General features: G+C 29.1%; 13 protein-coding genes across 23 annotated transcripts; 7 read left to right on the top strand and 6 right to left on the bottom strand.

The window, feature by feature from the left end:
- Positions 1–62: 62 nt before the first annotated feature.
- On the bottom strand, positions 63–5,945 carry LOC111041980 (glutamate [NMDA] receptor subunit 1-like). Its single transcript, XM_022326453.1, has 15 exons — positions 5,748–5,945; positions 4,504–4,755; positions 4,317–4,409; positions 4,053–4,154; positions 3,353–3,627; positions 3,153–3,266; positions 2,941–3,088; positions 2,646–2,865; positions 2,440–2,580; positions 2,197–2,354; positions 1,593–1,976; positions 1,344–1,501; positions 1,107–1,279; positions 789–1,042; positions 63–700 (listed from the first exon to the last, which is right to left on the bottom strand). Exons 1-15 carry the CDS (start codon positions 5,943–5,945, stop codon positions 437–439), a joined length of 2,934 nt encoding a protein of 977 aa, XP_022182145.1. The 3' UTR covers positions 63–436.
- Positions 5,946–7,030: 1,085 nt separating this feature from the next.
- On the bottom strand, positions 7,031–12,883 carry LOC111041987. 3 transcript variants are annotated; one of them, XM_022326466.1, is made up of 5 exons: positions 12,697–12,882; positions 12,231–12,378; positions 11,790–12,121; positions 10,503–11,487; positions 7,031–9,204 (listed from the first exon to the last, which is right to left on the bottom strand). In XM_022326466.1, exons 3-5 carry the CDS (start codon positions 12,114–12,116, stop codon positions 9,116–9,118), a joined length of 1,401 nt encoding a protein of 466 aa, XP_022182158.1. In that variant the 5' UTR covers positions 12,117–12,121; positions 12,231–12,378; positions 12,697–12,882; the 3' UTR covers positions 7,031–9,115. The 3 variants fall into 3 exon arrangements, with proteins under 3 accessions (XP_022182158.1, XP_022182156.1, XP_022182157.1); XM_022326464.1 differs by lacking the exon at positions 12,231–12,378 and having other exon boundaries at positions 12,697–12,883; XM_022326465.1 differs by having other exon boundaries at positions 12,231–12,882.
- Positions 12,884–18,910: 6,027 nt separating this feature from the next.
- Positions 18,911–29,049, top strand: LOC111041961 (E3 ubiquitin-protein ligase Mdm2-like). 2 transcript variants are annotated; one of them, XM_022326423.1, is made up of 6 exons: positions 18,911–19,360; positions 22,904–22,957; positions 23,065–23,214; positions 24,741–24,874; positions 26,941–27,117; positions 28,277–29,049. In XM_022326423.1, exons 2-6 carry the CDS (start codon positions 22,906–22,908, stop codon positions 28,664–28,666), a joined length of 903 nt encoding a protein of 300 aa, XP_022182115.1. In that variant the 5' UTR covers positions 18,911–19,360; positions 22,904–22,905; the 3' UTR covers positions 28,667–29,049. The 2 variants fall into 2 exon arrangements, with proteins under 2 accessions (XP_022182115.1, XP_022182113.1); XM_022326421.1 differs by lacking the exon at positions 18,911–19,360 and having other exon boundaries at positions 22,457–22,957.
- Positions 29,050–36,247: 7,198 nt separating this feature from the next.
- LOC111041993 (synapse-associated protein of 47 kDa-like) lies at positions 36,248–43,269 on the top strand. Of its 3 annotated transcripts, none has more exons than XM_022326473.1 (9): positions 36,251–36,706; positions 36,804–36,989; positions 37,064–37,134; positions 37,411–37,532; positions 40,228–40,365; positions 40,934–41,073; positions 41,136–41,266; positions 41,599–41,733; positions 43,067–43,269. In XM_022326473.1, exons 1-9 carry the CDS (start codon positions 36,579–36,581, stop codon positions 43,186–43,188), a joined length of 1,173 nt encoding a protein of 390 aa, XP_022182165.1. In that variant the 5' UTR covers positions 36,251–36,578; the 3' UTR covers positions 43,189–43,269. The 3 variants fall into 3 exon arrangements, with proteins under 3 accessions (XP_022182167.1, XP_022182165.1, XP_022182166.1); XM_022326474.1 differs by having other exon boundaries at positions 36,252–36,706; positions 42,867–43,143; XM_022326475.1 differs by lacking the exon at positions 41,599–41,733 and having other exon boundaries at positions 36,248–36,706.
- A 305-nt stretch (positions 43,270–43,574) lies between these two features.
- Positions 43,575–48,422, bottom strand: LOC111041994 (ER membrane protein complex subunit 6). Of its 2 annotated transcripts, none has more exons than XM_022326477.1 (5): positions 48,166–48,421; positions 47,918–48,078; positions 46,319–46,411; positions 45,435–45,454; positions 43,575–43,641 (listed from the first exon to the last, which is right to left on the bottom strand). In XM_022326477.1, the coding sequence occupies exons 1-5, from the start codon at positions 48,203–48,205 to the stop codon at positions 43,611–43,613; spliced, it is 345 nt and encodes a 114-aa protein (XP_022182169.1). In that variant the 5' UTR covers positions 48,206–48,421; the 3' UTR covers positions 43,575–43,610. The 2 variants fall into 2 exon arrangements, with proteins under 2 accessions (XP_022182169.1, XP_022182168.1); XM_022326476.1 differs by lacking the exon at positions 43,575–43,641 and adding an exon at positions 44,402–45,341 and having other exon boundaries at positions 48,166–48,422.
- Positions 48,423–48,618: 196 nt separating this feature from the next.
- On the top strand, positions 48,619–52,217 carry LOC111041992 (ATP-binding cassette sub-family E member 1). Its single transcript, XM_022326472.1, has 8 exons — positions 48,619–48,814; positions 48,967–49,414; positions 49,503–49,710; positions 49,830–50,016; positions 50,087–50,208; positions 50,338–50,622; positions 50,706–51,253; positions 52,057–52,217. The coding sequence occupies exons 2-8, from the start codon at positions 48,986–48,988 to the stop codon at positions 52,102–52,104; spliced, it is 1,827 nt and encodes a 608-aa protein (XP_022182164.1). The 5' UTR covers positions 48,619–48,814; positions 48,967–48,985; the 3' UTR covers positions 52,105–52,217.
- A 5,029-nt stretch (positions 52,218–57,246) lies between these two features.
- Positions 57,247–66,072, top strand: LOC111041982 (dopamine N-acetyltransferase-like). 2 transcript variants are annotated; one of them, XM_022326454.1, is made up of 4 exons: positions 57,247–57,370; positions 58,361–58,568; positions 59,863–60,139; positions 65,663–66,016. In XM_022326454.1, the coding sequence occupies exons 2-4, from the start codon at positions 58,376–58,378 to the stop codon at positions 65,859–65,861; spliced, it is 669 nt and encodes a 222-aa protein (XP_022182146.1). In that variant the 5' UTR covers positions 57,247–57,370; positions 58,361–58,375; the 3' UTR covers positions 65,862–66,016. The 2 variants fall into 2 exon arrangements, with proteins under 2 accessions (XP_022182146.1, XP_022182147.1); XM_022326455.1 differs by lacking the exon at positions 57,247–57,370 and having other exon boundaries at positions 58,376–58,568; positions 65,663–66,072.
- A 3,248-nt stretch (positions 66,073–69,320) lies between these two features.
- On the top strand, positions 69,321–77,328 carry LOC111041986 (dopamine N-acetyltransferase-like). 3 transcript variants are annotated; one of them, XM_022326462.1, is made up of 4 exons: positions 69,321–69,440; positions 73,829–74,030; positions 75,960–76,236; positions 76,920–77,118. In XM_022326462.1, exons 2-4 carry the CDS (start codon positions 73,844–73,846, stop codon positions 77,116–77,118), a joined length of 663 nt encoding a protein of 220 aa, XP_022182154.1. In that variant the 5' UTR covers positions 69,321–69,440; positions 73,829–73,843. The 3 variants fall into 3 exon arrangements, with proteins under 3 accessions (XP_022182154.1, XP_022182153.1, XP_022182155.1); XM_022326461.1 differs by lacking the exon at positions 69,321–69,440 and adding an exon at positions 70,926–71,058; XM_022326463.1 differs by lacking the exon at positions 69,321–69,440 and having other exon boundaries at positions 73,844–74,030; positions 76,920–77,328.
- A 1,416-nt stretch (positions 77,329–78,744) lies between these two features.
- On the top strand, positions 78,745–89,525 carry LOC111041957 (nuclear pore complex protein Nup98-Nup96). The gene is made up of 26 exons (XM_022326418.1): positions 78,745–78,937; positions 79,089–79,298; positions 79,359–79,631; positions 81,206–81,426; positions 81,592–81,727; positions 82,454–82,633; positions 82,890–82,990; positions 83,493–83,775; positions 83,859–84,015; positions 84,081–84,201; positions 84,267–84,604; positions 84,665–84,840; positions 84,997–85,245; positions 85,354–85,763; positions 85,856–85,988; positions 86,048–86,197; positions 86,257–86,415; positions 86,657–86,709; positions 86,936–87,244; positions 87,306–87,708; positions 87,795–88,029; positions 88,101–88,505; positions 88,578–88,745; positions 88,828–88,928; positions 88,990–89,206; positions 89,320–89,525. The coding sequence occupies exons 1-26, from the start codon at positions 78,931–78,933 to the stop codon at positions 89,495–89,497; spliced, it is 5,373 nt and encodes a 1,790-aa protein (XP_022182110.1). The 5' UTR covers positions 78,745–78,930; the 3' UTR covers positions 89,498–89,525.
- LOC111041959 (prefoldin subunit 3) lies at positions 89,399–91,956 on the bottom strand. The gene is made up of 5 exons (XM_022326419.1): positions 91,757–91,956; positions 91,553–91,677; positions 90,226–90,385; positions 90,016–90,128; positions 89,399–89,943 (listed from the first exon to the last, which is right to left on the bottom strand). The coding sequence occupies exons 1-5, from the start codon at positions 91,814–91,816 to the stop codon at positions 89,856–89,858; spliced, it is 546 nt and encodes a 181-aa protein (XP_022182111.1). The 5' UTR covers positions 91,817–91,956; the 3' UTR covers positions 89,399–89,855.
- Positions 91,957–93,505: 1,549 nt separating this feature from the next.
- LOC111041978 (zinc finger MYM-type protein 3) lies at positions 93,506–101,658 on the top strand. Its single transcript, XM_022326452.1, has 19 exons — positions 93,506–94,227; positions 94,305–94,549; positions 95,028–95,138; positions 95,215–95,413; positions 95,497–95,699; positions 95,776–95,887; positions 96,201–96,358; positions 97,511–97,632; positions 97,702–97,847; positions 98,204–98,268; positions 98,359–98,470; positions 98,552–98,730; positions 99,319–99,448; positions 99,507–99,740; positions 99,811–100,401; positions 100,460–100,581; positions 100,652–100,799; positions 100,872–100,974; positions 101,058–101,658. The coding sequence occupies exons 1-19, from the start codon at positions 93,762–93,764 to the stop codon at positions 101,230–101,232; spliced, it is 3,621 nt and encodes a 1,206-aa protein (XP_022182144.1). The 5' UTR covers positions 93,506–93,761; the 3' UTR covers positions 101,233–101,658.
- Positions 101,659–102,451: 793 nt separating this feature from the next.
- LOC111041983 lies at positions 102,452–115,542 on the bottom strand. 2 transcript variants are annotated; one of them, XM_022326456.1, is made up of 9 exons: positions 115,150–115,542; positions 114,417–114,872; positions 109,142–109,334; positions 108,648–109,015; positions 107,866–108,020; positions 105,923–106,172; positions 105,455–105,611; positions 103,877–104,543; positions 102,572–102,781 (listed from the first exon to the last, which is right to left on the bottom strand). In XM_022326456.1, the coding sequence occupies exons 2-9, from the start codon at positions 114,724–114,726 to the stop codon at positions 102,572–102,574; spliced, it is 2,310 nt and encodes a 769-aa protein (XP_022182148.1). In that variant the 5' UTR covers positions 114,727–114,872; positions 115,150–115,542. The 2 variants fall into 2 exon arrangements, with proteins under 2 accessions (XP_022182149.1, XP_022182148.1); XM_022326457.1 differs by lacking the exon at positions 115,150–115,542 and having other exon boundaries at positions 102,452–102,781; positions 114,417–114,726.
- A 6,389-nt stretch (positions 115,543–121,931) lies between these two features.
- LOC111041990 (protein quiver-like) lies at positions 121,932–134,059 on the bottom strand. The gene is made up of 3 exons (XM_022326468.1): positions 133,608–134,059; positions 123,386–123,550; positions 121,932–123,120 (listed from the first exon to the last, which is right to left on the bottom strand). The coding sequence occupies exons 1-3, from the start codon at positions 133,675–133,677 to the stop codon at positions 122,870–122,872; spliced, it is 486 nt and encodes a 161-aa protein (XP_022182160.1). The 5' UTR covers positions 133,678–134,059; the 3' UTR covers positions 121,932–122,869.
- Positions 134,060–137,818: the final 3,759 nt, after the last annotated feature.

The following is a 137,818-nucleotide window of genomic DNA, read 5'->3' on the forward strand; positions in this document are numbered from 1 at the left end:
ATAGGTAATAATGTAATATATATATTATATATATATATATATATATATAATATAATGTGTGTATACAAGCATGTTTATAAATATAATATATACATTTAATAACAATAATAATTAATAATGATTCTTTCAACAGATACAATAAAATTTAGATAAACATAATACTATATAGCAACAAATTAAATTAGATATATAATAGGTTAGCATAAATTATTTTTCATATTATGATGAAATATTGGAAACTATTATAGGTATAATATGATCGTCTATAATCTTTAATATTGTCCTTATTCCGGATTCCCTTATAGGTACACAACAGTAAACACTAATATTCATATGTAATTTATACATTAAATTCTATCTGATAAATGATTTAATTACTTTATCATATCATTATGAATTATGATTAACTATATAAATTATTTTCATAATGCCGCAATTACATGAGATTATTATGGAAGTGTAACTGCGGAGGACCTCCAATCGGTGACCGTAGTGGAATATCATCACTCTTTCTGTGTACCATTTGTCGACCTGACCAAGCCCTAGTCGGGCTTGGTGAGTTGCGACAAGTTCTCGGCAATGTTTCAATTGATCGAATCGGACTTTGAATGTTTAGAACGCTTCTCGGCAAAGCTTCAACTGACAAACTGAGTGCACCAACACCACTAGTTCGACCTTGCATTCTCATCAGTTTTCGTTTCTACAGAACATTGGATATGAAATTAGCACACACTTAAGCATTTTATATATTTTAATTTGATTAAATTTAACCGTCTAGTTACACTAACTTGAACTATAGCTCTCCACGTTTGTCCATAATTACGGGCCAACTGCAATCGATTCTGTTTACGTACATGATGTTTCTTGTAGCCTATCTCGATGACGATTAAAACCATTCCAACCACTATGCCCACAGCGACAAGTATAAATACACCAGCCATATTTTTCAATCCTAACGTATTGGGTGTTTTTTCTTGATCTTCGCATTGTTCTACTCTCCCTTGAAATATCCACTTATCGTCCAAGTTTTCCATGAAACCGCCTGGCTCAAAAATATCAAGGTTTAGATTTCATCTTCCTTGTATATAACACTCATATATACATACTCTCATGGAAGTCTAAAATTGATAATGTAACTGCTTCAGACCAAGGAGATCCTTTTTGTAGACCAACTCCATATCCAGAACGTCCAAATAATTCGCCAGCCGTGACTAATTGACAATCTTGCGCAGCTTCGAATTCCAAACGGCTACTGTCCCATATAAATGCCATGAGCTTACTGAAAATGATTTTAAATGTGTCAATAAATACTTTCAATCTTTATTTATATATTTTGATCGTACTCGTTCTTCACATCTCGAATTGCATCTTCAGCAGTTTCATAGTTGTTGGCTTCCATTGTCCTATACATGTTTGACAGTTCTACTTGTCGTCTAAAATACATATCAACTGCGGATCCCTTTACTGTGGCACAAGTTAAATTCTCCATTGTACTGCGGAGCTATTATAAAACAAATCAATAAATATGTATAAGTAGTGGAAAACCATTTTGATTAGACTACAATTAGTAAATATATAAGGGTTCTTCTTACCCTAGCATCATTAATTCCAGATAGTTTCGTTTTCGGTCTTTCGAGCACGAGGAAAGCAGCCAAGTTGGCAGTGTATGAAGCTACGATAATCATAGCAAATCCAGCCCATACCATTCCTAGTACTCTAGCTGAGAAACTCCTTGGTGTACCTTCTCCGATACCACTGTTTAACAAAACACCCCACGCAAACCATGTAGCGCTTGATAAATTAAGTGCATCCTCTTCTGTGCCGTCAGCGTTAATCAACTTGAATCTAGCAAAAGGAGAAAACCTGTCGAGAAGATATAATACAAGCGCAACCACGTGAACAGAACCCATGACAAGCACCCAGAGCGTGTGGCTGAATGGTTGCAAAAACGAAACGAGTGTCGAAGACCGCGATGGCTAAAAAAATATGAAAAATCTAGAATTATGAAAGTAATAAGTTGATCACTTGAAGATATTGAGGTACTGTATTGAGATTTTAATTGTTTAGGTTTTTTTTTTTTAAATGTATAAAGATTTCGAATTGAAATATTTTGAATGTTTTTAAAATACATTACAAATTGATATGTATTTCATTGTACCCAATATCTGGATCAAAAATCTGAGATAAATATTTTACCTTTTTCTCCAAAATAGTAATTCCTTGGTACTTGAATGGTTTACTGAACTCTATGAATTCTGCTCTTTCTGGATTAATGGTTAAGGGAGCTAATATCATATCTGCTCTTTCATACACTATTTCGCCAATCAAACCATTCCATTCTTTTTTTCCGCTTGCTAAAGATATAATTATAAATATAAAGACACAGTTATAATTTATAATATAACCTTGCATGTTTTTATATTTTATGAAAGTATTGACCTGAGTTATTTCTTATTTCATAATTTCCAAATTGTCCATCTGGCGATAGTGATAAACTGTATGTAAAGTTTATGTCTTTAGAAAGCCCCACTAGCAAATCAATACAATATCCTTTACAACAGTAAACTATTGGATCTAGAACTAAAATAAGCAAACATAAATTTTCATCCAATTTTTATTAAATTTTTTAAAGTAAAATTGTTTACCCTTAGATGAAGTATTATTATACAATGGACACATTATTTCATCCGATTTGCAACTATTTCCATCATCCTTCTTTAATGGTCTTACATACACAAATGGTTTTTCTTCTATTGTTAACACTTTTAAATGTGTAGGAATCATAAAACCTTCGGGTTTCTTCTTCAAATGTCCTGGCCATATAATGTTGGATTCGTTAAGTCGTAATTTCATCTTATTGAGATCCTAAAATCATTTATGATTTTTTATAATTATGATTCTATTTTATTTTCGTTAAGTAAATTATTATTATTTATTTACATTATTGAAATAATATTTCCCAATAGCATCTTTATTTGCCACTTCTTTGACATTGACTATATCATATTCAGCATATATTCGATCACCGTTATTATCGAAAGCCACTTTACCTGTGTGTCCATCTTTATACACTTGTTTCTTTATATACCTAAAGAAATATTAATGATTACATTTCATGCCGAATAAACTGAGGTATAGGTTTCAAAAATTACTCAAAAAGTGTCTTGCCCGTATCCCAAATAGCACCAGAACTATCACAATCAGCCGGTGGCGGAGTTATAGTTTTTGTGCGGTTCATATCTGTAATCGCTGAAGCCAATATATATCTGCAGTAAACCATATCAGAATTATAATACTTTATACATGTAAAAAAATAACACTACAAACTACTAGGAAGAATGTATATGCGTACATGCTGTCGTATATATGTGCTAATTCATTAGAGGCGTTAACCAATTTCAATCCGATTGTCCCTTCCGGTACATTATTGGCATCTAGAGCTTGCTCCGTCACAATCCACACATATCCAGCCTCGGTCATGTTTCGATAAGCCGCGTCCCTGAAAATGACTTCAGCATCTAATTTGCTCGCGTACATTAAGTACACCCTGGCTTGTGCGTTCTTCATTTCGTTTAACTGGTTGTTGAAATGAGACAGGCCCGGTTCAAACTCTATAACCGCCTCCACCTGCGGTATATGAAAAGAAAATACTCATTTACCCACAGCATAAAGTATTGTTACCTACATTACATAATTATATTGCTCTATATAATACATAGTATTTGCATGTTGAAGCAGTTGAGTTTATCACGGGGGTGGGGGGATGAGTTAAACTTTGAAACTATACGCAGAGGGTGGTAAGACACAATATTTTATGGACAGTTTTGTTTATGACCAGTTTGGTTTGCATTGGGACGATTTGGAAGTTGCAATAGTATATGTATAATACCATTATATACAATGCAACCGACAGGTGACGGTTTTATTTAAAATTTTAACACAAAAATATCGAAGTTCCACTATTATTAAAAGAACTCTGCAATATAACTGAATTAGATATTAATATATTATAAATTCAATTAGTTTATTGTTATATATTACGGTATAATGACCTGGACTTTCTTTTCGATGTCGTCTCCTTGATTTTGTGAAGTAGTTTGGAATCTTCCGACAAATGCTCTACCGTCGGTATCTGAGCTGTGGATGAATATGACCTAGAGCACAAATGATTTCAGAATTATTAAAATGTACACAGCACAGTGAGTGTAGTAATGGAGTGCCTATAATGCCCAGGTACTTAATTCAGAAAAAGGTAAATTCAAACTGCTTACTGCAATGACGCATGACAACTCATATTTTTTTATACATTAACCTACCTTTAAATAGTTGAAATATTTTAGTAATTCAACCCATACTTCAGCTTGGTGTGAATAGGGTGGAACAGTACGAAGGAATGACACGTGAATATTCTGTAACAATATTTTATAATTTAGATACACAATACAAATGAATAACAAACATTAATAACAATTAATGTAAAAAATACAGTATGATAATTATTACTTTATCCGAAAAAGCAGAATCTCTGGACGAAATTCCGATCACTGGTATATGATAGAAACCACTTGTGTATGATACAGCAGCCGGAGACAAATCTCCGATTTGTGGATGAGACACAATAACGGCATACACCCTTCGCACTATGAGTTGCTTACAAACGTTGAGAGCGGTTTTGATTGGATTTGGATCCATTTTTATTGAATGAGCGTAGAATGTGTTACCGGGTTTCATAAATGGTGTATTAAAGTTTAGATGCTATTCAAACAACAAAAATATGACGTGAATACAAGTATATCATAATTTTTTTCGTTCAAAAAATTATCACACACATAACACATTACATATATTATTAAAGGTACCCGTATAAATAATATTTATTATTATATAGGTACAGGCCACAAGGCATAAATAGCACGCAATGAGTACATACAATCTACCCTCAAAACGTCTTTGAATTAATTTTTAATTAAATATACCTTAAACTGAAATGTAATACCTAGCCTTAGACCTTAGTACCTACCAAAATTGCCTATGGAAATATTTATATTTTGTAAAAATAAATATTTCCTAAATCCAAAATATACCTATTTTTAATATAAACTAAAATGTGCTTAACTTGATTTGCACATAAAGTTAAATAGCATTAAATTTTGGTTTTTGAAAATAGTAGCTTGTAGTATATATTACATATTACTAAGTAAGTATATAGATAATTCATGATATGTTTTTTGATATTGTTATTAGTGTAATTTATTTTACTATTACTATTACGGTACGTGGTACTATGCAGTAAGTTGAATTTATTTTTGTTGAAACATAACATTTATTATGTACCTATTTGTCCTATTTATATTATTAATTTTTAATAATTATAATAGTACCTATATATTTATATTATTTATAATTGTTGTTAACTTTTAAGTCATCTTACATCCTTACCGTAGAACGGTGAAAATATGTTCGAGGTATAAAATAGGTAAGCAATAACTTAATAAATCTATATAAATCTAAATGTTTCGAAAATGCCATTGTGTGTATAAAATATAATAATATGCGTAAACAATTCTAGTCCCGCGAATAATATTTTTGAAATAATTAAAATTCGAATTCATCATTTAAATATCTAATTTCGTCCAAATGTTAACTTAAATGTTTACGTATTGTCAAATTCCCGTGAAAAGAATCCCTGCAGCTTATATTACAATTACTTAAACGTATATTATTAAAATATATAAGTTGTACATTACTTCAATTGTTTGTTTGAAATAATCTTCACTTTTATTGCTACTTAGCACTCCACCAATGTGAAATTCATATGGATTATTATCGGTATTTTCTTTTTCTGTATTTTCACTTTTACAATAAAATATAGAAAACAAACATAACAGAAAAACATTGAAAACTGGTTTCATTATGCTCAATTGAACTTTAAATATCTTAGACATTTTTTTAAATTTCAGTAATGAATTGATTAAAAATTTGTTACGTATATATCGGTACCAACGCCCAAATTGTGAAATTCAATTTTTCGTTATTGTTTAAGCTATTTATCGTCGTCGTTGTTAGAAGCCTTGGGTATATACTTAAACATAATTTCACGATGATCGTTAAAAAAACATTGCGATTACATTGTGCTTTACATCTTAGAATCGGTACCTACCTATTATATAGTCGTGTAAAGGATGAAACTAAAAGTTACAAGTCTATATAATGGACCACAGAGCATGCTTGAGAAGGACCGTAACCATGACGACAGCATATTGTCCTGTCTGGATATATTGATCAGATTACGGTATGGCCATTCCTACAAAACTTAATAACCAAAATGTAGAAATGAAATGAAATTCGAAGCCATAACAAATTCTAACATTTTTTTGTAATTTATTAATTATTATTTATAACTGAATTATTAACAAGAAATATGTTACATGATTAAAACTATAACCATCTGTAATTATTTAGAAGGTAGTACCTACTTCTAATTTCTAAACAGTGATAATTTAAAAAAAAATTTTGTGTGAAGATTATTAATGGGTTTGTTCTTCGAATTTTAAGGTGATCATAGATGTATAAAATAAAAAATATTTTGTGATTCGAGTAATTTTACACTTGTACCATTTTCGTTACTTGCGTACAATATCCAAAATAATACATAGTCCTGTATTACATATAAATGCCGATGCAACACTGTTGCTGCAGACTGCAGTATCTGTATATACATTTTATTATTATTATTGTATTATTGTAAATAAATATACCTATAGCATATATATATAATATTTTAGGCTATAGGTACCTGAGATATAGCCGATATCAGAGGCTGTTCTTAATATTTTTAGAGCCTATGCTGTCATTACAGAAGCCAATATATTAAATATAATATACTAGTATCAGATTCAGATAGACCGATACACATTTTACCTTTGATCTACATAAACACCACTTTAAAAATCAATGGTTATCGTTTAATAGGTAGGACTGCGTTGCTGCTGTGGGCACCTAAAATATAATGATCAGCGTAGAATAGGAATGGTTTAATAGCGGAATATATTTTCTTTAGGTTTACAACACATAAAAATGTACAAGTGTGAAGTCAACATAATTATTAGATTTGGAACTATTATTAAACGTCTTCTTAAGTATGCCCAGTGAATTTTAAAATAAAAATGTGTAATATAATATCTATATAACAAAAAATATTTAACTTTTAGCTTAAAAAAATAAAAATTGTACATTCTGATGAGTCTAGTACCTGTGTGATCAGCTGTTATAGAAAAATTAATAAATATTTGTAAATACCTATTGGAAAAATAAATGAACATGAGTTATTCAAATTCAACGTAGTATTTAAGACGCTGGTATTCAATTTTTCAACAAAATCATATCTTTAAAACAAATGAAATGCGTGAGATAATAATAGACAAGAACTATAGTGGCTCAGCTTTTTTAAGGGGATATGCATTTTTTATTATTATGATATATTATCAGGCCATGTTACATAATTATACGACAAAAATGAGCCAAAGAGTCAAGAGATGACACCCTCGCACCCTCCCCCACTTTGAGCACGCTATCAAATATAAACTATCCTTACTTATTGTAAACTCGACCCTAAAATTCCAGGTGATGAAAAAAACCAATTGTTAACTCCACCCTATAATTTTCTATGATATGATATTGGTAGCCACTGCCAAATAGGTATGTTACATTGCTCACAGCTGTAGTGCTGTACCTATAATACATTAATACATATGCCATGTTTTTGTCAAAAATTAGCTGAACCTAACATTGATGTCTAATTCTTACTCTTAGTCTTAAAAATAGGAGCAATGTTACATTGCTCACTGCTGTAGTGCTGTACCTATAATACATTAATACATATGCAATGTTTTTGTCAAAAATTAGCTGAACCTAACATTAATGTCTAATTCTTACTCTTAGTCTGAAAAATAAAAAAGTAAATTTCTATATTAACATATAAATTAATTTTAAAATATTCACAGAAGTAGAGGCTGACATAACATTAGGACTTAGAAAAATAACTCCGAGGCAAAAAGTCCAAAAAAAATATATTAAATAGGTAGGTACTTACCTAGATATCAAACACTTTGACGAATAAGACTAGCCACTTAGGGTATCTGCATTATGTACTAACATAATATAGGTAGGTAATGCATTAGGTATACAAACTTCTATCCTAATGTTACCTATTCAACCTTTATATATAATAAATGCCATCTATATAGATAATCATCACTCATGGTAATGTTGTATAAAAAGTATTTTATAATTGTAAAAATAGACAATAGGTAGTAGGTTACCAACCACAATATTTTTTGTATGTACCTATACAATGACACTGGTATTACTAACATTATCCATAATATATTTTGTTCAACTATGACCTAATGTAAGATCCAAAGATTTACTATAGACAACCTAGTTTATTATCGATTTGCTAAGTATTTGTTAACTTCAAAAATTAAAATTACCTATATAAGTAAGTTATCTTCATAATGACAGTCATCTATCGCTCAAATCTGATTGAAACCTGGATCTTAAACAGTGGTGCAGCATAATCATAGTTCTATATTAAACATATTATAGTAATAACTATTATAGGAGTCTTTGTAAGAGTGTAGAATAGAGTATAAAATATATTGCTATTAGAAATGTACATTACAAAAAAATGAAAATAAATTTTATGTAAGAAAAAACATTTTAAATTAAGAGGATGCTACACAGACATTTGTTGTCTCCATCTTAAAAGTGAGTAACATATAACAAATGTATGCTCAGCAGTTAGTATTTAGCTAAGTTTGAAAGTTTAAAAACTTAATAATAGTAAAAAAAAACCATACAAATACAAATAATATTCTTACCATCAAGTTTCAATCAGGGTTGATTAACTATAATTTTTAAACTAACATATCAAAGCTAGATCCACTGAGCAAAAATTTGCAATGTTATGCACTGGTTAGACGGAGATGATAAATGTCTGCGTAGCATTCTCTTTATGAAAATCATAAATCATAAATTCACTGAACATAAAAGTATAAAACAACCGTTGTACTAAATAGATAAATTATGAATTAGAATGTATAGAAGTCATTATTCAATTATTGATATAGATATCTTCAACTGTCTTAATGCATCTATTTCCAGCAAAAAATTCATTAACTCCTTTGGCTACCGTGTTTTCATCTAAACAAATTAATTTAAAAATCAAATATTAATGTTATATTCAAGAAAAAGGCATTCAGAATAAAATCAATAATATTTTTCAAAATTAATATTATAAATGTATACCTACATTCACCGATTTAGGGTACACTCAATTTCTTGACAGGAACAAGTTGTATTGAATCAGGACTTTTTTTTAAGTTAGTACCGCCTCCACTATACATTTATAGGAATATGTACAACCAATTTATCGAAAAATAGCAATACTTATTTTTTATACCATATTAGGGGTTCTTTTTTAGAATAATTTTAACTCCACATCTATTGTTTTAAAATCAAAATTATCTGAATGATTAGCATTTCAAATTTAATAATTGAAAATATATTTTTCCAAACTAGAAAACTAAAATGTTTTAATTCATTCATATTTGTTTTAAATGTTTTTTTAAAATGAAATATTCTTGTGTACTTTATACTAATGTATAAAAAGTATCTTACTTCATTATAACAATTTCTGAAGTCTATAACTATAAAATAATTGTAATTCAAAATAAAATTGATATACAGTGTTTAATTTTTAACATTTAATAAATTGTAAAAATGTATTTACAATAAAATTAATATTGCTCTTGCCAGTTTTTATTCAAAAGTCATTGTTGTTGAGTCAAATTACTTGAAAAAATAGGACTGCCCAAATATGGTATGAAAAATAGGTGTTTCTATTTAAAAAATTCAAGTTGTACTACACAAGTTCCTATAAACATTTTTTTAGATACCGGCTAGTTTATCAGCAATTTTCAAATTCAATCCAACGTTATCCAGCTTAGAAAATTGAGTGTTCCATAAATCAATATACTTAAAGTGTCATGGTTTATATAAGAGATATAAATATATTATGAATACATCTTTGAAATGTATGTAGTATATTATACCATTATATTTTAGTTATAATTTTTTAAAACTTTACTTTTCTTAACCAGTTTAATATTATTTTATTCAGCTTACAGAAATTTAATTGTGAAAACAAATTATTTAGAATGCCAGTACCTATGCCAAAATAGCAAAAAAAATTTTATATTCTCACATTTTTAACCTTACAATAGTTTATGGGCAATCTTTCTTACATAAATTATAAAAATTGAATGGCAATACAATTGTTTGATCCAATTTGTTTTTACTTTTTATATGTTTATTTACAAAGGTACATTAAAATCTACTTATGGCATTAATCAAGTAGATCAAATTTTTGTTGAATCTTATTAAGTTTCATTAAAACTTTTTAATTAGATAAAATAAACTACCATTTAAAACTCAATTACCTGGGTCATATGATCGATCCATAAGATTCTTAGAGATTAATTTAGCAAGACTTTTAAATAAATGTCTGTTGATACGGTGTGCTTTGTAATAAGGTGTCATAAATTCTACAACCATTTTAACAATCCTTTTATGTGCTATAATACGCTCTTCTTCTTCAGATAATGGATCAGATTCATAAAAATGACTATTTCCAAACAAGTCATTAAATTTCTGATTCAGTCTTATTTGTAGACTTTGAGGTAATTCATTCATACTGTTTCGTAATTGATATGATTTGGCTACTCGTTTACTTTTAAATTTGTCCATAAGTATTTCATTTATTTTGTTTGGTCGTATTATACTAGGACTTATATTAATTGGTTTAGTTAATTCGGTTAAATCATCTGTGGATTTATTATTTTCAATTGCTAACCCTAAAGCAATTAAACGTTCCTCCAATTTAGAAGACTGTTGTTCATATTCAGGAGAATCTTGAAGATCTCGTAATAATGCATTGATGCTTAGTAAATCATTTGATGTAGAATTTTCTTGATCGTCTTTCCTTTGTATATTTTCAAATTCAGAAGATTCATACTTATAATTTACTTCCATGTGAACATCAGGAGATGAATTTGAAGAACAAGATGATTTTAATAAAGAGTTTAAATTCTTAAAGATATTATTTGATTCAGAGATCTTAGATTTCACATTGTAGGAACTAGAAGGTAAATTAGATTTATTTACCAGATCTGTATTAACTTTATTAATAGGAATATTATTAGATAAATTATTGTCAGGATCTGTCCATATTTCAGTCTGTGTTGATGTTATTTTATTACATTTTTGTTCAGTATTAACACTTACATCAATACCCACTGATTTTTGTGTTACATTTTCAGCTTCAAATAATTTATCACTTGATGGTATTTGATTGTTTGACTCAATAATATGCTTAAGCAAATCATATAGCATTGAATTTTGTGTGCAGGTCTTAATTTTATTAATCTAAATATTAAAAAAAAAAACATTAGCTATTAATCATTATATTAAGGTTAAATTTAATATAAATAGGTCCATTTTTTAATTATCCATGTAGTTATGTTCTACCTAATGAAAATAATTTACAATGAATTTACCAATTTATCAAATGGAGGCTAAGTTAAGTTAAAATTGGCATAAGTATATTTTAATTTTATTTAATGAAAAATTAAAACTAATTGACAGCTATAAGTATAAACATAAACAACATGCAATCATAAAAAATTTGATTAAAACTATTAAATAGTAATGCTGAAATAAAAACATACCAAATTAGTCATGCATTGGCGATAAATACTAGCAATCATACATCGTCTTAAAGCTTGCTTTTCCAATTCAGCCATACATAAATCTACACAATGTTGAATCTGATAAAGAGGTTTTTTTTTGTAACCACTAGTAACATCTAAATTATTGAGCAATGTTTGATGGAGACGTTTCAAGTATTGATTTCTAACCAATTCGCACAATACGTCCAAATCTTCAAAGTCATCATCTACATCCCATGGACTCTTAGGTAAATCAATGTTCCAAAATGGATTTTTAGAAGACAAATTCTCAAATGAACTAAGTGCCGACTCAATGTTTAATGCCATTTTACCTAAAAAGAAATGAACTATTATACACATGGACACCTAATGTTTTCAAGCAATACATTATGATTAGAAGGTATCAATAACTAGGTATTTCAATTTTTGTATTAACTTTACCTGAAAATGTTTAAGTGCTATAAATTTAACCAACATCCAAAAACTATTTATGTAGGTGTATAAATGCTCAAGTTCATTTTGATGTTAAATAATCTGTGATCCTTTTCCATTATCAAATGTTTACAATTTAACTAGTGGTACCTATAACCTATTACAAGATCGATGCATATAATATTCATCTCCAACCTCGGTGTCGGTTGTTGTATATTATTTTGACAAGTAATAAAGTATAAGCTACTTATTATTGAATAGTGTTAACATATAGGTAATTATGCAATACTTCGTTGTTAACTAATACATTATGATCGACTTGTATTAGGTTCCAGGTATTAACTAAAAATTGTAACGCCAATGTTCAATGCACAAATATTTAATATCCATTTTTTTTTTTACGAATTACTATAGGATAGGTAGGTACGTTACATCGCTAAAAAATCATTTATGCTAATTAGATTTTAATACCTACCGGCTACCATGCTATTACGGATGTTTGATAATTAATAGTTAGTTAATGACAGAATTTAGAGTTAAGACGGATAAATGATAATGTAACTATGTAACATAACATTTTTTTTCTCATGGTTATAAATTATAATCGGCGCGACCCCGGTCCCCGACACTGCGACAGCAGCAGCAGTGTGTTATATTTTGTTATCAAATAGTAAATACCGAAATCAAACTCAACTTTTTTACTGTTTTCAATAATAAATACATTTCGTATCCACTAGATCGCATCAACAGCCTCTGCAAAGGCGCAAGTGTCGTCCACTACAAAACGACCAGTCCGATGAAGGAGCGTTTTGGTGAATACTAAATGCCACACCCCTTTAATTCTGGTTGGAATCGACTATCGTACGGTGAATATCATATGTAAATGGTCAAAAAGTCCAAACAAATCATAGACCTTATACTAAGTATGAACAATTAAAAAAATAAATATATTAAGCAGATAAAAAACTATTTAAAATAAATGTTTTTATTTTTTTTTATAATAAATAACCTATGGGTATCCACATAATTTGTTTTTAAGTAGGTACCCACTTCACCTAAGGCAAAAATTTCAATAAAAAAAAATAATTATTAATGATGTATTTGGAATTATGGTACCATCATTATAACTGTTAATTATTTCCAATATTATTCGATTATAATTATAATTCGTAGACAATTATTTAAAAAAATCTGGTTGGCAAAAAAAAATGCGTTTACAGAAAAACCGTGCCAATGTATCTTTATTATTTTTGAACTGCTGTTTTATCGCCTAATGAGTTATGACTGTTATGAGGAAACTTGTGATTCAATATTCATGTTTTTTGATACAACAAAAAAAAATATCTATCGACCATAAAAAAAAAAAAAATCAAGAATTTCTCATGGCTATAAATAACTCAAAAAGTGTTAAAATATTTTTAAATAAATGTAAATTTATGAATAAAGGTAATATAAATTCAAGTATTTTCACTTTACAGTTGTTAGTTTTTGAGTTATTCCAAAAATAACAAAAACAGATTTTGTTAAAAATTGTTTTGCGTAAAAATTCTAATTTTTCCTTATTTTTTCCTAAGTTTTTTTTAACTACAGGGAATTTCTTAATTTTGACTTGCTTCACTTTTCTACATGAAAAGATGCTGAAGTAGAAATTCGGACCATTTTTACTGTCCCAAAAAGTGATAAAAAAAACATATCATTGTGAAATCCATAGCCTACATTCTTTCGCTCCTCTCGGAATCTAAAAACAAATATTGGTAGTAGGTATGATTAATTTACCATTATCAATATTCAATAGTATTCAATACTATGGACGCATGTAAACTCCGCCAGTGATCAAAATCAAGTAAAATTAAGTTCATGTAGCCATGTAGGCTTTGTCAGTGAAGAAAATCAAGTCACAGTATAATAGGAATAGGATAGATATCAAGTACCTTATTATAATATCCCACAAAATATACAAAAATTAATAAAAATAATAATTGCCAGAACAAATCATCTAAATTTTCATGTGTAGGTATTTTCATAATAAATAATTATTATAATCATAAAATATGTATCTAGCAACCTAGGTATGTTATGTTATGTTATAATATGTGGAACTGTGAACTAAAATGATGAGATACAATTTGTAGGCATTTTGACATCTCAGTCCAAAATAAATCCATTATCATAGGCGGAGATCTTGTGAAATATTATGAGGGGCTCAAATATTTTATGACAAACAGACCCGCGGGGGCATTGCCCCCACACCCCCAACAAACTAATTTTTACATTAGATCACTCATAAAAAATTGTTCTCATTGACTCGTTATCATAACAACTTAAATAGTTACAAACATAAAAAATGAATAATTAATAAACGATTTGAATTTAAATATTTCAAACATATTTGAACAAATTATTTATTATTTTTTTTTTTTTTATTTTACACAATATATATACAATCTGTACAATTTTGCACAATTAGCATATTTGATAAGAGTTAAAATATAATACATGAGTACTTGAGTAAGAAGCCACCCACTAATGGCACTTAACTGGAGGTTGTATGAAACTAGCTATATATTTTTTTTTTTTTTTTATTTTTTATTTTTATAATTTTTATATTTGATATTAGTTCCCTAACAAATCACGGCACCATCTCCTTTTTAATCGACGCCTGGGGTTGCCAGGTAATGTTTGGATGGATAGGTTTTTAATGAGTGGGTTATGGTGTGTTTGCAGCCGGGCATGAAAGATTTTGTAGAAACGTATAGCTTCTTCTGTCACAGTTTTTATTGACAGGTCATTATGTATAGTGTAATTCGAAACAAAGGGTGGAGCATTAGTAATTTTTCGAAGAGCAATATTCTGAAATTGCTGAATTTTGTTAAATTATTTATTAAAAATCTAAATCACAATCTCAAAAGAAATGTATTCCCAGGAACATCAAATAAGTAAAATATAATTTAGTATAAAATGGTCAATACGATTAACGATTCATTCAATCGCGATAAACTTTACGATAGGTTTAATACAGCTATAGCGATAGTCCTATAATAGCTATCGCTTCTCGAGAATTAACAAAAATTAGGAAAAGAAATAATATTTTCCCATCTAAAATAGAATGGTATAATATGTTATTCAATATAGATGGCCAATTGGTACAAAATATGTACAATATTAGGTATATAAACACAATATAATATTATTGTGAATTGTGACTTAATTGTTCGGTATGTTACCGTAAATAATAAATTGGTAAATAGTGTGTATCGTGTTTGTAATGTACTAGGTACACTTATATAATTGTGGATATAAGAATATAAAATAATGAAAAAAGTTCTGCAAACTGTACAAAATTACGGTATTGTTTGTTTAATATTCTTAGGGGGTCTTTAACTTCAAATCATTTATTTTGGGGGGACTAAGCTCCCGTAAGCCCCCCCCCCACCGATCTCCGCCCATGTCCATTATCATAACTATTTATAACGTTCTCTAACACTATCATTTTGGATTTTTGAGCTTCTTTAGTTGAGATATACTATTAAGTTTTACATAAGCATTGGCGGAGTTGCCATGTATCCATTACAGGTAAGAAAATAAAAATAGCGGAGTTTACATTAGACGTTTTCATTACCTTTTTATCTAATGCGTATTCTGTCGGAGTTTACAATCGCCCCAATATACTATTATTATACAATTTTAAATAGTTCTTAAAAATTATTAAAATGTTTCAGTTATTTTTATCCACTATACAGAATCTGTAAACCTAAATTTTGTATTTTTTGGTAGATACTTATACCTATTATATGTCTGATATAACACAGTTACACAGCCCATAAGTAATAAAAATGGTCCTCTTCTTTCTTAATCATAATTAAAATCTAATTATTTTATGAGCGGCTAGTTAGGTAATTGCCAACTTAAAGTCAATGTGTAATCCTTTTGGACCCAATAAAAATTACTTTCAGAGTTTCAGCCAGAGGTTGGACGATGACCTGGCAAGGTTGAGCCTTTCGATATGGCATAACATAATGAATTAGTGGATTAGCGGATAGCGCAAAATTTGATACATTTTTTGAGAATATAATGGTGGTTCAAAATTGTGATCTTGCTATAAGATCGCTATATTAACCTTTTATCTATTGACTTTTTACAGGTCTTTGATCTAAAATAATAAATTTGGATACTGGTATCGGGTTTATAAAATGAAATCGGGTATTGGGTGTTTTGAAAGCATGGCCTCGGTGGAGTAATCCCAAGAAGCGCTGTTTTTACCGGGCGTCATCGTTTTCTTTAAAATTTATAATTATAACAAGTAACAACTGAACTTGACAATTTTTATATTTAACTAAATATGATTGTATTCAAAAATGTGATTTTTATAAAGTTATTACCACCTACAGGCTACAACTCTACAAGTGTATGAAAAAAAATAATTGGCAATAAAATGTTATAACATTACATTAGTCGAATAAAAATTAATATAGCAATGTATTAATATTTATTTATAATATTCAAATGTACATTCAGGAATAATATGTCGGAAATTGAGATTTCTGATTACTTAATTTGAATAAAAATTAATAATATAGTCGTATACACTTTTTTTAGCTTTTCGTTTTATTACTAGCTCAACAATTATATAAACCAACATAACTGATAACAATAAAATATTTAAAAGAAATAGTCGTATAGGTAAACATGTAGGTATAATACCTATATAATAATAATCATGATGATAAAATGTGTGTTCATGAATATGTCAAAAATTGAGATTTAATTTTATAGAGTGAAGACTATAAAAATAGTAAACTTTGTCAAACAAAAATCAATTTCGATTCAACTATAATGTAATATAATATTATGTTATAACATTTCATTGACAATTATTTTATTTTATTATTAAAAAAATATTAATACACATATGTAGTTAATAACTTTATAAAAAAAATCACATTTTTGGATACAATCATATATAATTAAATAAAAAAAATTGTTAGGTGCAGTTGTTACGATTATACATTTCAAAGAAAACTGTACTGGCCGAAAAGGAAACTATAAGGGTTGGCTGAAAAGGGGGCCGCCTGTTTTTGTCAAAGAAACTATTAAGTCCAGGGATGTATGCATTGCATTTGCGTGTATTCATGTACTCATTGTATTTGTTCACTGTGTTGTAAGTTTGAAAAATACTCTGAGAACACACTACTCACGGGGGAGACCACGAGAAGGTATAGCATCACCTCCACTTATGATATTATATTTTATAAATAATATATTATGTGGTAGGTACCAATTTGATAAAGTCTTACCACAGAATAAATTGAACAACTTATGTGGCGCACATTCCACACACGTTACACACTTTAATTTCGGAATTCGAATACCAGGGAAAAAAATTTTTTCCGGGGATTTTTATTCCGATTACCACACTGAAGTACTTGCGGTTATTATTCCGTGGTAATTTATTCTAGTGGTTGGCGCCTTGGCGGTGGAGAAAATGCGATATGTGAATGGTGGCAATATGTGTCCGCTGACCCGCTGCATTTTACATTTTCAGTTTTTACCACGAAAATTTAATTTTTCATGGTGTTTACCGCCACGGCGCCGGTACAAGTAGAGCATTTAGTACCTTAGTACAAGTCACAAGTGTACCATTGCGAACGACGCAGCGTGTGGATCTGCGGGCTAAATAGAATTATAGAATTATAGATTGTGGCCCATAGTCCATAAGATATACGCAGAGGACAATATACATAATATACCTAATTTATAAGATTTAAATACCTAATAAGTACCTATTTTTTTTTTAAAGTGGGTTCTAGAACATCAGCACGGGACTGTCGGGACTACGGGAGTACGGGACACGGCTTAGAACTAGCCGTAGATATCTAATAATTCCTAGTAGAAATACTTTAATTATTATGAAATTAATGTCTGTCATTGATATTAAACATTTTGAAACAAGTTTAAACATAATTTTTTTTTTTTAGTTTAAAAATAGGTATGCCTCAACTACCTGCAGGGTTAATAGCATTTATAACGATATACATTACATTTTAAAATGTCTAAAATACATTACTATTTAAGTTGCAAACAAAATATCTTAAAATGATACATTAAGGTTTATGTTATTTAAATTAAATGTGATAATCTGTATGGCCTTGTTATATCTTGCGAAATACGTTCGTCTCTTTGAGGAGTTCCAGAAGAGAAATTATTCTCGCCGTGTTGGGTGCTAGTATTTCGCATAGATTGTTGGCGAGCATTAGTTTGTCTCTAGAGTCATTTGTCAGGAGACATTCGGTTGATAGGTGTTTAACAGTACTGTCAGTACTACAGTAGTATTAAGGTGTTACATGTGGTGTTTTTACGTTGTACCTTTTTGTTTATCAGATGTTCGTGAGTCGTGCATAAGGTGTGCTAAACATCAATATTATTATGAATAATGATTATTGAATATCACAGTATACAACAATTTTGAATACACAGATATATAGACTATATTATTATTTATTCAGTACCTATTGGTCCTATACTCCTATTGTATACATTTGCTTTTGAATATTAGAATGTTTTAATATTTAAATGCTGTCAAGTTCTCTCATTGGCTGATTCTTATCGCGATTAAAGAATTATCATGGAAAACGTTAAAAAAAAAATACGCCAACGTCGCATGGTCTTGGAAGTTGGAGTCGTGCACGGCCGCACGGGCACCGCCGCACTGTTGATTGTTGTGAATTTTGATATTGTGAACGAGAAATGAAATGGCAGTGTGGTACTAGTGGACGGTGGGAGGCGTAAAAGCGTTAAATAAATAATAATTATCATTTTCTAAATATCAATAGACATGTTCAGCCTTGTCGCGACGATGTCCCTAATCCTTGCTCTCAACAATGCTCGTTAATGGTTTATCTTCAATTTTCGGTGTTTGGTTTACTGTATTCCACTGTTCACGTTGTGTAATAAATTGTACCACAAAAGTTATGTAAAAAAAAAAAAAAACCGTCTGTCATAAGTCTCATGTTATTTCGTGCAGTGTTTTGTTAAAACTTTTACTTGAACGTTGAAAATGTCGATGATCAACATCTCTAGTTCTACTGGATTGATTGATTTGGTTTATGTTCCTGTTTGATTTGTAGGTAGAATTATCTAAGGTAAGTCTTATTTATTTATTTACATTAATGTTATCATAAGGTATTGTATTTGGTTCCAGTGTGAGCCATTTTTAAATTATATATTTTATACTAAATAATTTACGAATGCAGTATAATTGGGTGCGTCTAAAAATATTTGAAATAATGTATTGACATATATAAATATATTGGTAAAGTTGTTGATTTAATTTATACAACATAAGTTTTTTAATTAATATGTACCTATTTAGTATTTAATATTTTAATAGTACCTATTATAATATGTTTGATTATTTGATTAGGATTTAAGCTACCACTAGTCTATGTGATCTAATAAAAATATTTTAATAGGTTTTAATCATAACTGTTAATATATAGGTAGTATAATACATAATATGTGGCCTGGTAAGGCGCGATCTGCAGCAACACTGTGTGTATGTACCGGCCGTTGTTGCTAGCACTTGGATGGGTGACCACCCTGGTTTTTAGCAACAAATCCTTGTCACACTTTCAAACATGTTTCAACCAACCGTTCCCTCCAAAAAGTACAAGGCTAATAACCTTAGTAGTTGAAGCCTTAATCAAAATTAAAATAAAAATATATAAAATATCTACTGTACATTTAAGTACCTAATTATTATTTTAACGATTTATTACACAATATGGTAGTGTCAATGTTTAATTTATTGTACCTAGGCATGTTAAAATATTAAGATATTATTTATTTTATAGTTGATTAGGACATTAGGTATATTATATTTGTTTATCTTAATAATTTTTAAACCATTACATTTTACCATACCTCAGGTATGTTCCACGATGACTTTTACCTTATGATTTTTGTTATCAAATATATAATGTTAACTGCTTTATTGTGTTTTGAAAAACATTTTACATTTTAAACCTAATATTGAAAATGATTTTGTTAAGTTATACAAGAGAATAAAAACAAAAGATAATAGTTGGGTAGTAAAATCACTTGTTTAAATTGGGGCTCAATTGTTAGCGTAGTCCCTACTGTACAGTTTCCTATTCCAGTTAATCCCTCTTCTGTCGTAGTGGTGCTTCACGTAACCAATGTAACTTCTATAATTGAATTATAAATTGTCTTACTATTTCCCCAAGAAATCAGCGTTAATGACCGTGGAAAAAAAATAGAAAACAAAAATTTAATGGAAACAAATTAACACTTCCTGGTAAAAACAGCCCATGGAAATTAAAATCTATGCGAGAAAAAAAATTTCTGGTAAATCTAACATGGCAACGTATTGGTATTTATTTTTAAATACTGTAACACCATTTAATAAATTGCATTTTTATCGCCTGACTTTTGATAAACATTTTGATGTTTTGACTGGTTTGAGCAAAGTACAGTTTACTTAATTTATATTGATGGGTACCTACTTATATAGTTATACATTTATAAATTACTAGATGGACTCAGCTATATAGAGTAGGTGTGTCAAGTGTATCTCCTTATTGAGTATAGTATTGTAATGGATGTATTAAATTTACATTTAATAAAAAAAAATAGGCGATTTGAATTTATTAAAAATATTACAATAGGTAGGTATTATGTTAAAATTTGTGAATGTTTTGTCTTTAAGATTTTTTTTCTGTATATTTTTACCGCTATTTTTCCCTCCAATAGACCCAATTTAAAAAAAGTGTTTTCTCTCAGTTTCGACTTCTCTTATACTAAATTCTCGAGTAAATTCTTATTTTTTTAGCAATGCTTCCATGATTAAAACCATTCTATATTTCATTCTTCGTATAGATTTTTAAATTTTAAATTGTATGGGTTTTAAACATTTAATTTTTTATGAAATATACCTAATAATTTTTGCTAACATTTCTTTATACAAAAAATAGTTATAATAACTATTTAGAAGTAACTAAGTTATAATCTTTTGATGACAAAGCCTATATCAGTGTTTAAGGAGATTATTTGGATTAAAGGATTTCAGCAATTAACTGTAGATGGTAGGATGGTTATTGGTTTTATATAAAGATCAAAAAGAGGCTGGCGGGAAAATAATGAAGAATAAGTAAATTAAAAGTGAACAAAAGCTTTTAAGAGTTTAGATGTTGATGAGTAATCTTGTTTAATTTGTTGGACTGTTGAGAATGGTTAAAACTGGATTAATTGATAATGATAAGACATGTTGGTGTCTCGTATGTATTTAAGAGCATAATAAAATAATGTTATTTTATCATGGTTAAGATGATGTCAGCACAATATTTGTTTTCTCACTCAGACACACTGAGAGATCCTCTTATTTTTTGGTCATTTAATACATTTTGATAGTTTCTAAGGGAATTTATTATATTTTTGTTATTTTTTAGAAATAATTTAAATGAATACAAGCAGACACGTGATTTCTATGAAATCGAAATGACAAAATGGTTTTTTGATCTTTTTGCTTTGAATAATTGTCGAGTTTTCTAATCTCTTAAATTGTTCATCAAAACACAAACACACCCATAATATTATTTCACCTACTCCATAGCGAAAAATAAAGTTGTAAACCATTAGCGTAATTATTGTCAGTAGTATGATAGTCAACAGTTTTTGTAGTTTAGTGTTGATAAGTTGCTGTCAATGGAACAGTGCCCTTTAACATCTTAAATTTTCTCATCAACTTCAAAATACTCAAAACTAAGATTTAATTAATGGGAGACAATCTGGTTTTTTTTGTTAGGAGTTAATAATTAATTTTTAATAGACATTTTTAAAGGCACTTTATTTTGTAAATCTAGACATTTTCATGTCATAGATACTAATTTTTTTGAGGTTTTTTTTTTAAATCCCAAGGTTATCAAGTTGACAAGTTACTGTCCCTACCTAATCATAAGATTTACCAAAAAAAAAAATACTTGGCTTCACCAGTTTATTCATTGAAATTGCATCCCTGGTGACTGGACTTGGGCTAATGTGCAGTTGGGAGGGGGATCAACCCCCCCCCCATTTCCGAAAAAATCTAAATTGTGTTTTTTGTAAATATATTACAATATTGCTATAATATTGTACAGTTGTATTTGTAATTTATTACAACAATGGTTTACATTTTATGATATGGATTTAAACATTTTTCATATACTTACAAAATTAATATAGAGGTTAATATAAACACCTATATAATAATATTTAATCATGGATGTATCTATATTTTATACATTTTTTTTTCAAAACACCTTTTCTCCATTCAGAAATCATGCGTATGGGCCTGACTGGTCCAATTATTTTATTATGAGCACCAAAGTTGTTATCATCATATTATGTTCCAACTTAATAGATATAATTTATTGATTGGAATAACAGTGGTCAATGTTATGATGAATTTATCTTGGTTACATTCAGCTGAAAATTAAGAGACAGATCTATTTATAAATATCATAAGATTGTTTTCAGATAATTTGAGAGTTAATTTATTATTTCTTCAATTGTTTATGTACATACACAAAAGATTTTAAGTTATATTTTCTTGTATAACCTTTTAGTAGTGTATTTCTTGTGATCTGCAGGAAACTCAAGTAATTTTCTTGAATTAAAATTAATTTCAGGTATGCCTCCCCAAACGCTAAAAAGAACTACAGAAGATGTGAGTTATAGTAATGGTACGTACATTGTACTATGTAAAAAGAGTTTGTAATTCCCCAGGAATAAGCTAATATTAGAGTTATTAAGTTTAAGAATAATATAATTTGTTTAAATTTACTTATAGATGAGGACGAGTATGAAACATGGGTAAACAAAAAAAAGTCAAGATACTTATATACGTACGAATTAAAATCACAATCACCTGATTTATTCCAAAATATAAATGATTCAGATCAGTCTGAAATTATTCATAGTACCCAATCCAAAGCTACAAGTAATAATTTTTTAAAAATATCTAAGTTGACTTTGAAATTTAACTTAAATATTTGACGTTGAGTGTTACAATTGTGTGATTTAAAACAAATAATACCTGATCAATTTAAGTTTTAAGTTACTAACTTTTGAAGGGTTCCGCCAATAGATGACTTCCCTCATCATGAGCTTTGTGTGTTTTGTTTACTATTATTATGTATATGTCTATGTACAGTCATCACTTTTACTAATTGTATTATAAATACAGATTGTAAATTTTCTTAAAATAATAATAATAAAAAAAAAGTAACTAACTTATAGTCCGGATTAAGGGAAAGGAAATTGGTAGTAGTATAAAAACAGAAATAAAAAAAGTTACAAGTAATGAATTGCTTTGTTATGTGGATATAAATGAAACAAGCTTAAATCTCAATTATTTGTTGAATAATATATGTATATCTTACTAATGATTCTTTAAAGTTATTATTCTTTATGTTACTAAAATATGAAAATCTTATTAAAAACATAAAAGTATATTGTATTTACTGTATGAACAATTTTATTGAGTTGACATATTTTAAGGTTAAAAGTAAACAAAAACTAAGAATGTTTTTAAAAGTCTATTGATTTGTCATTAATTTCTTCATTTAAAAAAAATGTAATAATAAAGTAGTTTTAGATTTTGGATAATAATAATAGGTAATAATCACTGAAACCTCCGTTTTAACTTTTATTACCCAGATTTTTATGGGACCAAGCCTTTGATTTAAAGCCCTTTGCGATGAATAGTCTTAATCCGGGCTTTATTAACTCTAATAATATATTATAAATTATAATAATTAATAATAAAGGAAAATAGGCTTTAGATTTAATGCTCAAAATATTTAAACTCATATTGATATTTATTTTTATTATATACATTTATATATATACGTATATTTATGTATGTGTGTTATATACATTATTTATGAGAATATTTTATTGGCTACACATCTGGTTTATTTTTTAATTATTTGTGCATTATTTGTGCTTTGTGTTATTATTATTATTTTTAAAAGTTTTATTACAATATTAGTATAGCAATTGAAGGAAATGGTGAATTAATTAATTCAACCATGGTTGATCCTATTGATCAATTAATAACTGTATACATTTTGTCTTTAGACTTAACTTTGTGTTTTTCCCCCTTTAAATAAAAAACTGAAAATTGTAATAATCTAGAAAAAATAATAATAGTGTTTATCAATTTAAAAATAATATTATGTTCACTTTATTTTTATTTTATTTTAGTAGGTATTGAACGTTAATTTCTAAATTAACAACTAATTATAAATATTAAAAATTTATAATTTATTTCAATAAGCATAGTTTTGATGTGAAGAATGATTATATGAAGAAACTTGGTCATCCATTCGGGATCAAACACAAATTGACATCCATTAATTCACTACAGTTTATCAAATTAGACAATTCATGCACCACGTCAAATTTTAATTAACCTTTATACATTTTAACTATAAGTTTTAATTAACTTAACTTTTTTTTCAGTCGAGGTAGCAGATCTCCTTGATTTTTCATCTGTAACAAGCTGTCCTAGTGACTGTGATTGTGACGATAATTCTAGTCAAAGTGGTTGTGACGATATAAGTTCAAGCCAATCAGATACATCAGAATGTGAGGAAGTAAGTATTAATTCTTATTTTAGTAATTATAACTACAGTGTATTCTTGATATTACGCGGAATCGGGTGATGGTATGGCATCCATGAATAAGTAAATTCCGTGAATATTCCGCAGAATTCAAGTTTAAACAAAAATGCTATAATAATTTTATTAAATAGTAATTAAGTGAAATTAAATTAGAACCGCTTTTATTTTTATTTAAATATTTATATGATATGATGTGTAGTATTTGTATTCCGTCAAACGGACCAATCTTGGGACAGTTTTGAAATTATATTGTAATTAAAATTAATAATTAATCTAGATGTATTTTCAATGAAACAATTTTTTTAGTTAAATTGTGGTTTGATCAATTCAGTTGTATTTGAACTATTCAAATTATTCTTTCTATGTGTTTTTCTTATTTTTCTGCTTGCCCATATTGAATATCGACAACAAGGGGTAATCTGATGTTTTTCTTATGAAAACCCTATATTAGCATTCACCTAAACCAACTTGGGGCACTATTTACAATTTCAAAAATAATAGACAATTTTCTGAGTTTAACAAATAAAAAAAAAAACATTCTTCTTTTCATAATTTTCTCCAACATTTACCCATCTATACAAATTAAAAAATATAACTAAATTTACTATTTAGACCAAATTGTACTAAGGGTTAGTCTATGTCAATGGAATAGACTTGTTTACATTTATCCTAAGTATAACTTCGACCTTAGTTGTCAATGTTCAATATTATACATTTCTTAGGAGAATTTCTCATATATCCAATATACAGATAACTAGAGATACTGTTAATGTTTTTTTTTATGTAAATTAACAAATGTCATGTTTATTTATGATATTTTGAACAACATCATTGAATGTCCTGAGTTATTATCAGAAATTTGTTTCCATATACCTGGTAGAAACACTAGAATTGTAGATCTATTCGTAGTGCTTAATTATAGCACTAATAGTGGTGATGATTCTTTTTTTTCAAAAGCTTTTATTCTCGTTAATAAGATCTCCATTAAATTAGATTTCTTTTACTTCCTCATAGTGTATTTATATTTAAGACTTTGGAATAAATAAAATCATTGTATTAATACTTTTCGTGTTAAAATAATTGCATATATTTGTTAGAATTACTTTAAGCATGTACGATAGTTATTATAAACTTGTAAAAAGGGCGATTGCTTGTATATATTTAAACGTAATTTACAGAAATGTATGAAAGAGGATTATAATATTTTATGATATAGAATAGAAAAATTTTACACACATCCGAACATATTTTTATATAAAACATCTCATTCAATGAATATTTGTGTACGTTTTCAAATGTTAGCAAAACAAAGGAAAAAGTCTACTTTTTGACTTGTGTTACTATAGTCGCCTGCCGGGGTGCGATATTGTGTACATGTATAATATTGTTTATCTATCTGAGTGGTCTATACTCTATAGCAGAGGTATTCAAACTGTGCGTTGCGGGAGTTGTTGAAGGGAGCCGTGTAGTATAATTGAAAACCAATAAATATTTTTACGAAAAACTTTTGCTATTATCAGTGTGCTTGTTGGGAAACATTAATTGTCTACAACAATCATTCGCTAAATATAGCTTTAATTTTGTTTTATATATGTAATATGGTAAATAAATAATAAGTATAAATTATAAAATATAAATTACATTCATGTAAACATTGATTTTTTTGTCACTTATAATTTTCGAGCCGTCAACATTTTGTGAAGACTTAAAGGAGCCGTGGGATGAGAAAGTTTGAATACCTCTGCTCTATAGTATATATTATTGGGTGAGCGTAACTGTTGTGGATACTAATGACATAACATGTTGATAAGTTATCAAGAAATATTAATAAAATTACTATGTTTAAAAAAGCATGTTTGGAAACATGTCGATTGAATGTATAAACATTATTAGAGGAATCAAATAATATTGAAACAAGTGGTTATCAAAATAGTAACAAGGTAAACTGTGCTCTCCACTCACTACTATACCAATTTCAACTAAAATATATATTCATTTGCCACATTACTAATTATTTTAATAACTTTCTTAATTTTTAGGTTACAAAAAACAATATCTTCCTTGATACTGAGAATGTTTATGTTCCTGATGATACAGATTTACAAATATTAATTTCAGAGACAAATTTCAAATCTCCAGTAGTTTTTCAAAAATGCTCCCAATGCCAAAAACCAAATTCCAACCATAATTTTCAATACTGTAATCAGTGTTTTAAGGTAAGTTGTATAGTAAAATGAAAGATTTTTATTTTTCAAAAGAAATATATAATCTGTGGCTTAGGGTATAATAAAAATATCTGATACAAGATTATTTGCATAAAAAAGGAGGGAAAAAGCCAACCCAGTGATAGCGCTATATTATTTGTTTTTTGTTTTTATAAGTTTTTTGTATAACAATTATATAGTATATTATTTTTTATTCAACTCTTAAGTCTGTGTGTAAACTGTGAAGAAATCTGGTGGTACTACTGAGTGCTCTCCCAATCTGTTAATTCTTGTTATTATGTACTCAATAAAAATTACTTATTGTGCTTACTCTGTATATGATTGAATTGTTTTGAAAATTTAAGATTTTTTTTGTCATTCCCCCATAGTTGTTGGTTTTAAGTTCACATCCGCTTAATCTAAAATTTATAAATGAGTGGTTTGATACTTAATTTCAGTGGTGTTCATTAAATTTTCTATGGGGGAGGGGGACTAAATTGTATACATATGTTTATCAGAGTACTTCACCCAACAAGTTCTATTAAAGACCAATGTAAAAATACTCAGAGTTCACACTGTCATTTATTATATTGTAAAAATATTATTAGAAAATTACTTATGGTACATTTTTGTTTTACCAGGCACCTAATTTTTAGTTTTAACATTAGTAGTTAAGCATGCTAATAACAATGATGAAGTCAGAATTTGGTTGGTCGGACTTATAGTTTTAAAGTTATAACTATTTGTAGTCCAAGACCACCCACCCAATCTGGTTTTCGATCTTTCAATTGGATCACGCTATACTCCACACTACGAGAAGATACGCGTTTCACGCATACAGACTGACAGCATTGATTGTTACTAGGCTCTGTTTCTCTCACTTTGTCCCTCAAATGCGTGGGGAATGCGTGAATTCGAACGTAATTTGGTCGGGATACGAGTTACTTCTCTCGTGGCTCGGAGTAAAGTGTATATGAAAATACTATAAAGTTCAACTAACTATAAAATTGAAAAATGAAAAATGAAAAAATATTATTTTTTCTGAGGCTATTTAAATATACTGAATTAATATTACTATGTGAAGTATAGGCATTGGAGACAAAAATACAGTTATTATTTTAATTTAAAACAAAATGTGTTATTTAATTGTAAATGTTTGTTGTTTCTTTAGTACCGGATGCAATTATTTGAGAGTACATCAAATCCAAAACCAAAAAGTATCAAACGTTTGTACAACATGGCCAACCGCGCAGAGGAAAATTTTTTGCCTAAAGATTGTCAAGAATCATCTTCTACCTCTAATTCCCAAGAGTCCTTAAATTCACTAGGAATATCTGGTCTATGTTTATCCCAAGATAGTAACTCTGATACATTTGAAAACACTACAAACTCTTGTAATATTTGTTTTTTAAAACCAAAAAATGGCATTTTTAACCACGGCAAAACGGCACATGTATATTGTTGCTACACGTGTGCCAAACATATATGGAGTAGATCGGGAAAATGCCCTATTTGCAATTTAAAAATTAGGTATGTTACAAAAGCAGTTCGTGCTGAATAATGAAAATAATTTCATCAAATCACCTATGTATATTCTTCTATATTTATTAACGTGTACATTGTACATACTTAATATTATAAATTATAATGTATTTTATACTTTTAATAACTATTTCATGTTAAATCATACAAAAAAACGATTCTGAGCTGAGACACTCTGTCAGCCTTATTGTAAAAGTATACATTCATACCATATATTATTGTTATTGACTTAGTTGATAAAGACATACCATAGAACAGTGTGTATATGTTTGTGGTATAAATATGCAATTCGTTAAAATTTATCTAAATTTTTTGAAAATGACTTGTGTCTAGTAAAATATAATGATTTATCATGTAAAAGAATAAAGATCCCAAGAATAAAATTTTTTAATTACACTAAAATGTCTAAAATAATTATTAATTTTTTGGATATCCTATGTCTACATTTGAACATTAATCAGCCAAAAAAAAAATGTTCTGACTGTACCTACATACCATATAGAACTATTTTTTAAAAAGGCATTAAATAAACTTGAGAAATATTGAAAACAATTTTCGGGTCTTGTGTGTTTAAATTTGAAATCTTACGATTTTTTAACTACATAATAATTTGGAGTTTTTGTGATTTTGATAAATTTTGTAACTTTTCCTGATCTTTTAAAAGGTACTGAAAATTGTTATGGGTAGTTTATCATATAACATATATATTATATATATCTATATTTTGTGTAGGTGCCTTCCTAATATATTTATAAAAGTGTTTATGTTAATATTTAATTTTGATAAAATGTGTGAAAAACAAAATCTGTACATGTGCCAACAAAGATTTTGATACCAAAATTTTTTTTTTTTTTAACTTTATTTTAAAAACCTACAATCTGTAATTTAAATTTACAATAAGCATGTATGGGGATATACATTTATTTGACATGCGACACTTGAAAAAAAGAAGCCACCCAATAGCAACACTTTATAACAGAAGTTAGTTTAATTTATAGTTATTAATTAATTTTGGTTTAGATCACGACACCATCTTCTCTTTAATCTACCAGGAGAATTGCCAGGAATGGTGTCAGAGTTTAGTGCTGATATTAAAGGATTAGGATTTAGGGTGGTTGGTTAGTCGTAAACGAAATCGTTTATATAGTAGCTTTGCAGTTTCATCTACTGTGTTAACTCTCAGGTCGGTATGTAGAGTGTGGTTTGAAATATAGAATGGAGCATTTGTAATTATGCGAAGAGTTATGGACTGAAAGGTTTGAATTTTGTTTATATTGGATTTTTTGGCAGCTCCCCATAACTGGATGCCATATGTCCAAATAGGCATCAATAGAGTTTTATATAAAAGTAGTTAAGTTTTTATGTTGAGTTTTGAGTGTTTGCCGATTAAGTAGGAGAGGGATTTATGTCTAGCGTTTAAGAGAATTCGTTTGCTTTTAATGTGGTCAGCCCCGTATACCAAAATTAAATTTTAAAATCTAAATAATATGTTGATAAAAAGTTGAAAAAACACCTTAAGTAAAAATTGAGCATTTGAAATATTTCAAATACTTGACACTTGCTATCAGTTATGACCAGGGCTAGGATTTGTATGCAATAAAAATTTGTAAAATACCCATTTTATTTACAAAAATATGGATTTAAATTTTTATAAGAAAAACACAAAAATATAGTTACAAAAAAAATATTTATTTATTGAAAAACATCTGTGATTGGCTGTTTGTCTTAATATAATATAATTTTTTTTTTTTTTGAAAACTGCCTGATGGCTTTTTTATTATAACGATCAATGATCTTTAACAATACATTTCAGAGGTATACATAAATATAAGATACTAATGAATAATATTTTGTAGATATATATAAACAAAAACATGTTTGGGTTATCACTCCCTATGGAGAGGCCCGGTCTTAGTCTAACATTTTATACTAAGTCATATGGTCTTCGGCGTTTGAGACGCCTTATGTCTTGAGAGTTGTCAAGTAGTTGAATTGCTGCTGGATTGGTGTGTTGATCTAGCCTTATCTCGTGTTTTCGGGCAAACTTTGTAATCTCGTCCTGGACTGAGGGCATCATCAAGTCTCGGTGGATAGTGTCATTTCTGTCGTACCGGTACGCTGCGACAATAGTACGGAGAGCAATGTTTTGACAGCGTTGAATAATCTCAATATTGGACTTACTGGCACAACCCCAAAGTTGTATTCCATAGGTCCATATTGGTTTAATTATCGCTACGTACAAAAGACGTTTGCTTGTAAGGTCTAGTTCAGAGTGTCTTCCGATTAGCCAGTAAAGTTTCCTCAATTTATCTTTAATTTGCAACTTTTTCTGTCGAACGTGATGTTTCCAGTTTAATCGCGAGTCAATGTGCATTCAATATAATATAATATAATTGAGAAATAAAATAAAATATTATAATTTAGAAATAAAATGTATAATTGACATTCACTACGTATGTTACATGCTACGACCATATTTTTTAAAATTGTTGGTAATGAATAATCAGCGATTGGATCGTAGTGTGGCTTAGTATTGCCTGAAGCTCTGTTCAACGCCACATAATGTATTTAGTTGGCGCACATTTTTTATTTATTTTTTATTTTTAATCTAGAAATCATGCAATCTGTACATAAAAAAAAGTACAATAAGCATAAATTATGGTTTTTTTTAAAATTATAATTAATGGCTTGAAAATCTTTAGGGAAGAACCAACCAGCGAAGGCACTTCGGCGGCGCATATTTAAGTAAAGAAATTTACCCTGATGTTACGTAAAATTATATCTTATCTTGAATTTTTTATTGACCCACATACTTTTATTAATTGTGTTCATAATTAATTTAATGCGGCTTGCAAAATATTAGGTTCAATTAGTTAAACAAAAATTATCGAATTTAGTTGATTGTAATGCAGGATAGTATCATTAGTCCTGTAGAAGTGTAGTGTATTTTTGTAGACAGAGTGACATTGGCCAAGGGTGGCATTTTAAAGTGAAACTAAGACTGTACGACTGTACCGTAATATTTATGAGTATATGACCATAAATCTATATTCATTCTGTCAGTGTTTTTTCCGAAAATGGTGTAGGTACCTACTGACGGAAATATTTTAATAATAGCAACAATTTAATAATTAAATAATAATAGCCCAATGCCATTGATTAAATACAATACTTGTATTTAATCAATGCCAATACCTATGTATTTTAAATAATCCGTGACTTGTACAGTTGTACCGAAACTTAATTATATTTAACAAAGTATGAACCCTTGATTATGAAGAATCGTGAATGTACCTGATCAGTAATCAATAATCACTATAATCAGCATTCCGAGTCTACCAGATAGGCAGGTACCCAATAAATAATAGTACCTAATAGAAATATTAATTTACTGAAATCGAATGAATTATCTAATAAAACGCAAAACACCTATGGGTACCTATTAATGGGCCCCAATTAAATACGGTACATCACGTGTAGAACGTTAACAAAAAATTAAAAATCATATTAATTTGTTTACATTGATCGCATACCTATTACATATTTGTTTACGTTTGTACAACAACTGCGTTCCGTCATATTTTACGCGGAACTGCGATTCCCTCTATTTTTATAGGTTACCACTGTGAAAAGAAAAACAATTATGACCCTGGGAAACACGCCCTTTCTACAGCCTGGCAGCCAAGCACGTGCAACTAGTCACCGAATTCTCATTCCTCGGCCTGTCCAGACCCACGTTTATGTATAATCAAGGATTGCGTGGCTTTCCACTGCATAGCTCATTTAATCCTTTGCGTATCCATGCAAAATAAAAAATAATATAACAGTAGGTATAACACTGTATTAATACGTCAGAATTTAAGGCACTTCGACGCACTGTAATACCGCCAATATAATACCTATTAATATACAATATAATGACAATCGCAATGGGATGCGTTAACTCATTAATATACGTATATAAATATATTGCTTTTTTTTATTTAAACATTTCAGTTAATATAACGAGTAATACGTCATCGTCATCACAATATTTTATTATATAATACAAATTGGTAAACGGGAAAATTTTGTTTATTAGTATAACGTCATTCGTGTCGATATAAGATACATAATATTATACTGTATCGCAGGGTACAAGTAGAAACCAAATAACAGAGATTACAGAAAATATAACGTAATTGTAAAATTATATGGACTGATTTTGTTGCGTGTCTTATTCAACATGACACACTATTTTCGGTTTTTGAAACGTCAAATTACTCAAATTATAGTTTACAACGAAAAAGTTAGGGTGGTGTGCTAGTTTTCAATTAGGTACAATTGTATACATTTGTATCTATATGTAATGCTGTATGCTTTTACCATAATATTATATTTATTATGTTTGGCAATAAAAAAATATTAAAAATATATATATATTAGGTATAGTCTTGACGCGTAATTATGCGTGTGGAATGTTTGAATGAGGAAAAAATACGTCATCGACCAATAAAAAAACATGACAAAACTCTCTTCTTCCCCTATATATGCACAAAGCTCGAAGCTGGTTTATTGATCTACTGAAGTAAATTGCTCCATGTTATCCTTATCTTTCTGACGGTTATTCTTCCAAGGCATCGATTTGTGGTGCTAACACCACAGGTGAGCCGGTCAACAACCTGACCGTAAACTTAAGTGCAAAACAAAAATATGGACTGGTGGATATACAAAAATTTCATAACAGGGCACCAAATTTTCCGCCACGACTCCGGATAGGGGTGGGGGAAAGGTCAACGGAGAAAAAAAAACTATAAAACATCTAGTCCGACAACATCCTACCAGAAATTGTAAACATTATTAACAATTTGCAAATATGAAAATTGTTTAGGTTTACATTTGAGATGCTTCGCTCAGAATCTTGAACGTAAACCTGCATCCAAAATCATATATAGTATAATGTGTTTTTTTTTGAGTTTGTCATCACCTATATAAGGTATAGGACAGTGAAAATGCTTCAATCTTTAACTTAAAAAGCCCTATTTATGGTACCTATAGCAAATTTGTTGTATAATTAATGATCTATGATTTATGATCAATTTTTTACCCAGCGGTCTTTTAGTTTTTGATCGAATACTATAGACCATTAAAATAATTTTTAAATTTTATTAAAATTTCGGGGGGGGGAGGGGCTGCAGCCCCCTCAGCCTCCCCCCTGGCTACGCCACTGATAGTTATAATAATACTTATTGGTAATTTTAATATTATATTTATATACACCTATTGTACGAATCTATGTAATTATATATAACTAACAAGATCTGAATTTTATAAAGAAGAAATATTAAATTATACAGTGTTTTTATTAACCTAGGTACCTACGTAGCTAATAGCTATGCCTTCTCCAGTTTTCCATAATATTATATTATGTTTGAGTAAATGAAGGGTAAACGTAAACCTCACACGTGTGTGTTTCAGTTTACATTTTCGCCCATAAAAACTATTATGATAGAACATTGAAAGCATACCTTTTTAAAATCAAATTAATAGTTAATATTTAATCTGTGCTGCGAGTAGTGAGTAGCAACTAGAGTCCAGCAAGCGCAGGTAATGTTGTATAGAATAATTAATATTATAACATAGTTAGAAGTTAGTTTAGACTTAAGTTAATATATTTCAGAGTATAGGCTGGTCAGGGACTAAAATTGTTTGCACTATGAAACACTTAGTGAACTACGAAAATGTTGAGCGTGTACTGTACATTATGAAATTAAAAAGTGTGTACCATGTACCTACGTACTACCTAGTGGCTGGTAACCGAATTATGAAATTATTATTATTACCTAATTTTAAATTTTGAGCGAAGCGATGAATGTATATTGATTTCACAATGATGTTTTTTTTGTGCCTATATACATTGTAAATTGTAGAAAAATGCTTCTATCTTCAAACTTCGACTTTCGAAGGTTGTTTCTGAAACAAGATTCGTAAAACATTGTTTGTTTTTATAAGCGTTTAAAATTTATAGATTATTTTGTAGTTAAAAAGACCTGAAATAGCCATTTAATATTATATTTTCATACCTAAGATTTGAAAATTAAATAAAAACAGATCCTCATGAGTTATAATTATTGCTTACTGGATTTGAAAAAAAAATTGAGGGTAATTCCACAAATATTTTTATGAATATAGCTGGGATATTCAAGCGTAAAATCATGACTTCCTATGCAATCATTTTTTATTATGTAATTTTTAAAAAATAAATAACTGTATGGATAGATACTTGAAATTATTTTCATGTTTATTTTTTTACCCACCGTATAATTTACATACTTAATGTTTTCGATTTTTTTTTCGGTGAAAAAGTTTGAAAATTTAATCCAAGGTTTCCAAGGTTCCTCATCAATTTTAGTTGGTACAATCTCATACAAATTTTGCAGTACAAAAATTGAGATAGTTTAGTCTCTGGTGTATCAATGTCCAGTGAAAGTAGCTAAGTATAGGCATTGGCGCAACTAGACCTCTCAGGCTCTAAAACGTAGGATTTTATAATTGTAAATGCTTTACAGAGCTTTGCTCCTCACTCCTCAAAACGACCAAAATTATATAATCTTATGAGTTATAAATTACAATAAAATACGATAAAAACAAAATATATACCTATAATACTCTTTTTATTGATAATATATTAAGATTTGAACGATAAAACGTTATTAATTAGTATAAAACTTATGGCACCCTCACACTCTCACAGTGAAGCACCTACCTACCAACTACCAAGTTAGTGCTTTATGATGTGATCCATTGGCTAAAAATTGTTCGTAAACAATCCATTTTCCATTTCTCAATACCTGAGGTATCTCAATGATAATCATCTAGCAATAATTATAGGAATAATATGTAGGTAATCATTTATAAGATTACAACTAATGAATACTATGACAAGTCAAGTAGTTATGACCAAAACCATATAATTTTTTTTCGGTTAATTTTTATAATTTAAAAACATAAAATAGATGGTATACTTATCAATATAATAATAATAGTTAGACGCATATCTAAAAAACAGGGATACTATAAAGATCTTTTGCACCTCCCCCACACACAGTTTCGCTAATATAGAGCTTCACTCAAAGTTTAATGCGACTATAGTAAATACTAAATAGTGTACTATAGTACCTCCCACTTTATTTAGTACATACTGTTGACAAATGATAATAATATACATTAGCCAGTAGGTACAGACTGATATAGTCATATAGTGATGTCTACAAAGTACCAAGTACTTATAATTATATAGTCACTACTCACTAGTAATAATTACTCATATCATTGGTATTTAGAACAATGTTCAAATACTTGAAACAGTAAACACTTGGGATTTAATGAACGTAAAAAACCTTTCAACGATTTTATAGAATAGCTAATGGCACAGAACAATAATAATATATTAATATGTACTGTTAAACAGTTTTAAATAGGTACGTTTATCACAGTCCACGCTGATAACCGACAAAATGACGTAAAATCTGTATCGCAGAGCGGCTAACGCACCGAATCTTTTTCTCTAAATTTCAATCGATTACCGCGTACCGTAGTTGTCCCCGTGCTGCCCGTGCGTACTACGCTACTACTCAATACTCCGTGTTGATGGAACAGCGAACAGTCAAGTCTCCGGAGCACTGGTGTTCGGGCGTCAGTCGTCCGTTTGTTGCTGTTGCGTTCGCATAAATTTTCGACATTTCAAAAAATATTGCCATCCGTTCCGTAGCTATTGATTGCATTTATACATAGAAACATTAAAATCCTCTTGTGTTCAAACAGTTTTCTATATATTACTAGCAATAATTACCGTTTTTATTAAGCAATAAACACACGATTTAAAACCCTTGATATTTAAGTATAAGTTTTAGTTTTGCGTTCAGTGTAAAAATTTAAAAACTGTTGTCAAAATGTTTAACGGAATCACTAGTCAGATGAGTAGCTGGATTGGTAAAAAGCAAGAGGACGTAGAAGAAACTGTACCCTCGCCAAAGACTGAACAGCCCGAGGAGTACATTGAAAAAAAAGAAGAATTAAGGTGAGTAATTAACCAATTTTAAAATATTAGGTGATATATGATTGTGTGACTGATTTTTGTTATTTACACAACTGATATATCTTATTTTAATTTTTAGCCCAACAAAACCGCCCAGTAAACTGGAGATGTTGGGAAATGTGAAAAATCAAATGTCCAGTTGGTTGGGAAGTGGTATATCTGGCTTGCGCAAAAGTGACAGCGAAGTTGTACCAGACCCCCCCGCAGAACTTTTACAAGAATCTGCAAAAGAGAGTTTTAAAGAGAAAGAAGACGATAACTCAAGGTGAGTTAAAAATTAATCGTTTTTTTAATGAAAATCTAATATTTATTTTAATCTTTTAATTTACTATGTTTTAGTGCTACTGGAGATCCAGATACTCCTATTTCAGAAGGAGAAGATGATTTGGGCAATACTCAAGGAGGAAATGGTTAGAATTTTTTAAAAACTGATTATTATATTAATAAATGGGTTTTGGTTTTGGTAATATTAATATAGTATACGGTATTATAGTTACAGTAACATAAACAAAAAGTATTATTATTTGATTAGTCATTTATCTAGGGAATAAAATAAATATTCTACATTTTACGCTTAAATATTAAGTTATAAATAATAAGTTAATTCGATAAAATACATTCTAACATTTGTTTTAATCTTAAACATAGTTAGGTATTTTAATGCTCTTGGTTTTTTATATTTTCAGTATCAACTAAAGCTTTACAAGGAGCAAAATCGATAGGAAGCTTCTTATATAGTGCTGTGAATAAAGCAGGAAAAACAGTCAGTGAAGCAGGAGCTAAAATCAAGAAAACTGTTGGAGAAAATGTAAGTATTATGGTACTAAGATACTTAATGTAGATTTGTTTATATGTATACAACTAACAAAACAGAGTTATTCAATTTTACAAATATTTTGGTAAAAATCAAGTAATTATGATGAATTATATACATAGAATCTTAAATGTTGTTATTCTTCTTGAGATCTATAAATCTATTATAAAGAATATTTATACATCATATTTGTCAATAAATAAGTTATTATGATAAAGTATAATTTGTTAAAGTAATATTGATATTTTCTTTCGATACAAAATAATATATTTATTTTTATTTTATTAATTTATATATTGATAATCTGTTGATTTAACTTAATTGAGAGCTTTTCATAAATCATTATAAGCGCATACACATTTTAATATTGTTTATTTTTTGTAAATTTCTATTAAACCAGACTAACAATTGTAAAATACATAAGATATTTTATTAATTTTAAGTTTGGTACATTAATACCTAGTTAAAACAATTTATATTTTTCTTATAGTCTTAAAATGAAAAGTAGTTTTAATCTTAATTGCAATCTTAAATTTAATTCATAAAATAAATTAGTTAATTTTTACTTAAACTTGAATGCATTATATTTAAAAAACTATCATTTGTTCATTTATGCCACCCTCTTGTAGCATATAAATATAACGGAAGTGCTCAAAGGGGAGGGATGCTGTTTAATAGCAGTAGCAGTTTATTGATCCATCCTATCCCCTTGCATTTCCCAACCCTACTCATTGTACGGCTTTAAGCAACTACTCCCAACCTTGACCTACTACAAAAAAAAGAAATATAATAAATATAATAAATATTAAAATATTAATGTGACAATACACATTAATTTAGTTAAATTGATTAATAAAATGTAAATAATATTAATCAGTATAAAAATATTATTAGTTAGTATTGATTATATTGTTTGAAATGGGTTCATAAAAAAATATTTTTGAGTTGCATAATAGTATTACATCATTTTAAAATTAATCATAATTAAAAATAAAAATAAAAATAAATCTATTAAAGTTATTACTTATTATTTAATATTACAATTTAGTCATAGTGTATAAGTTAGTAGATTTATTAAAACAGTGGTACATTTATTCTTAAATGTATAATTTACCTTAAAATTAGAATGAATAAATATTTGCTCTTTGCTTTTTTGATGAATGTTAATTATGTAAGCCATTATTTAAAGAACCTAATTCATATTTTATTGATAAACAAATATATTCATACAAATAAAAACTCAGTCCTACTGTGGTCTACTCTTCTATCATATTTGAAAAAAAAGTTTTTGGGCAGAGCTCAATTTACAAATGCTTTTACTTCAAACAATTATATGCTAATAAATACAATACACTGCTTGAATTCAAAGAAAAAGATAAAATTCTAAATTAATACTTAAAATTGAAATTTTGATTTACAACTTTTTTAAACTATTATGGTTGTCATAATACATATGAGTATATAACCAAATAAGCTTTATTAAATTGTCATATCTTTAGATTTATTCAATAGTTAAGATATTATTCGTAAAAACATTGTTTTTTTTTTTTTAATTACTAACATTTTTATATTTATATTTTTTTTATTTATGGTTAAAATAGTATTAATATCACTAGCTTTTAGGGTTATCATATTCAATAACTCAAAAAACAGGCTTAATTATAATTTTAATAACAAAGAATTTGACCAAATTGTATTTTGTAAATTATTAATTTCTTCACAGATTTTTATTGTTTTTGTAAAATTAAAAAAATTACATTTTTAAGCACCAATTATGTATATTTTACAATCAACAGGTACCATTATACCAGTCGTATTTAAGTTTTAGTGAACTCAAAAAAATAAAATAAAATACAATAAAAACAACTTTTAGAACCAGTAAATTCTTTGGTATGCAGTTTGCACGGTATCTACTTAAAATAATATTCTAAAATTGAATGATTTTTTAATTTAATAACGGTTAAATACAAACTTAATTTTTACCAAAACGTTACAAATCACATTATGTTAAGATAAATTTTTATTTGTATATTGTATCATAAAAATAACTCTTGATAAACTTCCTAAATCTGTCTATTGTATAAAAAAGTTTTAAAAAGTGTATAAATAATAATGATTAAAAAAAAAGAGGAGAGTTGAAAATAGAAAAGTATTTTGGATAGGTAAGACATCCATTATGTTAGGGAATCCTTTTGTAAATAATATGTATTGTTAAAAAAACAATTAACAACTAGTAGATGTATTAAAAAAACAAAAATAAGAATTTTGTTTACATGTTGACAATTAGTGAAGTAGTGTAAACAAAATATTAAATTGCAGAATCAGATTATATCCAATTTTATATCCCTTGTAGAATAGTTTAAAGAATAAATATGTACCTATGTTTGATATGATTAAATATTTAAATTAGATCTTACTCTTTACAGTGTATACTGACATTGTATTATAATGTTATACTGTACTCTGATTATAATAATATATATATACTCTGTCCAGCGAGAAATTGTGCCGACTAAAATCTGTTTTTTTGCTCATCCCCGCGCAACACCTTGCCATTGGGGAACTGGTTTTGATAGCTAGGTGACGAGGAAACTTCAGAATTGGCACATTCTCTTGATGAACAGAGTTTAGATGATTTTATGTTTGACTGCTGTTTGAATAATGATTGTATATTTGTATGATTGTATAGGGTATACTTGGGGAATTAAACAAAGAACAGGAATCATTTTTAAAGGATAAAAAAGATAGTGAGGTTGCCGCTGTTCCACCTTGGATTGGTCATCCAAATGAAGAAGCCGTTAAAGCTGAATGTCTTGCATTATCTACAGTTAGTATAAAATAAAACATTTTGATTAGGATTTCTTAATACTAGGTAATTTATTTATTTTAGAGTCGGGTTCTTTTATTTTGGTTTCTCATATTTTTTGAAAGAAATATCTAACTATAGAAAATATTAAACTTATTAAACTCACAATTAAAGATCTCAAATACTGACATATTAATCCAGTCTTTTGCGGTCTTTTGTTTATATGTTGTACTGATCGATTAATTTAATATCAAATGATTTTAAACCACAAGCTTTGGTGGCATTATTGTTAATGTTGATTTTAAATAACAAAAATTATCATAATTGTTTCAAAATTAGTATAAATAATGTAAATCATGATTTCATAAATACAGCAGATCTTGATGTGTCAAACCTTGATATCTCAAATTGTTCAGTACCTCTAAACTAAATTGAATCCCCCTGAAATTACAATACATTAAGACACGATATCTTTAACTATTTTCTGTTCCCCTTGAGATTTGATGTATCGATAATTGAATGTATTTTTATTTATGTATGTTCAAAATTATTTGTATTATAAGATATTATACTTATATTTTATTTCTAGGATAAGCGTAATTTTGTACGCAGTCCTCCAGTAGGTGTAGATTTCAGTTTCAACTATGAGACTTCATATCCTGTTGCCTTGGCTATTTTAGCTGAAGACCCAAACTTAGAGAAAATGCGATTTGATCTTGTTCCCAAAATGTAAGTTCTAATTCTCATAATACAATCATTTGTATCTTTTATCTGAAATTAATTTTATTTAGAATAAATGAAGAAAGTTTCTGGCAAAACTATTTCTACAGAGTCAATTTAATTTGCAATGCAAGCAATTTGGAATCACTAGAGACAACAGATTACAAAACAGCATCATCAAATGTCAATTCTGATTTGACAGGTAATTAAATTAAGATAAATAGCATAAATATAATATACATTAAAAACCCCTTAACCTTATTAAATAATTATTTTAAGATTTAAATATTTAGAAACATGTTAACAATTCAATTTTAATTTATATATTAGACAAATTATCATAGAAAATTAAACATACAGCTGTTTATTTTCATAAAAATGTGATGTTTTGTTTTTGCATGAAGTTATCTTTGGACTATAGTACCTGTTCTTATGCCATTTACTTCAAATTTTAGTGAAATAATGCACACATTATTATTTAATTTAGCATACACTTTGTTTTGCTTCTTTTAAAAATTATTATTGTAACAATAGACACCACGAAAAATGACACTTATGTGAAAGAATCAGAGTTTGTATCCGACACATTTGCAGAACATGATACAAATGAAATAAATGAAATAAGGAAGAGTTTGAAAGAAAGTTTGGGCGTTGAGTCTTCAGAAAATGGTAAGTGAAAGAAAAAAAGTCTATATCCAAAGAATCATGAATTATTTTATTGAAATTAATTAAAAATGTATTTAAATATAGGCTCATACTAATTGCGATTGTCTTATTATTTTACATAATAAATACACGATTCTGGTACATCATACATTGTACCTATATTAAAGTAATTATACATTTTAAAATTAAGTGGTAGTAATGGACTGAAATAACCATGAGGTTAATACTGTTCTGAAAAGTCTATTAAATATTTAAAAAATATTTGAAAGAAATTACTACCTATTTTTTTTTTTTTTTGATATAGACTGTTTTACTTTTTTTATATATAAAAAAAAGCCTAATATCGAAATTAATTTAAATGTACGTTTAAAAATAGTTTTGTATTATCGTAAATGTAAATAATATTTGCCTTATTTAATTTTAATTTTGGTATGAATGCACTTAGTGAAAAATTCTCACGAATTATGGAAATTCAAATGAACAGAAACATTATGCATGAACATTGGCTTCATAATTTATAAATATTATGTTTATAAACATTGTTGTAATGTTTTTTAAATTAATTATATTTTTCCATAATATTGAAAAATGTTAATAATTTAACTTTAAAATACACACAATTTTTATTATTATAAAATCTAAATAAATATCAGACCAATTGCACATATTTTTACTATTGAATTTATGTATATGCGTTTGTTATTTATGTTATATTTGTTTATAGTTTGGTATTGCACTTTAATTTACTATGAATCCTTGTTTTTTTATGATTATTGTAAATTTTATTTGACATCCAAATTTTTGAGTCTAAACATTTTTTTATCATATGAAATGCATGAGAACTTCATATAATTTACAAATTATTATTTTATAACTTTTAATTCGAATAATTCTAAATTTATATAAAATTCATAAAAGTTCTAATTTTATTAATTGATTCATGCAATTGGTAAGTAAAATCATTTTACTACTGAATGATTTAATGACTATTTGTAGATGTCCCCTTCTTAATTATCATACTAGGATTAACATTCAGTATATGCTTATTTTCTAACATACATGAAATTCATTCATGTGTGTGGACTGAATGTATTTTTAAACAAACATGTGTGTGTGTGTGTGTATTGTGTTAACAGCTTGAAACGATGTCAACAAATTGCAACCACAAGACGACTTTCTTTAAGCGCTTCGCTTCCATTCCCCCAAAAAGCGTATTTTCTCTTCTAATCGCTTTTCCTATATCCTTAATGTGCAATAATAATTTATACCCATAAGATCTATAAGTACTTTTCCTATCCTTGTGTGTTTATTAAAAATTTACGGACCCGGTTTGTAGAAGAACATTGGGAAAATGAGTTGGAGGCAGAACTACAAGAGTACGAGATTGTCAAAAACAATGATGATGGCCAAAAAGACAATACCAAAACTGGATTCGGTGAAATATATGACCTCAAATAATTGTTTATTACTTAGCTGTTAGGTCTCAAAATATTGTTAAATATTGATTTTTTTAAGGCTGGTGTTCTAATGTAGAATCTAGACTAATTAAGTAATGATTGACTGTTTAAAATTTTATTATTTACAACATTAATTCTACTATATAATATAATATACCATACCTAACCAAAAATTTATTACCATTTATGGTAAACTTAATAAAATTTACCTTCATGTTGTTAAATTAGTGATAATTTATTATTATTATTATACATTATTATATTATTATTATTATTACAAAAAAAAATTATTAAACATGATTATTATAATACCTTATAAAGCAATAAATTGTTTTTATTATTTATTTTCACATAATACATCTAAGATACACAATTTATTTCAGACTTTAAAAAAAAAATCATAAGAATACATAAGAAAAATAATTAATAGACATGTACCATACCATATAAAAATCTGTTAATAAAAAGTTAAGAATTATTATTAATTTCAATGTACTAATACATATTTGTGTAATAGAGAACCTTAATATTAGGTCATTATTATACATAGGCATGTCTATTTTTTATGGTGAGGCAAAGTTGGCCAATGCCTAATATACATAATTGTTTTGAAGTTTGTATATTTAAATTTGTAGCCTAACTACTAATTACTTAATCCGTCGTATGGGGTTAAAATGTTATACATAATCAATGATTTATTTTAGAAAACATATTAAACCCTAAAACAAACTTAGTCTTAAGTGTTATCACACCTTTAAAAAGTCAGAGGCGGCGATCACCTATCATTAACCTCTTTCTTCATAACATTTACTAGCTGTAGACCCGTGTAAGCTATTTTGTGCCCAAGGGTAAACACTTGCAAGTGCTTTTCTCTTACCCATTCGTATGGGCGGTATAAGAGGGGTAAACCTAGGACCCACCAAATAATAAAACATGCCTAAATATAGTGAAGTTACTGTAAAAAAAATGATTTATAAATTTCCTTCCTCGCCAAAATATGAACTTTTAAATTGTTTTGTTGTTAATAATTAGTATGCCTTTAGGTGAATATGTGCCACTAAGGTCAAAATATATACACCATTAGTCATATTTTCAAAAAAAATTTTAGAGCTCCAATGCTCATTTGTGCTTTTTACTTGCAAACATGATATGGGGATATGTGCAAAATCAAAAAATGGGTTTGGATATTAAAAATTTGGGAAAAATGTGGAATTAAAAAAAGTAAGTTCGTTTAGAATGAGTGTTGCATCATTTTCAAATTATAAGTTTGCATAGAGAAGGTTAGCAAAATGTACGTCCAACATAATTCATATATCCACACTGAATACTATTATCTCCACCCATACATTGATAGATTAAAATCATTCAATATTAATTGTCAAATTTTTTTTTTTATTAATTTTTTTTCGAGCGTACTATAAATGTATCATACTGCAGAGGATCCTCAGGGCACATATCCCTTGCAAATACTACATCCTGTAATAGATCCCTGGATATATGTAAATAAATAAATATAATATGCTATATAAATTAAACTCAAGTTAATAATAAGTATTGATTTTGAAATGTATTAAAAATATACACACAATCCTTCAAAATTATCTTTTGCTACATTTCAAATTATTTGAAGTTCAGTAGTTTGTAAAATAGCTCTTAAAATATTCATTAAGTCCTACTGAAAATAATAATGTCAAAATTTGAATTTAAATTGTTATCTTATAAAAATAGTATTGTAGTAATACGTCATGTAAAATGTAATTCAATGTATGTATTATGCAAAATTTAGAATTGTAATAAATTTTTCAAGATAATATATTAATTTTTAAATTAAAGTAAATGGTCAACAGAAAAAATGTAACTCTTTTGCAAACTTAGAAATTTGTAGTTGATAAAATATCCTTGCAAAAAGCTTACACCTCGTCATTAACATAATATTTGAAATGATAGAATAAAACTACCATAACAAGCTTAACTATATGCCAAATGTCCAAATCAGTGGTGGTCAATGATTTTGTAAGGTCATAAGGCTGATTTTTTCACATACATAATTTTCATCATTAAAAAAGAATGTAGGTTACCTTTTTAAGTTATTATAAATGTATAAAAAATGCTCATGGGTGGGGATCTGCCCTTTGCAACATCGTTTGATCACCACTGTGTCAAATATAGTTTTAAATAGTGAAAATAACTAATTCAAATTATCTTAATTTATAAGAAAACAATAATGATTCAATTCAAAAAGGATACGTCCAAAATAATACATATGTCTGAAAATAGTTAATTAAGGAAAGTAATTGTAATTTCGAAACAATTTCAGATGTTTATAACAACCAATTAACATATTCAGGTTCAGATTAACAAAATTATAGATTAAATAGTAATGAAAAATAACATAGTTGAGTTGCATTGTTTAGTATACAATCACTAAATATAATTTAGAGGCCAAAACAGAATTTTGTTTAATATTTAAATATAAAATAGTATAAATTTTAATTCAAAAGAGGTGTGGCTAGTGCACGTGCTATAGCTGTGTTTGCACAAAATTAAAAAAATATGTTTGAAGGTGAGTCAATCATATGAAATAAACATTGTATTCATCACATAAAAAATTGCATGGTAACTATGAAGTTATTTACAATTTAATTTTTATAACATATATTTGTTTTTGGGGAGCTGGATGAATTTTTATTTTCCTATGGTGATGGAGTATTTGCTATAAGGAAAAATTCATTATTATTTTTCAATACAATACCTACGCTGAGAATAGCAACTGATGAATAATATAATTATTAACAGTGATAAGCATAGCAACCTCATTTATCCATTTATTTTTTAAACAAATAAAGGATGTAATATTTTTTTCTGCAGTAATGTTTGAAAATATAAAGTAGCATTAACAAAAATTGAGATTTTTTTTATATAGAATTTTCAAATAATTGTTTTTAAAGAGTATTGGCTACAATAATTAAACGTGCTCCAACCCTTAGGTCCATTTTTGTTCTATGTCAATAAAAATAATAATCTATAGGTATAAATTACCAATATAATATAATGTTAATCTGACCCTGAATATATATAATATTAAAAAATCTTTGTAATTATTTTTATAATATATTTTATAAAAAGGATACAAAAAGTCCACTGAAAAAACCTCCTGTTAATAGACTATGTCTGTTAAGGAAATATTTTTGCCACAAGTTTCCTGCTTTGAACAGTAACAAACCCTGAAAAAAAAAATTTAATTAAATCCATAAATGTGTCATGAGTGTAGGTGAAATAAGTCATTTTCTTACATTTTTTAAAGTGTCTAAATTATCTTAACATTCATTTAATAAAAAAAAGTTTAATTAGCTATAATCATATTCACTAAAATATATATTTAATTTTTTTTCTCATAATTAAGCTGTACCGATTGTCCATAACTAATTCATCTGTACTTTGACTTATAATAAAGTGAGTAACTACTTCTAGAAATCAATCTCAATATGTTTTTTTTTGTAACAAGTAAATTTTCAATTTTGAAAATAATATCTATGCTGTAGCAGCAGATGTAGGTAGTCAAATAAGTAAATACTATTTTAAAACTATGAATGTAGTTTTATAATTCAAGACTATTTAATAAACTTGATTTTAGATCAGATATTTAAAAAGTAAGGTTTTGGAAAGACATAACTTCATTTTACAATACAACTTAAATTATATCCAAATGTAACTCATAATTTGATGTAAATGCAATTAGTTTATCCTTATAATTAAAGAGCGGATTTGTATGCATATGTATTCTGGTTGACAGTATGACATTCAAAGTGGGCACAACATTTGTTTCTTGACATAAAAAATAAATAAATAAAACTTTCAAGCAGATATTTTTGCATATTTCGACATTTTTCTATTTTAAGGGCTTATTTTACAATTTGAATTGCATTTGTCATCTTTTAATGCATATGTTGTTTTGGTTTTTTGACATTTTTGAAATTTATAGTATTATAAGAAAAAAAATTATTATATTTCTATAGTTTCAATTAATTAATAAACGGTTTTCCCAAACATGACCTTAGATCAATAATCGGGGAAATAAAATACATATACCGAGATAAGAAAATATCGGTTACGACCATGATTGACCATTGACATTATTTCACTATTTCAGTGTTAAAATATTTACAGTACGTTTGTGTGTGCTACATTTCGTAATTCACTTTTATATTACTATATTTAATATTTATTACTTTATAGTTTTTTTGTTAATTTTTAATTTTTTGTTTGTATATTTATGCATATATGGTTGGTTTTTGATGCATACAGATCCACGCTCTACTTATAATTATTTCATTGGTTCATTGTAACTAGAAATGGGAATAATCAGTAAAAATATATAACAAAAATGCAGTTCTTAAAGGCGTAAAATGCAATGGTTAATTAATATTGATTGAGGAGTAGGTAGTGTCTAAATTGGGTTTCAAATTTTGTTCAGGGTTATGAGTTCTTGTGAACAAAATCATTAATAGTTGTTAATGAAGACATTATATACTAATATATATTTTTATAAATTATTATATAAACCAATTATTGTTCTGAATCCCATTTTTTTGACTCTCAAACATAACTGTTTTTTTTTTGAAAAATGATTTTTTTTAATAAGTTCAATAGGATATTTCTGACACAAGACTTGAGTTTTCAAAATAATAAAGATTTCACAAAAAAAATTATTATTTATCAGTGAAAGTTACCCATAGTGCTAAAACGGAAAATATGTAGAAAACGAAGCCAGATAGTCCAGTCAATCCAAGAATGCCAGCAGTGCACCCAGATAAAGCAGACATTGACGTACGGCAGTATTCGACGACTGAAGAATTATTGCGAAGAGCCGGTTCGCTGTAGGATACCAATTCTACAAATATCGTGCATCATATTTATCAACAATTTATTCAGATTTTTATTTATTCAAAAGAAATATTAAATAGCAATTGAACATTACCTTTAAATTTGGTTTCTTTGGATTCCTTGTTTTCTGTCATTTTAAATATATTATGTTGACAGAAGAAAAATTAAATACTTAATAATATGAGAAAAAATTGAATAGGATTAGAAACGGAAATTTATTGCTTTTGTACTTATTCAATGGTACAAAATTGCCAAAAGTCGGAATGTCGGATAGTGAATAATGATTAATGATTATAATATTAAACTCATTTTTAGTGGATAAATTAATAATCGCCCAATCATTATCTATAAAATAAGTTATTTATATTTTATTTATTCCTTTTCTGTGTCCATATCATCTCGTATAATCATTACGTTTGTACCATATCAACTCTATACTTTTACCGTGGTATATTTCATATAGATTATCACGTCAATAAAGAAGTGCATACTCTTTGGAAAACAAGTTTTTGAATTTTGAGGTTATCAAAAGCCGACGTCAACGTGTTTTTATCTAGAATAAAATAAAATGATATTGTATTTTTGTTCACTGTTCAGCCACCTACCTATTTTAGTAGGTGAATGTTCTAAATTCCGATTTATTCTTGATTTATGACTAGTTGTATATTTATTACTTATTAGTTAAGTCTTTTATATCAATTCATCTATACTTGTTAGTTGTTTTTAGTTAATAATTTCATAAGGTATGAAAACTTCGTTATTATTTTTGTTGTACAATTGTACATTCTTATAACTGTTTTATTTGTGAAAGTTTATAACAATATTATTGAGTACATTCTGACTTTTGCAAATTTACCGAACACATTCTTGAATAATATTGTAGAATTTTTTTTAGCTTAAATAACTATTTTGAAATGCCACGAAACAAGGCTGTCGAAGAGACGGACAAACAAATCCGAATAGCCATTGTGAATAATGATAAATGTAAGCCCAAAAGATGTCGTCAAGAATGCAAAAAATCTTGTCCTGTCGTGAGAATGGGTAAATTATGTATAGAAGTAGCACCCAATGATAAAATAGCTTCAATATCAGAAGAATTATGTATTGGTTGTGGTATTTGTGTCAAAAAATGCCCATTCGAGGCGATTACTATCATTAATTTGCCTAGTAATTTGGAAAAGGATACTACGCATAGGTATTCCAAAAATTCATTTAAATTGCATAGATTACCTACACCAAGACAGGGTGAAGTCTTAGGTTTGGTTGGAACTAATGGTATTGGAAAGTCCACTGCATTAAAAATACTTGCCGGCAAACAAAAACCAAATCTTGGACGTTTTTCAGTGAGTTGATTTAAATTTAATAGGGAATTCTATCAGTGTTTTTTTGCAGATATTTAAATTAAGTTTTACTATCTTGAAATATTCATAGGATCCACCCGATTGGTCTGAAATATTAAATCATTTTAGAGGATCAGAATTACAAAATTATTTTACCAAAATTTTAGAAGATGATTTAAAAGCAATGATAAAACCTCAATACGTTGATCAAATTCCCAAAGCAGTTAAAGGTACTGTTCAACAGTTGTTGGATAAGAAAAATGAACGAAATAATATTGAAGAAATATGCGATTTCCTTGGTATGTTAGTACTTATAGTATAATTATTTTTTAACTGCTATTATTTATTTATCTCTACAATTCTAATTTTGTTTAAATATTAATTGACTGTAATAACTATTTGTTAAAATTTATTTTAGAGTTGGATAAAATAAGAGATAGATCCATCGAACAACTTTCTGGTGGAGAATTGCAACGTTTTGCATGTGCAATGGTTTGTATACAAAATGGAGACATATTTATGTTTGACGAGCCTTCTAGTTACCTTGATGTTAAACAGCGTTTAAAGGCTGCTTTAACTATACGGTCCCTCATTGCTCCTGATAAGTAAGTTATTTTTTGAAAATTCTCTTTAAAATACCAACCAATTAAATAAAAAATAAAAATAATTTTCTAGATACATTATTGTAGTAGAGCATGATTTATCAGTGTTAGATTATTTGTCTGATTATATTTGTGTCCTTTATGGAGTACCTGGAGCTTACGGAGTTGTCACTATGCCTTTTTCAGTACGTGAAGGTAAGAAATATTTCACTATTGGTTTAATATTTTACTTTTCATTTTTTTTAACTAAAAATACATTTTATAGTTCAGATATTTATTCTGAATATATTTTATTTTTCATATATTGTATTAATTATATTGCAGGCATAAATATATTTTTGGATGGTTTTGTGCCAACTGAAAATCTTCGTTTCCGAGATGAAAGTCTTATTTTTAAAGTCTCAGAAAGTGCTACTGAGGAAGAAGTTAAACGCATGACTCATTATGAATATCCAGAGATGTCAAAAACTTTGGGCAATTTTTATTTGAAGGTTGAAACAGGACAATTTACAGATTCTGAAATTTTAGTTCTGTTAGGTGAAAATGGTACTGGAAAAACAACATTCATTAAACTTTTGGCTGGTATTATGCCAGCGGATGGTGCCAAAGGTATTATTCATTTTTATATTTATTTGATATTTCAAGTTTATTATTTTTTATAATTAAATCAATTGGTTGACATAATGTTGCAGTTGAATTACCAAGGTTGAATGTAAGCTATAAACCTCAAAAAATCAGTCCCAAAAGTCAGTGTTTGGTGCGAGTACTTTTACACGAAAAGATTCGAGATGCTTATATCCATCCACAGTTTATAACGGAAGTCATGAAACCATTGAAAATTGATGACATTATGGATCAAGAAGTTCAAAATTTGTCTGGTGGAGAATTGCAGAGAGTTGCTATTGCGCTTTGTTTAGGAAAACCTGCAGATATATATTTAATTGATGAGCCATCTGCTTATTTGGATTCAGAACAGCGTTTAGTTGCTGCTAAAGTTATTAAGCGATTCATTTTACATGCTAAAAAGACAGGATTTGTGGTAGAGCACGATTTTATCATGGCAACTTATTTGGCGGATCGAGTTATTGTATTAGAAGGCCAACCATCAGTGACATCTACGGCAGATACACCTCAAGGATTATTAGCTGGAATGAATAGATTTTTGGAGCTACTTGGAATTACTTTTAGAAGGGATCCTAATAACTTCAGACCTCGAATTAATAAAACAAACTCTGTGAAGGTAAGTGGGAACATTTTTATTTATAATGTTATACAATGTCATGAGTAGGAAGTTACAAAAGTCAAAATAGATGTAATATGCAGTTATAAAATGTTACATATGCAAAAAACAGTTATTCAACATTTTTAACTTATTATTTACGATTTACATAATATAGTAAATTGGTGTATTCCAAATTTATTTTTTTCTTGAAATAACTGGTTGGATAATAATAATTATGCATTGTCATGTCGGTATTAGGTAGCATATTTGATGTCATCATACAAACTTGAAATTATCCTAAAGTTTAGTTATAGTAGAAAAATTGGCTTTTTGCCACTTTGTGCTTCATAGAATAAGAAAATATATCTATATTACTCGATTGAGTATAAAGTACCTACATATATAATACAGTAAAATTTATTAAGATAATATTATAATATATGCATCAATATAATATAGAAATTTAAGCAATCAGCAATACCATTTTAATAATAACTGAATATGCATTTAAAATTTTTGTTTTTGAACTTATTATATAAAACGGATTTCTTCTTTTGTCTGCCATCATCTTATTGATATAGAAATAATATGTTAAATGTTATCAGTTGCTTATTATAGTTGAATGCAAACTTCTACATATTCCTAGCACTAGTGTTGATTAGAGCTTCAATGACATGAATCTGATATTATATACACTGCATTAAGATTGGTACTTAACTGTTCAAAACGTTATACATTTCTATGGACATATATATATTAACAAGGTTAACCTATGTTATTATTTTTGTCATACGTTAAATTTATCTGATTTATTTTTCTAGGATGTGGAACAAAAAAGAGCTGGACAGTACTTCTTCCTGGAAGATTAAGAAACAATATTATTCAATTGTTTCATAAATTCTTTGTCTCAAACATCAAATAGAATATGTCTTTATAAATATAATAATTGAATCAATTGAATATATATATTTTTTTTATAATATGTAAAATAAATTGATTTTTACCTTCTTCTGCAGGTACCTATATAACTTATTTTATAATTATTTTAATACATGAATTATAAATTATAATATTCACTGATATATTTTGGATTATTAAGTATAGTTCAGAATATAAAATGACACTTTATTTTGTATTGAGTTTATTAGTACTCAAGAACTGAATTATGAAAATATTCCATTTTATTATAGATACATGTAAATAACCTTTTTTTAGATAAAATACTTTTAATTTCGTGATACATTCAGATATCAAAATATGTTATAGCATTGATTTTATAATGAACTTTAAATAATTGTCTATTTTTAAATCAATGGTTAAAGTCAATATACAACTTGTAAGATTTGTAGTTATTTTACAGAGAAAAATAAAAACAAAAACCTACCAAAAGTATTTAGTTTTCTTTTAATTTTTTATTAAATAACATTCATGAATGCAAACAGTAATAATGGTTTGAGTAATATCTAGTCATTGGGAAATAAAAATGCCTACTTAATCTTTTCTAAAAATCTTATTGAAGCATAAAGAATAATCAAATATAAATTAGGCAAGTATTTAAAAAAACATTTTAATTGTTGTGATTTTGATATTTGTGTATTTATGTGAATGAGAATTAAGAATAGAACACACCATATTACGTCATATCGCACCACAATTTGTAGATAATTAATGTATACATATTTACGTAGTGTTTATCTGATGAATTCTGCATGGCGTGTCTATGAGAACATTAATTATATTACGATTTACGATTAAAAGAATTCCTATCATTACCTTTGTATTTATAAGCTACAATGGCGTGTATAAATATTAATTTTTTTCCCCAAAAATTAGGTTGCATATTATTATGAATTGTGATATTAACCAAATATCATTTGTTCACAAAATATTGCATGGGTACCTATAATCATGATAAATTTAATTTAATTACCTAGCTGATAAGAAATTATCCATATTCAAGTGTTAGATAGTTTGATTGGACATCGGCTTATCCATCAGCTGCAACGTCTAATAACTAAAAACCGAACATTTTGCAAATTTAGACATAAAAAAAAAAAACATTTTGATGACAAAAACTCAAAGCTCGTACCCAGTAAATATTTCCTTCTTTCATAATCATTAACAATTTTGTATGTACGATTGATACAAAGGAATCTGTACACATAGAGCGTGAACGCGTTCTATTACTGTATATAAAATATAAAATAGGTGTATAGCGTCCTCTTAAGCAAAGGAAATACGAATTGTAATCTATTCAGGCCGAGAAACGTCGGCGGCCGACTTGTGCGCAGATGCGTTGTGAACATTATTAATGGCAGTTGTACAGATAATTTACTGGATGTTTTTCACAATTGGGTGTTACCTGACTGCGAACTGACGAAGACTGATCACTGCCGACTACGCTTCATTACTTGAATAGAGTATAGTAGTGTATCGTTGATTAAAATACAAATAACAATTATTAGTCAGGTGCACGGAAAGGGTAAATAAAAATTAATTGAGAATATATTAAGCGTTGGGAACCAGTTGTTGGTGGAGACCTGAGGATTTCCTAAAGCTATATGTACATTAATGCAAACATTCGTTTAAAATTAAACGCATTTGGCTTTTTGCGAAGTTGTGAACATTAGCGGGGTGTCTGCGTGTAAACCTGTACCCAACCGAGTAAGATTCAGTTTTCAAGAAAAATTTCATACGTTGTAACAACTATAAAATAAACTTTTGTACTGATTAGCAGAGGCGTCGTAGCCAATAATTTTGTGGGGGGGGCTAAACAAAGTAAATCAGAAATTGATGTCCGTCACCTTGTACTTGGTCGTTATTAAAATATGTCTATATCCCATAACTGTAATAACTTCTATAAATTATTGATAATAGGTACTCAAAATGTTTCTTTAAAACCGTTTCAGAAACACTGCTGGTCTCTACTTTATCTTTTACCATATAAGATTTCTACCATAACACGACCAAGTTCCCTTATCCTTTTCCCCTCCCCTAAATACCCCACCACTTGTAAATAACAGATTTTGGTTAACACAGTGTATACAAATTGCTTCAAACCTAGGTACTCAATGTGTTTATTTATGAACTAAAGTTAATTTTCATTCCCTTAAGGTTTTTTAATAAAAGCCTTTTGCTGAAAATGTATTTTATAAGAGCTCTAAACAGTTGGCTAACAGTAGTTATTTTATTCTCTGTGTAATGGTGTTTAAAACTTGAAAATTTTCATCAACCTGATCTGCCAGAGTAACCAATAGCAATATAATTTATACTTATTTTTCCTATGTCCATATTATACCCAATATTATTTGTGAGCTGTTAGCAACCTTAAATCTTAAATCTCAAAATCCTTTCGTGAATGTTCAAAAAAAAAATTAAGTCCTACTTATCGAAATAACAACTATCCTATATTTTATGTTGGACCAAATCGCACACATTGAGCATAATCTTATTAAAATCAGTTCAGTAGTTTTGGAGTGCATTACACACAAACACGTTGTATGCAGGATGTTTATGTGTTCATCTATTAATTGATAATACGTATGTGTTTTATTTTTTTGTCACATTACAATCTGCATACCGATGATATACTTGCATGAATACGAACGTATATAACCCCAGATATACATTATATTAGGTATAGTTAATAGTTTGCGCATAGGTATTGAACTATTTTATTTCGACTCTTTTTACTTGGATGTGTCACTACTGTCACTTCTTTCTTCTTATAGCAAGTATTTTTTTTCACTGTTGTATAGTCAATTGGCCAATATTCCTATTGTACCCTTGCTGGATACAGGTTGTATAGTATTATTAAGTTAAACAATACGAAGGATCTTTACTCAGAAATGCTACTACGAAAACAAACAAAAGAATTTAATAGCTTAGAGTGCTTAGACGGTCATTCACCAAGCATGTATGATGTTTACGTACCCCATTTTTCTTCTTCAATAATGCAGTTATTCAAAACTTGTTTTTTGGAGTTACCTACTTACTATTCAATATGAATATATGATATTTACAAACTATTGAGATTTCGTAGTTCGCACCACTAAAGGAGTATCCTGTAGTGACAAAAATTACAAACTTCTGTTCATCAAATGAAAACCCTATTTCTTACTGTAAAATATTTATTCAGTATTTTTATTAATTTTAATTGTACGTATTAATTCAAATTTAAAATGTTTACATGATAAGATTCCTTAAAAATGGTTTTACTAAATTAAAAAGTAGAATGTAGGTGCAATATTAGAACTACTATATTTTATGAAGCTTGGACCATTTTTACAAATTATTTAAGTTGATACTTGATAAATCAATTACTACAATTTTAAAATCACCATAACCCTCCTATCAGCCAATCCCATTATCATTGACTCTATTATCCTTAGAATATATACAAAAAGTTAAGTAACTCAAAAACCACTCGTTCGAATTTTGGTTCTGGACATATTTTAGATTTAGCATGTTTGCACCTAATAACTTTGAATGTAACACGGAGTTTGGTATATGCAATATTGATACATACAATCGGCAATTACCACAATATAATATTATATTATTATAGTGTAATATAATATAGCCATTAATAGGTGACAGTAATATAACCAGCTATGTCATTCCTTGAACCTATTCAGAAATTCTACGGTATGTCAACATGAAGACAATATAGTAAGTACCTACCATTATTTTAATAGTTTTTAGATATTGTTATTAGATTCAACACAGTATTTGGTTTTGTTCTTATTTATGTTTGAAAAACAGTTCTGATCATTTAAACGCTAAATGTAAACCAAATTAGGAAATTCAGCAGTGTGATTAAACTCAATAGGGGCTAAAATATAATATTATAGTTAAGTGTTTTCGAATGATTTTAGATTTTAAATTAGAATTATGATTTGATTCACCGTTTTTAATTATCATTATATTTCTTTAAAGTTAAAATATGGCATGCGTTGACGGCGAATCATTTACCTTTGAATAATTTGTTTTTTAGTGCATTTATAAATACATCATTATAAATTATAATTTATTAAAACATTAAGTTAACTTTTAAACTATTGGCTTTTCAATTAATTTAGCTGATACTTAAATAATTGAATTTCCTTATATTTAAAGCATATAGATACATATGTATTACTTAAAGTGATTAATCCCGGGCCCGTTACATAATAATGAAATCTACGTGATAGGTACTGACATGATATACTCAGGGCCTGCACGAACGTCAACCTAAAAATGTATAAACCCATATTTTTTTTCCCGCTTTGCCCGAAAATTATTACTATCGCATGCTGGTATAGACGCACAGTAAAATGAGAAGTATGATCGACAAATAATAATGTGCATGATTTGGAAGGGGGCACTACTGGCAATAAATAAAAAGTCAAGTGACATCATACGTCACCCTTGCTATCCACGGGAAACCGATTACACAAAAAGCAAGCGATGCACATACGCGAACTGGGATGAAAACGCGTATACCGTGTTGATCATACTTCTTACTTATTTTACTATAATTACTATTTATAGTGTATTACATTAGCTACCTAATATTTATATTTTTTTATGTTAGGCAACCTTATCCCTCGGCCATGAACTGTACAAATATTTTAGATTACAATACGTCAATACACATAAACACATATAACATAAATGTAAAAGATCGCTATACCCACCAAGTTACATGCATTAACTTGGCCTATTCATTCTTATATTACCTATGAATTTATCAAACTTTTACAGCACGCAATAAAGGACTAATAAAAATAAATGTCTTTCAACGAAAGAAGCAGAGGCGATTAACATCAGCAATAAACGTTAAATATTTTGAAAGGTTGGTTCCACTCCAGATCTAAAATTGTTTAAAATATATCAAAATAAATACCAAACAGATAACAGTACGTCAGTACCTAATACGATGACGGTATATTGTATATAGAGATATCACGGGCAGGCTGCTAGGCTTACCCACTGTCGGCAGGAGTACGATAACCGATATAAGTACCTACTTTAAATTTTAGCAGTGACAATGTATTATGTACCTATTCATTTAACTATTGCTCGTTGAAGCAATATACATCGGTAACGAGTTGATACGAATTATATAATTAATTTAATGACAATAGTGTTAACGTAAGTATTCGTTTTACTTCAAAGTTTATACAAAACATGTTACATGTATTCTATTATACATTTATACACTCATTTTTAAATATTTTTTAATAATTTGTATTTTAGATTCTGATTGGATGAATGTATTGATTTTAAATTATGTGTTTGTTTTTTATATGTCTGTAATCAGTTTTTGGGGCAGTACAAATCTTCAACATTTTTTTCTGGTAGGAAAGTGAATCTAGTTGGAACATTGGGGGGCAGAAAGTAAAAAATTCACAATAGTTTTCTAAACAAACTAAAAATTAAGGAAAAACAGGAATTTTCACGAAATTGGTTCTTAACAAAACCAATTTGAACTTTTGTGTAACTCTAAGAAAAATACATGAAGAGATACATGCAATTCTTATGCGCAGTGAACCCAGAAATTGTTAGTCCTCTACGCCACTCATCTTACTTATTCTTATATAAATCATAAACTATTCGACCTAAAATCAATTTTTTTTGTATCGAAATACTAAGAAAAATATTCTGGTTTCGAAGATAGAATAAGATTGTGTAATTGTTCGTAATTTAAAAAAGTTAAACATTTTTAAAAAATATAAGGATAAAAAATGTTTAATAATATATTAATACAAACGTTGTTTTGTAACTACTTGAAACTATATGTAAAAAAAATATTTTCAAAAAAATTAATACTTTTTGAATAATGAGTGCACTACATTAAAAATCACACGGTATTTTATATAGCTGGTGCATTGAAATTTTTAAATTAAGCACTAAACAGTCGTTCAATTTTTTTTAAATGGCACAAAACGTTTTATGATTAAAAATGTTGTTGAGTGTTCATTATTTGGAGTTATTTACTTAGAGAGTCACTTATCCATAAAGAATTATCCTATGAATCATGAATTGGTGGAGACATTGCCACATATCTTAATCTTAATTAATAGTTCTAATTTTAAAAATTGTTCAGAGGTATACATTTTATACATTATATTTGTTTTTCAGATATTGAAAAATAATATGGATGACGTCAAAAAAAGTAATATATCTTTTGACATAGTTCCAATTACAGATAATGATAAACAAATTGTGCAGAATTCTTTAAAAAAATATTATTTGCGTGATGAACCTTTAAGTGCAAGTGTAGGGTTTTTAGAAGAAGAAGAATCAATAATACGATTTGAAAAAGCTTGCGCTGGTATCATAAAACACGGTGAGTTCATGGATATTAATTGGTAACATTACCTAATGGCTAAGACATCTATTTATTTTTATTATTTTTATTTTGTTAGCTTTCAACCGAAGGTTATTAAATAAAATATATACATATATAAGTCCACTTTGTTCGATATTATTGCGGGTGGGTCCATTTTCCTTCAATAAGGAATTAGGAATAAAAACAATGTTTATATGTAATATAATAGTTATTTAAATAGATATAATAAACACTAAAAACAAAATGACCTATATGAAATTTAAATTACAATTATCCACCTACCAATAATTGTTTTAAAAATAATCTCACAACATTTCAGCAACACATTATTACCTGTTTAAGGAAAAGGAATATCAGTCAGATGAACAATTATTTTCTTAATTTAAAAAAAAAAATTTCTTAGTTTTCAATTTTAACAATTGCAGTGTTGATTGCTTCTCGCCGTTTGTTTGCTTGATAGTCTTTAGATTTTGCTTGATTAGGTTACTGCTTATTTTACAATAAATAGGTTTTTCAATTTGTTTAACAATACTTAGCCACATATTTGGTTTTTCTTAATAATAATATCGGATAAATATATTTTTAATTTTTGGAGGAAAATGGACATAATTTTAGTCCAAAAAAATGTTTGGAGGAAAACGGACGCACCCGCAATGGCCATAGTCATTTTTATTTGTATACTGTATAGTGTATACTGTTATACACTTATTCCTACAATATACTATCATAATATGTTTATGTCTTTCGTTGTTGGGAGATGAAAATAATTTAAAATACTTAATCAAATAATTATAATGAAAGTTTCATAAAAGTTGTGTGCCAAACACTGAACTATGTTCCTCCGTCTATTTCGGGTTACAATAGTTACTTATTAGTAATTCTCGTAAAGATCGATGGATTTTTTTGAGTCATCTATACAACCCGACTGAACTGCAAGCTAAAAAAATGATAACAGAATAAATACTTTGCAACCAAAATTTAAAACACAGATTTTTTTGTACACAATTTAAGTAACAATTTGAACTCAATCAAATATTATTTTAACGAAGAATATCGATTTTAGTTAAGATAATATATTATTAATACAGTGGTCGCCATCTTATGATATTTTTTAATTCACTAATATGCCTACATGATATAATTATTATTGACACTAGTTTAAAATATAAATCAACAGTTAGGTATAAAAATGCTTTAGTCAAAAAATAGGTAGCCAAATAATAAGCATTTTGTGTCTATTGAAAATTGAAGTATCATTCATAAGCAATAATAAGATTGTTTTTCTATTTAGGAGTATCGTTTATGGCAATATCTGCAGAGACAGGTGAAATGATGGGAGCCTCGTTGAATATGACAGTTTGCAGAAGTGATGGAATAAAACAATACGGTGACGAGAACAAAAGTTCGAAGCTAAACGATATCTTGATTCTCTTGGACAAAGCTGAACGAGAAACTGATGTATTTGGGAAGTATCCAAATGTAGATCGTATGATGGACTTAAAGATTATTACAGTTAATGAAGAATATAGAGGACTTGGAATTTGCAAAGCGCTCATCAACAAGTCTAAGTATATAAAACATAATTTGTTCATAATAATATAATAATAATTGCAGGACTATTGAACCATGTTTGATTCTAGACATCAAAAATATTATTTTTGATTTATTAGTACCCATTTTTCGTCTATGGACTCCTCTAATTGTAGGCAATTTTTTATATTTGTCAACACAATTATTTTTTTTTTTAAATATTAGTTTATAATCACCATGATGGTATATATAATGTTTATATCTCGGAACGTTCAAGTTAAAATATGTTTAGTCGGTAACTCGTCATTGCTTTCAAATTGTTTGACAATTAAGTTATCAGTAGAAGTAAAAATCAATAGTTCTTGTTGAAATAAGCAAAGCCGGACATGCTCAGACCGACTTTTGTATACTGCGCCCAATGTACAGGTCAACACAAAATCAAGTATGTAAACTGAGCATTTTTATTGTAGAGTGTAAAAAGGTGACAGGTTAACGGGCTCAAGTAAATTCCACTACTATGTTTATTTAATCTGAAAAAAAATGTAAATTCCACCGGTACGTTTTTACCTGTAAAAATATGTAAATTCCATTGTAAGTAAGATTACATCATTTATGAGGATACAGATTTATTATAAAACATTTATTGTACAATTTATAAAAAATCATATAATATTCAAGAATGATCATTATAGTTAGTTAAGATATAATAAATAATAAAAAATAATGGAAAAATATGTAACTATCTAAATACAATAGTGTCAATACCTAGTTAATATTTAATTTAAAAAATTTAAAGTTTTTAGTAAAAAATAATTACACAAAGAAAATTTAAAATTTGGATTGATAATGCAGTTTCGATGCAGCTTAGACGAATTGCATGATGGTAATATTGTTTTCCTTGAATGACAAAATTATGGTGTTTAAATATTTTTGGGGTGTTTTTGATTGCGAATTTCTTAGGTTATTAGGTTCGTTAATGCTGTTTAATTTAATGTAAGTGAATGATTGCATATCTAATAAAGCTTTTGTAAAGTGATGAATATTTGGATGTGTGTTCTCAAAGGATTGAGCTAAATGTGAGTGAAACGACTCGCATGTATTCGTTGTTAAATTCAATGGTGGAATGAATGCTTCTTCTGTAACGTAGATGTCTATTTATAATCTGCAAATTGAGTAAGTTTTGAGTTTTCGGGCTTTATAGACATTAATTCTATTGGAAAAAAAATAGAAACATCTTCGGAGTCTAAAAAACTAATTCAAAACAAATTCTAAGCCAATCACCTACTTCAGTTATTGTTTTATAGTCTTCCGTCAAACCATATCTTTGGATGGCTCTCCACAAACTTTGTGTAATGTGAAATGTACAATAAGTGGACTTGTGTTTATCTTTAAATACGCAAAAACACAAAGGAACTTAATGGCCATTTAAGTATCCATGTATGGTGAATAGCTGTAAAACATTCTTCACGCAATACGTAAATGTTCAATCCATGTAAACAATTTCTGTTTTACACATAGCCTCAAAGTTGATTTTCGAACAGAATATAATAATACCATTTTCTTTACTAATTTATATTGTGAAGAAAATTTTCATTTCTACTCGTCACACGTTGAGTTTCATTAAAAAAAATTATGAACGTCAAAGTCAAATGAACTTTTAGGTATTTTTGGTATTGTCTTTCTCCTAGCACTTTATACATTTCTCTTAGTATAGTTCACATCTCTAACCTGTATTTGACAATTACATCATTTACAACCATCCAATGAATTTTCATCCAATGCAAGTTTGATTATTTTTTTTGGTGTTTTACAATTGCCCTCTATCGCCCTTCATTTTGCGCCAGTATTTAATACTTGCCAGTTGCCGTTGTAGTGTATTTTAGGTTAATGTTTTGTGAGTACAGAGTATGTAGTCAATGGAAAGTTATTCGTTTTTTTCCAGAATTAATCGTTTTTAAAACCGCGGTTCAATTTTTGTTTTCCCAACGCACTTTTCTTCACCACACTTAAAGAATATTTGTTCATAAAACGTAAAACTATTTAAGCAAAGCAAAACTTGGCCATACGTTCACTGATTATTTCGGTTGATGTAATCATTTTAAAATCAACGGACGAAATCAAGAACTAAAATGTGCCTTCGAAAATATTTTATCGAATGCATTCGCTTCGCGATATGAGTATATCTGATAATGTCTGCGGTCGTTAAGATGTCGTTTAGATAAGACTGTCGAAAGTTGATGAGTAGCTGTACTAAAAATAATAGTAATCTGTGGATTTTACCATCGGTGGAGTTTACGTGTTTTCAGGTCAAAAATACGTACCAGTGGAATTAACATTTTGTGTAAGGTAAAAAAAAATTTACATGTTATAAATCCAACCCTTTTTTTTTTTTTATTTAATATATTAAAATGTCTCAGCATACAAGATGCTATTACAAGTATAAACATTATATAATTTTACAAAATATTATGTTGTGTTAGTTGAGTCGAATGGTAATTGATTATGTATAGATATTTTTAAATAATATAATGGGAAAAGGAAATGAGATAAGATATTATATAAGTTAATTAATTTTAGTATGGATTGTCTGGACGATAAGATTATGAAGTGCTATTAGCTGTGAGTGCATTTAGGACTGATGAAAGAAGGGAGATAAGGGGGCTAATTAGTGAGTTTAAATTTGATATTAAACTTGAGAGAGCGTCGGTGGTTTTGAGTTCCGAGTGTAGGTTTTGATGAGTTTTGGTGGCTTCAGAGTAGGATTTGGTTTTTTGATAGTTGTTAGTGTTGGTGTTGTTGGAATCAGGAATATTGACTGGATGGACGGTTTTTTTGAAGGCAGCTTTGTAGACTTGGCATCCTTTGAAGTTGGCAGTATGTTCCTTAGTGCAAAGCGCACATTTGGCGGTACTATGTCGGTCTTTAGGGCATGCTATTGTAAGGTGGTTTTCACCACATTTAACGCATTTTGGTTCGTGGCAGCAGTTATTTCACGTGTGTCCATAGGATTGACAGTTGTGACATTGTGGTGGGCCACGTCTCATTTTGTGTGGTTTCTCAATCAGTACCTTAGTATTGAGTAGGAACTTGATGTCTAGGATGTCTTTATTATTGCCTTGATTTAAAATATCCACAAAGAATAATAGTAGGGGACATTTGTTTTTATTTTTGACGTTGTATATGTGTTTGGCTGAGTGTCCCAATTCAGTCAAAGCACCGACAATGTCATTACTTAAGGTAGAAAAGTGCAGGTTTCTGATAACGACCCTGTATGTGCGAAGGTTTAGCATTAGTTTCGTGTAGGTGGTCTATGATTTTATTAAAGTTTATGCGACTTGTTGGTTGCACGATGAGGTGTGACGGCGTTGACCTACAGGTAAAGCCATTTGAGTTGGTGATGTTTATTAGGAGCTTATTGAAAGCGGAGTAGTTGGCAATATTCTTGATATAGATAGGTGGAGCTGGGGGCCCCATGTCTCGTTCAGTGTGAGGCTGGTTCGCAGAATCATCTTTGAGGTTGGTTAATGGCATAGTAGATGCTATGTCGTCAGTGTCATCAGTGGGGAGTAGGGCATAACGATTTGGTGAAACATAGATTTTTGATTTTTTGTCGTTTTGGCTTGGCGAAGTTGACGAGGTTGAAAGATTTCGTTTTATGGTTTTTGGTGTACGTGGTAAAGCGGAACCGGCTATTTGTTCGTTGTTCTTCATAACTATTGTTATTGTAATATTATATACTATTGGGACTGATTGTTAATAATGACCGAAATAGGTTACTAATGAGCGCGCGCGGCGATAACGGAGTGTATACGATATACGATGCAGCGTACGTGTATTCATGATGAACGCTACGGCCGAACTAAATCCAATCCTAAAATCGACTACCTGTAAATGGGTGGAATTTACAATCGCCCATGTTAACTGCACCCGAGTGAAATCTTAAAAATGAATACCTGTATTTTTGCAAAATTAAACAAAATTTCCAAATTTTTAATCTAAAATTACAATCTTCAATTTATACTTAATTTGTTAAATCATATAATATGAAAAATTAATAGAATACAATTCAAAATAAAAAAACAAAAATTTTAAAAGTACAATATTATCACAAATAATAACATATTGTTGATACTATACAATATATTACATATTCATCAATTGGAGTTTGATAACTATTATATTTATAAATTAAATTTCTTAACTTTTATTTGGTTTTAAAGTGTTGATATTCAAACGATTCATTTGTACCATTCAGTGTAATATTTTATGTTGATATCTGAAGCACTTTTTGTGCTGCTTCACGAATTGTTTAGATATCATAAATTAACTGATTTAAGTGAATACGATAATTACTAACAGACCTATATAGGATAACCATCATTTTTCGTATTAATGCAATAGTTATTCGATACCTCACGATTTTAACAAATAGGTAATATGGTTTGGGACAAAAATAAAATTTCTGTAACATACAATTGAAAAAGTACACAATTATAGAAACGTTAATAAGTTAAAATAGTTAAATACATAATTAACATTTACAATTTATTTTTGTATATTTTATAAGCTGAGCACAGATTAAGTTCTACCTTTTAAACATGGATGAGAAAAATCGATCGCAGTTTACAAAAAAAGATCATTTGGTCGCAGTTTACGTATTTGTGCCTTCTAACAGTCTCAGTCTCCATTATCTTGTTAATGCCATTATATCTTAACTATTTTTGAGGGTAGAAAGTTTTAAAGCCCCCAAAATGGTAAATATGAAAACACTTTTCATTTATGCATATTGCTATCGTAAATTCTAATTTGTAATTTATATATTGGTTGTCGTATATCCACTTTTCGGTGGTGTACCTCTACCAACGTTTGAGGAACCAAAAGACCATAAATTAACCGGTTACAGTTTGGCACTCAAAAAGTCGATATCGTTACTTTAATGCTTAGACTTTCAATCCTCAACGACCATAAATTAACCGGTTACAGATTGGATTGAAAGAATACAATAATGTAAGATTACCTTTACCGTTTAAACCTTAAATCCTCAACGACCATGAATTAACCGGTTACAGATTAGATTTTAAGGAGTACGGCAAATTGCGTGGCTACTCAAACAAAACAAATGATTTCTCGGGTCGGAAACACTTTTATTCTTTTTAAAAAAACAATTAAAACATAAATGAATTGTCCGTACAGTAACCGTCACACGGACGGTCGTCGTACCGGCGTCCTCTCGGAGCGACACTCCGCGACGACCCGACTCTCCCTCTTCCTGCCCGTGCGGCCGTCTTATATCTATTTGATTTTTGTCACCTCAGCACATTTTGCTCCACAGGCCTGACCTATCCCAAAATCTTAGTTGCTAGAATCATTTGATTGTTTATGTGACCGCAATAAACTATAAAAGTGTAAAAAGTGCCAAAAACAACTAAACAATTCATTTCTAATTCTTTATTTAAAAAAATATACAATTCTTCATAATATAATTCACATAGGTAACATATTATACACCTTCTATTTGTGATGCTTGATTTACATTAATATAATAATAACTTAATTTCTAGAGAGTTGGCATTGGAGTTAGGGTATCAAATGATGTACGTTCAGTGCGCCAGTCATTTTACTGCAAAAGCTGTTGAAAGTTGTGGATTTCAATGCATATATTCGTTGTGTTATTCGGATTACGTGAACAAGCAAGGCGAAGTGGTGTTCAAGACACAGCCCCCTCATACATTTCTCAAAATCCATGTGTTACTCCTCTAAAATATTTAATATTTACTAACTTAACCTAATTAAATTGGTAACATGTGGAATCCATAATGTATAAAGTTACAATTATTATTGTACCACCAAAAGTAAAATTTTAAACTACCTATATAAATTATTAATATACCTTGGCAGTACTTTGCTATTTGTCTATAGTAGGTTATCAATAAAAAATATAAATAATATACAGATACTATACGAGGAAAAAGTTGGCATTAGTTTTTTTTTTTTTGTAAATACCTACCTGCGATTTTTAATTTTTAAAAGGTTGGACGAGCACCGTTAGAAAAGTAGTATAATTCCAAATCAAATGTTTCATCATAGGGTTGCTGTATGAAGCCCAATTTTCGTACATACGAGGTGTGGCAATTAAATAACGAGAATTTTAAATTTTATAACATTTATTTAATATTTACAATGATTTATGGACCCATGCCTTTACAGTACTCTCCTCCGAGTCGAACACACTTGGTCCAGCGTTCTTCCCATTTCTGGAAGCACTCCTGGAAGTCTCCAGAAGTTAAACTCTTCAACACCGTTGTTACGGCACGTTGAATATCCTCCAAATCCTCATAGCGATGTCCTTTCATTGGTTCCTTTAACTTTGGAAATAGCCAGAAGTCCAGTGGAGCCAGATCAGGGCTGTACGGGGGGTGGGGGAGCTTTGTTATGTTCCTACTGGTCAAAAACTGTTGAACTTTTAATGATGTGTGAGCAGGCGCATTCTCATGGTGAAGGACCCAACCATTTTTGGCTAATTCCGACCTCACACGAGACATTCTATGACACAATCGCTTAAGAACTTCAATTCGGACTGTGAGGCGTCGATCTGTTCGCACCAACACACTTAAACGTTCGACATTTTACCAAGTGTGCACGATTTTAGGGGCACCTGACCTTGCATCTTCTTGCGTCGATTCTCAGCCTGATGCGAAATGTGATGCCCATTCGTACACACGTGGTTTTGATAAGCAGTCGCCAGTCACTACCGAACACACGCGGCAATTTACGAAAAATTTCGGCCGTTTTTTTCACCAGATTTCACCCGAAACTTGATGACGATTCGTTGCTCGTTTTTCACGTCACACATTTTTGTACGTCACGACACTACACTACTAACTTTAAAAAATCGGAGAGCACAAAATATAACACCGATCACTATCAAACTTAGCAGACTTGTGTATTACCTCGTGAACTTTAAGTCAACAAATTTTAAAGGTATCACTGTTACCACTATAGAAGCTAGAAACAAATTCTCGTTATTTAATTGCCAAACCTCGTATGTATAGTGTCCTAGTATCAAGACAAAGTGTATCGCATATCGACCTGTAAGTCCATTTTTCAAACATTTCATGAGAAGAAAACAAAAATTTCGCTTTCATAAAAATCTCTATAACCTTCAGTTTTAATGTCATTAAAATTTGTATTTTTTTTAGTTAAAAGCTGACATAATAAATTCTTAATATCTTTTACTATGGCAACTATGGTTAACTAGTGTATATTTAAAGCTACCTACTCAAAAATCAATAATTTGGAACTTGGAAACATGCTAAAAAATGTCATAACTTTGATCACAATGACATAATGTAATTTGCAGTGTTGTAAAAAAATACTTTTAAAAAGTATTTAAGTAATTACTCAAATATTTTTCAGAAGTATTTGAAATAATATTCAAATACAAAAAAAAATCTCTTCAGTTCTGAAATAATTTGTTATAGTAAAAAATTTGTTTATTGCATTTTATAAACATGATTCGTTCAATAATCAAATAAACTGATCACTGATCAGTCATGTACTCATGTTAGTTCTTTTTTTTTTTTGATAGTTGCGCCTTATCACCACAACAATGAACTTTTCCTTACATATAGTTTTATATTTTTAAAGCAATATAATGTATTTGAATATCTCATGCCGTCGTCGATCTTCGTCGACGATAAACGATAATGATAATTGATAACTATTTTCTTGGTAAATAGGTACCTAGTACTAATTATTAGTAATAATATTTTCGCATTCCGAAATGGTAAGTAGATATAAATCAAATCATAGCCTTTATATTGGACAATAAACTATTTCCCGGAGAAAAAAAAATATTTGATCGACGAAAACCGATATCAAATTATGCATAAATGATAAATTGATAAATATGTTACGTTGGGACATAACCATAATTATTATGTAAGCAACATGGTATGATCATAAAATTCCATATTTGGTTCAAGCCCGCGCATACGTCACTTACTTATCCGTATTATCATATTGTCATTCTATTATTAGTTATTACTACAATACATTACGCTACTTCACGTGCTTACCGAAGGTTCTGACCGTCTAAAAGTTACGATCATACCTTTTTGTTTACATCATGACCACGATAGCAAGTTATTTTAATTTAACAAGAATTACCTATACATGAAAACAAATTGAGAATTAAAATAACAAAAAAAGTATTCAATAAAATAGTATTTAACAGTAAAAAAAGTATTTAAAATACCATTCAAATACTTCAAAATAAAAAGTATTTAAAAAAGTATTCAATACGGAAAAAAGTATTTGAATACTATTACTCAAATACTTTACAACACTGGTAATTTGCTGCATATTGTGACTTAGATTAGATTGTATACATATGTACACCGACATGGTTTGAAAACCGTCAACATGGAAATGGGATCTATGACCGGTGGTTAGGGTCATTTTGCATCATAGAATAATATTACTCCAAAGATAAATATATATATATATATAAATTACTCAATGGTCAGCATGCGCACGGATACTCAACATAGAGTATTTTATGTGCAAAACGGTCGAGTTCTCTCCTGGCTCAGTGCATATGCAACGACGAAATCTATCTTAAATTATTTTTCTCGTTTCGTGATGATAGTGATGACTGATGACAATATGATTAATAAATAATGATTATTGGAGAACAATACAATTTTGTGATCACTTATTTATATTTTTTTTATGTTAGGCAGTGTCCCTCAGTCATTAGTTGTACAAATTTAATATTCTAGATTAAAAAAAGCATAAACACATATGAGTATATGACATATAACATAACATAGAACAATCGACCTTGGGAGTGGGAGACCGCCTAATACGTAGATATCGCAATACCCACCACGTTAAATGCATTAACTTGGCCTACCCATTCTTATATTACCCATGAATTTATCATAATTTCACAACACCCAATCAAAGGACTAATTAAAATAAATGTCTATTAAAGAAGCAGAGGCAAATAACATAAACGATCAACGTTAAATATTTTGAGAGGTTGGTTCCACTAAGTCTAAAATTTTAATTCGCTTGCATATATCAAAATAAATACTAAATAGATAACAGTACCTAATACGATGACGGTATATAGAGATATCACGGGCAGGCTGCTGGGCTTACCCACTGTCGGCAGGAGTACGATAACGATATAAGTACCTGTTATACTTTAAATTTTATCAACGACAATGTATAATTATGTACCTATCATTTAACTATTGCTCGTTGAAACAATACACATCGGTAACGAGTTGATACGAATTATATAGTTAATTTAATGACAATACTGTTAACGTAAGTATTATTTTTACTTCAAAGTTTATACAAAACATGTTATATATGGATTCTATTATATACTAATTTTTAAACATTTTTTAATAATTTGTATTTTAGATTCTGATTGGATGAATGTATTGATTTTAAATTATGTGTTTGTTTTTTATATGTCTGTCATCACTTTTTGTGGCAGTAAAAATTTTCAACAGTATCTTAAGTGGTAGGAAAGTGAATCTATTTGGTACTCTGGGGGGCAGAAAGTAAAAAATTCACAATAGTTTTCTAAACAAACAAAAAATTAAGGAAAAACAGGAATTTAAAAAATTCACAAAATGGTTTCTAGTCGTTAAAAAGAACATTTTAAAATATGTATGGGTATATAATTTTTTATATTTTTTATCCTTAACAATTTTCAAGTTTTAAATTTTTGAATGACAACATACAGTTGTAACTACATAATATTCTGAAGCAGTATATATTTCTAAGTGCATGGTGGATCATGACAGTTATATCATTATAATATATATATATATATTGACCTATACCCGCCACCCATACTCATCTTACTTATTCGTATATAACTCATAAACTATTTGACCTAAGTTCAATTTTTATGGATCGAAATACTAAGAAAAATTTTCTGGTTTCGAAGATAGAATAAGATTGTGTAATTTTTCGTAATGTAAAAAAGTTAAATTTTTTTAAAAAATATGAGGATAAAAAATGTTTAATAATATATTAATACAAACGTTGTTTTGTAACTACTTGAAACTATATGTAAAAATAATATTTTCAAAAAAATCAATACTTTTAGAATAATGAGTGTACTACTTTAAAATACACACGGTATTTTATATAGCTGGTGCATTAAAATTAAGCTCTAAATAGTCGTTCAATTATTTTTATATAGAACAAACGTTCTACGATTAAAAATGTTATTGAGTGTTCATTATTTGGTATTATTCACTTAGAGAGTCACTTAACTAAACTAACCTAACTAAAGTGGGAAAAGTATGAATCATGAATTTGTGGAGACATATGCCACATAGGGTGTGAATTTAGGGGGTGCTGGAATAATTTATGGTACACAGACCTAACCTAACCATGGCCTATTCATTCTTTTATTATTATCTATGAATTTATCATTATTATGCGGTAAAAGTATGATACATTTAAAGAAGAACCAATAAAAGAACTAATCAAAAAAATGTACAACTATTCTTAAAATTAGAACCATTTAGATTCACCTGTCTATATTAAAATTAATACCAAACCATTTATAAAAGTTTAGTTTCTTTCTAAGAAGCAGATGCGAATGATGCGATGAACATAAACGATAAACTATAAATATTTTGAGAAGTTGCTCCACTCTAGGTCTAAAATTATGATTCACCAGTATATATCAAAATACATATTAAGCAGATAATTGTACCTAATACGATGACGGTATAAAGAAATCCTGGGCCTATGCACTGTCTGCGAGAGTTCGATAACCAATAAGTACCTACTTTAACTTTTAGTGTGTAACTACTCGTACAATGTATTATATTATGTCATTTAACAATTGCTCGTTGAAGCGATACATCAGTGACGAGTCGATACGAACTTAAATTAATTAAATGACAAAAGTGTTAAAGTAAGTATTTTTTTTATACCTTTTTGTGTAAAAAATTTTCAATTTTACTTAAAATTTTACACGAAACACGTAACATGTATTAAACTATATATTAATTTATTAATCTTTTTTTAATATAGAAAAGTCAATCTAGTTGGTGCATTAGAGGGGGTGGGGGGTCAAAAATAAAAATTCTTAATAGTTTTGAAAAGCGTGTGGAAAAACACACTAAATATTCAGGAAAAACTGAAATTTTTACACAAAACCCGTTTTTTAGTGTAACTCTATAAATTTAACTTCAATGCACCAAAACATGTTTGGAATATTGCGATTATCTTTAAACTATTTACGGGCATAAACAAATTTCGAATTTCGAAGTTGTTTTAAAATTATGGCTGATAAAAATTTTTTTGCCTGTTCAAAAATCTTAAAAACGTAATTCAACGTTCCTTATCAGTTTTTGTCAATGGAAATTAAAAAAAAAAACTTCAGCATAAATCCACAGTTTTCTTTTATAAGCGTTTTGTTGACAAAGTTGGTCAAAATCACGAAAATTGGCAAATTATTTCAAATTAAAAATTCATAAAAAATGTTCTAGCTATGTATATCTAAGGTTTAAAGTTCGTACATAAGATTCTCCTTAAATTTTCCTGTATTTAACAAAACAAAAAAAATTACTGGATAGTCAAATTAGTTATAAATGTCAAATTATAATGTTAATTATCATTATGGTTTACTCGTAAATCATAATTAATTTTAATTACATTTTATTTTTGGTTTTCGAATTCATTTATTGAGGCAATATTTTCTGAAATCTACGATCTTTAATAATATTGTTGATTATTATCTAAAACTTTTAGAATCGAATATAAATTGAATTGATTTTTAATTTTTCTCGAATACCCTAACTTCTCTATAGGGTTTCTCATTCATTTTACATTCATAACTTATTTTAATAACTTAAAAAATAACGCGTAAAAATTTTTAAAAAGTAACTTCGTTACAAAAGCGTTCATTTAAATGAAATGAACATTACATATTCATTACATTGACATTAAGCACTTCAAAAGTTTGATTTGGTAAAAGTATAACGGAATGAAAATAAAGGCAAATTATATGGCACATTGCACATGTACGCTCCAAATTTGAATTTATAACACAAAATATGAACATTATTTATGAAAGTTAGCATCCGGAAAATTGGAAGTACATTCTGAGGTTATATACATAAAATAATCAAAATTAATTGAAGCTTAGTTTTAATTATTCTAATAATAATTAAAAATATGAATATTCAATTAAATTATTCTATTAAATAATAATAACATTCATATTTCTAGAATAACAAGCTTTTTAATAACTAACTAAAAACAATGTTATAACAACACAGATTCGTATTAATCATTTACTTAATTTAAATTGAATTCCACTTCTAAATTCCTGAGATTTATAAACGATACAATAATTATTAAGTTGATTTTGATATTTGTACTTATGAATTATATTTTATCTATTAGAATTGAATAATCTCTAAAGTACATAAGTAAATACTAAATATACGTCCTAAACATGATATTAAGAATGATTACTATTCATCATATAGGTACCGGATGATTCATTTATCAATCAACACTCATATTTCAAAAAATTGCGAACATATGGTTTCTAGTTGTTAAAAACAAAATTTTTAAAATATGTATATATATTTATTTTTATTTTTTATCCTTAAATTTTTTTAATTTTTACATTTTTGAATGACAACATACAGTTTTAACTACATCATATTCCAAAGCAGAATATTTTTCTAAGCATAGGTAAGGCCACGGGAATAGGATCAAAAATAGAGTTATGTCTAAATATTTTTTGACCTATTCTCGTGACCCACCTGTCTTTTGATACATAAAAATCAAATTTAGGACAAGTAGTTTATGACTTATAACTTATAATTATTTAAAGTTTAGATAAACTGAGTGGAGTAGTACGCAGTTACCCCGGAGATTATTATAGTTCACTACTCCACTCATCTTACTCATCTCACTAAATATCAAAATCCGCATTTTCTATACACCATACAATTTTTAAAATATTTTTACTTGCGCAAAATTATTTATAGGCCTATGAAATTTTCGATTATTATTTCTTTTTTTTAAAGTAATGTCGATAAAAATTGTTTCACTATGTTAAAAAACTTGAAAATGTAATAAGTTCCTCGTAAGTTGTTGGTGGAAATTAAAAAAAAAGTTAAGCGTAAATCCACAATAACTTTTTATGAGCGTTTGAATTTAGAATCTTAACAAAATTCGTAAAATCAAGAAACTTTGCAAATTATTTTGAGTTAGAAATTCATAAAAATTTGTTTTCTCATATCTAAGATTTAAAATTTAATACTAATACCATATATGTTTTTCTTTACAAAAAAAAAAAAAATTCTACCGGCAAATCAAATTCAATTTTTATGAGCTTTATTTAGGTCTTCATTTCTGATATAGCGATTTTCTTATAACGAATTTAAAGGACAGATTAATCGAACAATATAAATTCATAGACATTTTTTAAATAGTACAAAACGTTCTATAAATGATCTACCTTAAATGATTAAAAATGTTGTTGAGAGTTCATAATTTGGAACTTCTCCGTGACAGAAGTAGATTTACCCTTATCACTTATCGATAAGGGAAAGTGGGAAAAGTGTGAATCATGAATTTGAGGAGACATATTTTAATCTTAACTAATAGTTATAATTTTAAAAGTGGGTTATTATAAGATATATATATAATATTTTTTTTTTCAGATACTGAGAAACAATATGGATAAAATCAAAAAAGTTTCTTTTAACATAGTCCCAATTACAGATAATGATAAAGAAATTGTGCAGAATTCTTTAAGACAGTATTTTTTCCGAGATGAACCTTTGAGTGCAAGCTTAGGGTTAATAGAAGAAAAAGAATCATTAACAGAATTTGAAAATTTTTGTGTTGATTTAATAAAATACGGTGAGTTAATGGATATTAATTGCCAACGTTATCTATAATGGCTAATGCATATTTTTATTTTGTTAGCTTTCAACTGAAAGTTATTATATAAAATATATATATATATTACTATATACACTTTGTAGGATATTAATATATTATTTTTGGCGTGTCCAATTCTCTTCAAAAATTAAATACTATTTTCTTCCACTGACAATTTTCTTTCAATAAGGAATTAAGAACAAAAATTATGTTTATGTTTAAAACTAATATAGAAGTTATTAAAAATTAAAATAGGTATAGTAAAAAAACATTTAAAAAAAATGCCCTATGAATTATTAATAATAATTATATAAGTACCTAAAAGTATTTTTTCCCCGAAAAGGAATATTAGCCAGAAGAATAATTATTTTACTTTTTGTATCACTTAGACATTTTTTCGTTTTCAAAATTAATAATTGCATTGTCGATTGTTTCTTGCCCTTCGTTTGCTCGATAGTATTTAGTTTTTTTTGGTTAGGTTACATCTTATTTTACAATAAATAGATGTTTACAATATTGAGGCACATATTTAATTTTTCTTCATAAGAATTTTGTCTAAATATTTTAATATTTGGAGGAAAACGGTATCTCATTTTTAGAGGAAAATGGACACGCAGGCCACAATGGATACAGCCATGGTTGCATATAAGTACGCAATTAGATACTAATTTGATGAAGAATATCGGTTTAGTTATTTTTGTTGTAATTTAAAAGTGACATTAGACATGTTTATAAATTTGGCTTCGATTATATTGATACAGCGGTATTTACAGTGGTCAAAATCTTATAGTATATTTTTTATTCACTAATATATAATATATTTTTTTTAATTGGGATTCATTTAAAATGTTAAAATCATTTATTTAAAATATAATTCATCAGTTTGATAAAAAGTTGCCTTGGTCAAAAATTAGGTAGCCAAATAATAAGAATTATGTGTCTTTTGTAAATTGAAGTATTATCTATAATCAATAGGGTTCGGATTTGAAGGCAAATGCCTTTCTCTTATTAATCACAATAGAAAAATAATTTTTATACAAAAATGTGTTTCATTTAATTTCTTAGACGATGTATCTTTTTTTGTTTTGCCTTTTTTTGCCTTTTTACTTATAAATGCCTTTTTGCCTTTTTTACCTTTTGTACTCATAAATGCCTATTTTGTGTTTAATTTTTTAGTTGATTTTATAATTGTATACACAGCTTGAGTATTATCGCTACAAATGATTTTTATTATTCGCAATATTAATCGATATCATCTTATCGAGTATTTGGTTAGGTTCAACAAAGTTATATCGAAGAACAAGGGATGGTAAAATATCAAAAAGATCAACCAAGTATTGATTGGAGAAACCACAAGCGATGACGATCTATCAATTTGCAATCTTAATTTAGATAATTATTTAAGTATGAAATACCCCCGATAACTTCGGTGGACGCAGAAAGATCGTTTTCGATGTACAAAAATATTTTAACCCCTAATTTTTCTGAAGACAGCTTATCACAATACATGGTAGTCAATTTTTTTTTAATACCAACTAGTTTATTTTGCATTAAATTAACTAGTATAACTCAAGTAAGTTAATATTTAAAATTGTTTTTAACTAATTCTTAGGACAAACCTGGTTTTAAAAAAAGGTACCTAATCTATTTATACAAAATAGCATAAACTTAATATAGTTTAGTATTCATGCTCAATTTTAATTTGTATTTTTCTCAAAATATGTGCATTTGAAAGTGTTTAAAAATTGTTTATTATTTTATTTTGTAGTATATTTATGAATTGCCTTTTGATATAAATTAAATGCCTTTTTTTTGCCTTTTTTTACATTTTAAATGCTTTTTTTATTGATTATATTGCCTTCAAATCCGAACCCTAATAATCAATAATAATATTGTTTTTCTATTTAGGAGTATCGTTTATGGCAATATCTGCAGAGACAGGTGAAATGATGGGTGCCGCGTTGAATAGCACTGTTTGCAGGAGCGACGAAATAAAAAAATACGGTGACGAGAACAAAAGTTCGAAGTATAATGATATTATGGTTGTCTTAGACAAAGCTGGACGAGAAACAAATGTATTTGGGCAGTACCCAAATGTAGATCGTATGATGGAGTTAAAGATTATTACGGTTAATGAGGAATATAGAGGACTTGGGATTTGCAAAGCCCTCATCAACAAGTCTAAGTATATTAAACATTATTTGTTCATAAGCATTATTATTGATGCGACTAAGCAACTAAGCACCCATTTTCATCTGTAGATACTCATCTTTTTAAAACCAATTTTTTATTTTTCTTAAATACAATTATTTTTTTGAAAAAAAAAACAAAATATTAGTTTATAAACAACATCACAATGGTTGATATGTCAGAATGTTAAAGTTAGATTATGTTTTAGCGATAACTCGTCATTGCTTTCAAATGTTTGTAAGCTCTTGTCAAGATAACCAAACCCAGACACGCGTCTAACAGTCTCAGTCTCCATTATTGTGTTAGTGCTGTTATAAACTTTGGCGGACTTTGGGGTTCAAAGTTTCAAACCCCCCGGAATGTTTTACTAAAACTTAGATTCAAATTTGTAATACATATATTGGTTATAAATTTATAATAAATAATAATTAATAGTTAATATCCCCTGAAGACCAAAAAAAAACATTTGATTGTTTATGTGCCCGCAATGAACTATACAAGTGTTGAGTGCCAAAAACAACTAAACAATTAATTTCTAATTCTTTATTTGAAAAAATTTACAATTCTTCATAATACATTGACACATTGTACATAAGTACATAACAATATAACATATTATATATCCTACTCTTTGTGATACTTGATTTAAAATTAATATAATAATAACTTAATTTCTAGAGAGTTGGCATTGGAGTTAGGGTATCAAATTATGTACGTGGAGTGCTCCAGTCATTTTACTGCAAAAGCTGTTGAAAGTTGTGGATTTCAATGCATATATTCGTTGCGTTATTTGGATTACGTGAACAAGCAAGGCGAAGTGGTGTTCAAGACAAAGCCCCCCCATAAATTTCTCAAAATCCATGTGTTACTCCTCTAAAATATTTAATATTTACTAACTTAACCTAATTAAATTGGTAACATGTGGAACCCATAAAGTATAAACGTTACAATAATTATTGTACCACCGTAGAAGTAAAATTTTAAACAACTTATATAAATTATTAATGTATACCTAGGCTGTACTTCGCATTGAGCTTAAAGTAATCAATGAAAATATATAAATCTGCAGATATTGTGCAATGAATAAGTTTACATTTGTTTTTTTTTGTAAATTGTAAATACCTGATTACTTAAATTTTGGAAGAGCACCGTGAGTCGAGTAGTATTGTAATGCAGATTTTGCATTTTAGTGTTGCTATACGACGCCCAATTTGTGCGTATAGTGTCCCAGAGTCAAGACAAAGTGTTTCACTCAACGACCAAAGTCCATTTTTGAAATTATTCTTGCTATTAACTTGGATCATAATATTATGGTTTAATTATATACGTTAACCTTAAATACCATGGTTTAAGCGTGTTTACTATAAATGTATTTATAAGAATGAAAAACAGTCGAAGGCACATATACGACAGAATGTGACAGTTTGAACGGCGTCATATTTTTGATCAATATATAAATATATTTTTTACAAGATTATAGAGAACTATAAAATCGTGCTTTTGACTGCCCTATAACTTTATACCTATCTGCACGCACCAAGCAACGGCCGAACGTAATTGCCCTGATAAACTAAAAATGTTAAATAGCTATAAGTTATATAAGTTTGAAATAAAGTCTGAGCGACATTGTTTGATTGCACCATCGTTCTTAACTTGATGAAATAAAAAATTTCTAGGTGTTTTTCGTGGGGAGCCGGGTTAACAAAAACTTGTAACGATTTAGTATAAAATACTATGTTTTATATGAACCATAGATGATAAAAATGTTTATTATCCATGCCTATGAAATAAATGTAATAGTTATAATGTAATTATACGATTAATATTACAGATTTAGCCCTTTTTCTAAATCCAATAAATGGCTTAACGGTTGATGAACATATAGGATCTGGGTCACTTAGATTCCCGTGTTCCATATGAGACAACCGGGGTAAGGGTAACCAAAGGAAGCTAGTTGCCACTAAGGTAGTTTTACCTAACATATTTTTGAATTTATTGACCGAGCAACGTAGCGAGCGAGTGGCTACCACTGAGTAAAAACTTAATACTTTAATAGACAATAGTAATTACGCTATAATTAGTATCGAGAGACCTGAGACGCCGTTTCTTAACAAGTAACAAGTAACAACACTTTAAAATAATTGAAGAGCAAATAAACCTCTCAGCAGTGTGACCAGTTTTAATGACATAACCTATTGTAAACGCACTCGAGACTCGAGAGTCTAGGGTGTTAATCTATGGAGGCCACACGAGCGTCACGACTGTCATAGGAGTAATATAACCTAACCTAACCTAACCTACTCTATGGTCACAATTTTGATCTTAATTGGATAATGACATTCTGGTAACTAAAGGGATCGGCATATTTGCAGCATTGCAGCGCCAGGCTGCAGCTTGATGAGCGCGGGATACCTTAACGGTTACTGCTTGTTTTTGAACATCAAAGAATTTAGTTATGTTGGTACTTCTCTCATATCTCATGTTATCAGTAGCATTAGTTAGGTAAGTTGTCAATCGTCATTGAGATTTCAGTTATTTTCATTCGTAGTGTTTTGACGGAGTTTCACGTTGTTTTATTACTACACTAGTACACTACTATATTATAGCCAGTGTATTTCTTTATTATTGATATACCTCAGATATGACATTATAATTACGATTTTGAATTGAAGGTTTCTCAGACTCTAGAATGTTTGGTGAGTGGTTTGACTATTTCGTTATTACTAGTTATTTAAATTTTGATTACATTATTATTATACATACATTAAGTTATTCGTTAAAATAACTGTAGTTTTTATTATAATATTTTCCAACGTAATCTATATTTTATGCTACTAAATACGACAGGTTCTGGGTCAGGTGCATTTTCCGGTGGTGCCGGAAACACGTCAGGATTTGGACAGTCAGCATTTGGTAAGCCCGCAGCACCAGCGGTATTTGGACAAACCAATACATCACTATTTAATCAGACTACACAGCCTAATACAGGATTATTTGGATCTACTGCTGCTGCGCCTGCATTTGGTCAGACACCTACCGCTCAACCAACATTTGGAGGTTATTATAAATAGTTAATTTTTGTGTAAAAGATCAGATTAAATGAAAGTTTTTTATTAGGTTTCAATACTGGTGGAACTTCACTGTTTGGAACTCCTACAGCAACACCGGCGTCTACTGGAGGGTTATTTGGCCAGCAAAATGCTTCAATGGGGGGAAATACTGGAGGTGGATTATTTGGCTCTAGTAATCCCAATACTTCATTTGGACAATCAAAACCAGTTGGAACAGGATTCTCTTTTGGAACACCAGTTGCACAGCCAACTGGGAATATATTCGGTACACCTCAACCCAGCACTGCTGGCACCGGAATGTTTGGCGCCTCTACTACTGGTAATCCATAAACATAATTTTATTAAAATATTTGATTTTACTTTAGCCGGATAAACTTTGTTTGTAAAATTGTTATGGGAAAACCTTACCACTTCCAACCTTTGTTGTTTTGGCACTGTTTAAATTCCTATTTTTTGGTATCTGAAATACCACACAGCTGTCTATGACATTTAGTGTTTGCCTGCGTACAGATGATGAAGACAGGGCATGATAGGTGTAGATGTTGCTGATAATTAACTTAATGCAAATACATATATGTATTTATTTAAAATGCTCCACGATTGACGATACAATTTAGACAATTATTAAGGAGAAATATAATATTCATATTGGTGAATATTTGCAAGTGTTCAGATAATGTACGATTTGACTCATTTATTATCTAAGTCCAAATATTTAAATTAATAATAATATTGGCGTGGAGGTGCTCTAACAAGCTCGAAATATCACATTTGAAAATGGGTCGTTAAAGGACTCCTATGTAGGCCTATCTCACTTGTCCTTGTCCTTTATGTTAAGAACTGTCTATTTCGTTTCATGTTAGTCTAACCCACTAGTATTGTGTACGGTACCCACGGTCCCATGTATGTGACCGTGTACCCTTAGCTTGCAGGGTTTTCGGTAAAAACGATGTTGCTGTATTGTCAAATAATACTTTTATTGCTTTATTTCTCACTGCACATATCTTACTCCTTGATTGTAATTCTCTGCAGTTTGCCATCTGTGGTCAACACTAAAATTATTATGGCTATTACGAATAGTTATTGTTTTCCGAGGGACTGCAGTTATATGACAAGATGGTTTAAATATTAAATTTATCTAAAAGGCAAAGTTGCCTGAGCACATAGCAGGAACGTGGTTATAAGATCAAAACTAACTTAACTTAACAAATCAAAAAAATGAGTAACCAGTAAAATTGTGTATTAGCAATAAATGATTACAAAAATTATTGTAAGGGAACAGGAAAACAATGAACTTATTTGTTTATAATTGTTGTCTCTGAGCCTGGAAAATAATTTAAAAATTGATTTATTCAGTCAAATTAAGTAATCAACTTGATTATTTTCTTATTTATCAGAAAAATATGGTTTTTCTATTAGAAATGTTAACATGAATACTTATTGAACTCTGGGAAATTGGTCCTTAATAGTTTTTCCAGACAAAAGAACACTATATTTAAAACTGGTAGAGTCCCAGACAAACCAGTATGTTGTATGTATGGCAAGTGGCAACCCTAATTTATGACCCGAAAATACTTAATAGACTCAAATAATATCAATCTCAAGCCTGTAAATCAATCAAATATGACATAATTAAATACGTTAAAGATGTATTATTTATTCAAAACCTTCTATAATAATCTCATTGATTATTAATTAAAACTGCATGTCATTTGTGTGCGAATTGTGACACCAACAATAACTTCTATTTATGTATTCTTAAAAAAAAATATGTATATTTACTTAAGTATACATTTTTGATTATTCTTTAAAATAAATATACAAATGTATTTAAATTTCAATTGCTGGACTTAAGGTATTTGAAGTTATCCATTATATACTAATATTTTACAGGTACCTTTGGTGCTACATCAGGATTTGGAGCAACATCTGCTGGTGGCACAACCATAAAATTTAATCCTGTGACTGGTACCGATACAATGGTCAGAAATGGTGTAAATCAAACAATTAATACTAGACATCAATCAATAACTGTTATGAAAGAATATGAAACAAAAATATTTGAGGAACTTAGATTTGAAGATTATTCTGCTAACCGTAAAGTTGGACAACAGGTAAAATGGAATTAAGAATAATTTATTATGTCTTTCTAACATTTTCTATATTAGTTATATAATTTATGACAAATATTTAAAACTACAATATTACTATAAGTATAAAGCATATTACTATAATCTATAAGAAATCTCATTTATTTTTATTTTATTATTTTTTCATAGGGTGCTGTTGGCGGTGGAATTTTTGGATCTCCTAAAACTTTATTTAGTTCTACTACAACTACAAGTACAGGTTTGTTTGGAGCAAATGATAATAAACCACTTTTTGGTGCAACTTCAACAACACCTGCACTTGGAGGTAAGTTACATTTTTTTGTATGTTTTATTTTATGGTTATAATTTTTAATTTAAATTGAGTAAAACATTGGAATGTATAAATTACATTTCTTCATATAAATATAACAATTAAAACAAACTTTATTAATTAAAGTCCTTAGTTGATTTAAAAAAAAACTTGAGTCAAGTATTTTTATGTTAAGATATTATACACTTTGTTTTTTTTATAATTTGAACAATTTTAATATTTCAAAATTGTGTTATCATTTGGACTCTTTTGAATTCCGGTATATGGAGAGGAGCCTATAGCTTACAAAACCTTAATTGACCTACATTTTGCCCCTTAAATTATTGAAGGAACATCGACAATGTGTAATTTGTATTAAATAATATTATTTGTTTACTAAAAATTAAGATTGTTTTGATTACGTACAAGAGTTAATACTTATAGATTAGATTGTATCTGTAAAACTTATTGTTATTGTTATGTAATTTAATTGCAATTATTTTTGGGCACTGTAAGTCATCATTCAAGCCTTTTTTTTATTAGGTAAAATAGAATATTTTCAATCTATAATATTTATATACGTACAATAAGTAAATTTGATAATAATAAAGGAACAACATGAATGGCGTGAGGAGGGAGGCCCACCAGTGTGGTACCCTCTAGCTTGGGGGCAAACCTTTATTAAACTTTTATTGTACTTAAATATAAACAAATGTATTAACAGTTGCTTAAAATAAATAGGATTTGGGAACACTGGTACTTCAAATGTTTTTGGTGCACCACAAAATAGTATATTTGGAAAACCTCAGCAAACAACACCAGCATTTGGTACTCAACCATCTACTCAACCATTTGGTATGAATACAACCCAACCAAATATTTTTGGATCCAATACAGCTCAAACAGCTAAACCATTTGGAGGTAATTTTCAAAATAACAATAATTTACAGGATTATTTTTTATACATGTTCACTACCATTTTTTTTTTTATTATACTTGAGTTTTAATTCTAAAAATTAGAATTTTTTACTATTCCTAAAGACCATATTTTCAAATTTCTGATATTAACTGGACCACTTAGCTGTTGAACTCTTGTTTAACTCCAGACTATCTCCCAATATTTTTGTTAACATACCCTAGTATTTTAAATACATTTTAATATATATTTATATTTAAGTTGCTGCTCCCCAGACAAATATATTTGGAAGTACTGCTCCTTCAACTTTTGGTACTCAAACTACAGGATTTGGTCAAACTGGATTCGGTCAACCCACTCAGGTTGTTATTATTATTACAGTAATCCCTCGTTATCCGCGGAGGTTAGGTTCCAGCAAAGTTGCGCGGATAACGAGACCATAAAGCAATGTAAAACGGGAAGTTAGGTTTTATTTACATACAATTTTTAATTTTTATTATTTTATACATATTTTGTATTTAATTTTAAAAATCACAAAAAGCTTAATATGTTTTACAATTATTTGATTATTTATTTTTTTAATATAATTTATTAATTATTTATACATACATATAATATATATTTGGATGGATGAAAAAATTTGCATATTATCTACATATTAAGGTATGTACTTTATGTAGCTTATCTGTTATAAGTATGGGTATAATAAATATACAATTTCATCGTATGTATTAAAGAAAATGTTATCGCCGACCCGACCACGGATAATCGAAACCGCGGATTAAAAATACGCGGATAACAAGGGATTACTGTAGTTAAATGTGTTTTTTCTCCTCTTACAAACAAATTATAAAACAATTTTAGAACAATCTATTCGGTCAAAATAAACCGGCATTTGGTCTTGGATCAACACAAACAACAACCGGTTTTGGTTTTGGAACTAATACATCTACTAGTTCAAATGGACTATTTGGAAGTAAACCTGCTAATACTGGTTTTCAAATGACTACCCCAGCTTTTGGTACAAACAACGCTTTTGGAGCTACATCTACAGCTCAACCAGCTACTGGTGGCTTATTTGGTTCTAATGCTTTTAACAAGGCACCAACTACATCATTATTTAACCAACCAACAAATCAACAAACAGGTTTATTTATAAAATTATTATTACCTATGTATAATTATTAAAGTAAATTACATTGAAATTACATAATTTAATATCAATTTTAGGTGTATTTAATAATGCTGCAAAACCAGGAGGGTTATTTGGACAAGGAACACAAGGAACTGGACTTTTTGGATCGTCTAATCCTAGTAGTTTCGGTGCAGGTGGCTCATCATTTTTTGGTAGTAGCCAACAAACTGGTGGAATCGGACTTTTTGGAAAGTAATTAAGTTTGAATAAAAGTACATTTATAACTGCTAAAACTAAAAATGTTATTTTAATTTTAGTACCAATAACGTTCAATTATCTACCAATCAGGCATCACAAAGTAATCAAATGCAATTACAACTGGATACATTAAAAGCAATGCCATATGGAGATTCACCATTGTTTAAACGATTTTATAAGGTACTTTAAATAGTGCTCAAAAATTCATTGTGCATTTTAATTAAAATTAAATATGTTATAATTAGGATGTATCAAAAGTAGATGATTCATCTCTTGTTCGATCACAAAGTGTATCACTTGAGAAGTTTGGTAGTTATAAAGTTTCTCCAATACCAACACCAAAGAGAATACCTCAAATTCGTAGAAATTTCCCTCAATTTAATCGTAAGTCCTTATTTGATGGACTAGAAGAATCTCCACCAACAATGAAAAGTCGTGATAAAGTCGGTGATAATTCATTACTACTTAATGTTTCTTCTCCAAGATCAGGCTGTAAGAAATTGAATTTAAAAAAAGACTTCAATGATAGTAGTAAATTAAACAATGGAAATAGTATGATTATGCATACAAAACCACTTGCCAAGTAATATATAAAAATATATGTGATTTGATGTATTAAATTTATATGTTATTTTTGTTTTAGATTGGAGCTATATTTTTCTAATAAACAAAGCTCACCAGAGAATAGTTCACATACGGTTAATTTGTCTTTAACTGAAGAAAATAACACAATTGCTCAATTACAAAGCAATAAACAAATTAATTTGAATACTTCAAAAGAAACAGAAGCCAATGAAACTTCTCAAAATAATATAACTGGTAAGGGAGTCGTCAATTTTTATATTTCATGATATTATCAAAATTAAATTTAAAAAATGTAGTGCCTTCCTCTGAATTTATTAGTTAAAAAAACAAAAATAATATTTTTAAACTATAATATATTACTGAATGCAATGTTTTTGCCCTTGTTTTCAGATACTGTTGTCAATGATAACCAAGAACCTTCAATTGATCCAAATTCTCCTGAAGCAGAAGATCATCCTACCGGGATAAAGTTAAGACGTGTTGGATATTATACTATTCCACCAATGAATGAATTAGCAGAATTAGTAGATGATGATGGGTCATGTTTTGTAGATGGTTTCACAATAGGGCGCTATGACTTTGGAAACGTTTATTTTCCCGATCGTTTGAATGTTGCCGGTCTGGACTTAGACACTATAGGTAGAGGCAGTGTTTTTTTTTCAAAAAATGTTTTAATTTGTCTTATAACATTTATGGTGTTAAATTAATGATCTACAAAAATATAATAAAATTGTATTGTTATTTCAGTACACATAAGACACAGAGAAATTATAATTTACCAAGATGATGAACTTAAGCCTCCTCTAGGGGAGGGATTAAATAGAAAGGCTACTGTTACTTTGGATAGAGTCTGGCCTAATGATAAGACAACAAAGCAGCCAATCACTAATCCTGATCGTATTGCAGCTACAAATTTTGTTGTAAAACTTCAAAGGGCGTGTGCCAAACTGAACACTCAATTTGTAGATTATCGTTCGGACACGGGGTCTTGGGTGTTTAATGTTGAACATTTCTCGAAGTATGCTCTTGTAGATTCTGATGATGATGATGATGAAAATATTGTGGAACGTAGTATTGAATCTAAAACTCTTCCTAAACCAGTTTTACAAAAACCAAAAACTATAAAATCAACAGAAAATATTAGCCCAAAACAAAATGTATGTATAAATAATCTTTTGAGTTTCCTCTTTAAGTGTAATTATTATATATTTATTGTGTATTTATATTCTACTTTAACATATTTGAATAGGTTTCGAAACCATTGCTAGATCTTTCTGTTGGTCTTGATAGAGCTCAGTTACCGCACCAGTATTTACTAAAATCAAGTTTTCAACTCTCTGATGTTAATGAACCAACTAATGATTCACACATGCATTATTATGGTATGAATTAATTCTAAAACATTTATTATTTTTAATTACAAATATATTATTTTTTTTAGATATCAATAAAGAAAATAGCATTAATGTGACTGCTCAACTATCACAACATATGAATTTACAGGCATCAAAGATACAATGCATGAAAGCTTCATTTGATGATATTTTTTATAATGAGTTAGATTTGATGGAACAAGATGATGATACATATGGTATAATTATATTTATTTAATAACTAAATACACTATTTATTAATGAGTGAGTCTTGCAGGACAAAAAGATAAATTTGAAGACAAGCTAGAAAAAATTCTGGAAACAATTCCTGAGTGTTTGATTAGCCCTAAAACTCATGATAGTGTTTCCAAGTCAAAGTCAGTTGTAGCACCAATAGATAGTCAAGCTTCTCCAAAGTTTTTCATCACAAAACAAAGTAATTAATTTTTTTATGATTTAGTTAGGTTTTTAAATTTAAACAATAATTTTTTCAACCATTATTGACATAAAATAATTATAAGAGTGCAATTTTAAAGTTATTTACCGACCATGAGTTTTATAAATTAAGTTTCAATTTTACGTGAACCATGTGAATGCATGTAGACGTAAAATAAAGAGCCCTACAATTTTGTAAAAATAAATTATTATTTACTAATTACTATGTTAATTATTTTTAGAAAATAAAGTTGTTCAAACTGCAGAATTATTAAAACCAGTTTTAACTGCTCCAGTAAGTATATATATTTTTCAATACAGTTATAGTTTGATGCATTACTTTTTTGTTATTCTAATTTATATTTTTAATCAATGTCTTGAATAATTTATTACTTAATCCAATAAATATTTACTCAAAAACCTATACTATAATTTTTGCTTGTTACCGTGTTTATTGTTTCTCGAATAATTAATCAATTTACTTTTCTGGTACCTAATTTACATTTATTCTTTTTTAACAGCTACAAGCTCAACGTTTCAATTTGCTATACAATTCTAGTGTCCGATTACCATTTGAACTAGAACTTAAAAATACTTGCGAGTCTAGTAAACTGGCATTGTTGAATAATTTATCAATGAAAGTTCCTTGGTCAGGCAATTTAACATTTATTACACTTAATACCAAATCTAAAGAAAGTTGTTTACCTCAAAAAGGACTGGATATTAGTTATTTACCAACAGAGTTGTCTGGGCGTGGAAAAAATGATTATTCCTCTACAATTGTACAGAAGTTACAAATTTTAACCCCTGTTGAAACAGAGACATTCACTGTAAGTTATAACTCATACAAGTTCATGGTATAAATTCATTATGTACACTGTTTTATTTTAGGAATTATTGACTGAACATTTAGAAATTTGTATGATGAATAGTAATTGTGATGCTAAAAACGGTAACGTTCCATACTTTTATCCAAAATTTGGAGTTGATGCATTACATTCTCATTGTTACTTGCTGTCTCACTTCTCTGAACTGCCTGAAGAAGAACATTATGCTCATGTATGGGAGCTGATTAAAGCATTATGGGGAGATCCAGAAAATCTGTATACTAAAGACTGTCCTCAAGAACATGTGTACAATATGGCAAGGCGTCAGGCCGTGTCGGATTGGCTAGAAAATATATTAGAAAAGACAGAAAATTCTAATAATATTGATGAGAATGTCTCTCGAAAAATATTAAATCTAGTGTCTATTCATAAAATTATGGAAGCGTCTGATTTAGCAATTTCCAATAGTGTGTAACATTATAATTATTATTATTTAATTTGTTAATAATACAATACAATTTATATTTATCAATTAATTTCTATTATGTTTTAGACGAATTCATTTTGGCAATATTATTATCACAGTTAGGAAGTGAAAATTCTGTCAGATGTTGCATTCAACGACAACTTTGGCAATGGTTCAACAGCAAAGCTGATCTGTTCATAGATATTGATCACCTGAAATTGTATACCATGATTTCTGGTCAACCTTTATTTGATTCCAATCAAGGAATAATAAATGTCTGTGAAAATTTAAACTGGATCAAAGCTTTTGCTATACATATGTGGTATGTATAATTGGTGGTTTCTATTACCTGTCATAGTAAATGTTCTAAAATTCAATATACAATTAAACTAGGTATATACAACCTTCAACCAGTACTATTGGAGATGTATTAGATGCTTATCAAAATTCATTTGAAAGTGATGACTCTTATGCTTTCAAACCATACAAGACGTATGATGGCATTATTGATATTGATGATAAATTTGCTACTTATGACGTCTGTTACCATTTAATGAAACTTTATACAGATTCAGCATACCAAATGGACAAAATTATAAACCCCTTTACACATACACGGGATCCATTGGATTATAATTTTAGTTGGCTTTTGTACAACACATTACAATCACTTGGATATACACAAATGTCTGAGACATATGCCACCCAATTACATATAAATTTTGCTACGCAGTTGGTATCACATGGACAGTGGCAATGGGCTGTATTTGTTCTCATGCATATAAAAGACGAACAATTGTAATAAATTCAAGTTTTAAGATTACTTTGTACATAGATGTAGATTAGTTATCATATATATTATTGTTTTAGGAGAGAAAGTTTAGTTGAGGAATTTATTGGGAGAAATGTTGAAGTACCTGTTTGCGATATCGATTCAATTAGTCTTTCCGAGAAAGAAACATTTGTAATAGAAAAATTAAATGTTAAAGAAGTAATAATATTTAATGCAAAGGCTATTTTGGCTGTGACTAAAAAAAAGTATGATAAAAAAAAACTATTTTAAGTGCTAACATTTAATAATAATTTCAGTCCTTATATAACTTAAACTTATTGATTTTAGATATTTGGAAGCCACATTTTGTTACTTAAAAGCTGAACAGTGGCAAGAAGCACACAATATACTTACAAATCACTTATTTGCAAACTATTTGCTTCAAAAAAGTATTGGTTATTTAAAAATAATTATTTTGTACATAATTATAATTTTTTATTACTATTTTAGGAGGCCAAATAATATTAAAACATTTGTTGAGTTGGTTAATAGATGGTTCCAAGGTAACTGGGGCAATACCCACAACCCTTCAAGATAGTTTAACTATTTTAGAATATTTAAATTTAAATGAAAATTTAAGTAAAATGTCTGTTGAAAAATCGGTTATACATGTTGCTTCACTATGTGACCGAGTATCATGTTTGCCTGAAACCACAAATGAAGAAAGGTAACTTAAATACAGTCATTTTATCAAAGTAACACAAACTTTTCTGTTTTAAAAAGTTGAAATATTTTTATTTACTTTTATATTTGTTGATTAATTATTATTATTATTTTTAGAATGATAAAAACTGAATTGTCTAGTTTTATAACTCGGCAAATTGAACAACTGATATCAAAAATTGAACCAACAAAGCATAAGTTTTTAAAATCTTTAGCTTTACCTTTGAATAAGTTATCAATGACAGATGATTACACAACAGAAGAATTACTTAATACTTTATCCGAATACATTTGAATTTTATTTTGAGTTTTTATCATGATTATTTTTTTTTATGTCTAAATATAATATTCCAGTTCAATAAATTACAAGATTGTTGTATATACTCGATTATGTTATAAGATTTTCTTTATTATTATTTTGAAGGTATAAAACAATACCACTTTTATATGTTATTTTACAAGCTATAATTTAATATAAGAGTGAAAGAACTATGAACATAAAATAATTGTAATCATAAAACTTGGCTAATAATTTTAGAAATGTTAATAAACTGATTTGAAAAATAATAATTGTTTTAGTAATTATTTAATGGTTAAATGAATTTTATAAAAAAGAAGCATTTATTAGTGTTTCATATGAATAAATAAAATGTTTATTGTTTAGCTTTCGCTGCTTGTCTTCGTTTTACATCCCAGTTGTAAACCCTGGCCATATTAACTTCAGTTGTAGTGAACTGATCCCTAAAAATAATTACAAACCGGTAACAAAAGACAAATAAACATAATATATTTAAATATTTAAATTAAGTATACCTTAGAAAGTCTAGATCATCATCAACTTGTCCCATATTACTTGTAGCCAATTGTATGTTTCTTGAAATAAGTTCAGTGGCATCTTCAAGATTATACTCCAACATGACATTAGCCTGTAATAAATATAAAATATTGTTAAATTAAACACCTATGTAACCATTCAGTTTATTGATGAAAGTAAAAATGAAATCGCTAAACAAAAATATTTACACCAAGCCAAAGATACACATTATCAGTTCCTTGGATATGAGCTTTTGCATAAACATCATCAGATAGTAAAAAGTCTGTCTTCAACTGTTGTCCTTTATGAGCTTTCATTGTTTGAATCATCTCCAGCGTATTTTCTAAATCTGGTAATTGTGATTGCAATCTATATTCATAAATCAAAAGCGGATATTCATAATATAATTAGTGGTTATAACCGTTAAACAAAATTAAAAGAACTTGATACCAACATTTTGATGTCTAAGTTTATGTGAGAGTTAAAGCATCTATTACCAAATTTTAAGAGCAGAAAATTGTTTAAAATTGGTTGCAATAGTACATAAAATCATAAGAAGGCTGTAACTTGTTTGATATATAATATTCAGTGTAAGGATATAAATATCAAAAATATTCACTTGACAAATAATTTAATTTTATAATAGGTACTTTATTTCACTATAACATGGATGCCACAATTCTGATTTTTAATAATAATAATTTCAAAACTCAACAATAAGTATGTGTAAAACAGAATCTCAGCTGGTGCCAATTACAATTCTTAAACCTTCTTAAACCTCAAGTAAATTATTATGAATGTTTAGTCACTAACAATTGAATTAAACGTTTACATTATTGTTATTATCATTAAAATATAATATAATATATTTAAATAAAAGCTCAGGGGCATAACTTTTAAGGCTCTAATTCCAAAATTTCAGGAGATGCATAACCTAACCCTAATGCACAATATTGTCAACTTAAAAATATGCTGTACTTAGATTACAATTGATCATTTCACCTAATAAATAAATACAGTTAACAAATATTTAAACAAAACTTTGCTTTACTATGATATGAAGTGAAATCAAAAATCAAAAAACAATTTTAGCGCCCTACACAATGTAATAGAAGTGTATACATTGATACAATGTTATGATAAATTATTCTTACTCATTTAGAAAAAGTGCCAATGACGCAATGGTTAATATGACACTGTAAATAATAAATACAGGAGTAATTTGAATATAATATGTAGTATACATACTTCCAAATTGAAAAAAAAACCTGCACCTATTTGTTCACAGAAACCAATTGTATATTTATTGATAATTCTACTGAAGATGAATTAAAATGTACAAATGTCACATTAGGGGCAGAAAACCCAAATATGTTTATTTATCAGTTTACAAAAATGAATAATCATAACATACTTCAGACGGTATTGATAATTTGTAGAATACTTAATAGTTAAAATATGTTTTTCCGTCCTTTGAATGTATAATAATAGAAAAATAACAAATATGTAATTACAATTATATGTTTTTTACTTTACCTTTTTCTCTTGGTAATTAAATTATATTCAAAAAATTTATATTTGCTATGTTGCTCATCCAATCTTTTAAGTACATCTTCAACGCTACTATTTTCTGTTTTTTCCATAAATTTATCTACATCATCCTGCATAAATGATAGTTAAAATATTAAATACATATTTTATTATTTAGATTGAACTGTTAATATTGTTGTATTCACAAACCACAAAGATTGCTGATGGTATTCGAGGATTATTTTCCTGTTTGCTACCTTCTTTTTCCATACTTAAAAAGAGAAAAGTTACGAAATAGCTTAAGTAAAAATTAAAATTGTTCAAATTTCATGTAAGATAATTCACAGTTCTGAATTCAATACCTATTTATTAATCGGATTGAAATTTCGAAAACTAATATCAAATTATCAAAATTTTCTAACCTTAAATCTGACAATAAATTATTGCATGGAAGATCATGGAATATTTTATCTTGTGTTATCTTTTAAAAAATAATTTTTCGATAAGAAGTTATTTAGTTATTAAGTATTAACAGGACGAGCTCAACTTGCTAAGTTGAACTTATGCTGGAGCCCCGGTCATGACATAATTAGGGGCCCCCACATATTACCGTAGTACATGCATCTACGTTTTTTTTATCAAAACCCATTAAATAATTACTTATAACTTTTCTTAAAAATAAATTGAATATAAAAAAAGCAATTAAGTAAAAAAACTTATGATTTAAGTCAGTAGTGCCCAAACTTTTGAAGTGCATCGCCCACTTTAAAAAGTCTGACAGACGTCCTCATCTACCTTAAAAAATAATTGGTGCAAAGTAAGCAAAAAAATTAATTCATTGTTTATAAATGACTTTAATATTTCGTATTAAAAAATAATATTATAACAAGAAGTAAAAATTATGTTTGTACAACTACAGTCCACACTCCAGAGTCTAGGATACAGTAAAGGAATTGCAAGTAAGCTGCTTTTACAGCCAGAATTTAGAAAGCGTAGTATCCTTCCTCGGACTTAAATTATGACATAAATCACTCAAAAATAATATTGTAAATGGTATTGAGATAACAACCGGACACTCGACGACGACGAATTATTATTATTTTTTTTTTTCTTTATTAGTATAATTCTGCCCATACACCTGGTATTTTTACATTGTTTTTACAATTATAAATTAATTAAATAAGTTTACAATGAGTTATGGATACAATTTTTGTTCAATTTAGATAATCCTCTTATTGAGCTTCAGCTGTTTCCAGTAAGACAATTATTATTTTAAAAATACAAAAAAAAAAAAAGAACACACACAATAATTTGAATTACATAATATTGTTGAAAAAAATTGAATCAGTCACCTCCCCTATTTTGTAATCCAATGCCCCCAGGATAGCCTGGTATAGCCCATTATATTTAGTCCATACACCCGATATTGCCAATTTTGGGAAACACCGACTTAAGTTAAGAACCCCAAAAATTCTTAAGTAGACCTAAGAGCTCTCGAGCTCTGGTCATAAAGTTAAATATTCAGTATTTTGTCCAAACGGCATACTCAAAATAGCGTGATTTTTCATTAGACTACAACTTTGAGTACTATGTGACATGTGTCTATGTCCGACCGCCAAATTCTTCACCATCGTTATCAGTACACCTGACTACATATATTATATATATAATAAAGTTCTTAAGAAAAAAAAAAATTGCAAAAAAATAGTTTGAGGCATATTGCCTCTTATAATAATTCTAGTAATTACTAATCACAGATTTATATATGAATGTTTATATATATCTGTGTTACTTATTGCAACCATAGCCCTTTTCTAAATGTAACCACGAATTAAGATATCTTTAATCATAGAACAAATCGTGATGTAACTTAATATAAGCGGTATTAACCATTAAGTTTATCAGTGGTATACGAGCCAACTACCATAGATAATATACATACATTATCTATGCCACTATCTAAGGGACTATGACGGAGCCACGGTCTGTGAAGGAGCAAGCTATCTTCATGTAGACATGAAGATAAGAAATTTGCGTTTTTACTTTTTAGTATTTTAATAATAAAATCGAATTAAATCCTAAATTCTGTTATAAGTTTATAACGTAAAACGTTTTATGATATTTTTATTTTGATGTATTACTGTCTTATAACCAATAAATGGAGTTTCCTTAATTGTTTGATACCGTGAACAAAGTCATTGGCTGTAGGTAGAGGATGGCGGATGAATTAAATGCCGAAGCCGCTTCATCGGCGATGACTACTAAAAACAACGAACCAATGATCCCATTTGACGAGTCGCTTGAACCAATTCCTGAAGATAAAGCTGATCAGAAACACGTGGAAGATGTCATTCCTAACAATTGTGAAATTGTGACTGCAGACATCAATGAACCTATAATACTTGGTAGTAGTGAAGAAATTAACAGTTTGATAATGACCACAGAACATGAAATAAGTAATGAAGATTTAGGAATAAAGGTTGAAGAAAAACGCACCAATGAAAAGGTATTGGACAGTGAGAACAAACTTGATCAAATTGATACAGGTGTAACTGAATGCTTGGATAATGATGAGCCTGTTATGCCTGTTCTGAACGTTGAAAACAAAATAATGGAATCTATCAGTAAAATTGAAATTATTCTTGACCAAGCTGACCAAATAGTTGACAAAGATATTACAGGTATAAATTATAAAATATAATTATTGATCTATAAAATTAATTATTTTAAATATTTTAAAATTATATTATTTTTACAGACCCGCCAACAATTGATATTTTAAAATCTATTAGAAATAATGATTCAAATGAATATAATAGTGAAGATAAAATTATAAATGAAAGATGTTTAATAAGTGAAGAACCTCTGAATCATAATAATATAATATTAAATTCTGAAATACACCAAGAACAACCACTACAAAATGACCTAAGTGAAACACTTTTGAAAACAAGTACTAGACCACAACGTCAAGCTGCAAAAAAAGCAGAAAATCAAATCAGAGTAAACACATTAAAAACTAATATTATATTGATTAGGAGGATGTTACACATTCATTTGTTGTATCCATCTTAGAAGTGCATAACAAATGTATGATCAACGTTAACATTTAGCTTTGTTAGTTTGTTAGTTCATAAATATGAGTGAATCGTCCTATTATAGGCAATTATTGGTTAGAACATAAATCAGTTTTTTTAGGATAACTAAATATTTTAGCAATTTTTGCTTAATTTAAAAATGTTCATAACTCGCTTATAAACTGAATTTTTGTAAAACACCAAAAATACAAACATGGATGATGTTCTTGCAATTGAGTTTCATAATAGCTGATTCGCTTAAATTTTAAACTAACAAAGCTAAATGTGAAATGCTGAACGTGGAGATGAAAAATGCGTGTATAACATCATCTTAGTAGTTATTGTACAATTTAAAAAACATACTTATTACATCATTTACATGCAATATTTGGTTTGAATTATAGGAAATAGCTAAGGAAATAATCAAACCTATTGATAGTATTGATGACAAAATTATAGATGCAGTTGAAGCTTTATCATCTCCATTGAAAAAAGTGTGCTGCCAATGTAACAGGGTATTGAATATTTATTTACAATTATTTTTTGTACACATAGTTTACCACATATGATTAAAATTATTGAATTTTTCAGTTTCGTTTATGTAAGTTTACTGTAAATGACCATAAGTCTATTTATTTGTGCCAAGAAGAGTGTGTTGAAAATTACCGTAAGAAAAATAGTCATTGCAACTTTGAAAAAAAATGCCAGCATTGTCAATCATCGATTTTAGAAAATGAGGATAAGAGTTATTATTGGCAAACAAAACATTTTTGTTCAGTAGATTGCTTAAGTAAGTTGTGTTTATTTAATATTGATTGAAATTTGGTTGATTGGAATTTAATATTTTATTACAATTTATGTTATATTACTTAGGTCACTATCAAAATACAGTTTTTGATTCAAATTGTGTAAACTGTCAAAATCTTATAACATCAGATATTGATTTGGGAAAATATTCTCGATATATTTCTGGTAAACTATTACAGTTTTGTGGGGTTTATTGCTCTGGAGTTTATGAAAATAGGTTAAGTTTGTGCAATTTTTGTCAAAAGGATTTAGTTGGTTGTGATTTTGAAGTAATTATTGAAATAATATAAATAATAAATGTGTTATTATTATAATATTTTTTAATATTTAATAAATATTCTGTAGGATTTCTGTTCATCATTTTGTCAAACTAAAGATTATGAATCAAGGAAAAAGCACACTGAACCAGATAGTTCTATTGTGGATTATGGTTCAAATGAAAAAACACAAGTCATTGGTAAGTTCTCATTAAAACATGTACTAACTCATGACTTATTAAGCAGGCATGTCAGCAAAATCGTTCTGCTCCTAAAGTGAATCCCAGACATGGAAAAAACGAGTTAATCATGAATTCTTTATTAATCCTCCAATGTATTTCCATTTGGGATTTATTCCAAGTCTGGGGCATACATGCACAGTGATAGGAAAAATGCCCAAGTTTACTGACATACCTGTATACTTAGTCATGCACTAACTCATATTAATTGTTATAATTTTAAACATTAATATATTTTACATAATTTAATAACTATATAAATATTTGCTTACAGATATATGCAATGTGTGTTTCTGTAAATTAAATTCTTCACCCACAAATGAGTTTCAAATATTAAGTAATACAAATAGTTTATTTAAGTTTTGTTCAAATGAATGTTTAAATAAATTCATTGTTTCAAAGAAGAGAACTGTTTCTTGTTCATTCTGCAAAGTAAGTTATTTAAATGGTATAAACTATTTTCTGAACATTTATTTTTCTTTGTTGCAATAAATATTTTATATTTATACTCTGCATCACGATAAAAGTAACCCATTTTGGCAGTGATTGTCACAAGGTCCCATTTTCTCCACTTTGTGCCATTTAGTGTGGCCTGTCACGTGCTGACCATTAACAACCGTGATCGTGTAACTTTGATATGTCAAATAGATGGGGAATTCGCCAATATGAACGCGATTTGGTCGGAATACAAGTTACTTCTCATGTGGCATAGAGTATAGAATGATCCATTTAAATAATAAGCTGCTAAATTTTATCAGACAATTTCTATTTTTTTAAATTAAATTTTAACCATAAATACTTCTCTAGTCATTGAAATTTGTATGCATAAATCTGGTGATTGGTCTGCACTATTGCGAATACTGTTTGAATACACCACCAGTACTTCTCTGACCTGGTAACAGTGTAGGGCAAGTATGTCAAACTCAAAGTATTAACTGGGCCAAATATATTAAATAGTTTACTGTGCTCATTGCCCATAAAAATGTATCAAAAAAAAAACATTTTATACGTTTTTTAATTTTATTTATTACTTGCAATACTATACAATACTTATTCAATTATAGCTTATCAGAAGATAAGATAGAAAAGATAGAACAATTAAACTTCTCACTAATAGTTGTGAAACGAAAGGAAAATTCTATAGTTTTTTTTTTCAATTAATTGTTCATTAATATTGCTATTTGCAAGGTTAGGTCATGAAAAAATTAGGGGTGTGTTGCTTGCTGCGTGTTTAACATGCCTGATCTAGGGAAATAGACTGTCAAATCCCATAAACTAGGCATGGTAGGAACCTTTAGGGTTAGGTTAGGTTGAACAAAATGTTTGAACACAACATTTTGAACATAAGACTTTGACAAATCATATTTGAACTGTTAACTTTCTTCTTTACTAAACTATTTCAATATTATTAATTTATTATGAACAATTATCCTCAGTACCTAAAATATAATAACTTATAAAACTACTCATTCAAATTTTGTATAAATCCATTATTAAATTTTTTAAACGGTGTCAAGCATGGTTGTTGAATTACCAAGTGTATATTATATATCATACAACATTTGCTTGAATATGTTCTTTTAGGTTAAAAAGTTTAACATTGATATGATTTCTACCAAAAATGTGTCTTCCAATAGTCCTACATATATATGTTCATTAAACTGTATTTATCAACAACAAGAATCACCAGCATCAAAATCAAAAAAGTATTATCAATTCAATTTACTATTATTAATATATCATTGATTTATCTTTTTCTAATGATTGTTCCCTAGAATTATTTGTGATAAGTGTGGCTTGCATTCTCAAGCACGTTATAAAACAATTCATGTTGGAACAACTTACAACTTCTGTAGTCAAAACTGTTTAAATTTATTTCAATCAGGGAAAAAGCAAAAATCCAAATCTAAATCTAAAAATGGTTTGTATAATTGTATAAATAAAATATTTTATACATAAATTATATTATAATACTTAACTACTAATATAAATTATTATATATATATATTCAAGGTGTAACAGAATAACTGGCAGATATAAAAACTTTTATGCTTACCAATCTAAAAAATTGTATTTTTAATTTATATATAATAGACTTTAATAATCGTTAAATATTTTTAAAAGAATACTAATATTAAATAGAACAAAATTTATTACGTATTACTTACATTTGTCAGATTTTTCTGTTACTTTTTATATACATTTAATAACTAAAATAATCAATTACTTACTATAGTTTTTAGTTTGTTTTTAATATAACATTGTATGCAATTGTAGGAAAAAAATCTTCAGCTTCACGAATATCTACTCGGCAGTCTGCACGCAAAGAAGATAATATTGATGTAAATGCAAATTATTCCAATTATTCATATATTTTTATTAGTTGTTACTCATAAATTATAAATACGTCTACACATATTTTGGTTTTCCAGAGTGATGAAGTAAATAATTCTCAACCAAAAACTCAAAAAGTTAAACAAAAAGTTGGTAGAAAAATAAGTTACAAAAATGAGGTATCCACAGTTGATAAAGAAGTGCAAACAGGTAGGATTTAATTTTTTGAAATTTATATCAATAAATCAATCAAATAAATCATTTATCAATATTATGTACCATTTATTTTAGATCAAACTGGTAGTAAAGGAGTAATAATTCCAATTCCAGTGCCAGTTTACATTCCAATGCCTATGCATATGTATGTAATGCCATATCCAGTACCAGTGCCATTCCCAATACCTTTACCGATTCCAATTTTTATACCTACAACTAAAAATACTTCCAAAGCAATTTTGAAGGATATAAAGGTAATTCAAAATTCTTGATCTTGTTCGAATTAATCTGTTTTTAGAAATTAGCTTATAATTTATGTCCAGACAAAGGAGTTTAAACCAAGCATTTACTAGTTTTTCAATGTTGTGTGGTTTTTTTTGTATGTGAAGACATTTTATAGCAGAAAAAATCGGTTATCTTCAATTATGAGGGTGGTTTCTAGCAGGAAATATGATCTAATTTGAAATTTGAGTGCGAAAAGCTATCAATTATCAATAATTTTTAAAATAATCGGAAAAAACAAATAAATCTGATAGTAGATACCCGCTTAAAAATAAAATATTTAAAGAAACTTTAAAAAACACATTTTTATTGTATTGTTTGTAACTTAAAAATAATAGTTGAATAAAAGGTCAAAAACTCTCTAACATTAGAGCTAACAACAAAAAAAAAATAGTGTGGAGGTCTTATAAAATTCTTAGATTTTTATAACCAGTTTTTAAGCTTTTAATTTCAGTTAGACTAATTATAAAAAAAAATAAAATTGTAGGTTTATAATTCTATTTCTAAAACCCGGTCAAAGCTCTGAATTAAATAAATTAATATTAATTTTTAATCTAAAGAAAATTAGAGAAGAAACGCCAGCTGATCCATTTGAAGCAGAACTGCTGTTGATGGCTGGCATGGTAGCTAACGATCTAAAACATGAAAATGTTTCATCGTCAGATAGTGAAAACGATGTATCGAATAATGGTAACAAAATTATCTTTTTTTGTAATTGTAATTTTTTAATGCAAACAATATTTATTAGAATACAATGATGACACAAAAGTTGTTTCATCAAGTGCTCGTAACACCAATTCTTTTGGAGATGATGTTCTCGCAATGGCCTTGAATATGGCAGGAGCAGATACAGAAAGTCTTGAAGGGACTGATGAGATATCTACCATGACATCAAATGATCAGACAAATCAAATTATTGATGATGTTGAAGCAAACTTAGTATCTTCTACAATTATGCCTCAAACACCTGATCCAATGGAAAGTAAGTTTCAAAACTAAAACAGCTACTAAAAAATTTTTATTTTAAAGTAAAATATTTATAATTTTTAAAGATATAACCCAAGAAAATATGATATCTTCCCCTCAAGATATGTTATGTCGACCTCCAAGAAAACGTGCACCTCGTTCACAATCTCGGCGTAACTCAAATTCAAAACGTTCTCGTAAAACTGAATATCCTCAAGCACAATGCATCCCACCAGGATTAATACATCAAGTTGTTCAAAATCCTTTATACACCATTCCAATGTCGGTAGTCAAACCTGATGCAAACATGTGTCTCAAGTATACATTAGGAGTTAATGCCTGGAGACAGTGGGCTTGTACGAAAAGTATAGAATTTGAGAAAACGTTATCAAGTTATGTGTGTGGTGTGAAAAAAACAAATATATTTAAATTGGACCTTCTGCAGTTAACAGCTTACGAACTAAATTATTGTCTGTGTTTGTTTGTGAAAGAGGTACGCAAACCAAATGGAAGTGAATATGCGCCAGACACAATTTATTATCTGTGTTTAGGCGTTCAGCAATATTTATTCGAAAATGGACGAATTGATAATATATTTACTGATATGTCTTTTGAAAAATTTACTGATACTTTAAATGAAATAGCTAAAAGATTCACTGAACTCTATAATGACACAAGTAATACATTTTGTTTATTGAACATAATATTTGTGTTTTAACAACTATTTGATTATAGAGTATATCATTACGCGTGTTGAAGAAGAGTATCTTTGGGAGAGTAAACAGCTTGGGGCACATTCTCCTTACGTATTGCTATGCACGTTGATATTTTTTAATACCAAACATTTTAATTTAACAGTGAGTATAGGATAATGTGTATTGTATAGTATTCATTTTTGGTTGAAATATTGTGTTTATTACTATTTAGAGCGTTGAAGAACATATGCAACTATCTTTTTCACATATTATGAAGCACTGGAAAAGAAATCCTAACCAGCCATCAACATCCGGGGTTAAAGCACCAGGAACCTACAGAAACGTGTTACTGCGTTTTTATCCTCCACAGGCATCCATTGGTATGTATTAAATATTGTTCAATATTAATAACTCAAATAAATATATTTCCTTTTTTTTTTATTATTTTATAGATTCACCAAATTCTCGAAAAAAAAAAGTGTACGAGCAACATGAGAATGAAGAAAATCCCTTGAGATGTCCTGTAAAGCTGTATGAATTCTATCTATCAAAATGGTTATTTTTTTATTTCCAATTTAACAAACATTTTTAATTTGTATATTTTTATGTATATTTATACCCATAATTTTATTTTACAGCCCAGAAAGTGTTAAAACAAGAAATGATTTGTTTTACCTCACTCCTGAAAGATCTTGTGTACCTGATAGCCCTGTATGGTATTCAACTTGTGCATTAAATAAAGAATCGCTTGAAAAAATGCTCAATCGAGTTAAAATGGTAAAAGAAATCAATGTAGCTTTGTTATCTTCATAGTTGAGTTAATAGTTTATAAATATTTATATAATAATTATTATTGTTGATGAAATGTTTTAAGTTTTGTAAGACTTTGTAAGACATTTTTTTTAATGTCATATTAATCTTTTTTGAGTCTATTTGTATAGATAATTTATAATTGTTAAATATTGATAATTAGTTGTAACAAAGACAAATTTTATTTTTTAAAGTGTTACCTGAGTAATGTTACTGACATTTTGTGAGTAAAATGTAATTGTTCTTCTTATACAAAAGAGACATGCTAATGTTTATTGTACCAACACATTTTAATTGTCCAACAACAAGTAGGTAGTACCTATTTTTCATATCTGTACAACAAAATAGACCCTTCAAAATGTACTTTTTACTTACACGGTAAAATTTTTAATTAGTTGTTTTATTTAAATACAAAGCAAAATCAAAGAAAACATTTGTTATATTTTTTTAAATATGAACCATCAGTTATTGTTTTTAGGAAAAATCCATGTTTGAAAATGCGGTATATGCGGCTATAACTTATAAATTATGATATTTTAACTTAAAAGTTTAAAATGACAACAGCTATATTATTGGATCAAATAATAAATGAGCAGTATTTTGTTTGTTTGTGAGATCTTTGCATTAAAATACTAATAAATCTGTCACGCAAACAAGTAAAAAAAGTAAAATTATATGTTCTAATGTTGCAATTTATCATTTTTGTTCAATGGTTTTTACTGACGTCTATAATTTTGACGACGATCAATTTCGAGGTTCTTAAGGTGCCCTTCAAAAATATTAATTGGTGTCCGTTGCACTAGGGTAGAGGTTATCAACATGTGTGCCGTGGCTTCCAGGGGCGCGTCGGTTATCAAGGGAACCGTGTCCGCAGTAAAAAATATAAATCTGTTTGTTTTATTATTACCATTTTACATACGAGAGCCGTTTAAATTGTTAACAAAATCGGAAGAGTCCAAAAAGACCCAAAAACGTTGAAAAGTAGGCCTAAAGTATTTTTTTTATGCTACACCTATATCTAGGAGTAAAAATAAATAAATAAATATTTGCTTTTTAAGTTTTTAGATTACGGAATTACTATTGTACTGTTGTAACTTCCGATAGTCGATACCTACAATCAGACAACTTAGGTACTTATACATTGTAAGCTTTCTTATATTCATCAATGAAGTTCCCCCCCCCCCCCCAAAAAAAAAAAAAAAAGGAAGAAGAAAATTAACAAATTATAAAAACGCCGTCGGTTTATTCCAACAATAAATAATAATAGTAAAAAAATATATCTAATATTGCACATCGTAAATAACAAAATTACACACTCCGCATTTCCACCGGCCGTTTGTGTTCATCTATATGATTTTTGCCAGATTTGTAACAAAAGTACTCCCGAATGGAATCTGTAGAAAACTACTAGTGGTAATGATATCCTGGACAGTAAGCCCCAGGACAGTAAACCCATGAATCGCAGTTGTCGTTCTTGACTAATCCAACTCTGCGTAATGAACGAATCGAACAACCACAGAGCGATGTTGCTGCACAGCAAGTATGTGATTATCTGAAGACGCAAAACAATAAAACGTCATTAAATCATCTTAATTGCCATAATACCTATATATCCTCTAGGGCGCAGGCCGTTTGGACGAACCGACCCGAATCGTAGTCCGTTTGGGCGAATAAGATTTAGATATTTGTATTAATAAATAATTAATATATTCTATAATAATGTACATATAGTTATTCATATTATATTGGTATAGGTATAGATAAGTATATTATTATATAGTAATCCACAGTAGAAAAATAATAATTACAATTTTTAAAAATAATTCCACTAGCCCAAACGGTACAACTGATACTCGGCCTAAAGGACTGTTAATTTTTTGGTAAAAATCGCTTCGCCCAAATGACCACCGTCCAAACTCTATTCAGGATAAAAATAAGGCACTGGGCGGCCGACATGTGTGCATAGGCGTTCCGAATGCCAGGTGGTTAGGTGAGCATCTGACCACCGCCGGTCGCCGACCGAGACTTTTCTTATCCTGAATAGAGTATAGCTTCTGCAACGTTGCATTGTTATTTTTTGTGAATTGTACTTAGGATAAGCGGAAATCGGGAGGAAGGATCGAAGCCCTCGCGGCTCACGTTTATGTTAAAAATGTTTGCCTACCCCCTGAAATCGAAACGAATTTCCGCCAATCATTGTACCCATTAGATACTTGTATTTTATTTATGTATATGGGCACATGTATGTGTTCGAAAAGTTAAATATTTAATGTTTTGATGAAATTAAAAAAAAATTTTAAGTTGTTGGTTGGAAATAGCTTTTTTCATTCATACCAATAATACATTCATCTATGATTAAATGAATAATGAATACATATGTATATATTCCTTGTATTAATTACCTACTTACAGACACATGGTTTTCATATAATATATTTTAATGTTAATGTAATATGGCGTAAGCCATCGGTGTGCGTTAGAATATTATAGGGCATGCCAATAAGACTCGGAAAAATGGTGCCAAATTACAAAAGTTCACTGTACCCTCACCCCCCTCCCAACTGGTTCCTCTGAAATTGGACGGCTGGTTGATTAATATGTCTTACAATATAAAATTGTATAGGTTTATAACTTTTATAAAAGTCACCTGACGACCGGGTTTGGTGAACAGTTGATGTCTCGACCACGAGCTTCTCCTATAAGCCTCGGCGGTCAGTGAGCTCTGGACGGCCACTTGGACCAGCTGCAGCACATTGACGGCGGTCAGCATGGCGTCCACCTTCTGTTCTGGGCTGCCAGGCTGCGACGTGGCCACTCCAACGGCGCCCACCATAGTGCTGAACAACGCGTACAGGACGACGCCCGCGCCGGACACTGTGGCCAGCATCGAGTCCAACGCCGTCAGGTGGTTGCCGTTGTGGCACAGCTTGCGGATCTGGTAGAGGCCCACGCAGCCCAATAGCGTGCCGGTGGACAGTATGGTGGCCAGCGTGGTGGACGTCATCCAGAACAGGGTATCCGACGCAAAATCCGCGTCGTCCTTGACCACCAGAAATATGATGACCACCACGATCACCATTACCAACGTCAGCAGGCCGAGGAACAAGCCCTTGTTGGCGCCCGAAAAGCTCACTCCCTGAGACACGTACATCCGGCCCAGCTGAGCGGCCGAGTCTTTTTGCAGGTCTTTGGGCGTTGTTGACGACGACATCGACGACGACGGCGGTGGCTTCGGCATGTTACGTTTCAACGGTTTTATCTGACAGGTGCCCACGTTCTGACCCATAACATACGTCACTCCGGCAGCTATTAAACTGTGATATAACAAATTTTATAATTTTTTTTTTACTTTCTATACCGGGTGATCTATTTTATGTAAGACATTCATTATTTCAAAAGCGGTAATAGTTATTGAAAATATTTTTTTCACTCAATTTTTCTTTTATTGTCATTTCTTTCTTTTTTTTAGTGACAACATGTGTTTTTAATTTCTCATTTCAATTCAGAATATATAGAAACATAAAAATCAAATTTTAGAATAGTAGTTTATGAGTTATAACTTTATAAATATTTAAAGTTTAAATGAACAGATAGTTGAATGATACAGGGGTAGCAAAATGACAGTAAACTACAATTCCACTCATCTAAACCTTAGTTCAGTTTACAGTTGCGGTAGCAATTTTCAGTATTGTCCGTTCACCCCCATCGAGTTGAAGTTTTGAACTTTCCCCCCAGCAATGGACATATCTCACATTAATATAAATAACAAATAATTGTAATGCACGCTTTTAGTCAAGCTTAAATAATATCGTTATGAAAAGTTTAATCGAATTTATATTTTATTACATTTTTCAATGTCGTATTACAATTTTGCTTTTCTCATTATGCCTACATGAATCATACTGCACACTAAAATATGGGCTGAAACGGTTTCAATGATAATAGACGCAGAAGATTAGATATAACTATTATCATGTGAAAAAAAACCTTTAAAAAATTATATGAGCAAGTACGAATCAAATATAAATCAAAAAAAAAAAAACACAAAATTAATATTCCATTTTTGTTAACGTTTGTAATGTATGTCAACTGTTACTGTTTGTAAACAATTCAAAATATTATTATAAGAATAACATAAAATAATAATAATCACACAATAACATGAACTTTTTGTTTTATATTATCGTCAATAATACCGATTAAATTAAAAAAATATTTGACTTACCTAAATTGCACAATGAACGGATATAAATATGGCATAGAAGACGTTAAAAGTTGTCCGAGTGAATTAGTGTTTAAACAATGATGAAGTGTCACTACTTGTGACACGTGGTTCTCAGACACAGGTTGGTAGATGGCATTTCTATACGTCCCGTTATAATCTGTAAATATTTCAAATAGCAGTGCATTATAATAGTATAACTTGTAAATTGTGTAAATAAGGTTAAGCATTTTCCACCTAAAGGCTACAACGTAACTGTAATAACGTTTTCATTGGTTTGTTCGTGAGTTTTTATTTACAGATAGGTAACTATTATACTTGTGGTTGTACCATAATATATTGTCATAGATTGTTAATAATCGTTATTTATAATAGTTTTCATATTTCATTGTGAAAATTGTGTATAAATCGTTTAAGTTTTAGGTAATAAACGCTTAATGTATAATAGTAAGTATAGGTTGTTAAATGTACCTGGATTTAAGTCTCGAGTGTGCCTCGAGGTGATAAAACTGGGAAATCCACGCAGTTGTAAGGGAGTAGGAATACTGGATTCATAAGTCGATGCTGGCATGCCTATGTTCGATGTCTGTGCTAGATGGATGAAGTAAATCCATTCAATGCCGCTTTCCCAGATTACCAACCGCACCCATAAAGCAATGTTTGTGGCAGCTAAATGCATGAATCCAAATCTGGCGGCCAAACCAAACCTTTCTACTAACACCTAAAGGCACACAAGTGATTAGTGAATTAATAAGTATTTTTTTCCCAGGCATATAGGTAGTAGCTATATACGCAGTAGCACGTGTTATCGTGTTATTGGGTAGGTATATATTAATTTTTCATTTCAATTTTTCTGTTAGGCTATTGATCGTCAGAACAATTGTTTCATAATCACAAACATCAAAGTAATTTTAACAGATTATATTATATTATCTAAAGCTGTATCTTATAGATATGACTCAAATCGTGTAAGATGTAGAAAACAAAGTTAATATCTATACAGGAACGATGGTGAATATAATATGTTAAAATAGGTACCTACTTATGTTGTAAAGATAAATGTTTTGAAAAAAATCTCTCATGTTAAATCATATTTAAAGAGAATTTATTTTTCATAAACCGTGCATGATGATTCTTTAATCTTTTTAGCAAGTGGTGCGTGATTCCTGTACATGACGTGGGTACAATGCACGTATCGTCATGGACCATGCTTAGAATATTTTTTCTTTATATAAATATTATGAACATCAACGGATTTATAAATCATACTCACTGCTCGCTAAATTAATATATTATAATGTCACGTTCTAAAATCTTCAATATAATACATTAAAGAACAATTTAACGTTTCAATTTAAATCTATTTTACTACTGTTGTACTGCTGTATACATGTAGGTACAGGGCAGGTAACTACTACAATAGTACAATATAAGTTTTTTCATTCTAATTCTTTCTCTTCACCTATTAATTGTGGGACAAAAGTGAAGTTTATCATCGGCCTCCTCGCTGCCATAGAATCCACCCATGCAATATAATATAATCCACTATATAAACTACATATACCTACCTAGTTTTATAATATCTAACCTTTTGGCTTTTGGTCTTATTCGATTTGCCAAATGGAATGTATATTTATGTAACATATTTCATATATTTGTATGTATATCAATGCAATTTCTCTTCATTTATTTCATATGTGTTACCCATTATCGCATTGTGTAACATACACCGTGGTATAACTTACGAGAATATAATTATATTTAGTGTTCACATAGGCGTGCACTGTATAATCGCGGCAGATGCAGCATATAACAAAATATTGTTGAATATACCTAAATTTGATACTACCGGACACCGGCAAATATTTTTTTACCAATATTATCGATATATTAGTATCAAAGGCACACATCTACTGACTGCTGACACCTATATTATCAAAATATTACTTTGTAATTTTTTACTATACTTGGGTAGATATTATGTACTCGGAAAATAGTATATTTTATTCTTTATCTAGGTATACTTTTAAATAGCACTATAATGTCCAGCAGTCGCGGCCCGTCAACGCAAACTTTCACCAAAAAACATAGATAACAAGATAAGCCATCAGGTGAAAAATAACGCAACAGAGTTATTGTTGTTCTTAACTAATCACAATTAATATTTTGACATTAAAAATATTTTGTATTTTAAAATCAAGTGGGTATAATTAAATAATAATATTTTATGGTAGTAATAATAGTTTAAAAAAACTGGTTTAATATACTCCTTTATTCCATAATATAATATAATCATTTAATTTATGCTAAGTAATAAATATAGTCAATATTATATTATACTATTGTTATATTATATAAATATATTTTGGTCCTGCTGAAGAAATAAATTACTTCGTTAAATAATCAAATTTTACCTGTGAATTTATGAAAAGAAAATGCATTTGTAAAAATGTAAACAGTCCATGCAGTATTGGATGTACGAAAATGACATCGTTTAAACAGCTAATGTCCATCATGGAATACATGGCCATTTCCAAACCGTTGAATACGAGTGTTCCTAAGCCGAATACTGAAACAATTGATAGGTCATCTGATATTATTATTATTTAATAACAAAAATACAAAAATATAAAATTGTAACATACAATAGGATCGCTCATCGAATGTATAACAGGAGAAATTCTCGAACAAAATGCTTTCAGCAGAAAAAATATTTTAGTAGGTACCTACTTAAAATATATTTTTGATTTTATAACTCAAATTTTTTTTTGAAATGTCATCAAACAGCCTTGTACATAAGACAATTATACTATTTTAAATTTATAAATAAAATTATTCGATCATAGGGATTTCTGATTGGTAGGTATTTGAAATATTTTTCGGTATTAGGTACCTATCTATATTCAAAATTATTTATTAAAACGTTTTAAAGGTATGTTTCTGAGACCTCTGTATAGTAGGTATGAAGAATTAAATTGAACGGTGCATAGATAAAATATGTCGTTAATGGTTTTTACAGGATAATTAAACCTAAATACATATTAAATTATTATTAAAGAAACACAAATTTCGTTTTAAATTTGCGAAATAGAGACTATAATATAAAGTATGTGTTTTTTGGTATTAAAATGGAATAGTGACAATAGTGTAAGTTAATTTACCTAAATTGGATATAATCTGCTCATTTTAAACTTACCTAAAGCCCCTACTCTCAAATAGAAGCTTGTGTCCGAAGTCTTTGAACGTGAAATATGCGCACGTTTCAGCGAACTGAATTGTTTCAATGAGTTGAATCGGTTCAATGTAAAGACACCTGGGGATGATGAGCCAGACGTGACGATTTCAGTTTCGTCCGACGTTAAACTGACGCATGAATCGATCAATACCCACACATAAATGCATATAATTACGGCTATGCTTCCCAAGTACAGGTACATAAGGTAAATCCCCTGTATAGACAGTAACTTAACAGGATTGTCCATAACTTCTATCAAGCATATGGCGAACATGAGGATAACCAACACCATACCGTAGAACGAGCTGAGCGTCACCCAACAGTGGTGGCTGTAATAAACATCAAGATTATAATAATATGTTATGCCCGTAGTATATAGTAAATATTATGCTGTAACAGGTGTGATCACATATTACTCAAAAAATGAAATCGATTGCCATAGATGAGGTACTTACAAAGATTCTGTATGTTGTAGCATGGACATGTCCGTCCCTCTACTCGTCAACAGGTTCATCAGAGTCCGACTACTTTTGAGTTTAAGTCCATCGGATCGGCCCATTTTGGAAGATCGTTGGACTAGTTTACGATTTATGTGTGAAAAGTGATCATCAAGACTATCTTGTTCGGTTAATTCACATATACTATGCACTGAAAGTTAAATCATTTTAGAAGTTGAAACATTTATTTTATTAAACGAAAATCTTTGAACAAATAATTTAATTGATGAAAAGAATATCTGAAGCAAAAATATACAATATAATTTACGTAAAGGTATTAGGCATAGGGATGTATTATGTATATTGTATACTTGCGTGTATAATGTTGTTTTATAGTAGGTATAAATGTATAATGTATGTAGTTTTCAAATTAATTTAAAAATGTTCGTTGTAGTTTGGAAGAATATTTAAATAACATTACGTACGTTATTATCGTATACGATATGGTCTTCAAAACGTTATTTTAACGTTTATTAAATTTCATTCAATATTTCTATTTTGTCTAGTATTATATTTTTCAAAGATATGTATTAAAATGTTTAGTAGGTACAAATTGTAAAACGGTTCAATATGAAGAAATATTTTCTTGATTATTTGAATTAAATATTAAATAAATTCTGTGTTGATTTAATGTGTAATTTATATTCTATTATATTGTAAAATGTTGTTTAAGACATGCAGTAGATACTAGATATACTAATTAATATATATGAAAGGCAATACCTAATAAATAATAATATTTACTTAAGTATAAGTAAAAATTATAATGCAATACTAAGTACAGGACAATTGTTTTGTATATTGGACACACAAATCACATACATGTTTGATGTTTTATGTAATATTTTGTTTGATTGTGATTAAACAAATTTTAAAGTACCTATGTATAATATACATATATGAGTATACGTATCCATAAATTATTATTTTAAATGGTAAATAACCATTTGTATTTTTTTAATTTACCAAATATATTAAATTAACTTTTTAGAGTACCTACCTATTTTACTCTATTGATATGTCATTTAAGAATGATAATAAGCTGCACGAACATTTTTAATAATTCCCCCAAAAAAATATCGTTCTTAAAAATCTCTAACATAAGAACATTACCTGTACATTTAACTGTACTGTGTACATGTTAAAATCGTACAATTAAAAATATAAGTTGGTACTTACATTTATGTTTTATATATTATGTATAATTAACAATAATTATTAATTGCTATTAATATTACATTACATTCATCAAGCATGCTAATGCTGGTGGTAATCATTTTTCTCCTTCATTAATGCAGATATTCAAATTATGATTTTTGGAATTTATAAAATATCCTTAAAGACTATATTTTCAAATTTTTAAGATTTGTTGTACTATTTAAAGAGTGCCTTGTGGAAGTACAAACTATTGTTTTTTTTTAAAAGATAACCCACTTTTTCTGCTGTAAATTATTTGGCGGATAATTGTTCTGAAAGTCTTAACTTATCAAAACCAAAATTTGTTCAAACTAGCAGTTTTTGAGTTATTGAACATTATGTACTAAGGATAATAAATTATAGGTCCACGATAATAGGTTTGGAAGAAACCTCGGCTGTAATAATTCAAAAATATTGATAGTTTGTAATAATTTATCAATATTTATAGTTTACAAAAGTTTTTTTCTAAAGTATTTAAAAATTCCAAAAATTAGAATTCGAATAAATGTATTTATTGTATGAGAAAATGAAGCGGTGAGTAGCTATGCTTGCAAGTTGCAAGTGAATCGTCACTCTACATATATTTTATTTTTTTGTTTAAGCTAATAATATAACCACTCGAGGTTACAACGTGGAGTAAACAACGACAATAATATGATGGGTTTTAAAGTTTAGCAGTTTAGCTATGCCGTTAGTGCGACGCGCAGGTCGCATAAAAGACCGTACATAAGAAGAAGCAAAAAATAACGAAAAAAATAAAATATCAACAACACTATATACGGTAGCAGTATTCAGTGCTGATAATGTTCCCTTTCAAAACGAACGTCCGTGCATATAATTACACATGCACATACAAAATATAATATATACACATAAATAAATAATATATTATATATACACACACGTGCAGCCCTGTGCAGCGTTTCCAGTCGTTTCGAGCCTATATTACAGATAGGTAGGTAGCTACTACATTATAATAATATTATTGTGTTATACCACGCGGCGTGCACATATATCACTATGTGTTTGTATGCAAATGTGTATGATTATAATATTATAATATACGAACTCGGCGATGACATTAATCTAGGCATATATCGCGGTTAAATCCGACTATATAGTTGTGCTCGTCGACCCGCGTAGTTCGCAGTGAGCAAGTGTAATAATTGTATAGTATGTAGACTATGCGACGAAATGTAAGTCGTGTACCCGACGAAACAATCTTTGCTTGGCACACCGTATACATATATATATATATATATCGTATACAGAGATTAACTAGACCATAGTCATGAGCCGAGTTGTGTATGTGTATGTAATAATATTATATTTTGTCAAATATATGTCAATAAAACGTACGAGCTGCAAAGTAGGTACCCGCCTCCATTATTATATAGGTATATAATATTGTAATTATAATTATTATGACGGTCAACGGTTTAATTTTTTTTACGGAAAAAAAAAATTCTACTTCGCGTGTTGTTTTCATCATTCCGTAAGTTAATTTACTACCTAGGTATACGTAAAAGTCTATGCATGGTACCATTTTATTCTATAGATTAATAATTTTTCAACTAACCTAACTTTTTATCAAGGTTTATGATATTTTATGTCATTATTTTTTCGTTTTTTTATGAGTAATACCTATCTATACACGGCATTTTAGCACACGTGTATACTTTAATGCCCTACGAAAACCGTAAAAGTGTAAAAGTTTGATCAATATGGCGTACTATATGTACTCTATTTTTATAAAGGCAAATTTATCAGCTTGGACGTATACTTCACAGTTCACTTTAGAAACACACTCTTTCAGGAAATGTAATAATCATCGTGTTGAAGCGACTATATTTATTATTTATGTTCACTTTTCGTTCCGGTTCCTAAATATCTACTTTCCCACATTACAATGATGGAAGTCTGGAAGAGTATTATATAGTTATGGTGATTACTGATTATACGTTATATAGCGGTTTATGTTAATAATTTGTATTGATAACGTAATGTGTTGTGTGTAACGCGGATGAGCTTACACGTAATAATTTGTACCTATTGTTATTTTTACAAGAAAACAAAATATATCATATTAGTACATAATCTTATTACACTGCTGTATTATGATTATATTATAGGAATATAGCTTAGGATGCCTAGCCCCAATCAACATATTAATATCAACAGTAGGGCTAATATAGTTTTATGATTTGGCTCAAGTGAGACTCCAGAGACTCTTGGGTTTTAGATCGGTCTGAAAATTATTCTTTAACAACATGTTATATTACCTACCCCTGAGTACGAGTTTCGAAGGTGACTGCAGCTATGAGAGTTTATGCAGTTACTGCAATTCGTTCCCGAGGGTCTAACTAACGTGCAAATAGAGAAAATTAAAAAACATAAAAGTTTGAATTCGTCTAGTTGTTGTGGTAGTAAGTAGTTGCATTTGTTGGTACTGTTATACTTTTAAGTTATGACTTAATCAATAGTTAAATTATTTTAACAATAGTTTACCAGAATCTAACTTGCATAAAAATATGTAAACAGTTATTCGAATAAAAATGTACATTTTTGTTGAATTTTCCAATGCAAAATATGAATACCTTTCTTCATTTGTGATAAATCCCCCACCGCATAACATGTATATAATTCAGGTAGCCTAAGAAAGTCGGCGTGATTGACGAATAATAGGTGCCGACGAAACTATTTCTTAATCATTTAATAATATTTAAACATTTTATACAACATTTTAATCAAATTATTCTGCTTTGGATTGAGCAATTAAACATAAAGGTTAGGGTACCTACTGTTTAAAAGAAGGTAAGAATTACATATTAGTATGTTAAATTTTCTTCCGAAAGAAAATGTCGAAAAGCGTTGATCTGTTAGGGAAATAATGTGAGTGGTGTCCGGTCTGTATATATTGTATAGCATAACGATAAAGAATTAAAAGTTTAAACGAAAGTTTCAATTCGCGCAATTCAATAGGGTATAGGAATAGAAAAAAAATTAAATAACGTTTTTATGAAAGACGATGTAGTAGCTGGTATTATCGATCTGCATTGATAAGTAATGATAACATTGTAAAATACGATATAATACAAATACACACATAATATTGTACTATAGAAGTCATGTGCGTACAAAAAGTTAAGGCGATTGACATTTGACACGCGTGCAGTGGTATGCAAATGGTATTCGTTGTTGGTTCCGTTGTACAGGCCACACGGGGATTGATTGAATTGTCATTATTTATTACGTAAGTCGGATTTCGGAAACGAATGTGATCGTCCCAGTTCGCTGATACAGAGTCGGGAAAATGGATGCCTAGATGCGCACACACGACTCGTTCGATTTACGCCAATAACGTATGAGTTATGAGTTACGCGAGTACTTATCAGTACTTGTAAATAACTCTGAACTCTTTCTAACTCTGAACTCGCTGACCACAGTGGCGTATTGACGGGGATTAAGGAGAGTGATAGACGAATATAGTCGGGATGTCAGATGTGTATAGGATTGACTATTAAGACGGTTATAATATTTTATACATTTTTGCAATAGTAATGGCTAAAGCAGACATTCTTTTGGAATTAAAGGTCTCTGTGTAAAGACAGGTGCTATAACTCTACATAATATAACGTACAAAGGAGCGTTGGCGATCATTATAAGGCATATAGATTGGGATCACTGAACAATGAAAGATACCTACTGATGTGTTTTAGCTGGTCCTATAAAATAATGTCATATAAATTAAAAACTGCGATCCACGTCAATTAGTTCCAGAATCTGCTATTTCCGTCAGTATTTTTGATATTTCGATGATTATTTACTCGGGTGGTTGTGTGATCACTAATCACTTTACGACCGTGGAACAATCATTAATTTAATTTTAAGCGTTTTACTGGGGCTTATAACATTATTATACATACGATTGGTACCTAATTACACATTTACACCCTATAAGGACCCGGAGAAAAAAAATTGTCGGCAAATACGCCACTGCAGCGAACTCGTGTATGCGCACATTATAACTACTCACTCGTCCAATCGCTATCGGCTGACCCACCTTTAGCGGCAGCTGCAGCGGTGGCTCGGCAACCGTCGGGAGCTGTACCATTGACGCCTTGCTGCGCCAACCTCCAATTCTCACGTCCCACGGCGTCCCGCGTGCCGGAACTCCTGTTCCTGCGGTCGTCACCGCCGGCGTCGACCGCCGCGGCCGCGGCCGTCCGCCGTTCGTGGACGACGACGATCTCCTCGGAGGCGACAGCCGCGGCCGTCGGAGGCTGCGGCGGCGGTGGCGCCGTCGTCGGCGCGTCGTCGACGGTCCCGGCGCGTACCGTGATCATTGCGGCTGTTCGTCTTCACTGGAACCGTAAACTCGCGGCATCGCGGACCGGCCGCAACTATGATGTGATTAAAATACGACGGACGACGGTGCGCACATCCGCGCTCGGTACCGCATGACCCGCTGGAGGGGGTGGGGAGAGGCCCTCTGCGACGCGAAAGTGTAATGCAGTATAATATTATTATAATAATATTTTGTACACTTTATTATTTTGTAGGTACACTGCAGCACACGTGCTATTATTGTAGCGATGGTAGGTATACGTACCCATAATACCGAGACGGTCGATGCAATTATAAAATATTATTATTTTATGGGTACATTATATGCAGACCGGACGATGGTCGTTGTGGAAGTATAATAATACTTCTACAGAATATCGCGTGCACGAAAATTGTATGGTATTAAAATATAAAATACTTACTGTGTATACGATTAATATTAATAATAATAATGATAGGTAATAGTCCGAGTGATGATGTGGTCCCGCCGCTGCCGACGTGTGTCAATATTATAATTATTATAATCAACGGGGCTGCTCCGATACACGTGCGTCTTGTCTGGCACTTTGACGGCCCCCCGAGAATAATATCAAAACGAGATTAATGGACCGCGGCCCGCCGCCAATACACGCCGAAATAATTATATTATATTATTTTTATCATATATTGTACAATAATAATGTATTATAATATATTGTATCACAATATTGTTATATTATTTAATGAAAATGTTATATTATAGTATTAATTTTATTTTTCGCGATATCGTTATGATATGTCTCCGGGACGGTGCCGCATCATTTACTGCTGCAGCGATCGTCGCACGCGACCGGATGGAGCCCAAGCATCATGTGCTCAAGCCGTGTTCCTCTTCCACGCGACCGATAAACCGGTCGGTCTGTATTCTCTCTAATTATTAAACACGGCCTCCTAGTATAATATTAATATATATATTATAGTTTTTTTCGGCGTAGTTTTTACGTTGATATATTTATATGTTTTTTATTAATATATTTTTATTTTTATGTTTGTTTTTATTGACCGAGTCATCGGCACAGACGACTTTCCAACGCGTATATAAATAATATACGAACCTGCCGCGTTGACTTTACGGAACCGCTCGGCACATGATATTATAATTAACCACGTTTACGTCTTATTATTATTGTGTACGATATATATATATATATATATTATAGTACTTACCTAGGCCGTGGCCTACATTTGCGTATGCGCATCACACAGGTATTATAATAATATACAGACGATGATAATCTGTTTTTGTTATTAGAGCCGTCGGGAAGTGTGATCTGTCGACGGTCGTTTGAGAGTACGTTTAAATTATGTTTTAATTTATTATACCTACTATTGTAGACGGCACGCAGCCTGCACGTTTCGTAGGCAGCGGGCAAGAGTGAAAATTACTTTTTATTTTCATCTTGTTTTTTATGGTATTACCATTTACGCACCATTTGTGCGGCGTGTACAGGCCACAGGGTGATTATTTTATAATGGTGGACATCCGTATCGTTGCGAAAAGTATCGACTCGAAAGTTACTTTTTGAAAATGTGTAAGTCACGTTTTACTCTCTTCATTTGTAATCAAGTATCTACTTGCCTATGGACCTATGGTAATTGGAATGAAAAACTCTGAATTTCGAAAATGTTAAGAACTTGTGGTATTTAGGAAAATAATAAAAATATAACTAGGTAACAATATGAGTATCTAACATAACCTAAGTGGGTAATTATAATAAGATTCCTTTAATACGAAATACTAGTGAGATAGATTCGATACTATCGTGACCGAGCGGTAGATAATGATTGGAATCCAGAAAACCGTCGACGACGCGATCAGCCCTGGAAACTATATTTTTTAACTTTTCTCTTAAACTATGCGAGAGCTAGACTGTTGATTGATAGCTCCTTTAAAAATGCTTGTCAATTAAATACAAAATGTGAAATAAAAAACGAGTGAACTTTTTAACCGTTCAAAATTAGGTAGTCGATATTACTAAGATTTTTCTTTAGAGACGCAAATCTCCGAAACTGGAAAACGGATTTTGTAGTTTAAGATCCTGTTAGAATTATATAGCCAGGAGAAGTGTAGAGTTTCAGACCAATGCCTAGTGCCTAAGGTACAATTTGGTTAATCCTAATATTATAAAATATAAACATGTATAGTTAATAATTCCCCAATACTTAAAATTCAAAAATTATACACGTCGACCCCGACAAGGTAAGTGTTTTTTTTTTAGTACATTTTAAAATAATAATCGAATGCTCGAAATTAAAATAATCATACTGTATAATAAAGTGTACACAGTACATACATATATACGTATATTTTTTAGGTATGACCATTCGTAATAATATCACTTTACGATTTACGACTTTCTGGCGCTTTCAATTTATACCCGTACCGGGGTATAGAGACAGGTGTCCGTTTTTATTGATTGGGTCTTAATATATATATATAGAAATCTATTTATAATATGCATATATATATACTATTCCAATTAATCGTTTTCGAAAGGAACATTCGACGCAAATGAAAACTTTGCCCTACTATTGTATAGGTACTACAGATGTAGGTAAATACTAAATTATTAATTGTTTACAAACCGAACGTTTGACCGAATATGCATGTATAGATTATATATTTGTTGTTTTGGCTTTCGAGAATAAGTGCTATAATTCCAGTGGTAATAAATAATAATTAATAATGAAATACCCAAACTCTATCCATCTAAACGACTATTAAAATGTGAGAGTTTAGAATACACGTAGATAAAATAATAATATTATACATACATTTATATTCACGCATTTACATATTATTAAATATTACGCAGTGTCGTCCCCAAAAAATTTCTAAGGGGAGGGGCTGAATATAATACGTTATTTATTGTACATAAATATAGGTATAATAGTATGTTCATTGCGGTACACAAAGATAAATAGATCGTGAGGATTGAGGGCAAGTCGCGTGTAAGAATAAATTAAAAATATTGATTTCTCGAGTTTTAGATTTAAAATCGTACAAGAAAATTAAAATCGTGTATTCATGTGACACATAAGAAAGTGAAAAGAAAATTTTTAATTTCCTAGCAAACTACATTCTTTGCAACTTATTATTAGTGTCGAAATTCTGTCATTCGATATATCTAATTTTACCTATACAGTTACCTATACAATTAACTATTAAGAGTTCGATTTCTATACATAACAAGCATGCATATGGCTCGAACACGGTCATTTTTTTCTGTTGTATACGTGTATATGTGTTTCTTGTATAGTACTGTGTGTCTGTATTATAATACACCAATACTCAGATAGTCTCGTGAATACATCTGCAAAGCCCATACTAAACCGCATTTAATTCAACGCGCTTGACAGTTGACCGCAACCTGAAAGTGGCGATTATACTGCAGTTCCCAATCAATACTTCATTTCATTGTTATTATTATTATTATATACAATTAATAACGAATTACTGCAGAGCAGACAACAGTTGTAGTTGTATCCAACGTTGGATTGAAGGCAGTTTGATTCCCGATTGTCACAATATCCCGTGAATGAAAGGCCCCGCTGCCTGTAGCAAAAATAAACCATTGGGCCATAGTTCATGTATAAATTCATCTAATGATTCACATTTATCGACATAGGATTAAAATCGGATGTCTCCGGGGCACCTGCACTATAAAACCTAACACTCACCTACTAAATAGGCCCTGCAAAAACATTTCAAACATAGCCCCGATATTCGCCAAACCGGCCCTGGTTAAATCATACATATTGTACCAATGTATAAATAAAAAATTATTTCTGTAAGGTCAAAAAAACCCATCTAGTATATTAGTATATTATTATCATATTGATTCCCCAAACCCATAGCCATGAAATGATGCAAATATAGCTGCAGGAACTGCAGCATTTTGTTTTTCCACATTTCTTGTAGTAATATTAGAAACTCCAGACTTAACACGTCTACTTTGATTTAATCCGAAAGTTGTAATATTTTGGTTAGGTTAATTTGGAATAATTCAGAAAAAAACAACTTTTCTTATTTTTTAATTACAAAATGAGATAAGAATAAGAATTAAAAAAAGTATTTTAAAAATATCTATTTCTTTAGATATTCTAGAACCTGCAACTGCATAATTCAAAACTCAACATACTTACCTAATCAATATTCATCAATGATAACCTGTGCTCCGACTCAGAATACAATAGTAATATATGTGAATTGTACCAACACTAATTTGTCAACTAATAAGTTATTATCCCGATGATAAAAAGGTTTAGATTCCATTCCGCGTCTCAGCAGATACGCACATCGCGTGTTCCTATATATTTGTCTCTAAGTACTTACATACTTATTCTATTAAATTGTTCTCTTACTTATATTTTTAAGAACTGCTATCCCAGCAAAAGCTTTGCTTCCTTACTTGTACTTCAATATTGTACACTAAAAGGACATTTTTACGTGGCATTAAACTTATTATTATTATTTATTATAAGAATCATAGCTAGTGTAATATGTTCTATGTTTTATGGCTAACTATACTTGACAACCACAGTGAAAAACCACAGTGAAAAATAACAGAAGTAAAGATTTTAATTTATATTATTGTAGCCTAGCTTGTTTCATGTTTAAATAAATGTAAAAATGTAAAATTAACCGTATACTTAATGAAAAGTATATTCTTATAGTTAAGATGTGGCGGCCGATAAGGAAACGCCGCAGCCGACCTAAGATGCCATGGCAACCAGTGATACCACGGCTGACAAGGAGACGCCGAGGCCAACCTGAGATTCTGCGGTGACGAGTGATACCGCTGCTGACAAGGGGATGCCGCGGCCAATAAGGAGATGCCGAGGCCAACCTAAGATGGCGAGGACATGCCGCGGCCGAACAGTGGTTCCGCGACTGACAAGAGCTGCTGCGGCTGACAAGATCCTGTGGACGACAAAGAGCCCTTGGCTACACCTGTTCTACTAAAATTAAAATATTATAATATATAACCAGTTTCAATAAAGATTTTGTATCCAAGAATTTGGTACTCGAAACTTTTTAAACTCATTTTAACATATGTACTTCATATTAATGGTAAAATCAAAATATGCTTACCTTTGTTATAGGTACTCTTTACATTAATAAACTATTAATATGTGTACGATGAGTCATTAGTACAATATAAATAATGCTCATTTTTATAGATTACGTGGATGAAATTAAAAAAAATAATAATAATCATGATATTATTTTGGAGGCGTTCTTTGAGAAACAATCGAAACCTATATATTATAATGACCATTACAAAGTATATGCATGGCTAAATGGCTTAGATCAACCAAAAAAGAAATTTTTTTCATATATTTTTCACAAATATTAATTGAATTTTTTTAGAGTTATTCATCATCCGGTAATACTTCAGAGAGCATATTTGGGCCAAGGCATATAAGTTGAACAGTGCGATAGGCTCAGATTCTACATCAAGTAGGTATTGTTTCTTTTTCGTAGTGTAAAATATTTTAATTTTCCTTTAATCATATTATTAGATTTTAGGAAGTAATAAGAGTAATAATTGGGGGGGAAGGGTAAGTTAGTATGTACTACTGGTTACACTCATTCACTCATTCACAACCCACGCCATCTCTCGCCACTGAACCCCGTAGTTGTTGACTTTTGATGCATCGCAATTCGCAATCGTTATTAGAATTTATGACTGTATAACTGAAATACGGGATATTGTATTAGATACTTCGATAGGCTATGTCGACATAGCGCCATAGCATAAGCATATAATGTTGTATTAACCTCAAAATATTAATATCATGGTGAATTTTTCACAATTAACAAATTGATTTTAAATGAGTTTTAATTCATATTATATAAACATTATTTTTACCTACTTAGGTGCAGATCGCAGTGATTATAATAATGTTTTCCTTATACTTTGCAGTATTGTATATTTGTATGAAAAGTAAATACCTACACTAAAAAATATGTTTAATTGTGTATTATTGTTTTTTTTATATTCTAATACTTACATAGTATGTTGTCTTAAAATGTTTATTACCTACTTTAAATATGGGTTCAAACATTCATTTTTTTGTAAAAGTCTTCGTCTTTGGATAATCAGAATAATCAGATCACATAAATTACAGTTATTCGTATTATTTATTTGTAAATATGCTTTCACGATGTAAATAATAAATTTAAATGTATACAAATAAACAAAACATTTTTAAAACAAACTATAATAATTAATTATGACATTATGTTATATTATACAATTACAGTATTAATTTTATGCATAATTTGTCTTGTTATAAAGTATAAACCAACAATTCGGGTCACTACGCCGAGATGCACAAACATAATCATACGCTAATTTAACAAAAACAAAAAAATTTAAATTGCTAAATGTTCAGCATTAAATAATAACCCGCTTAGACATAGTACTATCATTTATTATACCATTGGTGTCTGGTGATTACCATATTATATAGTCTTAAAAATCAAAAGTAATTATTACTTACCTACTCAAAAATATAAAACATTTTTATTTGATTTGATTTAATTTTAATTTTAATAATATTCACATCGATGTTTTTGAATTATATTTTGTATTAGTTATTCTGCTGCTCCTCTAATTCAGTAAGTACCTATGTAGAAATGAAAAATATACTATAGTATAGTCAAAGCTTGGTAATATTATTAATTATTATATTATATTTCAGATTTATATCCACCTATACTATTAGAAGAGTAAAGTTTGTTAGTAAGGTGGTGTCACTAGTAGAATATATTATATAATGTATAAATAAATATTTGTATGTTGTATTTCTACAAAGATTTTATGCAGTAGGTACCAAAAAAAACATTTATTTCAAATTTTGATTGATATTATTATACTAATTAATTACTACTTATTAGTTTATTATACCTATTTTTATTAATAAATAATACATTCCTATATTTTAAACTTTTTAAACTCTTATTATGAATGTATTAAATATTGTTATATTTTGTTTTTAAAAATAATTCATTAATTGTAAAATGTACCTTTCTACTACGTCAGAATAACAAGACTAGGTATCTAATTTCTTGTATTTAATATACCTATATGTTATGTAGTACTTGATCCACAGTACTTCACACTCAATTAGACATAAAATAAAATGAACAGTATAATATTTTTAAATAATACATAATATATTGTATATATATTATTATAATAGTTTATTCAAAGATAAAATGCTTAACACGAATAACATTATGTAAAAATCAAATATCGGGCTTTGCATATGCACATGTTGAGATTGTTATCGTGAAGGTACAGTTCATTGTCGGTTTCCAATTCGGCTTTTCTCTAATTAAAAATACGGTATAGCCAAAACGATTTTCTAACATTATAACTACGATAATGTAATATAAAAATATAATTCGCGTGTCGTAAGTGAATTTATGTACCATAACAGATCTTTTTGTGTAACACGAAAATAAACAGTTTAATAAACGGTTTGAATTCATCTTAAAAACAAAGATAAGTCTAATTAAAATAGTATTATGAGAGTTTTCTAAGTTAATATAAATTCACAATTTATTGTTCTTAAACATGTTATAACTTATAGTGCGAACAAACTTTTTACTTAATTGAGCTATTAAAAAACACGCATTTCGACGGAAATAAAATAAAATATATATTTATCGTTTTTTTTCTTAAAAATAATAAAACATGAAGATACCGCTCGAAGACTGTATATATATATATTTGATGGGTTAAATATCAGACTAGATCATCGTGCGGGTACATAATATTTTAATATCGTAAAAGTATATATGCGCGGTTTCCCGTGTCTATATCGTCTTTAACGTGCAGCTCTTAGCATATTACATTTTGGCGATTTTGTAACGTTTTCCCGCACTATGAGCATGTTGGTAATAATAATAAAAATTATTATAAATATACAATGTGAACTTATGTTATCGTATTGTCGTCGAGTGACACCTTCAATATAATATATAGTCTGTTTGGGCTATGTTATAAAGCGTTTGTTATTTAAAATGACTTTTTTTGTTAATTTAATCTCTCGTTTAACTTCGATCGGGTCCGATCTCTTAAATCTCGTCTATAAATGGTGTATATTAAGGAAGAACCCCATAATGGTGACGGCGGCAGTAGCTACCATCGCTGTGGCGGTCGCGCTGTACCAGTACGGTCCATTGGAGACGTCCCTGGAACCGTTGCACATGTCAGAAGTACAGGAGCAATGGGTTACGTCGATGTCATGTGACCCGAGTCTACTATAGCAATCCTGATCATCGTGAACAGGATCCTCCACGTATCCGCAATCCCGTACTATTCGAACACTCTTGTGAACTGTTTAAAAATATTACAAAAAACATCGATTTTACGTCTACAATCAATAGTTTACGGATGAGTAAGGCCGTAAATGATAATAGAGGTAGTAACGTTTTAAAAGAGTATAAATCGAATAGTGAATATTGAATGATTTTTAAAGTTTTAATAACGAATACTAATCGAATAATATTCATGATGTAATTTATTTGTAATCATGTATGTACAAATGTACGATGTACCTAACACTGTATCAAAATAAAATATTAAATATATGTATACTAACTGTTTTGGACAGTCTTCCGACATATCACTGGTTCTTTTCCTTTTAAATGACTAGGCACGTCAGTTAAGTTGCAATCAACTAAACCGATGGTGTAAGGATTGAATGGATCTCCGCACCTTGGATCATATTTAGAATTGCACTTGTAGCATATTATAGATTTTGCACCTAAACACAATGCAAATAATCATTAAATGTGATGGCAAATACATAATAGATACATATAATAATATTGTATTCGTATATATAATATGCGGACATGCAGTACGTATAATAAAACGAAATAGTATTTGTGTTGTTCAGTATTTTAGACTTAACTCGGGACTTATAGGTATATCTAATCCATAATCCATAATCGCATACATATTATATTTATTATTTATATAAAAAACTTGATATTCAGTTTACGGGCATTAAAAAGTGACTACTTTCTATTTTGCCTGAACACACTACACAGCTAGGAGCAGACGGGTGACTGCAAATATACCTTTTTCCTATGTTAAATTTATAGGAAAACCTGCAGTAACACATCCTGTATTCTAGTAGCTTATACAGTGCCCATGGTCAGTGACATAGTCATAAATAGCAAACATTTTTTCAATGATCAGAGACCAGTGGTGACGGGTGCAATTATTGATTCATTTATTTTATCATAATTTCTGATTTTATTGATTGAGTTTATTTTATTTTATTTTGCAACAAAAATAATTCAAGTTCTTTTTTGTAATAAATATCAAATAGTTTTTAAACCACTATTGTTCAACTATATCATAATCAATAAATAACTCGTATAAATATATTTTTATAGGTAGGTATGGTACTTAATGTTTAATGTATTTCTCTGACATTAGTACTGCCCAACTTATCTCCAGTGTATTCAACCATCTTTTTATAATGCTTAATGAATGTAATTCGACTATTTTTGTAATCATGAGTTATTAATTACTATAAAGTATAAACTAATTGAATCTGTTTTTAAAGCTATTAGAATTTAAAAGTAAGTATGTAGGGGTAGAAATCCCTTTGGATTTTTTATAACAACAAGTTCAGTATTGTTTATTATTTATTTTTCAATTACAACTTTGCTGGTTTTATTAATTATTTAATATTTATGTATATAAATATGTTAATATATCAGTTTAAGCCATAAAAATATTCAATATCATATCAGGTGTTTAATTTATAACTGATATATATATTCTATTTGAATACAAGTTTGTTGGATTCAATACAAAATGCAAAAATGTTTACAGGAAACTTCCAAACTAATTTCATTAATTATCCCAGTGTTAAATATCTCAAAGTATTTGTGGGTTTACTTATTTTTCTCGTAGGTAGGCAATAATGGTAAACACCTTTCATTAGGTAAACAAATTGGTCTCTGTACACACGAAATCATTGTTTTATTGCCACCCACATTATGGCATAGGTAATAGATACAAGTACCTAATACCTACTTTTGAAGAAAATTATTGTACTACTTATCTAAACAAAATTCATGAAAAGTGAAAACCTAATGAAAAACGTGAAAGGAAAGGAGCCACATATTGGAGACACTTAATATTTTTGGAAACTTAAATTTAGGAAAATGACATAACATTGAACATACCTATGAAGTACCCTTTAAATGGCAAATAATTTAATCATAAGCTATACATCGTATAATTTCCAGTATATGGTAGAAAAGGTCATTGGTTCTCAAAATATTTTTTGATAATCACCTGGTGACTCATTGGTGACATTATGGTGGGGGGGGGGGCACGAGGGGGGAAGTTGCACTCTAGAAAAAAAATATTGAAAGGAAACTTATCATTTTTAATGGGCTAGTAACTAATAATTGCCGCCCCCCCCCCCAAAAAAAAAAAAACTAGATTGAAGTGCCGCCTATCACTAATGTTTATGAAATACCATCTGAGAATTGATAATTACAAAAATACAAAAAATAAAGAATATGTTTAAATCAATATGTTTAATAAATTCAAATATATGTTTATCACATAACGGGGGTATACGGTAGTACGACCGTACGCACTCGGGCACCTATCGTCAAACATTTAGAGAGTATTTATACCTACACTAAAAGAGGAAAACTAGAAAAGTGATAAATGTAATTACCCTCAATACATCACAGACCTAATATATAAAAGCTTATACGTGTACCTATAAAGATTTAATATTTTTCGGATATCCTCAGAATTGTAGTAGGATGTTATTACAGTTGTGTATTAGATATATATTTTAATCTGCTTATATATAATTTTTTTTTTTTTTTGATAAACTCTTCTACATTTTACAAAAATATATCCTCAAAGTCGTAATCACTTGTTTATACATAATTTAATTTATAGCTCGTACTTAGCTTCTGCAATAAAAATTCATGTATTTTCGTCCTATTATAATTTATGAGTTTATGAAATACTACCAGCCACAACCTGGCCACTGGCCACTGAAGTCAATATCTATAATTTTTATGTAAAATCCTGCTGAACTGGATGTGATTGTTTATATTTGTTTAACAATTATTTAACATTACACCTGGAGTGGTTCATTATCCTCCAAAAATGAGATACCATTTTCTTCTACTGTCCATTTTACTCCACAAAAAAGGTTAAATTCCATTTTCCACCAAATATTTTTTTGGACTAAAATTATGTCCATTGTCCACCAAATATTAGAATATTCAGTTGATATTTTGGTCGATACTAGTGATGTAATTCCAATAATGTAGTGAGGGAGGTTTGGGTGTTTACCCCCCCCCCCCCCATTGCCTTCCCTCGGCCCCTTGCTAAATGCGCATTATTTAAATTATTTATAAAGCTGTAAAAAACTAAGTTTAATTTATACTTACATCCCCCTTATATAAATTCTGTTTAGTTCTGTGTACCATATTATAAAGGGAGAGTAACAGTTACATCGTAGCTTTGATTAAGCCTTATCATAAGAAACATAAATATTTTATTTTATTTATATTTTATTTTATTTATATTTTACAATTGTTAAATATTTATTTTTTCATAATCAGTCATTATTTCCAACATTAAATCTCTTATCCACAAACCTCATATTATCTACAATTCCCAATCCATATTCTATTTGTAATAACTTAAATTTATTTAACCCTAATTAAACTGTAATCCACAAACTTGTAATAGCATGCACAATATATGTCAATATGCTGAAACGAATAACCCTCCATGATAAAAAAAAAGCCGGAGTGCCGCCAGTGGGCAGCTTCTCCACTCAAGTTCCTCTGTTATATTTTTGTCTTCTTAGTAACCGTCTATTATATGCTTATTATGCTAAATATTGTATAGATTGTATAAGTCAAATAAAAATAAAATGTTAAATTATTTTTTAGTTATTATAATAAAATGTAAAATTACATTTATGTTTTTTATTTTATTTGTATTAAACATCATATGACAAAAAAATAATATAATGATTTAAAAATATATTTAGTATATTTTTAATATCTTATAGGAGGAAAATAGACAACGCGGGGGGGGGGGGGCAAAAGCCTATACCAGTTTAATTATTTGACATTTATTTAAGTACCTATAATTTTATTTTCCTTTAAGTTATTATTTTTTTAGTATGTACTTAGTACATCGTATATTATATAATATTGTTAATTTAAATAATTGCTTATATTATTAAGTAATTTTGATAGTAAATGTCTTATATAAATAACTTATAAATACAAATGAAATTATGTATAATATGCATTAAGGGGATGTCAGCTTAACATCTGTTATCTCTTGGCTAACATATACAAATTATAACAAAACTGTAAAAGCACTCATCAAATTTCTTATTTTAAAACCAAACTGTTCACACTACTAACTAGGTAAAAGTAAACACTAACCAAAACCACTAACCGTAAACCAAACATAAGTCATAACCTATGACAACAATTATGAAAACTAAGAAAGTATTTATCTAGTATTCTAAGTAGGGTATCTTCCATTAACAGTGTATTAATACTGAAGGTTTCTTTAACAATTTAAGTTTGAATAAATAAAACTATAACTATAAAACTGAACATTTTAGGATAGGTACCGTATAGATTACTTAACACTTTCTTTGTAACATACAAGTTTCAAATCAACATAGTAGGTATATACTTTTTTGATTAGTGTAGTTTTCAATGTAAATTATTCTCAGCTCATTCCACAAAAAACTTGGAATAAAAAAGATACATATTTTTTTTTGTAGAACGTGCATAATAATTATACACATATACTTAGGCTAGGCATGTATTAAAATTTAATTACATTAATGATATCATAGTTTGTTTATTATACATATTTAAAACTAATATATTATGTGTTATAATCATAATGAGTTTATAAATTAAATCTATACTCGGGTTGGTGAAATACTTACAAAAATTATTCAACATTTTTATTATTTTATTATAGTTATTAGTTAGGTACTACAACTACATGTTACATAATATAGGAAAGGTAATTTAAATTTTTCAATTACTTATAAAATTATAAAATAATAAGTACCTATACATACATATTTATATGTGTTAACAATGGTGTCATACTATTGACCAAAACCCGGGGACGAGTGAATGTGTAAAATATGTACAATAATTTCCCCACGCTGTTCATAAGTATCCATAAGTCGTAACTAATAAGAATAATTTTTTACTATTTACATTTTATACCATGTACATAATGTTGTTTACGCCTGCAATAACAATGTATTCATATATGTTGAATTTAAAATCTAAATGCACGATAGTTTTTCTCTAAAATAAATTTGTTCCTAATGAAATATGAATAACTAATGAATGATAAAATAATAAATATGTTATTAATTTCATGCTATTATAGAATATAGGCAAGACGTAGTCTACTTCAGCTCATTCGACGCATTGATCGTTTTGATAAATTCAAAATAAAAATCGAATTAATATTCTATACATTATTTGAATACAGCTCATTTTGGTCTTTACATTTTCATACAATGAAAAGTGAAAACAAAAATAAGTAATATTGATAACCTTTACTTAGTAATAACTGATATGGTTCAATTTACTTATTAACCTTTTTACAAGTAATATTGTTGCAAATTATCGTGTCTGAACTCATAAATTAAATGAATTGTCGGAGGAAATTAATTAAAAATAATTTTAATTTGTTCCTTTAATAAAACTTAATTGTTTATTGTATTAATTATTTTCATATTTCTTTTAAACAACGAACGAAACATTTAAATTATAAAATATGTTTTTATACTCAACCAGTAATAATATTAATTCTAACAATTGCAATATTATAATACATGCAATATATTGTATTATATAGTATATAAAGTTAAATACTTTTATTTGTCATAGTTGACATAAAGGAGTTAATTTAATACATAATAACAAATACAAAGTTATACTTTAGCATAATATCCATCATTCACTTTTTGCAATTCAAAATTAGTTCCATCCAAATGGTTACGAATTATAGTTATGTATATAGAAATAGAAAACACAGTAAGCCAGGTCCCACTATTCGCTCTGCATAATATTATAATTTATAAATTATCATCATTACTCATCGAAATATGAGTAATCTACTTAATATCTGCATCAAGTTAATTATATCCAATATCCAGGATATCTATTATAAGATATAAAAATGGAATTTTTAAATTTGTACAAAACCATTATCTTGTTAATATTTTATTGCTGAGTTGAATAAAATATTGATTTATATCACTAACATTTAATGGTCAGATTCGACCACTAAATTATGTTTAAGGAACCATTAGCTTAAGCTCAATTTTGATTCATTAAATGTTTAGTGATTGTTATGAAATCCAACTACAACATAATTATTATTAACATAATAACGGCTTTGTACCTATACCTCATACATTTTTTATAAATTATGACTACTGCAGAGTTTATGACTTTTTACCATGTATGGTGCAGGAACCTACATCATGAACAATTCTTTATTTTAAAATCAATATTAGATTATTGATGATATCGTAACATTCTGCCAACTATTTACGTCATAAAATCATTCAAAACTTAATATAATAATTTCTAAAATAATACCTCAGTAATAAACGCTGATTGCTATTAACTATAAAATAAACTAAATCATTCCATTAAAAAATAATAAGAATAATGATATAAGGGTAATATTTCTGGTAATCGAGAATTAAGGTCATTTGAAGCTTATAAGAGACCTTATATAATACAGTCGGAATACCCCCTATTATATTGAATTCCGATCCTCGCATAGGTGTATGATACAAAATACATTTGTACGGCTTTGCGGTGAACGTCAATAAAAGTATAAACCAGTTTCCAAAGTAAATACACTACAAAATTATACTTGATCAAACTAGATACCTAAGTTTTTGGGCCATATAATATCACTGGGTATACCATGTTATATAATAAATCAATAATGTTTGGCGCCGTAAAATCTAGGCGAACGGCTGTATTCGTTAAAAGTTTAAAACTAAAACTAAATTCACATTTTCTGTTTATATTGCATGAACCGAGCTAAAACTAGCGAATACTATGTTTTAGATGTATGATATGTTGTTTGCACTTTGCAGTCGTGGATCTAATTTCCAACCGATACTAAATATTTAATGCCTTTTTCACATCAAAATTATTTATTTATTGATATGCCCCTGTTTCCGTATTCTATACTATAAATTAAAATCACATACCCGATCCAGTTTATAATAAATAACAATACATTAGTTTTTACCATATACCTACATCATGCAGTGTTATGTAATAGTGTAAACTAAAGTTTATATAGATACCTACATATTTAGAATTAATTTATATCTAAACTTACCCCCTTAATCCTAACTGGCTAACTATGTAGACTATAAAGTGATGAGATTTATGTAAGCGCTAGTTACCACTAACAAAAACCCAGTATTTTGGTCTCAATGGTCAATATTTTGGCATTATAATGTTATTTATATGAATATTTAATATTCAATTTATAATATTACATTTCTATAAATCCAGCATTTATGTATAGGATTTAGTAATTTTTAATAAACATTGCACAAATATAATTCTGAGACTTGTCAGTTAAGTATTAACTGTTAACACATAATATAAAATACATAATTGTCTTTCTTAATTATGTATAATTTTTTCTTGTGAATTATTGTCAACAAAATCAATATAATTACGCTCGTCCCGTATTCAATATAAATAAATAAACAAATAAATAAATAATAAATTACTAATATAATAATATCAATAACTCATTTTGCATCTAAATAATATAAACTTAATCATATTTTTTTAATTGCCACTTGGGGAATTATAACCTCATTTGTATTTTGCGACTATTGATACACGAGCAAATGGCTACAATAAAACGATTTAGCAAATTTGTCGGTGTATTGAAGGATATAGAGATACACAAGAACACTTACACGATAGACTAAAAAAACCGTGTGATGTTGTCATTTTCAATTTTGAACTATATATTATAAATAAATATTTATTCAAATAGTTAAAATAATAATTACAAATATGGTTAATTAAAAAATAACATGATTTCATAGTCAATAATAATCAAATTTCATAGATCTGTACATTTATCTATTTGTTAATAATAATAGTAGGTACCTAATAAAAATAATAAAATATGCATAAACTTGCTGGTTTGAAATGTATAATGATAATAAATTTAATTGATAACTGTTTCCAATTTGGCTTAAATAAAGTATGTAGTAGAAATTCCGTACTTTACCATTTTAATATTGGTCGAAAGATTTTATATTAAATTCTAGTTTTTTCGATAGTTTTTTCTTAGTTTTAACTAAGTCGATAAATAGCTGAGCTCGGCTCATGGCTCTTGACTCGTTAAAGTCTGACATCCTAATAATTGGTGTAATAATTCATGAAAATAAATTACAAAAATTTGAAACGTCGCAAACGTTACATAAAATAACTCTATGCTTAATCGTGTTTCTAAAATGGTATATATGCTCAATCGTGCTTTACCGGAGAGAATACCTGGTCAATATAAGAAGGACATAAGTGTTTGTGTATAAAGATTACCTATAGGTACCTCCCCCTCCCCCCAATGCGTAAGTAATATAATAACCGCAAAACAAGCCTATATATACACACATGTTACATGACATCGTTATTTGTTAACCCACCACCCCTCAAATAGTTAAATATAGGATCTAAATGACTATAATATCCAATCTATATTATATAATAATATGTATTTTAGTCTTGGATTATTATCACATATCATATCATACATATCAACACATGTACATCACGGCGTTAGGTCTTGTTTATTTCAGTGTAGCGCCAAATCGTCATGGTAATAATATTTTAACATGTTAAAATCGATTGGTCGCTACAGAGAGAAACGTTAGAACGACAACCAGTAACCTATATAAATAAATAATAAAATATGTACTATTATACTCGTTTTGATCACAAAAAAATGAGTTATTAAAACATAAACTACATATAGATACGATAAATATATAAATCAGTGTCTGCATATATTCCCGAAAATGCATAGATAAACCTATGTCCTACACGATCGGCTATTAAACTTAGACACTTTCTATAGACTATATATATTATATAACATACAAACAGCTTATTTCCACAACTTAAGCAATGTCCCACCTTTGATTAAATCTCTCAGATTAAGAGACTGCACAATATTATATTTATATAGTTATATTATATTATATTCTGTGGTTACATTGTTATTTTAATTTCTAATATAAAATAAATACATTAAAATTACACGATCTTTTACGTACAGTAGCGAAATTGAGAAGTCGCAAGTACATAATTTTCAACACCAAAAAATTTTTAGATCTTGCAAAAGTATTGTTATACTACACTGAATATTTTCAAGTTTGTAAGTTTCTTAATTTTAGTTTTGGTATTTATAATATTTATCATGTTATTAGACATGTATAATCTAATAATTTATTTGTACTATGATGGTAACACCTGCTTAATATTATTTATACTCAGTCCAAAATTACATATAGCTTTAAGAACAATGTTGTATTGACAATATTTTTTTAAATTGCCCATTTTCTCACATAGTAGAAGATTGAAGTTGAAAAAATTAAAAACAGAAGTGGAGATTGAATATCCACTATAATAGATAACATAAAAAAGTTTGTGATACCAAAAATATAAACCAAATTACGTCACTGCCTATTTATGTTTATTATACTTTAATAGTTTAAATAATAGACACTACAGGAACGCAGGTGATATTAAAAGTATTTTTTTAACCCAAAGTTTCTTTTTAGTACAATTAGTTTGAAATGTGACGATTTTTTTCCATTATCCTTCATAAAATAAAAAATTTTCAACTAAATTTCAGTCAGAATCATTTTTATTTTTCATATTGATTATATTTTCATATAGTGGTATAATAAATAAACAACATCGTTTATATACAATATGATTAAGAACGTTTTTACTTATGATATGTAAAATTATGAATAAATGACTGTTATATGTAATTGGACCTCGTGAGTAGTGAGGGGAGGAGACAGAGGTGATTCTCCAGGGGGCAATGGACCGCGGCCCCCGTCCAAGGCCGTAATTCTAGAAAAATGTATATTGTTAAAAACAAAATTACAAAAAAAAACATATAATACCAAAAGTTTTTTGAAAATTATGAACTATACCCCAAACCATGTCTCTAGAGATGCCCCTGGGTCCTGGGAGGAGGTAGAACTGGAGAAGCCCCTACAGGTTTGTGATAAACCTTTAATAAAAACCCTCCCCATACATTTTCACTATTTCGCAATGTTAACAAAGAGTTTAAGGTTCCATACGTTTTTCAGTTTTTGTGATAATCTTTGCAATGCCAATACCTATAATATGATATTTTTCTATATCATGGGTATTTATAGGGGTACCAAAAAAAGTAGTGGTTGTGAATCATCGGAAAAAGTGTCCGTATTTAATATTATTTGTTTAAACTACGTGTAACGTGCAAATTATTAGCTAAATATTGTATGCATGTACACCCTCTAAACGATCGTGAGCAGCATTAAAATAAACATAAATAATAATATCATATAATATACAGGACTTTGATTATTGTGTTCAATATCGTTTTATGTAGGTAGGACGTAGGCGCATAATATTAAATACTATTATAATAATAAATTGTACATATCAATTAATTAAATTCGATTTATATTATTATGTGACAAATACCTTTGACGACGAATGCGAAAAGTACGAACAGAACGGCGGCTAGGCACGCGGCGCATTTAGCGCCATTCATACTTCCGGCGGAACAATATCGGATATAACGGAATGCACTTGCTCGTGGTGTGATGTGTGCGTACACTGCGTGTGTGTATAAATAAATATGAATATTCGTGTGTGAGAGTGTGTGTGTGTTCGCGACTGTTATAACAGTACACTTTAAATATGATGATAATAATATATAATAATAATAATATCGTGTTTATAAACTTCCGCGCGCTCGTGTGTGTGTATTTATAAACGCGCGCGCGTATACTACGGAACAGGGTGTACCGGCGGACGAATAATATTATTTTATTAATATTATATTATGTTCGACGACGGCGCCGCGACGGTGATAGCGTACAATATAAAGTTTGCTGCGCGTTTGACGGTCGGGCGCCGCGCGACCCCGAAAGCCGCCGCCGCCGCCGCCGCCGCCACCGACGACGACGACGACGACGACGCCAACGACGCCCGCGCGGAGTTGGCGCTGTTGGGACGGACGAGGGTGTTCCGGGCGAAACGCCACCAGTCATGCCAACCGTACCGGTACGGCGTTTTTGAACGACGATAATAATACGTCCAAGTAGATCCAAGTACGCTTAGACTTGCAGGCCGCGGCGGCGCGAATCGTCGTCAATATATTATAGTTGCAGCAGGTTGTAGGTACCTACTAAACAACTATTATAATACGACCATTATAATTTTGACCCGGACAAAGGTCAAAATAACTGAAACGTTTTTTAAAGACGTATGGTAGTAAAATATGGATTTTTTTTTTTGATTCTCGTTCACTTCATTATATTGTTTGATTCAGATGGCTGTTTTTTGCTTACCGACTTATCGAAGTCGGAAATCTGGACAATCATTTTTCTTCTATACATAATATTGCATATTATATGTTATAGGCGGTAGCAGCAGGATACTAATATATAAATATGTGGCTAATATAATATGTACGTCCCTTATACTATAAATAAATTAAAACAACTTATCTATGTTATAATTTGACATTAAATTAATGAAACTATGAACAAGTAATTTATGAAGTATAATGTAATATCACTGAAATTATTTCAATTATCCTGGTAAAAAAAAAAAATAAGAAATCAATTTTCATTTTTAATAACTTTTTAACTACAGTGGTTTAGTTATACAGTGGTTAATAATAACAATACAAACAATTTAATAAGTTCAACTTAATGACATTTAATAACAATAAAAAGTAACACTGTAAAAATATTCGAAGAAAACATTTGTTTAACAAAGAAAAACTATTTAGAATACTGTAAAATTAAATAGGTACCCCTGTTACCTAACTCATACTATTTGTTAAAAGTAAAAACGCTATAAATATTAATTAATACATGCATAGTTATATTTAATACAAATACAATATTTCTATGAGAATTTAAAAAGAAGGAAAATACCTATTTAACAATATAACATAAAAAAAATACTGCGAGAAATACTTGTAATTTATTCAATTTGAATTTGCATACTCATGACTTTTGGGAGTACATCAGACAGTTTCCTATTTTATGTATAGTGGAAGTGATCGAATTTACTATAGGCAGGTATATCATAATAATATTATACAAATACACCATTAAACCAATTTTTAACGATTTTTTCTTCTATACGTAATGATTACGTAATCGTGTGATGTGACCCTCGGTAGTGGTTGTGAAAGGGTTAAAAGTCAAACTTTTAAACAGCGATAGTCACGTCCACACTTAATATACTAGCGTAACTATATTATAATATATTTATATCCATTATCCAATAGGTATAGAAATGTAAAATTACATTTTAACAACAAAGTTGTCTTTGAGGTAATTTTATAGCGTTTCCTTTAACTTGTAACACCCTTATATGACATGAGACATGACAAAATATATTGTGAATAATGAGTTCGATATTTTGTAATAAAATACACAGGATTCATATTTCAATGTTCATAATGATATTGCAAAATGCCAAAGCAACTACTGCATTATTACCTAATAGTTTTGCGAGACCCGAATTGCAAATATTAATTTATATTTCTAACCTAAATTAATATTAGTCATTAGGTACCTTTTTGATTAGTAACATAATTAAAAATGTATAATACATTAATACATATCTAATGAAATTCATAACCTAATAAAGTAATAAATAAAACACCCTTGAGAAAATATCTAAATGTTTTATTTACAATCGTTATACTATACTTTTTAATTTTCTTTTTATGTTATTAGTTTTTTTTTTATAAATTTATGTATAGATATTATTAATTATTAATACTGCCGTGGTTAAAAATCAACAGCACTAATAAATAATTGGTAGAAACGTCTGTTATAAGTGGTATATAATAATTGTTGGGGGACGAGGTGACCGAGTGGTCTGACTCTTCCGCTGCGACGCAGCCGGTCGCGGTTCGATCCTCGGCCACCGGGCGGCATTTTTCTCCGGACAAGTCGCGGTGACCGGAGAGCAAGTGCTGCCATCCCCCACCCCCGGGGCATGGCAGAAACCTACGGGTGCCCCATTCGAAATTCTGCCAAAACAAACACACACGTGTTCCCCCTACCATTCCAAAAACCTACAAACCATCAATACAAAAACCTACAGTACCTACTAATAGCTAATAATATTCCCTATAAACGATTATATGTCTAATATATGTATAAACATTATAAGTTGAAAATAATAATTAGGTAAGTACCAGTATTATATAATATATTATTATATATATTATAATTTATATTGTATGACAGCCGACAGGTTAAAAAATAGTAATTATTTTAGGTAATACACTAGCTGAATTACCCGGCGTTGCCCGGAAAAACTCCTTTTAGATGTAAAACACTGTAGAGGCAAAGTCTTATTAAGTATAAATTATATCATTTTTTAATGTGTAGCCACATGCCTATTTTTGTTTTTTTCACATTTACAATATTATTTTAGAATATTATGGGTAATATTGTTGAGTGCATTATATTTTGTATGCTTAGTAAATCGTTTTTGTTTTATTTCAATTATCCGGCTTCATCGGTGGGTATTTTTCTCATATTTACAATATTATTTTAGAATATATTATGGGTAACATTGTTGTGTGCAAAATAATCTTTTTGTGCAAAGCCGTTTTGCATTTTTTATAATACCTCCTCGTATACAATATTTTTGGTTCTTTCCTTCGGGCGCAGTATACCAGACTATCAGAAGAGCTTACACGTGAACAGGCGACGTATAATTGGCCATGGGAGAAACAGTCATTCCTTCAATTCACTCTTGTCGCTTTCAAAGACTGTCCTTGCGCTTTGTTAATTGTCATGGAAAAACATACCTTAACGGGAAACTGTAGCCGTTTGAATTGAAAGTGGTAGCCAGGTGGAATTAAAGGTATTCTTGGACTCTTGGTAGAAAAACTGTTGCTCCCATACCGCAGTCTGTAAAGATAGTTTCTTCAATTAGATTTTTATGTAAGGTCTCAACCCGAAGTCGTGTGCCATGTTGGAATATGTCACGCATGTCCGAACTGCTGGTAGTACGACGGGCAAATGAAATGAATATTTGTTCACGTGCACAAAATAATGTATATTGTATAGGCAAAAATAGAGAGATAACTCATAGATAGAATTTGTATGTGTATTGGTGTATGTTATCGGTGTGCATTTTATCGTTAGACGATTATTAATTATTATATAATAGGAGTATAATATTATATTGGTAATTGGTATATTAAGTATATATTGGTGCATATGCAAGAGAATATTTTTATGCATAAACGCCGCCCTGAGCCCGTGCCGTGCAGCATGGTACGTATTGGCGATAAATAATTATAATTGTTAATTATTCCACAAAAATCCAACATTTTTGAAAATCCTTTCTCATTGCTCGGTGAAAATATGAGAAGAACCTCTATTCCATATTCCAAGTTCATATGTTGCGTAGTTTTTGAGTTACAGTGATTAGTGACTAAGTGATATTTGGATTTTATATGTATAGATAAATATAATTATTGTTTTGAATGGAGGAATGTTTATGTAGACTGTATAATAATAACGTATATTATACCTAGGTATACAATTATAAAAATACAAAAAATTTATTTAAAATATACATTTAAAAATATTATAATTAAATTATATTTGTTAATAATATATTTTTCTGGCCAAACTCAAAAGTTT

The sequence above is a fragment of the Myzus persicae genome, unplaced genomic scaffold (genome assembly GCF_001856785.1).
Source record: "Myzus persicae strain clone G006 unplaced genomic scaffold, MPER_G0061.0, whole genome shotgun sequence".
NCBI lineage: Eukaryota > Metazoa > Arthropoda > Insecta > Hemiptera > Aphididae > Myzus > Myzus persicae.

Bases quoted from the DNA above. Each gene is read 5' to 3' on its own strand.
- LOC111041980 (XM_022326453.1), bottom strand. From the start codon at position 5,945: ATGTCTAAGATATTTAAAGTTCAATTGAGCATAATGAAACCAGTTTTC. The intron at 1,502-1,592 runs GTAAGAAGAACC...GTTTTATAATAG, and splicing joins CTGGAATTAATGATGCTAGG to CTCCGCAGTACAATGGAGAA. The intron at 701-788 runs GTTAGTGTAACT...AATGTTCTGTAG, and splicing joins CGTGGAGAGCTATAGTTCAA to AAACGAAAACTGATGAGAAT.
- LOC111041987 (XM_022326464.1), bottom strand. The intron at 11,488-11,789 runs GTATGTTTTTAT...TTTAATATTTAG, and splicing joins GCCAATGCATGACTAATTTG to ATTAATAAAATTAAGACCTG. The intron at 9,205-10,502 runs GTAATTGAGTTT...TAATTTGTTTAG, and splicing joins GGATCGATCATATGACCCAG to ATGAAAACACGGTAGCCAAA.
- LOC111041961 (XM_022326423.1), top strand. From the start codon at position 22,906: ATGCCTCCCCAAACGCTAAAAAGAACTACAGAAGATGTGAGTTATAGT. The intron at 22,958-23,064 runs GTACGTACATTG...ATTTACTTATAG, and splicing joins AGATGTGAGTTATAGTAATG to ATGAGGACGAGTATGAAACA. The intron at 23,215-24,740 runs GTAATAATTTTT...CTTTTTTTTCAG, and splicing joins TACCCAATCCAAAGCTACAA to TCGAGGTAGCAGATCTCCTT.
- LOC111041993 (XM_022326473.1), top strand. From the start codon at position 36,579: ATGTTTAACGGAATCACTAGTCAGATGAGTAGCTGGATTGGTAAAAAG. The intron at 37,135-37,410 runs GTTAGAATTTTT...TTATATTTTCAG, and splicing joins CAATACTCAAGGAGGAAATG to TATCAACTAAAGCTTTACAA. The intron at 41,074-41,135 runs GTAAGTTCTAAT...AATTTTATTTAG, and splicing joins TTTGATCTTGTTCCCAAAAT to AATAAATGAAGAAAGTTTCT.
- LOC111041994 (XM_022326476.1), bottom strand. From the start codon at position 48,205: ATGACAGAAAACAAGGAATCCAAAGAAACCAAATTTAAAG. The intron at 45,455-46,318 runs GTATCCTTTTTA...AACTATTTTCAG, and splicing joins GTTTTTTCAGTGGACTTTTT to ACATATGTATTATTTTGGAC. The intron at 45,342-45,434 runs GTATCCTTTTTG...TATTTGACACAG, and splicing joins ACATATGTATTATTTTGGAC to TGGTGATCAAACGATGTTGC.
- LOC111041992 (XM_022326472.1), top strand. From the start codon at position 48,986: ATGCCACGAAACAAGGCTGTCGAAGAGACGGACAAACAAATCCGAATA. The intron at 49,415-49,502 runs GTGAGTTGATTT...AAATATTCATAG, and splicing joins CAAATCTTGGACGTTTTTCA to GATCCACCCGATTGGTCTGA. The intron at 50,623-50,705 runs GTATTATTCATT...ATAATGTTGCAG, and splicing joins GCCAGCGGATGGTGCCAAAG to TTGAATTACCAAGGTTGAAT.
- LOC111041982 (XM_022326454.1), top strand. From the start codon at position 58,376: ATGGATGACGTCAAAAAAAGTAATATATCTTTTGACATAGTTCCAATT. The intron at 58,569-59,862 runs GTGAGTTCATGG...TTTTCTATTTAG, and splicing joins CGCTGGTATCATAAAACACG to GAGTATCGTTTATGGCAATA. The intron at 60,140-65,662 runs GTATATAAAACA...CTTAATTTCTAG, and splicing joins GCGCTCATCAACAAGTCTAA to AGAGTTGGCATTGGAGTTAG.
- LOC111041986 (XM_022326462.1), top strand. From the start codon at position 73,844: ATGGATAAAATCAAAAAAGTTTCTTTTAACATAGTCCCAATTACAGAT. The intron at 74,031-75,959 runs GTGAGTTAATGG...TTTTCTATTTAG, and splicing joins TGTTGATTTAATAAAATACG to GAGTATCGTTTATGGCAATA. The intron at 76,237-76,919 runs GTATATTAAACA...CTTAATTTCTAG, and splicing joins GCCCTCATCAACAAGTCTAA to AGAGTTGGCATTGGAGTTAG.
- LOC111041957 (XM_022326418.1), top strand. The intron at 82,991-83,492 runs GTTGTTATTATT...AAACAATTTTAG, and splicing joins GATTCGGTCAACCCACTCAG to AACAATCTATTCGGTCAAAA. The intron at 88,746-88,827 runs GTATGATAAAAA...TATTGATTTTAG, and splicing joins TTGGCTGTGACTAAAAAAAA to ATATTTGGAAGCCACATTTT.
- LOC111041959 (XM_022326419.1), bottom strand. From the start codon at position 91,816: ATGGAAAAAGAAGGTAGCAAACAGGAAAATAATCCTCGAATACCATCA. The intron at 90,386-91,552 runs GTAAAGTAAAAA...TTATGAATATAG, and splicing joins TTAATTACCAAGAGAAAAAG to ATTGCAATCACAATTACCAG. The intron at 90,129-90,225 runs GTAAATATTTTT...TATTTATTACAG, and splicing joins ATGTGTATCTTTGGCTTGGT to GCTAATGTCATGTTGGAGTA.
- LOC111041978 (XM_022326452.1), top strand. From the start codon at position 93,762: ATGGCGGATGAATTAAATGCCGAAGCCGCTTCATCGGCGATGACTACT. The intron at 95,414-95,496 runs GTAAGTTGTGTT...TATATTACTTAG, and splicing joins TTGTTCAGTAGATTGCTTAA to GTCACTATCAAAATACAGTT. The intron at 100,800-100,871 runs GTATGTATTAAA...ATTATTTTATAG, and splicing joins TCCTCCACAGGCATCCATTG to ATTCACCAAATTCTCGAAAA.
- LOC111041983 (XM_022326457.1), bottom strand. From the start codon at position 114,726: ATGATCACGGTACGCGCCGGGACCGTCGACGACGCGCCGACGACGGCG. The intron at 105,612-105,922 runs GTACATTTAACA...AAATATTTACAG, and splicing joins CACTCGAGACTTAAATCCAG to ATTATAACGGGACGTATAGA. The intron at 102,782-103,876 runs GTGACTTTTATA...TTGCGTCTTCAG, and splicing joins TCACCAAACCCGGTCGTCAG to ATAATCACATACTTGCTGTG.
- LOC111041990 (XM_022326468.1), bottom strand. From the start codon at position 133,677: ATGAATGGCGCTAAATGCGCCGCGTGCCTAGCCGCCGTTCTGTTCGTA. The intron at 123,551-133,607 runs GTATTTGTCACA...CATTGTGTTTAG, and splicing joins TTTCGCATTCGTCGTCAAAG to GTGCAAAATCTATAATATGC. The intron at 123,121-123,385 runs GTTAGTATACAT...ATTTTTAAACAG, and splicing joins TCGGAAGACTGTCCAAAACA to TTCACAAGAGTGTTCGAATA.